At 27.8% G+C, this 140,256-nt stretch overlaps 9 protein-coding genes, 1 long non-coding RNA gene, 3 other non-coding genes and 1 pseudogene across 15 annotated transcripts in view; all 14 read left to right on the top strand.

The window, feature by feature from the left end:
• The first annotated feature begins 19,968 nt into the window (after positions 1-19,968).
• LOC105253380 lies at positions 19,969-25,571 on the top strand. Its single transcript, XM_011261379.3, has 4 exons — positions 19,969-20,348; positions 21,260-21,376; positions 23,665-23,734; positions 24,452-25,571. Exons 1-4 carry the CDS (start codon positions 20,254-20,256, stop codon positions 24,521-24,523), a joined length of 354 nt encoding a protein of 117 aa, XP_011259681.1. The 5' UTR covers positions 19,969-20,253; the 3' UTR covers positions 24,524-25,571.
• A 5,178-nt stretch (positions 25,572-30,749) lies between these two features.
• On the top strand, positions 30,750-33,523 carry LOC105253379. Its single transcript, XM_011261376.3, has 5 exons — positions 30,750-31,010; positions 31,386-31,493; positions 31,579-31,713; positions 31,883-31,978; positions 33,206-33,523. Exons 1-5 carry the CDS (start codon positions 30,922-30,924, stop codon positions 33,207-33,209), a joined length of 432 nt encoding a protein of 143 aa, XP_011259678.1. The 5' UTR covers positions 30,750-30,921; the 3' UTR covers positions 33,210-33,523.
• Positions 33,524-35,037: 1,514 nt separating this feature from the next.
• On the top strand, positions 35,038-47,235 carry LOC105253382 (protein son of sevenless). Of its 3 annotated transcripts, none has more exons than XM_025407362.1 (20): positions 35,038-35,618; positions 36,829-36,925; positions 37,103-37,186; positions 37,269-37,349; positions 39,186-39,335; positions 39,407-39,615; positions 39,683-39,866; positions 40,881-41,127; positions 41,245-41,481; positions 41,551-41,914; positions 41,997-42,189; positions 42,275-42,517; positions 42,643-42,798; positions 42,881-43,063; positions 43,244-43,361; positions 43,440-43,729; positions 43,808-44,036; positions 45,766-46,064; positions 46,480-46,723; positions 46,799-47,235. In XM_025407362.1, exons 1-20 carry the CDS (start codon positions 35,488-35,490, stop codon positions 46,891-46,893), a joined length of 3,834 nt encoding a protein of 1,277 aa, XP_025263147.1. In that variant the 5' UTR covers positions 35,038-35,487; the 3' UTR covers positions 46,894-47,235. The 3 variants fall into 3 exon arrangements, with proteins under 3 accessions (XP_025263147.1, XP_019883701.2, XP_025263148.1); XM_020028142.2 differs by having other exon boundaries at positions 35,511-35,618; positions 36,662-36,925; XM_025407363.1 differs by lacking the exon at positions 35,038-35,618 and adding an exon at positions 35,625-35,896 and having other exon boundaries at positions 36,662-36,925.
• Positions 47,236-54,891: 7,656 nt separating this feature from the next.
• Positions 54,892-55,011, top strand: LOC112637505. Its single transcript, XR_003122586.1, has one exon. It is a non-coding gene; the product is annotated as a 5S ribosomal RNA (ribosomal RNA).
• A 1,505-nt stretch (positions 55,012-56,516) lies between these two features.
• Positions 56,517-58,287, top strand: LOC105253378. Its single transcript, XR_003122582.1, has 4 exons — positions 56,517-56,572; positions 56,652-56,850; positions 56,918-57,073; positions 58,112-58,287. It is a non-coding gene; the product is annotated as an uncharacterized LOC105253378 (long non-coding RNA).
• Positions 58,288-61,970: 3,683 nt separating this feature from the next.
• LOC105253381 lies at positions 61,971-63,172 on the top strand. The gene is made up of 4 exons (XM_025407372.1): positions 61,971-62,228; positions 62,319-62,540; positions 62,636-62,884; positions 62,987-63,172. Exons 2-4 carry the CDS (start codon positions 62,412-62,414, stop codon positions 62,996-62,998), a joined length of 390 nt encoding a protein of 129 aa, XP_025263157.1. The 5' UTR covers positions 61,971-62,228; positions 62,319-62,411; the 3' UTR covers positions 62,999-63,172.
• On the top strand, positions 63,079-66,007 carry LOC105255151 (protein son of sevenless). Its single transcript, XM_025407369.1, is given in 10 exon segments — positions 63,079-63,202; positions 63,316-63,640; positions 63,781-63,970; positions 64,064-64,303; positions 64,392-64,547; positions 64,624-64,806; positions 64,964-65,081; positions 65,154-65,208; positions 65,210-65,435; positions 65,515-66,007. Coding segments are annotated over 10 exon segments (1,710 nt in total). The 3' UTR covers positions 65,608-66,007.
• A 1,612-nt stretch (positions 66,008-67,619) lies between these two features.
• Positions 67,620-67,739, top strand: LOC112637504. Its single transcript, XR_003122585.1, has one exon. It is a non-coding gene; the product is annotated as a 5S ribosomal RNA (ribosomal RNA).
• A 1,608-nt stretch (positions 67,740-69,347) lies between these two features.
• On the top strand, positions 69,348-77,305 carry LOC105259360 (aminopeptidase N). The gene is made up of 10 exons (XM_025407368.1): positions 69,348-69,421; positions 70,442-70,962; positions 71,358-71,792; positions 72,186-72,366; positions 73,229-73,367; positions 73,672-73,750; positions 74,431-74,774; positions 75,920-76,200; positions 76,635-76,849; positions 77,020-77,305. The coding sequence occupies exons 2-10, from the start codon at positions 70,505-70,507 to the stop codon at positions 77,303-77,305; spliced, it is 2,418 nt and encodes an 805-aa protein (XP_025263153.1). The 5' UTR covers positions 69,348-69,421; positions 70,442-70,504.
• A 9,867-nt stretch (positions 77,306-87,172) lies between these two features.
• On the top strand, positions 87,173-96,612 carry LOC105255780 (protein son of sevenless-like). Its single transcript, XM_025407364.1, has 17 exons — positions 87,173-87,482; positions 89,243-89,380; positions 89,456-89,673; positions 89,742-89,922; positions 90,051-90,300; positions 90,402-90,623; positions 90,724-91,084; positions 91,158-91,347; positions 91,440-91,676; positions 91,767-91,922; positions 92,003-92,185; positions 93,626-93,743; positions 93,818-94,107; positions 94,182-94,410; positions 95,224-95,369; positions 95,807-95,909; positions 95,985-96,612. The coding sequence occupies exons 1-17, from the start codon at positions 87,354-87,356 to the stop codon at positions 96,077-96,079; spliced, it is 3,246 nt and encodes a 1,081-aa protein (XP_025263149.1). The 5' UTR covers positions 87,173-87,353; the 3' UTR covers positions 96,080-96,612.
• A 4,779-nt stretch (positions 96,613-101,391) lies between these two features.
• LOC105255150 lies at positions 101,392-105,056 on the top strand (annotated as a pseudogene).
• Positions 105,057-108,443: 3,387 nt separating this feature from the next.
• Positions 108,444-108,563, top strand: LOC112637503. The gene has a single exon (XR_003122584.1). It is a non-coding gene; the product is annotated as a 5S ribosomal RNA (ribosomal RNA).
• A 1,600-nt stretch (positions 108,564-110,163) lies between these two features.
• On the top strand, positions 110,164-132,054 carry LOC105249328 (aminopeptidase N). Its single transcript, XM_025407367.1, has 20 exons — positions 110,164-110,229; positions 111,308-111,822; positions 112,224-112,658; positions 113,660-113,840; positions 114,668-114,809; positions 115,105-115,183; positions 115,868-116,211; positions 117,398-117,678; positions 118,154-118,386; positions 118,537-118,824; positions 118,921-118,990; positions 119,248-119,331; positions 119,560-119,714; positions 123,174-123,296; positions 124,796-124,887; positions 126,991-127,064; positions 127,333-127,395; positions 130,379-130,510; positions 131,026-131,265; positions 131,953-132,054. The coding sequence occupies exons 2-20, from the start codon at positions 111,365-111,367 to the stop codon at positions 132,052-132,054; spliced, it is 3,576 nt and encodes a 1,191-aa protein (XP_025263152.1). The 5' UTR covers positions 110,164-110,229; positions 111,308-111,364.
• Positions 132,055-137,480: 5,426 nt separating this feature from the next.
• LOC112637496 (aminopeptidase N-like) overlaps positions 137,481-140,256 on the top strand; it is a 5,865-nt gene continuing 3,089 nt past the window's right edge. Inside the window, exons 1-3 of the mRNA XM_025407366.1 lie at positions 137,481-137,658; positions 138,075-138,509; positions 139,382-139,562. Coding sequence (XP_025263151.1) covers positions 137,597-137,658; positions 138,075-138,509; positions 139,382-139,562 — 678 coding nt within the window. The 5' untranslated portion in view covers positions 137,481-137,596. The remainder of the gene's footprint in view (positions 137,659-138,074; positions 138,510-139,381; positions 139,563-140,256) is intronic.

Here is a 140,256-nt window from a genome sequence, read left to right as displayed (position 1 = left end):
TAACTGTTGTTATGTAATAGTTACATAACATGTAATAGTTTATTGTTGAGTGGGGAATTATAACTAATTATAAAATTGTAACTAACAGTCGTGTAACTATTAGTTATAATTTCTCACTCAACAATATAACTATTACATGTTATGTAACATTTAGATAACAACAGTTACAGTTATGTAAATAGTTACATAACATGTAATAGTTATATTGTTGAGTGGGAAATTATAATTAATAGTTATACGACTGTTAGTTATAATTTCTCACTCAATAATATAACTGTTACGTGTTATGTAACTGTTACATAATTGTAACTGTTGTTATGTAATTGTTACATAACATGTAATAGTTTATTGTTGAGTGGGAAATTATAACGAATAGTTATACGACTGTTAGTTATAATTTCCCACTCAACAATATGACTGTTACATGTTATGTAACAGTAACATAACAACAGTTACAGTTATATAATGGTTATATAACATGTAACAGTTATATTGTTGAGTGAGAAATTATAACGAATAGTTATACGACTGTTAGTTATAATTTCCCACTCAACAATATAACTGTTACATGTTATGTAACAGTAACATAACAATAGTTACAGTTATATTGTTGAGTGAGAAATTATAACGAATAGTTATATGATTGTTAGTTATAATTTCCCACTCAACAATATAACTGTTACATGTTATATAACCATTATAACAGTTACATAACAACAGTTACAGTTACATAACAGTTATGTAACATGTTATGTAACAGTTATATTGTTGAGTGAGAAATTACAAGTAACGATTACACAAATGTTATTTGGTGTTTGCTGGATATTGTCGCACGTAGAAGGCCGTCACACCGAGAACATCATTTCGTGCAAAATTCAGCGTTTGACGCATCGTTGGACTAGATGAAGAGGAGAAGGGAAAATGATAGTAATGTAGCTTCGAAGTAACAACTATATCAACATATATAACAGCAACGTTGAAGACGAGCTGTCAACAGATAGATAGATTGGAGTACGTCCGGGCAAAAATATTCTAACAGATCCTGGACGAGACAGAAAGAGAGAGAGACGCGCGACAGAGTTGTTTCGGAGAACTTGATGAGTGGAATCCGCTCAACACTTTAGATACGCCGTCGTGTATTTAAGCGGAAGCTGTAATTGAATCTGTTGGAGCCAGCTGTTGCCTTTAACTCAATTGTAACTCGAGTCTTCGTTTTATACGCTCGCAGAGTTATTTACCGATAACATCCGCTTGCGCGCGTCCCCGTCATGAGAAAACGATTTTATCCCCCCGGTTGTGTCACTCTCCTTATTCATTTTCAAATCTCACACATTCACATGGATATAATCACTTACATTTACATCGACGGCACAATAAAAATACCGATAAGTAAGTTTTAATTATCAAAGTCGCTCGCGCGGATGTATATGTACTTTTAACTGCTACATGCAAGAATAAGAAAATATGAGAAACCTGCCGAACGTATCTGCATTCCCTGCAGCTGCAGCGGACGAAGAAGTGGGGTGGGGGTGGGGACGACGGAAAGGAAGAAGGACAGAGGGAAGGAGACACTTTCCTTCATCTGCAACGAAAGTATTATGCAACGCAAACAGGCCGGACAAACGCGGAAGAACTTTCTTTGGCTGAATTCATGCAAGGCGCATGCACTTCCATTCTCCTTACCTGGATCTCGCGTAAATGCAAAACCGCCGTTTATACCTCGGCTTATGCGTCGTCGCCGCTGTAACTTCCGCAACTGAAACATAAACCTCATATATATCTATCTTATAACATTCCTTGCAATTATCCCCACTTTCTGTTTAACCCCAATTTTAATTCCGACCCCGGTACTTTATTACTTACTTGCTCATTAATCATCTCGTTGATTTGAAAATTTTACGAAATAGTCATCCGATGTATCGCTTGCTGAGATACGTATTAATTGTATTTATTAATATACATATGCAAGTCAATTTATTGCACTTGCATGCGTTAACACATATTTAATCTCTTTAATTAAAATAATTATTATGTAATTGTTTTTGTTGCTTATGTTAATAATAATTAGATTGTATTATTGTCATTAAAAGTGTTTTCAAGTGTTTTCAAGTGTTTTAAATAGTACATCGATATTCATTTCGCATGGAAGGAATGAATAAAGAGAAGATGTATTCTGTAGAGAAAATGCATTGCTAAATCGTTCCATTAATATTCTTCGGATTTCTCAATCCGAAAATTGTTGATTGTTTTATGTTTGTTTGAAAATTGTTTCCGTTTCAATATTTGTTTGTAATAAAATAGCTAAATTTTATATTTTTTTTCTTATTTTTCTTTGTAAAATACACTCTTGCAATTTGTCGGTGAAATTCTGGGACACACTATACAGAGGATCTTACAAATTTATATTACCAATGAAGAGAGGGAGAGCGATTTCGCGGGAAAGAAAAGTCCATACATAATCAAATATATATATTTGATTATGTATGAACTTTTCTTCCCCGTAAAACTGCTTTATTGGCAATATAAATTTATAAAAAAAGTGAAATTTGAAGAAATGAGGCAAAAATTGCCTATACATAAATTTATATTAAAATTATTTTTTTAATTATTTTTCGATTATTCTTCTATTTATTTTTCTTATATATACTGAGATTACAAACCGATCGAGTTTTTTTTCTTAGAGAATAAATGTCATTTGTTGAAGAATTTTATTTTTTTGATTTTCGAAAATCAATTATCAGGGCATTGATAAAACTTTAAAAACAATTGCAACCTATGTTTTTCTTAACTTTATCTTATTATATCGTTAACTTCATTCACCAGAAAGGAATTAAAAAATAACACGTATGTAAAAAAACAACGAGAAGATTGAATTTTCCTAAGATAACTATTTTAAGATACCATGAACAGAGACTATCTGTGATGGTTTTTGAACATTGCAGAAATATTTTCTCAAAAATTATTTTCTCAATCTATGGTTATATCTTTAAAATTAAATCCTTTCGTCCGTTTTTGATAACAAAACCAATTATTTTAATACTAGTGCATAATATAATTATTTACTTATTGTTACTTTATACTTATCTAATTTATTAATGTGAGATTTTATTAATGTATCTTTATTTATTTAATTTATAATTATCTTTAATTATTTAATTAATTAATGTATCTTTAGAAATGGAACATTTTTATGATTTCATATAGGATTATTTCGATTATGTGCAAGGAGGCTACTTAAATCATCTATTTAATTTTTAAATTAATAGAATGGATATATTGTTTTATAGATAAATTTAAACCATGTTTCTTTTGTAGTAATTTTATTAACTTTTTTTTATCAAAGTCATTTTCTATTTGCTTTTATTAGCAATAATAATTGGATAGGGAACACTGTGATTTAATATTTTTTACATTTTTTTTTGCCAAATTTAAAAAGTGATAATATTTTTCAGTGATAATATTTTTTTCCAACAATAAATAAAATATAAAATTAAATAAAATTAAAGCAAAATTGATCTGAAAAATTAGTTTTGTTTTATTTATTTGTTAGTCTGTAATTTATTTCGATTTTTATGCATAGTTAATTTTTTTGCATTTTTTTATTATATATTTGCTCTTACATAGTAGAGTAAATAAAATTTCCAGACTAAATAAATTTCAAAAATATAGCACATAATTATATAAAAAAATCTACAACAATCCCATTAACACAATTCTATATATGCTTTACAACCAACATACAATGATTTAAAATTGTTTGAAAAAGCTTCTTGCACATGGTACCGGTTCAGCTTACTTGTCGCATTCTTTTGAACGCTGGTATATCTCCAAAATAATTTTTAAACATAATTTACAAATTTCTGCAAAGAGCAGCAAAAAGTTCAGATCTGGTGAGTACAGGAGATGTCAAGAAATTCCTTTTTTGAAAGGAAAATATCGTGATAATAAATTCATAAAAAAATAGGAAATAAAATGCACAAACGCATTTTCTTTGGAACAAATCTTGTAATCTAAATACTCCGAATGTATCTTTCAATATTTTAATTATTTTAGTTGTAGGTTTTTAAGATTTAAATGAAAATTAATAGCAGATGTTGTTGCATCTTGAAAATTGCGATACGATAAAAAGAACTTTCGACGAAAGTTAAATAACTCGGTAATCACTTTTATATAACTGGATCCTACATTTAAATATTTGCACATATTCGAGATGAACGTCGATACTAACTAGTTTAATAATTCTCCAAGAGAATGCGCTAGTCGTGCTTTTATAAAAAAAATTTATAATTTTCATTAATCGTCCTGTGTATTTTGTCTTATTATTTATTTTTAATAATATTTCAAGCTCTTCTCATTTAAATAATCTAAGTAAATATATATTAAAATTCTTACATTTTTATTTCTTATTTACACAATTTTTATTTCTTATATACACATTTTTTAAATCTTTTTAATAAGAAAAAATAAATTATATTACATTGTACACTAAAGTAATGAAATCTAAATTTTTTAAACTATTTATTTTCTGATTTTTTAAATTTTGCGTAATGGTATTACACAAAATTAGCGGATTAATTAGCTAATATATCTTGATTAATATTAATAAATTTTATACTGTGCACAAATTATATTTAATTCAATTCTATTTTAATAAAAATTGAAGATTTGATTAATTATTACATTTAAAATTATTTATTGAATCCAATATTTATTTAAAGAAAATGAAATTTTGGGGAATAAATGAAATCAATAGTTATAAATATATAAAGATTAATTTATTATAATTTTTTTTCTTAAATTTTTATATCTAAGGAGAAATGAAGATAAATAAGAAAATATATAATTTGAATAAATTAAGAATTTAAATTTAATAATTTTCTTTTAAATTAATACATTAATTATTAAATCAAGAAATATTTTATTAAAACAATTAAATAATTTGAGTGTGGCAATTAAAATTTTCCTATTATTATTTTACAGTTAATATTAATTAGTTTACTAATATTAACTGATTATGATTGGAATAATAATAACTATGTTTTTATATAAGAAAAACCAAATTGGAAAAAACAGAGACTATTCTTCTTGTTCTTAATTGACTGCACTCAGCATTGTTGAAATAAAATTACAGCTGCTGCGTCTGTTTTTCTGGAGCCTGAGAAGTTAGGATGATTGCAGGTGAGGGAATTTTTCTGTTTCTGGAGAAGAACAGACCTGAAATAATTTGCGGTTATAAAAACGAAGAAGTATATGTATATAGAATCTATATAAATGCCGCAGGCAGGTGAGAAGATTGTCTTTTAAGTAATATTATTATTAATAAACTATCATAAAATTATCAAGATATTGTCGATAAAAATTTGAAAATTTTATTCGAACATTTTTTTCATAAATTTAGTTTTCTATTTCACTGGATAACTTATTATATTACATATTTTTGTGCATATAATATATTTTTAAAACAAATCCCTTCAATAAAAATTAATTTGCGAAAATACAATATATAATTATCCCTGATATTCATCCTTATAAGAATCTACTTATTAATCATAAATTTAATAGTTTAGTATGTTTAAAATCAATTTTAATAAAAACAATATATATATATATATATATATATATATATATATATATATCAATCAAATAATATTTGTCTCTCGTTGTACGTTTTTACACAGATATATAATACATAGACATTATTAACAATGTTGCTTTCATTAGAGAGTACACTCTATTTGACTTTACATGTGCTTTAAGTATCAAGCTATTTATCAAAGATTGAATCGAACTTTTTATGTGTGACCCAATACGTACACTCATACATTTACATATATATATACACACATACTATGTATATATTTCTGTCGGTCAGTATGCTAATAGGAAAAACGCAAGTTAAACGAACTACGAGGAATGTAATCTGCCAAAAATCAAAAACATTAAGTTAATAAGACGAATTCTTTCAGAATCTTGCGAAAATATCAAGATTAATTTTGATTATTTTATAAATTAATATTATTTCGAAAATAATATTATTTAATTATTTTATAAATTTAGATTAATTTTGATTTATGATGTTTTATCTTGTTTCGAAATTTATGACAAGACAAGATTTTTAATTAGTTATCACAAGACAGTACCATGATTAAGATTATCAAGAGACTATTGATCTTGTCCAAATTATTGATTTTAAAAAAATATTTATTTATAAATTAGATGAAGAAAAATCATTATACTATGTACATACAAACATAAACAAAATTTAATAAATAGAAACATGTATATTATAACAAATTTAGGAACAATTAATACAATAAATAAAACAATATAAGTAAATAAATAAATAAACAAGGTCACCTAGAATTTTTTAAACGGGACTTCCTATTTTTTATTACATATTTTTGTAGCTTATCTCGAGAGCTTTCCAAAACACTATAGTAAAATATTTTTTCATTGAATACTTTTCGAGTTATGAGGCTTAAAATAATATCTTAATTTTGCATAAACCATAAAATAACAATTACAATTACATATTTTTTCTTCAAAACTGTGTTTTCTTTACACCAATTGATTCTCATTATTTTATACATAAAAGTATTAAGGTAATCAAAAAATGAATATTTTACTAGATATTTTATGGTTTATGTAAAATTAAGATATTATTTTAAGTCTCATAACTCGAAAAGTACTCAATGAAAAAATACTTTATTATAGTATTTTGGAAATCTCTCGAGATAAGCTATAAGAGAATATGTAATAAAAAAAACGAGGTCTCATTTAAAAAATTCTAGGTAAACTTGTTCTGACAGCGACGCTACCTAAGGTTAAACTCATAGCGCCAGTAAATCTTTTAAAATCCTACAACTTTTATCTGAAACATTTTTTTCTGAAATGCTTAATTTTCGAGATATTTCACCGTCCCGGTACTTTTTATACACCCTGTATATATATAATAAAATCGAGACAAGATAATACAAGGTTTTTTTTCAAATTCACTCAAGACCAGGACAAATTTTAAATTGTTGAAAAAATTTTCCACACCAATACAATATTTTTATGAATATTGTCTTGTTTTGACTCTCATGCAATTTTAAACTTTTTGCTTGCAAAAATTGGCAATTTTACTATACCGATTTGCCGATTACATAATTTCACAGTTGCCTTTATTTTATTTCTAAGTACTTCATATTGTGCTGCGTAATTTCACCGCGATAATTATATCTGTCTATATCAACAGTCATATAAGTACGTAAAATTTCCGTGACTGAAGGTTCCGATAGCGGATTCGCACTTAAATTCGATTCAAGATTTTGCGTGTTATCTTATATACCCGTTCGATTGCGAAATACCTTCCTGGGTTCACGACTCCGAACGAGATTACCGGCTGCCGAAGATATGACGCACATTCCAGGATTTTTATTAGTTATCCCGAGTCGCGTGCCTACTGATAAACTCTGTAACTTTCGCGTGCAACCGAGATCAATTATATTTTAACATTTTCCCTTACATCCGAAGGAATACTCTTACAAGTGCATCGCTCCATTAAGATTATTTCGCGTCGAATATTTATGCAATTTTATATCATCAAGAAACAGAGCGAGAGAAAGTCACTAAATATATACATATATATAATACAAATAAATTCTAATTTATATAATACAAATAAATTCACTTTTTATTATTATTTTCCTCGTTATGCATATCTAAAATGCATATCTAAAATGCATATCTATTAAATTTTAACGTTTACTTCCAGCAAATGCCAAGTAACATTTATATAAATTGTTAATTGTAATTTCCTACTCAATAATATAATTGTTACGTGTTATATAACTGTTAAATTGTTGTAACAGTTATATTGTTGAGTGGGAAATTATAATTAATAGTTATATAACTGTTATTTGGTGTTTGCTATGTCATCATGTATTCCATCTTTGGACGAACTTGTGTCCTTCTTTCCAAGAAAAAGTTGAGCTATTAAAGTATTTCCTAATTTCCAAATTGGTTTTTGATGTTAGAGATATTTGTAAAACATAATCTTCCTTCGTATCTGACACTTAACAATTCTTGCAATTATTGATATTTTGAAATTTTTCGAAAGAAATTCGAGAAATGTGCCAAAGGTCTCTTCTATATTTGTTGAAGTATAGAATCGTACAAAGAAATATACACAAGACAGAGGTGTAACGGGAAAAAAAGATTCTTTACAAAAATAACTCGAAAACGATATAACGTAGCATAAAATTTCAAGAAATTAGCCTGATACATCTAAATATTAGAAGCATTCAGATTCACTTGCGAAATTCTAAATATACTCGAGTACTTGGGTAATATTCGAATATCCTAATTAGATGTAAAAAACATTAAAAAAGAAAACAATTTATTATTTTTATTATTTTTATTGTTTTATTATTTTTTAAATATAATATTATTTTGTGTTTTTTTAAATATAATATTATTTTGTTTATTTTGTTAATATAGTAAAAAAATTCTCTAAAGTTTTTATATTTTTAATTTAGCTTTTTTCGAAAATAATTTTAATTAATGACACTTTTATAACAAATAATATCAAACACGGCACAATTTTAAGTTAATTTTATAACAAAAATTTTTACTATACATCTAATTGAAAATTATCTAAATTGTATTGTGTTTGATTATTTTAATTGTTTGATCATTTTAACTGCAAAAATCTCATTATTCTAAAACTTCTTTTGGAAAAAACATAAATTAAAAATCTAAAAATTTTATTTTTCTTTTGGAAAAAACATAAATTAAAAATCTAAAAATTTTATTTTTCTTTATTACATTAAAATAATGACCAATACATTTTTAAAATTATAAATTATGTTTCTGTATCGATAAGAAAGACAATTCGTTCAAGTTCAATTTTGATTTGTTTCGAAAGAATTTACCCAATTAAAAATAGTAATTACATAATTATATATATTAGTTATATAGTAATTATATAGTAATTATATATATTAATTATATAGTAATTACATAATTATATAGCTAATTAAATATTTCTCTGTAAAAGAAAAAATTTCCAATAGCATGTCCATTTATGGCTTTTGAGAGTAATGTTGAACAATAATTTTTTTCAATGAATATTAGTCACAATTTACGAGTGCTTATGCATACATACATTGTCTCTCGCTCATGATTATCGATCGCAAAGCGTACGTGTATGTATTCTTCGCGGCGAAAGTATATATTGAGAATGCACAAGGTAGAGATATCGCAATACACAATTATCAAGAGCTCAAAATTCCCCTATCATATTAAATTCAAAAGCCGTATCTGTGGCGCCGTACTACTTGTAACAATAATGCTCGATAGCGATGATTTTATCGGGGAATCAATATTGAAGCGAAGACCGAGAAATGACTCATGACGTACAATATGTATGCATATGTGTATTCAATGTTCCGATAAATATGAATCGCGACGCATGCAAGTCTTATCTTCAGAAAAATCTCAAGTATTTTTCATTTTCCCCTCTATCGCGTAAGAGATTTCTCCGATAGAAATCTGAAAAATGTCAGAAATGAAGAAATATTACATATTTACTTCATTCACTTGAAGTTCTTTAGAAGAAGCGAGATTCAATACTTTCTCTATAGAGTTCGTATTATTATAATTATTATATTTGCACACACATGTACATACATATGTATTGTATGCGTATGCGAGTACGTCTGTATCTCAAAAAATTTTAAATTTCTCAACATTCCTTTATATTTTCTTGGAAAAATAGCTATAGAAATTTTATATTGTAACGAAAGAAATTCTTATAGGATACAACGTATAAAGAAATTCTTATAGGATACAACGTATACGTTAAACGTATGCGCTTTCACATATACAGGGTGTCAGGGTAATCTCTTCTTCAAAAAAAGCTTATCTCGAGAACTTTTCAAAACACTATAATAAAGTATTTTTCACTATAATAAAGTATTTTTAAAACACTATAATAAGGTATATTTTTATTGAGTATTTTTCGAATTATGAGACTTGAAATAATCTCTTAATTTTCACATAAACCATGAAATATCTAGTAAAATATTTATTTTTTGATTATCTTACGTTAATATTTATATATATATATATATATATATATATATTATATTTATATATAAAATAATGAGAGGAATCAATTGGTGCAAAGAAAACACATAATTGTTTCGAAGAAAAAATATGTAATTTGCAATTAACAATTATATATATTTTTTCGAAGTAATTATATGTTTTCTTTACACCAATTGATTCCTCTCATTATTTTGTACATAAAAGTATTAAGGTAAGATAATCAAAAAATGAATATTTTACTAGATATTTCATGGTTTATGTAAAAATTAAGAAATTATTTCAAGCCTCATAATTCGAAAATTTTATTATAGTATTTTGGAAAGCTCTCGAGGTAAGCTACAAGAGCTTTTTTCGGGAAGGGATTGCACTGCATATACAGTAATTTTTCAAGAATGTATCTTATTTACATCATTCACGTATTTAAAAAAATAGTGTTGCTATATTTTATATAATGTAAATTATACACATATTATATATTATTCAACCGAAAGCATCGTATTAATGAAAGTAGAGTATAAAATACATTTGTGCGTAATGGTTACCTGTAACAGATATTATTCAACGACAACATTAACCATGACAATAAGGACAGCAGATATTCTTAATCCGATAAGGACATTCTAGGATACGTGATCGACCTTACGCGGGTCATTGCGATGATTCTACTGATGATTTCAATTCGCATCGTGTTTTACATCTCCCCTCGCATTATTCTACGTAAGAATTAAATCTCGCTACCTTAAATGTCTTAATTTCTTCTTTTTACCAGTTTTCAAAGTTAAATCGCTAAATAAAAAATCTTTTCGTTGCAACCAAACTTTCCTGCATCAAAACTGATCCGGCCAATGATGCGAATCTACTCCGCACGCTATTGCAATTTTTCTCTAAATTTATTACGTCATTTTCAGTCGTTGCGATTGCTCGCATCCGCACGAGCTTAAATCTTTACCGGATGTCTCCTCCGTCACTTCGCTTTCGCTCTCATTTATGCTTATGACTAACTCCTTTCTCTTCTTTCCCCTTCCTTCTCGATGGTAAGTGACTCTCTCGCGACTGCTTAAATGCCTGAAGCAATACATACTTGGAAGAGAGTGATATAAGCGCATCAATAAAAAAAATACAGCGAAAAAAACGGAACGGTACACCTGCAGCACTTTTAAAATAATAGCACATCTACAAAAGATATTTGTCTTTCTCTCCGCGCGATGATCCATCTTCTTGTCTAAGAAGACACTCCCTCTCCTTCTTGTCTAAGCAGACGTTGATAAGCTCGTGATGTTTCGCACGTAAGTACTTTCGTGAGAAACGACGTTAAAGAAATTCCGGATCCCACTGGTTCCGGCCTCGTCACACATTGTTTCGAATATGCGCATCGCGTACTCTATTAATATGACTATGGCTATTTTTAATCCGGGCAACGTCATTGCCTCGCTATGAGAAGCGCGCCGGAGATTGGGAAAGTCCAGAGAGTTACTTGATTGAGAATCGAGAGGCTCGGAGGAAAGATATGACGTAGCCAGAGAGAATAGGGTCAAAAGAGATCTTGAGGTTTTTTTCTTTCCTTATGTCTACGCGCTCAAATGTGAAATAATCATACGTGTTGCAATATTACGTATACGTAGATAGGCTCATATATAATTATACGTCCCTTTTTTCCTCTCTAGCATAATCTCTGTTTGTATGCAAAAGAAAAAAATTGAAGAAATTAAAAATTAATTAAACAAAGATTTTAATATAAATTTATATACAATTAATGTTATATATATAATTTAATAAAATATATAAAATTTATATATTTAAATAAAATATATGTAATATATGGGCAATTTTTTATTTTTTTTAAATTTTATTTTTTCTAAAAGATACAGAAATAAAAAATTAATTAAAAGAAGATTTTAATATAAATTTATATTTAATTAATATTACATATATATAAAATTTAATAAAGTATATAAAATTTATATATTTAAATAAAATATATGTAATTATATATGGATAATTTTTTATTTTCTTTAAATTCTATTTTCTCTAAAAAATACAGAAGTAAAATTTTTCCAATTATTTTTCTTATTTTCTTACACATAATATACATAATATACATAAAATTCGTAATATACGTAAAATTCTTCCAATTATTTTTCTTATTTTCTTACACATAATATACAAAATATACATGAATAAAATCCAATCATATAACTTGCGTTGCGTTCCGCAAATCATATAAGCGTATAATTATATAAAATATTGCTTATCGCAGATATTCGATACATTTAATCATTCTTCATCATCGTGCTTAATCAATTTTCGCACGAGAATCTAATTCCGTTACTTGTGTACGCGCACCTCGAGTTTAACACCAAAAAATTCCACACCGGGTTATCACACCGTGACCTGACACTAATGTGATGGGAAAAATACGATGATTAGCGCATTTAGTTATAAATACAAAATTATCTTTCTTTTTTTACTATTTTGAAGTCACGCCAATTTATAAGCTCGTGTTCAGGAGAACACCATCTGTACATTTTAACGTTGAAAGAGAGAGAGAGAGAGAGAGAGAGAGAGAGAGAGAGAGAGAGAGAGAGAGAGAGAGAGAGAGAGAGAGAGAGAGAGAGAGAGAGAGAGAACAACGTTGAATATTAATCATCACGTGAGAAAGCAAAATTATACATTTATAATACAATTATTATACAATTTGTCGTTAACGCTCCGATGATTAATTGATAAGTTGTAATTTTGCTTTGAAAATCTCAGATCATATAAATTTCAGATCATTAAATCTCTAACTTTTTTCTTGGAAGAAACTTATTGTTTTTTTTAAATTAATAATCGACGTGTTAATAACTGGCTCTCGCGAGTCCATAATAGATTCCGCCGCGAACCGGATCGAGGAACGTGTTTTTGCTTGAACGATAGAATCATCTAGCTTCCAAGTGGGGAAAATGCGAAGAAGGGACGAGAGTAAATAACGCAATAGGAAATCTTGCTACTGTTGCATTAAAAAGTATTACATCATACATGATGCATTATTGACCAAGAGATCTTACGAATATGTCTAATTTTTACGTCATTCTTAATAGCACATGATACAATAGCTCGGATTAATTACCTAGTTGTAAATTATGCAAATCTTTTCCCCAAATAGTTATATTCTGAGTTATATTCCTGGAGAAAAAAGTTCATATAAGTTTATATAATCAAATATATAATCAAATATATAAGAATTAGAAGAAAATAATATATACACAATTAAAAGAATAATTTGAATATAAATTTACATTTATATATTATAAAGTTTTTTTTTTCAAATTTCATTTTCTTTAAAAAAATACAAAAATAATTTTTCTAATTATTCTTTTTATTAATTTTCTTATATAAATAAAGATTATAAAAGAGGAATAAAAGATATATGGACATATATCTTAATTAGAAAAATTATTTTTGTATTTTTTTAGAGAAAATGAAATTTGAAAAAAAACACTATAATATATAAATGTAAATTTATATTCAAATTATTCTTTTAATTATATATATATTATTTTCTTATAATTATATTACATATTAAATATATTTATATATAATTATATATATATATTTTTATATAAATATATATATTTATTAATATATATATATATTTATTAATATTTATTAATATTTATTAATATTTATTAATATATTTATTAATATTTATAAATATATATATTTATAAATATATATATTTTTTATATAAATATATATATATATTTTTTTTTTTTAAATTATACGTGGATTTTTTTTGAGTTAGGATAAAATAAAGTGGATAACTATCTTATTATTACAGATTCTCGGCATTGAAACTAAACATACTAAATCGTACGGTAACTGCATTAATATGTTAGTCCCGATTTAAGTATTTCATTACCATTAAGAAATGGCACAATGACATTCTTCTCTTTCGAGACGCAAAACGGAATCGCTTAGCAATGAGACTCCTTGTTAAGGCGGATATCGGCTTTAATAAATTAAATGCATGTTTCTCTCCGATCGTAAAATATTTCTGGAGAGTTTCTAGTATTCTCAATAGTAAACAAATGACAAAGTTACTATGCAAGAGAATAATAAAACGATCGCGAAAACGTCGCAAATTTCTTATCGTAATTATGATAATTCGAATCAGACACGTCTTCGACACGTTCTTGTTTATATTTGTCTTAATTATCTCTACATGCTGCGCTCACTCATCACTCACATGCGAGCGCGTCTTCCTCGTAATGTATAATACAACGAGATTTATTGTAATATCTGTGTAAGAGTGGTATAATAGTTAATACATAGTTAAGAGAGAGATAGAAGAAGAGATTCCTCGTTTGATTAATTGAATTTAATTAATATTACGACGACGAGCCAAATATGGTAAAGTTCATACACTTATCAACGACACGAGACAAAAAATGTAGATGAGAAATAGATGCGAATATATATGCAATGCGTCTCCTTCAGTGATTGTAGATAAAATATCGATCGTATTAATTTTTTTTACAACGAAGATACCGTACAAATTAAGAGCAATGTGTGCAAAAACGAATATATATATATATATATATATATATATATATATATATTTCCTTCATCTTTTAGCACCTGTTGCATCAAGCGTTGCATCGATTGTTCCACGTCTCTTATGATATGCGTGGTATTTTCAGTGTTATATATCGACGCAGAATTGCGCTTCTTTTCTTAAACTACGCTACGGAAATAAATAACACGATATCGCTGTACAAAATATTAATAAACATTGAATGTCTAGAATTGTAGAAGAGAAATAAAGCCATTTTATCATTAAATTAATCAGATTCCGAACACATAATGTACGTGTAATCAATTTTTTTATCTTCCCTTCCTCTCTCTGACTTTAATTTATGTGTCATTCACACATGACAGTTAATTTATTACAAATATCTTCGATCACAGATCGTTTATCGATGAATAGAAATTTCTTCCTGATGGATTTTCCATTATCATATATACGTTTATTTCTAATAGCGGATTTAAATTTGTACACAATTACGATTAAAATAATACTGTAATAATTCTATCTTTTTTAGTTATTAATCTTATGATGAATTTGTTATTAAATGGAATGAATGTAAATTGTATAGATATGAGGACATCTACATTTCTGATTTCAACAAGCTACGCCTACGTCCACCCTTTAAACAAACTTCCCTCCTTCCCCGAGTGCCGAAACGATGTTTCACATCTTTTATTAAGCGTTTCTTCGAATTTCGCTGCATAAGGTATGACGGCTTCACGCGCAACTATTCGAAAGATCTTCTGTTTGCTAAACAGTTCCAAACATTATATGTGTTTTCGCTACCGAAATATCAAGTTATAAACTCGATCAAAAATTTGCGACATACGTGATTATACGCGCGTATAATATAACGTGGGTGTCATCATGTTGGCCACATAATATATCAATGTGTCATATAAACTAAAATAAGAGAGGAAAAAGGAAGATGAAAAAATACAAAAATATTATATTTATCCTTAAAAAGATTATGTATATCCACAATATAACACAACACGACACAACAATAACATGCAAAAAAGTCTGATATGAGAAAATTAATAATTCATTATATCACAAAGCACTCGACATCTCTTAATTTTATCAGTAGATTTTCAGTTTTATTTTTCTTCAACGAAAATATTGATATGCTAATAAATTGCTAATAAAATATTGATATGCTAATATGCAATTAAGAAAAGAGTTACTTGTAGATTAAATTTGGGAAACAAATAAGTGATTATGTTGCACTCTATAATCAATTTTTCTAAAATTTGTCTAGATTTTTTTGGGGTCTGTAAGATTTAATTGTAAAGATGCATATTGTTAAATTTTATTGATTCTTCATCGATATTTTATTGATATTTGCATTGGTGAGATAGTTTAAATTATTTCTATTAAGTAACCTTGAAGTAAATATCGATTAGTTATTTTATTAAAAAATAAAAAAATTATAGAAAATAAAATTATAAATGTAATAAAAATTAAAATAAGTGTAGTGAAATCATGAAAAAAAATTATTAATTCAGAAGAAGGGAAATTAGCATTTTGTAGTGAAATTAATCAGATATTAATTTTTAATAAAAGATTAAAATCTTTACAAATAGAGGTTAAATCTATTGCACTTTTTCTGCTATATTAAAAATTTAATTAATATTAATTGAAATTTAAAATTATATATATAAATAAATTATATATAAAAATTATATATAATTGATTGATCACCGAGTAAAATTTTAAATTGGCCAAAAAATCTGTATAAAATTAAGATAAGTGAATTATGGTGTATATATTGTGTATATATTTTTTATAATTTTATTACATAAAATAATCACACATCATTTTATGAAAATGAATAGAAAACTCTTGCTACAAAAACGTGTGTTGTATATTTATCATAATTTTTTGACGCTAAAAGATTTTTGACGAAAATGTTATACTTGTAGCAATTTATGCCAAAAATAATCTAAATCGCGTGCGAGCCAATATTATCTTGCCTACATTATCTTGCAGATGTGTTTACGAGAATTTGGACAAAGTACAGATTGAAGTCTCAGGTGGCAACGACTGAGTGATTTTTTTCCGTTCCATTGACATTGGAAACAAACCACTTACTCATTGCAACATGAAAAAAGAAAGACAGCGACGGTAAAGTAGACTACAAAGTGATACGAGAAAGAATCTTTTGTATAATAATCTCGATTCAATTGATATTTCAAATAATTATACTCAATAACTCAGTTATTTATTTTTAATATATTATACACAAGATTCTTTCTCTATTAAAAAAATTAATTCTTTTTTCTTTTCAATTGAATTCCCTCTTATAATTAAATCTTGATTAAAAATAATTCCAATTAACGTTGTTGTTTTCATTTAAAGACGTACCTTAAAATCCTCGATAGTTGATTTCTATCGAAAAATAAATTATAAAAGATATCTTGATTTTTTTATATACATATTAAAAAGGCTAAATTTAAAATAAATATAAAAAAATAGATTTTCGATGAGTTTTTCTATTTAAATCGATTTCTAGGAAGTTAATATTAGAATGAGATATAACATCAGAGGGATCTTATTTTTATGTACGGATAAAAGTTCAATAAGATTAATTGAAATAGCGCGTACAATACCTTGATACCTATCAAATTTCCACGACATCAAGGATTTCTATAGGTTCTATGAAATCGCAGATATATCCTGATTAAATACTATTATAATAAATTTAAGAGCAATTTATGATGAATCATTAACGCTTCGCGTGAAATATTTGGCGCCTCTTAATCGATTTTAGCGTGAAATATGTCAACCCACGCACACTGTGTTTCGATAATCAGTCGTCAACGCGCTTAATAAGTATCAATTTGTGTGTCACCCGTTGGTATTTGCGATTCAAACGTGATAAATTGATAAAGTAACGTATGGCGACCTACTATTAAATTTAAAAAGTAGAATAAAACGGATGTTGTATAATTGCCATAGCAGTTATCTCTCCCGGGGCTTTCTGTGTCTAATCGTGATAATAATCAGAAATTCCGAGTACAAATCTATACGTGACTTGATAATTTGATGACGTATAACTCTATCAATGATGTAAAATTGCACAGATTTTGTGATTCTTACATCAAGTTTCACTTGGAGAAAAATTCCTGTTGCTAAAATACCCCAGAGTTTATCTCTCATCTCTAATTAATATTCACACAAGTGTTCTGCATAGTTTCTTTTCAACAAACGTATTACATAATATGTCTCGTGTGTATAAAGGCATTACGCAAATCATGGTCGAAGTACATAATATATCGTTTTAATAGTTGGTAGATATGCATAATCGAGAGCGAGATATGAAAATGTGTAATATTAACGCGGCGGATTAAAAATAGATTGGCAGTCATCGAAAGTAGTCAAAGTTGTTAACCGCGAATCCGCAAACAGATTTCGAGAGATTACGAATACATCATCGCACAAGTCGCTTGTTACAGTGTTCCCAGTATCTAAGAGGTATTTCCCTACGTAACATAGTTTGCGTCAACCGCAATATGCGCAAGAGTATGTGTATATGAAACAAACTGGCGTAAAAAATCGTTTTGAAGTTACCACGATCTTCGATGAGGATATTCAAATATCTTTTGTAATTTTATTGTAAATTCTAATTTCAAATTTTATTTAATCTTATATATGTATATAATTTTTATTTAATTTATTTATTATTCTAAATTTCAAATTTTATTTAATCTTATGTATATAATTTTTATTTAATTTATTTATTATACTAAATTTCAAATTTTATTTAATCTTATATATGTATATAATTTTTATTGGTTATAAAATTAATTTAGAATTTTAATGGCAAGATGCAACAAAATTTTCATTCAGCTCAAAATCTTACTTCTGTAGCAGATCATCAGGATTTTCAACGAGGTAAAATGAAATCTTTTTACATAATGTTAAACAAATGTCAACAATGCCCATCCACGTATAAACAGTTCTTCGTTGTTGCTTAAAATAATTCACGTACTATTAATATTATAATTATATGAGGAGTGTCTTTTTTTGTAAGAGATGTTTACTCCACTTTGTGTTTTTAAGATAGATACGTTTTTTTTTTAACTTCTCGATAATTTTTTCGCTGTGTTTATCGGCTTTTATTTTGATGATTTTTAAGTATCAAATTTTAATTTTTGCCTCGTTCATACTATTACAAAGTTGCAAAAAATCGCAATAAGTAGACGTATCGGAAAAATACTCCTCGTACAATGATATCATATCGATAATGATTCATTTTTTTTTGGCACGTGATTATCATGCATCTGTATATTTTCCAAATTATACAATTTGTTTGGTTATACATGTACAAAAAAGTGCATGTGTTTTTGGACAAATAAACATTCTTAAGACGCGAATTATAACAACAACGCGCGAGAAAGAGAGAGACAGAAAGAGATAAAGCGGGTGATATTGCAATTACGAAAATGACGACGATAGTAGCGTACTCGCGTTAATTTTATTCAGTGTCGTTATTTGCGTCTCGCGATAAGATTCTAAATCTAGAAACACGGAAAAGAAAGTATTATAAAATAAACAGTTTAATGAATGAAAGTCTATTCAAAAAATTAACGCAATTTCACAGATCTTATTAAGACGCATTGTATTAGAATTTCTAACAATTGTTCCTTTTTACTTGAGGTAGCTTTGTTGCTTTTATTAATCCTCCATCACTCATCCTCGTGTGTGTGTCGTTGAAAAAATATTGCGCCGTCGAGAATAACAGAGAAGAAGCGTCATGTCTCTTCAGAAAGCTATAACGGATCCTGAAGGCAGGACCTTTGTCCTCGCGATCACTCGCGATGTCAAGACATGACGCAGAATCGCGTAGGATAAACTAATTTGTATAATTACACAAAGAAAGTAATTAAAGTTTTTTTTAAGTACACGGTATCGTAATTAGTTTCAAAGTGCTCGAGATATTGCTTCGAGTCTGTTGGGTAATCATAAGTCTGGCAATTTTAAGAACATAAAAGAACACAAAGATCATCACGTATAAATTGGAAAATATTCTTGATATGAATTATTAAAATTCTGAGAGATTCGAAAGGTATATACATCACATAGATTTTGTCCAAAAAGAAGAAATCTGTCAAACGGATGTAATTTTAAGACACGTTAAATATACTCAAGTATGACACGTAAAGAAATACAATTGTGTTACAGGGGAATTATTCGATTCGCAGAACTGGAGAAAAGGATTTCAAGTGCAGGTATCGCGCATAAAAACCGAGAGGGTGGATCCGCGCTAATAAAGTGGGGGCGATCTAGTCGTAGCAACTAGAGGGGTGGGGATAGGGAGGGTATATATGCTCGATGCGGCCGAGAGTAGCTACAGTTCACCAGAAGACAAAAGCGACGTAAGAGAAAGAAATCGTGGAAAAAAATTGAGTTGGAAATTAGTGAAAAAAAAGAGAGGGAAAAAGTTATCGAGGAGAACTCTTGAGGGAAATCGCGCGTAAAAGAAGAGAAGGAGAGAGAGAAAGTGTGTGACAAGATCGTGAACCGGCGATCAGCTGCGCGGTAGTTCTTTCTTTCCGTTATTTAAATTGACTGTAGTGGGTGCCAAGATGAATTTTTCGATTAGCGCGACGATCCTGTGCGTCCTAGTTGTAGCGTTGCTATCGGAAACGGCATACATCGGTCCACCCGAATTTCATCTTAGGTATGGATTTTAAAGAGACCGAGTCAGATTTCGAAAGAAAAATCGCGCTCTTTAAACAATCTCTCTTTAGAAGAAATCGCGCTTTTCAAGACGTGGTGAGGCAACGCGCGAAATTATTGCGACACACCGGTTTCTCCTTTCGTTGCAAATTCATTGCAATTGGCTCTTAAATCGGCTATTGTTTTTATTTTGTTAATATTTTTATTATTTGGAATTTATTATACCATTGTTTTCTCCATTAATGATTCGTTACTTTTATCGTCAAACTAAATTCAATTTATTTCGAATAATATTGTAAGGTTAAAAATAAGAGATATTAATATTAATATTAAGACTCAAAGATAATATAAATAATTAAGTATAAACATACATAATAATTTTAAATAATTAAAAAAAAAAAATATATATATATATATATATAATATTATAAATTAATATTTATTAATAAAATTTATTAATGAAATTTATTAATTAAATTTATTATAACTTAATATTTATTATTAATATTTTAAATAATATAATATAATTTTAAATGCCATTATTAGATGATGTAATTGCTATCTAATATATGAAATATGTAATTTTATCTAGATATCAAATAATGATAACGCAATTCAAATAATCTTCTGACACGAGGCGGAAGGTCTTTTCTCTTTTCTAAAACATGCAATGATAATGAACAGAACTGAAGCTTTGTCGCTCGTAAGATTAGCATGGTTATTAAAGCGATGAATCTTCCACGTATCGAGATTAAAATTGTCGCTGATTATAATCGATTGTTGGCGGTTTAGGAATTTGAAATAAATTCTAAAGAGAATTACGTGTGCTCTCTTTTTTTCTCTAGTTGATGATCTCCATGAGAATATTTGAGAATATTTGATTAATTGGCAACGGGTTTCAATTTGTTGCAGTCGGTACAGACGCCTTTCTGATCAGAGGCTCGCCGAGCTCGAAACGATGATGGGGCTGCAAAATGTGAAGGGTGTCGTGGTTCCCGTAGCATTCGGAAAAATCGACCCAGCTGTCGTGTAAGTCCACCTTCCATCTTATGTCGCTATAATTGATATAATTTAGTTTATAAATTTTTTTTCAACTATATACTCCTTCTATACACATATAATTAACTACACATATACACACACACACACACACACACACACACACACACACACATATATATATATATATATATATATATAATAATTAGACATTTGTATTAATATTTTATTAATAATTATGATATTATAATATTATTATATTAATGTTATATATATTAAGATAATAATATTACAATAATATTATATAATTATTATAGTGATATATATCAGTATTAACACGCACGCACACACACACACACACACATACACACACACACACACACACATATTTATATGTAAGTGTTTCTCTAAATGTTTAAAAAAGATAATATGTGCATTGATAATATTAGAATTTAAATTGTGCGCTTGATTCACTTTTTTATTATTCTTTTACACATTGCTAAAAGTAGCTACAATTAAGCAGATACAATTAAATGATAATTGCGAAAAAGTTAATCATAAAATTATAATAAAAGATATCTCTTTTTAACCATAAATTGCATAAATTTCATTACGGATACGCGAAACTGTTATTATTGTCAATGATATGCTAAAGTAATTATTAAAAATATATTAAGAAATAATATGAAGACTCAAATAATGAATGAAGGCAAATTTAAATAAATAATTATATATTAAAAAATATATAATTATTTATTTAACTTCGCCTTCATTCATTATTTGAGTATTTTATAAACAGTGTGTCTAAGATTCTTGAAAAAATCAAATATAGTTATATATAATTTTTCTAACAAAATGAATAGGCAAAATATTATATTTGAAACAATGTATGCCATTGTCGAAGATTTCATTGATTGCGTTATATAATACGTTTTTTTTTATTTCTTTGAAGCTTTTGATATCGTCCGCATTTATTTTAGCTAAAGAGTACAAGAATTAAAAAAGAAAGGAAAAATAGCGGACGATTTAAAAATAATTGCGCGTAATCTAAAGAACGCTTTTAATGAGTAATATACTTAATAAAATATTTTCAAGATTAATAATATAAAACAGTGTATAATATATACAGTGTATAATATAACTAAAATATATATAAGAGGATTTTTTAAGAATAATTTTAATACTCTTATCCCTATTCTGACGATATCGACGTACGCTCGTTATTGATCTTGTATAAAAAGAACTGAAAGAGAGAAGAGGAAGATGAAGTATTTTCGAATACAAATTGCGCGAGCGCGTATGCAACGGCGTCTACTGAATAACATACGAGTATAACTGCATCGAGACAACCGGTGAAGAAAAAACGAAGATGGTACCCCTAACTAGGTTACTTCACGTTGAATATTCCGTGAATAAATTTCTATTCAAATGTGTTCTCTGAAAAGGCCCCGATCTCACGTAATCGGATGTGACTGTTTTCACGAGTAAATTAGTTGACGCCAACACACCGTCTTACATTGTAATTAACGGAATGTGAACATCGAGTAATTCTACTATTCCTCAATTAATAAGTGGATTAATTCTTTGCATTAATTCTTCCCCTCCTCTCGCTCTCGTATATCTTCCGTGGATCATTGAAATGTAATGTATGTTGTAGCGCGTTCGCGTAAGTGATAGCATAAGTAAGTAGATGTAAGGAAGAACATATCAAATATGTGAAGTAATTCAAGTATCGTCTGACGCAATGCATGCTTTTCCAAGGAAATTTCAGACTAATATATTTCGGGAGAAATTTAGCCATTTGAAGAATAAAATATTTTTCGATTTTTTCGAACTTTAATGCAGGAATAATAATAGGCGGGAAAAAATTGCGACACTCGAAATTTAGAGATTTACATCTGTATCGATGATATTCCTTCCCGCTAGTTATTGATTAATGGAGATATCACGTTTTTTCGCGTTCCATCGATGACGACATTATCAGGAAAGCATTTGATTAAGCCTCAATAAACAAATTACTCGTCATAATTTGCATGATTCATAGCGTTTATTTGCTAGAGATAAAGTCGGATCTGAATAGATTCTCAGCGATTGCATGACTATTGCATAAAAAGGCGTCATCTTTTCTCTTCTTTCGGCACACGAGCGTCCAGCGTGATCATCTCGAATGTTTGCCTCTTCAAAAAGTTAAAAAAAAAATAATGTCAAATTTTTGAGATACACACACATCGTCAAGCTTCAATTTAAAAAAAAATTATTGCGTTTCGTATATTTAAATTGTCGATCAAGTTTGAACATAATTCTATTGTTCTTTCCAGAGGACGTAAGCGAAGATCCATCACGGAATCAATTCTGGACCAATTAAATCGAATTCGTTCCTTACCTCGGGTAAGATATACATATAATATATTAACGTGTGCATGCCCTCTCGTTTTGCAAAGTTATTCGCTAAATTATATTAACAAATTATCTTAAAAAATTATATTAAAAAATAAATTAAAAAATTATTATAAAATAAAAAAATATAAATTTATTAAAAAATTACATTAAAAATTATATTAAAAAATATTAATTCGCTAAATTATATTAAAAATAATTATATTAAACGATAATAAATTTTATGGAACGAGAATCGTTTACGCTGTGTTATATTCCGCGACTAATATTTTATATACGGAAAGTGTATCATACATAAAGCGTCGCGCAATGCAAATTTCGTATCTATGGCCGTTCCTCCTCGACCGATCATTTGTCATGTGTCTGCTCGAGCGATAGTTTTACGACGAGGAAAGATAGACCGAGCCGCCTGCTGTGAAACCTAATGAACTTTAGAGTGTAATTAACGATTTTGTCGACACCCGTGATGTCTTCGAGATGCAATCCAAATGATATTCCTGTTCTCTCGGTCGATTTATCTGCCCTTATCGTTTCATTCTTGTCAAATAATCAGCGATCGGTCGACAGCCACTTCGTGACATTCAACAGGTAGCTACGCGTATAGCGACTCGATGATGTAATAACATGTAGCTTGAATACATTAGCGAAAATTGCCGTCGCGGGTCTCGAAATCGAGACTAATTTCATTTCCGTTTATTCTAATTGCAGAAGGAGGATCCGCGGGAGGAAGAGAAACTATCGGTTGATTCGATTCAGAAGCTCGGCGTCACTCAAGAATAAGTTAGAAGCCGAGAGGAGGAAAAGGCGGAAGCGAGGAGAAGGAGAGAGAAAGTAGAGCAATTAAAAGGGATATACACACTTACACATACACACACACATACGCATTTAATTGATCTCTCAGCCGTGATTCGTCGACAACGCATTACTACGGACCAGTTTCCGTCCGAGCTTTCGATTCCTTTTACGGACTTTTGACGCCTGAAGAAATGAAAATAATTAACTCTCAACAAGAGCAGAAATTACTCGCGTAACGTGTGTAAATGGACCAGATGACAACAGCGGGAGATGACGAGAGTGCGTACGGCAAAAAAAATTACCGTGCAAAGTACGGTATCCATGGGGTGACGGGGCGTGATCGTGTCTCCGGACTGCGTTCCTTATTTAAGTATTTGAGAAGAGACTTAACGAGAACAGTATTTTACATGTGAATATATCGTCTCAGTATTCGCGACAATGTGCGTAATTTCTAAGGTACATTTTCTCGACGAGACAGTAAATCTCTTTAGATTTGATTTACACGATCGCGTTAATCGTTTTGTTAGAGACGCTCAGATTAATAATTAATTTTTTTCGTAATTTCGTAAGAATGTGCAATATCTTCATTTTTAAGCATCTTCCCCCCGACCGCATCGGCTGTTTGATCGGCCGCTATGTTTACTATTATGACGCGAGCCGCTTAGATCACGTAATTTCTCTTGAGAAAGCGCAATGTCATTCCAACTGGCTTTTCTCGATTGCGCCAGTTTCTTTTCGTGTGATTTGTCGATTACTCACGATGACATTGAGAGACTTGAAAAGAAACATCTGTCGTTTGACTTTTCTAAAAACGCAGGATCTTATATAAATTTTGATCGTCGATTCATGAAATTTGACCACTTTCAATTATTCTCTATCTAATGATAAAATAAAGCTAAAGCAAAAAATGAATTTTATTATATAACATGATCATAACGTATCGATTTATTTTTTTAGAATACAAGTCGAAGATATGAGATTTGTTATAGTATAATTTACTATCATGATAACATTTACCGTGAAAAGATCATAAATTTTCTTTAAGATATTTATCAGAAGAAATTAATCGTTAATTTTACAAATTTACTTATTTTAGTAAGTCTCTCTTCGTTTAATGCAATAGGTTTTCCAGACATTCATTTACAAAATTACGTTCATTGTGCTTTTAGCAAACGAATTTATATCGCTGATATAATATTTCTTCTGTTACAACGCGTGAATTATTTTGTAACTTATTATTTATGATATTTATAATAATTATTGTAAAAGACCAAAATTAATATTAATAGTGGATTTTGACACTTTTTTCGCTCGCCCTTTTACGCATGCGAGTGGCGTGTATTGCATTCCGGGTTCGACCATATTTTCTTATTTAGTTTTTATTAGATTCTTTCTCAGTCCTTTTTTTCTTTATTTTTACGTTGATGTAAAAATTGAGAATTTATGTCGGACAAGAAAAAACATATCTATATTATTATTTATTGATGGATTAATCGCAGATGTGCGACTACGTATTGAGCAATGACATGAAGTGTTTGTTACATGAAATTACCTCTTAGGAAATAATTAACTTCCTGGGCAGTTTTATTTGTTTTATTAGTTTTTAATTTAAAGAAATTATTTTAGTATTAATTGGACTCGCGCACGCGTCTCATGAGTCTACGTTCCTTACTATATTTACCTATTGCTATTTATAAAACTTAATATTTATTTGTAAAGAAAAGATATTAAAACCGATACACATGTAGTTTTTGAACTTTAGTTGGAAATTAAGTGAAGAAATGTCTATCCATAGATATTTATTAACTTTTTATAGAATTGTATTACAGTTTTGACAATTTTATTTCTTTTTTGAATAAATTAATGTTCTTTTCTGAGAACAAACAAAAATTTCCAAACAACACGTGTCTCTAAAAAAAATGTCTAAAAAATGACTTAAAGACATCTTTTAGATGTTTTTAAGAGGCCTTTTTGTTCTCAAAATAAACATATTCTCATTAAAAGACCATAGAAATAAAATTGAAAAAGACAAAAGTAAAACAGATTTAGAACTTTATAACTTTATTATTGCAAAAAAAAGATATATTATTTTTAGATTATATAATTTGACAAAGGAAAACGAGGGAAAAAGAAGAGAAAGGAAGGGAGAAATTATCAAACTTTGAAAATTCTGCAAATTGATTTAGTAATATAAGTAAATAAGCAACAAGTTAAATGGATCGAATTCTCATAAAAGTAGCATTTAAATGCTAAAAGTCCGCGGCTTTGAAAGATCTATATCGGTTTGGATATCTTTTTTCTCTCTTTATGTGTACATTTATTTATTATGACTTATTTATTTATTTATATATTTATTTATTTATTTATTTACATTCTTTTCATATTTGATGTGGAAAGGTGACCACACAAGTCATTAACTACAAATTAATTATAGGAGATTCTCATAGTATCACACATGTATACACAAGCATCGACATTTTCATTTCCTTTCTCATCTACTAATCACGTTGTCGGATTACTTTGGACAAACATGTATATGCAATTGTGAACGCAATAAAAAGAAATAATCCATTATTTGTGCAATTTATTCTTTTCTCTTATTTGTTTTTACAGAATCAAGTTCACTTCGTGAACGGAATATCATGATTGTTATAATAAAAAGCTTTAAAACAATCCTCCCATTTTGGAAAATCTTTTCATTTTGCGATATCGACTGATTATGCGTTGTGGTTATTTTGTACAGATAAGGATTTGTAATTGAAAAATTGTAGTTTGATAATTAAAACTGGGGGAATCAGCAGTGTGGGACCAGCTTTATTTCTCCGATGCAAGCGTAAGAAATGTTCTTGGGATTTGCATATGTTAAATAGTAGACATTACAGATTTTGACAGTTCGAATGTTTGGAGATTTATTATGTAATGAGTAATTCTGTGATGTTATTTGTCATTCAGATATAAACTTTATATCAAATTTGTCTTCAAAGTATAAGAAAGTTTATTGAAATAAGTTTATTTGGAATAATTGTCTCAAACGACACGTGAAAAAAAAATGATATACTTTTTCAGAGGAATTTTTTTTAAATTTTAGGATTTATTAAAGAATATATCTGATATCGGAAAATAAATGGCATAGCTTCTTAATCTTTAAAATAAAGGATAAGGAAATGGAAAGCTGCCGAAATTAGGCGCTAATAAATTTCCGAAAAATTAGATTACGACTCCCTCTGCAAAAACATAGTGGAGAGAGAAGAGAATTATACCTTTCTGTCGGTAAATACAGAATTCTTTCTCTGTACAATTTTACATTGTTACATCGTTATATACCACGTGTTTCATATGGATTATTTTATCGAAGTGATAAAGAATAAATTTCTTCAACATTATCATAAATTTGTACAAAGGAAAAAGAGAGGTGTTTGCATATAAAATTAATATATATTTGTTAAGAAAATAGATACATTTTTAAACATTCTTTTTTCTTCTGTGAGGAGAAATCAAAATTGATATTCTTAAAATATTAACCGAAAGTATTATCTAATCCGCAAATATTTTATACTTTATCGATCAATAATTATTCAACCGATATAAATTACGTATTTCCTTTTTAGACAGCCAACCTGTCAAACCGTCGGACCAATAGTGCTTTGTACTACTTGCTTTGTAGACAGGGGCGAAAACGCTCTACGCAATTTATACGTAAAATATTATCAATGTCTACATATTTATTATTATTATAATGCGTATATATATCTCTCGGAAAAGATAAAAATTTATTTAGCAAAGGAATTAATTTTGAAAATTAAACATAGCACATTATATTGTGGCAATATTGTCGCAATGTTCCGTGCCATAAGGAAATTCGGCATAAATATGGCGCATAAGGAAAATAAATAATAAATAAAAAATATTTGATGTGTACAGTCTGCAAAAGTATAATCTAATCGCCCGTCAATTGTAAATAAATGAGAAACACAACAATCCCAAGTTTACATGATCCAATTTTTCGGCTCCTCCTGTCAGCGTGTGGTCCAATATTTATCCGATAGATACGAAATCGTACGACAAATTTACTAATACGAGGATGACATGCGTTGCGCGATGTAAGAGGGGGGAATCATGTGGTCCAGTATCATATCTATAACGAAAACAAAACGTTACGTATAATCGAAACGTTACACGTTAGACGCGTGTACGCGCCTCCAACGCGTAATCGCTGAAATTTTTTTTTTCTTTCATTTTTTTTCTTCCAATGACAATCGTTGACGATTGCGCGCCCGATTTCCTTCGGATCCACGAAGCGTGACATATGATAAATTATGAAATTCATACGTGTATCTCTCTCCCCTCTTTTTTCCGTACGATTCGCGTTAATCAGAAACGTCATTTCCGTTGCTCAATGCAATAACTGCTTAGTAACTTTATCACGTTATTGCGGTATGTAATGTACAGCTTCGATTTCGCATGTGTCTTATTGCGACGAAAAAAAATACGATAATCAAATTGGCTCTTGTCAATTTGTATTATACAAAGGGTGTATAATAAAACCTTCATTTTTCCTTTCAAGCATCGAATTAATAGGTGTATTATAATACATATATTTCAATCGCGAATATAATATTCCAAGTCGCGCGTCAGCCATGTTTCCTTGGATGTCGCGCGCGATAAAGATTTAACGATCGAAATATAATAAAATCGATGCCGGAAGTAAGATATAAAAATGAAGAAGCGTAACGCGTTCTAGAATGATTTCGTAATAATGAAGCATGTTGCGTGATTAGTCTGATGGTGTTGATGGTACAACGAAGCTTTGCGATTAGAGCATAAAATAAAAAAAACATACATTAATAAGGGATTTCAAGAGATATCGCAAAAATAATAAATAAAGGCGATAATTCGCGAAAATATTAAAATTATATTCGCATACAGCGTAACATTGGAGCAGTTTCGTAATGGCATTGCATGATTTATCTAATGCTAATACGTATATAATAAAATCCCGCGGTTGAAGTACAAAATCAAAAATGAATATATATATATATATATATATATATATATATATATATGCATATATTAATAAGATTTTATGATATTGTAATTTATTAAAAGAAGGCAACAGAGTTTATAAAAATAATAATTGTTATAATAATTATAATAATTATTTAAATTAATATAATAATTATTTAAATTATATTTCCTAAATATTATATTACTTAAATTAGGACTTGATTAATTGCTACAATTTTTTTGAAACCGAATTTGTTATAATTCTCTTATAATATAATTTGAACAAACGGTGTCGTATAAAAGAAAGACGTAAAAAATAAAGAATTACCGGATATATAGCACATAAATTATATTATCTCTGCCCACTCAAAGTTTTATATCAAAATGAGGTCAGAAGTTCATTTTTCTGCTTCTGCGAAATGGCCGAATTTGGCATATTTCTCAACAAAAATTTACTGATTGTGAATTAATTATATATTATATCGAAGTAAATCGTAAAATGAACATCTTGTATCGTTGTTTTCTCAGTTTGTAGAAAAAGAAAAATATGCGGATAATATTGGAAATATACCGGATTAAACTAGAAAATTCGCAATTATTAAACACGTTTTTTGTTAAAACAAAGAAAATGTACCATTTGCAGGGCCCTTTTTGTAGACTGTTGTTGCTGTAACATTTCAGTTGAAAGAACGAATATTATAAGAATATATTTTTATATATATTTATATAAATAAATCTAAGAAAAAGTAGAGAATTGTGCGAGGCGTAAAAGCGCACGAGCACGATTGCGATTTTTTCTGATCACTTTAGAGATGAAATTTAACGACGTCAATGATAAATTTTGCTGTTATATGAGTTTTCTATTTGTAAGATTTTCCTTCTGCGAAGATAAGAATGAGAAATTCGAAAAATTATTATATCCAAAATAATTTGATTCGATATTTTCAGTAGTTTCTTTTTTCGGCAAACCGTTTGTACGATTTTTAATGATCGCTTTGTCGAATCTATTGTGGTTGGATCACCTGCAAGAAGAGACTAGGCGAGCAATCAAGCGAGTTTTCACGAAATTATTAAGCAAATGTGCGTTATATTTGTTGTGAAGAACTAATTGACAGATATTGACAAATGGAAACGATACAAAGTAGCGAATGCAAATGCGTTGATACTTGTTAGAGGAGGGGATAAGGATATCGTCACCCTATATATGCGATGACGACCGTTACTCCGACTTAATAGTTTACATACAACGAACGAAGCGAGGGAACTTTTGAAGATTGTATTAATCTCTGTGTAAATTTGTTCTGTTTTTTTTTTCAAAGACGCTTATTCTTTCTTTTCACGCGTTTAAATTTCTCTTTAGTAATAAAAAAAAATTAAAAATGGGATATTCATTGATAGCGATCTGCGTCCTCGTGGCACTTATACTGGCGAGATTTATCGATGGGCGTCCTACGGTCGACGAGAACGGGTAAATATTACTTTTCAACAATTCTTTTTTTTGGAAATTATAATAATATCGATCAATTTTATAGAAAAATATCAAGCGAAGTCAATATCAATTTTTGCGACAAGTTTCCGCTTTAACAACGTGATTTTCCGTTTTACGTTTTCTCCGCATATGAGTTACATTAGAGCATTATTAGCCACATTTTAACGTTATTACATCATATTAACGATAACATTGGCTCGTCGGGATAAATATTATCAATTATATCGCGATATAAGAGACACGTGTCTTAAAAATTTATGTTTCAAATAAAAAAAAGCCGGACATTTTTCGATTTCTTCAAATATCAGCTATTTCACTCGATATCTCATTTTTGTAATTATTATTTTGCAATAGATTGAGCATGTTGGAGTCACGTGGCTCAAACTTGGCAGACTTCTCGAGCTACGAACCAAAAGCAATCTCATCGCTCGCGCAAGGAAGCTACTCATTTCCGGTTAAATCGTGAGTCGAGTTGAAGTTTTCTCGTTCTTGAGAGATAAATTCGACTTTGTTGAATTAATCCGTCTAACTCGCCGCTTTTTCGCAGACGACAAAAACGGCTATCGGATCAAAGACGAGCAGAGTTGGAGACACTTGTGAGCTTGTCGAGAATCACCGGCAAACGGTCGCTAAACGTGACAGACGAAAATGGTCCAACCTGGCAATTAGATCCAGTAAAAATGTAAGAAAAATTATGAAAATAAGAGTCGCTATAAAATATATGATAAGATTTTTTAATGTAAATTTTTCTCCTTTTTAACTTTCAAAATAACTTATACATACTTTTTTTTATATAAACCGATAATTGATCTTTTTTTCTAAAAAAAACTCTCTTGTAACCAATCTTACAGTGGTCGACGAAAGCGTTTCGCGGCTCAAATTCCAGTGTCCATCCATCATGTCAAAAAATTGAAACGCGGCGGGGACCCTGCGTATCCTCTGGTTAGGTGAGTGTGTGTTTCGTCTTTCGATTATTAACAGCATCTCGCAAGCTGCATTAATTTTCGTCATCCAATTGCATCGATTGGCAATGATCGGCGGAAGAATGTTCAAGGGCGACGAAGAGCGACGATAATATCTTCCTGATAAGCTTTTTCGCGCTTTTCGATAAGCACGCAATTGCGTAGGTCATAAATTCGAGAAAGCGAAGTTGATATTACCATAAATCTAAAAGTGACGCGAGGCTATCACTGTATCAGCTAAGTCGCGATAAGTCCTCTGGCCGTTGGAACGTGCCATCTTGCTTTTTATCGTCGCGATATTTCGCAATTTCGATTTACATCAAAAGAAGTAATCGACCCCGATTACGTTTTAAGATGCATAATCGAGAAAAAGCTCAAACTAATACATATATACGCCAGCGTCATCGACAGTTTCTACTGCGTATGTGCGATTAATTGATAAGGATATAATCTTTGGATTATTTTAAACAGAAAAATTTTATTCTTGCGTAGAAAATTATATATATATATATACAAAGTGTCTCAGACTTAACAAATCATTCGTTAATAGCAGATTCCTGAGATCATTCGGAGACGAAAATTTTAATACCAAAATGTTGAGGAAGACTTCATAAAAATGTTCAAACTACTGACTACTGTCGCATCGAAGACACAATCGCGCTCACTGTAGAATCCTATTTTTTATTTTATATTGATCCTTCTAATGATATCGATATTATCGCGTTGTATGCGGGCTCGTTGCACCTTGTTCCTGAGCATAGGAGAACGAAACGCGCCGATTGATAGTCTTTAATCTTTCATAGCGCCGAAACTACATCTTCCTCAACATTTTGGTATTAAGATTTTCGTTTTCAAATGATCTCAGGAATCTACCATTAATGGCTGATTCGTTAAGTCTGGGTCACGCTATACATATATATATATATATATATATATATATATATATATATATAGGGTGACCCACATTAATATATATATATATATATATATATATATATTAATATATATATTAATGAAATAAAATTTTGAATACATATTGTGAAATGCAAAAATTAATTAAGAGAAGGAGGGAGTCAAATCTTGAAAAATGAATTTTTCGAGTAATTTTTCGAGTAATCTTGAAAAATGATATTTTCGAGTAAAAATCGCGCCAATTATGCTAATTTATATCTTCGTCGAAAGAAATTTAATCTTTTTTATTTTTATTTTCAGTTGAGTAAACCGCTCTGAACCGCTATGGAACTATCTGATGATAGCATGCGTTTTATCACAAGGGATGAGCCTGGCACGTGCAAGGAACACTCTTTGAACATCGCATCGTTTCGATCGCTTAGTAATCAAGTAGTAATCAATCGTGGAACTACGGTAGCGAAGATTATACATCATAAAGCGACGTGATCATGAGAAAAATATTACTACGATTCTATAGACTCATTAAACTCATTGTAAAAAATCACCAAAATACTGACGAGTATAATATTCTATTCAATTCATTCGTATTCTTAAGACAAAATAGAGATAAATTATTCATTATTTATTTATTTATAGATACATTATTTAACAAATATATATTAAATGATTATATATTAAATTTATATATTAAATGATTATAAGAAAATTATATATATAAATTATATATATAATTATACATATTAAATGATTATAAGAAAATTGCTTATAATAAATTCTTAAAATGATTAGAAATTTTTGTAGTAAAAATTATGTAGTTATAATAAATTATGTAGTTATGATAAATGGTATTAAAAATTGTTTTATAAAAAGAATTTTGATTAAATGCAATTCCTTACTCCTTAACAAATCAATGATTATTTTAATTAATAATCAAAAATTAACTTACTATAAATTTGTAAAAATCGAAAAAAGATTAGAGGAATATAATCTATAGAAATGGTATAAATAAAAATATCCAATTGCCATTTTAGGAGCTTTAATTTTATTTGTCTTAAATTTTCCTTCGTTGTTTATTATATCAATGACACGAAAATTCGTAAAACTACTCCAATAATGTGTGTTTACAAAGCAAAGTATAATCGGTTGTATTTTTGGGGATACTTTTTTCCTATATATAAAGATGACAATACTTTTCATTATATTTAATGCTTTTTAATTAGCTTCTTAGTAATACAAATCAACACAAGTCAATTACATCATTATTATTTTCCCTTTAATTTATGCCAGTGATTTTGCTAACTTGGCAGTAAATTAAAAAAAAATAAAAAGATGAAGAGAAAGAAAAAGATAGACTCATATATCTCTTAAATTTTTTGTATAAATAATAATCTTTTATTATGAAAATAATTCTTATATTTTTAGACAGAAAAAAAGAAAAAACGAAAAAGACTTATGCATGTGTATAAGAATGGGGAGCATAATTAAAATAATAAAACAACTCATATTTATGTTAATTCATTTATATTACTAATTATGTTAATTAATTAATATATATTTTAATATTAATTATATTAATTAATATTTATATTAATCAATTAATAAATTATATTACACGTACACACACGTAGAAACCAATCAATTTTATATATATTTAATAAGTTATATCAGAAACATATTATGCGCATTAATGCTTATTTCTCTGCTTTTTCTTTATCGATTTGCGCTAAATTAAGCCGCCAATAAAAATCCTCCTTTCAAAGTATACGACGCTTTCCTCCATTTATCTACAGAATTAATGGAATAGACTAAAAAACGCACGCGCGCAAATAAGTGTAAAGTTCAGACTACGCATAAAAGAGACCAAGATTGAAGATCAAGTAATCGGCCGAGAAAAAGTGAAAATTTCTCCAATGTCGTAATTCCAATCTTCGAATTGATTGCGATTCAAATTCGAATCTGCGAGGTATCGCATCGATTCTCTCGAAACCCGTAGGTCGACCTTCGATCGCCCTAGGTTCGAGTTTAGCTCGATCGAGAGCGATGTGACTGGACGACAGGCGGGACGATTTAACTAGACGAGGCGGGGCGAGGCGAGAAGACGGGTCTAGGGTCCAATCGGGACGTGGCGGGGGAGGAAGTGGGGCGAATGCTCGCGCGAGGCTGAGACTACTAGAGTGGCGCAATGGCCGTTGGCGATATTGGCCGCTGCTGCTCGTCGTGAATTCCAACGGAGGCAGATCGAGGGAGCGAAGGTCGTGCTTGTTCGCGAAGATGCATCGGAGTCCTCGGATCCTTGGCTCGCTCGGCCCGGTCTTGGTGACGCTGCCGAGAGCAATCAGCGCGAGATCGGAGTACAATCGGGCGGTTTGAGCTATCGAACGTTCAGAGAGAGAGAGAGAGAGAACGAGAGGGAGAAGGAGCGAGGGAGAGAGAGAGAGAGAGAGAGAGCACGGGACAGAGAAGTTGCTCCGAGAAATGAAACGGAGCAATTCCCCTTGGAAACTTCATTGGACTTTGCATAGCTCTTCCTAGGATCCTCTCGTAAGATAGAAGCGCGAGTGCCGAGTATATTACGGGGGTACATGTGCGTGATTCCCCGGGCACGATGTTTTCGTCGCCGGTGTCGGTGGTGGGCGAGCCGCCAGGCTACGACTTCCAGAAAGAGGAGAACGCTGTCAAGTGGAAGGGAGTGTTTGTCAATTCACTGCGCAAGGTACATCGTCGTCGTCCTGCACGATTTCCTCTTTTGTTTCGTCCACTTTTGATCCCTGTCTCTCTCTCTCTCTCTCTCTTTCTTATATATTTCTCTTTCTCGTCTTCTGCCATCCCGTTCTATCCCCTCCAGTTCATCCCCGCTTCTCCTTCTTTCTCTCTTTCTTTTTCCCCCCTTTTTTTTCTCGTTCGCTCGAACGCTCGATCATTTTTCGTTCCGATGATTTTACTTACGTCGGGGCCGGATCGATCAATGACACCGACCGACGTCATTGCTGCGTGCGTGACCACCATATGATTTTTCAATTACGCTTATTTGTGTGTCAAATTCGGCGATCGTACTCAGATATAGATACTTTCAACCACATACACTATGTATGATTGTCAAGTCGCTCGACGATATGCTCCAAGTTTGCTTCGCATTAATTAATTTTTTAATTAATTTTACGATATAAGCGTACCTCTATTTTTTTATTTTTTTTTATTTAATTAATTTAATTAATTTTTTTTATTTATTAAATTTATTAAATTTATTTTTTTCTTTTTTTTAGGAGGATCGACAGTAATGTTGCCTCACGATATATTCCAAATTTGTTTCACGTTGTTAATTAATTTTACAATATAAGCGTATCTCTATTTTTTTATCTTTTTAATTTATTTAATTAATTTTTTTTATTAAATTTATTAAATTTATTTTTTTTTTAGGAGGATCGACAGTAATGTTGCCTGTCGATATATTCCAAATTTATTTTACGTTGTTAATTAATTTTACGATATAAGCGTATCTCTATTTTTTTATCTTTTTAATTTATTTAATTTATTTAATTTTTTAAATTAAATTTATTAAATTTATTTTTTTTTTGAGGAGGATCGACAGTAATGTTGCCTGACGATATATTCCAAATTTGTTTCACATTGAAAATGAATTTTACGATATAAGCGTATCTCTATTTTTTTATTTTTTTTTAGGGGGATCGACTAATTGCTTGGTGATTGGTAGATATTATTTACATTAATAGCGAAGGAAAATTGTTAATTTTGTAGGTACTAGAGCAAGTACATCCTAGTCTCGAAGCTCGACAAGATGCGTTAGATTATGTGGAGAGTTTAATTTTAAGAATGCTAGGCATGCTTTGTGGACATCCACCTCCTCAAACCCCCCAAGATGTAGAGGAAAGAGTAAGACGAACGTTTCCTACTCCCATTGACAGATGGGCGCTACGTGATGCAAAGGATATATTAGAGAAAGGGAAAAAAAAGTCGCCGTTAGTCCTACCTGTCGACAAGATTCATCAGTTGCTACAAAAAGTACATATCTATACGTATGTTACGATTAATTTATACATTTGTATGCAATTTATTAAGTATACAGTCTTATATCTGAAAATTGTGTATAAAATAATATAATTGAGTCAAATTTATTAATAATAAAATAATTGAATCATATTTACATATAATTAATTACGTGTAATTTTCTTTTAACAGGAAGTATTACAGCACAAAATTGATTCGCAAGTTAGCCTATTCGTAGTCGGAGTTTTGGAATATATTTCTGCTGATATCTTGAAGGTTGGTGATCCAAGTTGATTCAAGTATCTTTGATTCTTTGGTGTAATTTAAAAAAATTAAAATTATTTCTTGCCGTTTTCAGCTGGCTGGAAATTATGTGAAAAATATTCGCCATGTAGAGATTTCGTGCGAGGATATACGGGTTGCAATGTACGCAGATATGGTAAGACATTGTTTATAAAAACATACAATCTGTGTTGTATCTCTGTATTGCACTTTAATCGATCAACGCACACTTTGTATCTCATATTTTACCACTTATTTACCATTTTTACCACTTATATACCATTTTTAACAATCGATTCAAGTATATCGATGTACATATATTTGAGATTATTCAAAACGTATACATATGTTAATATACTCTATAATTGTGACACTAATACTGTAGTTTATATGTATGATACTTTACAAATTCCAATACAGGCTTTGATTTACGTAAAATTTTACGTACCATTTTTCAAGCTTTTATGTACAATGATATATCATGAAGAGCTTATGTATAGAAAATGATTAATACATCGCGTGATATTACATCGCGCATTAAATAGAAAATAAATGCAGTAGAAAAATATGATGCCTTGCTAGTAATGGCTTGCTTATTACTCGTTTACAGATCCAACTTAATCTTTTTTTTTTGTTATATATTACCTAATTTATTTGAGAATACATTAATTCTCTCTCTATCAGTTTGTATTAACTTAGTAAGAAATGGAAAATTTTTTTATAATCTGTAACTTGAAGCATCTGCTACTAGCAACAGATAGAATAATGAATTTCAGAATTGGCTATACTAGGCTAATTGTGGCTGCATATATTCTATGCTTGGTTACATGCTTTCCACTAATATATAACAACTCCAACCATGTTCATTCTTCGCTCATGCTGTTCTAGGTGGTACGTACTTGTGATTGCACAAAAAAAGATGTCACGATATATAGTTTTTTGTACCTTTATATTTTTTTTTACAAAAATTTGCGTTTATTGCATTTATATTTCGTTATAAATTTTCGTCTTCTTTTAATTATTACTTGTTGGAAAATTTTCTTTAATAAATATTTATATCAAAATTTAATTAAATTACTGTAATTTTTATTACATTGTAAAATAACGTAAGATGAATATAATGCTAATTATGAATATAATATTATTTATATCAGTAAAATATAGTATATAATTTTATAATTTATAAACAAACTAGTAAAATATTTAAATGCTTATTTTTTAATAATATGAAAAAATATATTCGAGAAGAATTTACAAGTCTAAACAAAAATTCTAAAGTATTGTATCTTACATGGTTGTTTTATGAAACAAATGATATTATATATTTCTTGTCTGTGTGTTCTAGTAATGTATTATATCTTTAAAGAATTGGTTATTAAAATATTTTTCTTGTATAATATCTGCAAACTATTTATATCAATGCTATATAATGTCAACACTAATGTTACAAGTTAGAAAGCTAGACCTTCGATAAGCTTTTTTTACTCCATTACCATTTTTTTTCACTGACTATAAGAAATGTGTAATTCCTGCAAGTTGCATAGTTCACTTTGCAAGTGCAAAACATATATATTTCTCTTTTATTTATAAAAATATAATTTAATATAAATAATAAATGCAACATAATATAAATCATGTATGTATAATTACTGTTTTACGTTACATTGTACTATTTATAATAGTAGAATGCATTCAATAATATGTGAATTGTAGATCAATAAAGTGTTGTAATATTTATTATTTATGATACATATTATGAGAAGAAATTTTAATAATTGTTTCTTTTAATCTTTAGTCTTACATGCTGAGGCGACTAATTTTGTCATAAGTGGAAAATTGTTAACTCTGATTATTAATTATTCTATTTGTTATTTCTTTTTTTCTCTTTTAATCTAAATGTTTAAAGATGCAGAAATATTAGAGATTATTATTTGTAATATCTGTAATATTATTTGTAATATTATTTGTAATATGATATGTAATTTATTGACAGGTACTGATGGATATGTTTTATCAAGACGATTGTACGGAAGGTCCGCAAAGTACCTTGGGTGCAGTTGTTTCCCAGACTTATGAAGAATCTGTGCGAGATCTCATTCATGATGAACGGCATTATATTCGTGACTTGCATATGATTATCAAGGTAATATATAAAAAAAGATATATTTTTTATTTGAAGAAGTTAATTAAATTAACTTAAATTTACATTATTAGGTATTTCGTGAGGAAATTGCTAAGTTGACGCAAGATAAGAGCGAACTCGAAACACTCTTCAGTAATATTACAGATATTTATGAGATTACTGTGACATTACTGGGCAGTTTAGAAGATATAATGGAAATTGCAGAGGAGAAACAAACGCCTACAGTTGGTTCATGCTTTGAAGAATTAGCAGAAGCGGCAGAATTCGATGTTTACGTAAAGTATGTATCACGTTTCGCGCACACATATGCATATAAATTTCTTACTAATTACGCTGTATCTCTTTAGATACGCGAGAGATATTAATAGCCCAGCTAGTCGGGAAGCTTTAACGAATTTACTGTCAAGACCGGAAGCTAACACGGCTTTGCGGGCGGCGGGCCATGGTTTTAGAGAAGCTGTTAAATATTATTTGCCAAAACTTTTATTGCAGCCTATATGGCATTGCTTCCTATATTTTGATTACATAAAGGTATTAAGGTTTCACTTGTTGTATACAGGATGTTTCAGACCACCTGTACCACCCATTTAAAAACTAGAGAAGTGGTTATTTCAAAAAAGTAAAAACATTTTCTTTATAAATCGGGTGCGTTCTATCAAATGGTGATATTTTCAACTTCTGGTTCCGGTCGGAAATAGGCGATTCAGACCGAAAGTGCGTTTTTTTAAATGGAACTCTATTTTCAATGCATATTCTTGTAGCTTACCTCGAGAGCTTTCCAAAACACTATAATAAATTATTTTTCCACGAAGTACTTTTCGAGTTATGAGGCTTGGAATCATTTCTTAATTTTACATAAACCATAAAATATTCATTTTTCGATTATCTTATCTTAATACTTTTATGTACAAGATAATGAGAGGAATCAATTGGTGTAAAGAAAACATACAGTTGTTTCTAAGAAAAAAATATGTAACTTGCAATTAACAATTCCATATTTCTCCTTGAAAACAACTGTATGTTTTCTTTACACAAATTGATTCCTCTCATTATTTTGTACATAAAAGTATTAAGATAAGATAATCGAAAAATGAATATTTTACAAAATATTTTACGGTTTATGTAAAATTAAGAAATGATTTCAAGCCTCATAACTCGAAAAGTACTTCATGGAAGAATAATTTATAGTGTTTTGGAAAGCTCTCGAGGTAAGCTACAAGAATATGCATTGAAAAATAGGGGGTTCCATTTAAAAAAACGCACTTCTGGTCTGAATCGCCTATTTTCGGCCGGAACCAGAAGTTGAAAATATCACCATATTCGATAGAGTGCACCCGATTTATAAATAAAATGTTTTTACTTTTTTAAAATAACCATTTCTCTAGTTTTTAAATGGGTGGTATGGGTGGTATGGGTGGTCTGAAACACCCTGTATATATATATATATATATATATATATATATATATATATATATATACAAGATTCTTTGTGCATATTTTTGAGACAATTTTTCAATACTTTCTATCTTTCTTAATAAATCATAGGTTTTACACAAACGCACACCTAGCATAGAGGATGGCGAAACTCTGGAACAAGTACAAGGTTTATTAAGGCCATTACAAATGGAATTGATGCAATCAATGGCAAGTCTACCGAAAAAGGACACAGGCTTGCCAATGCAAAGCAGAGCGAGGAGACAAGCGGCATTAGAAAAGATTAGCGAAATACAAAAGACTGTAGATGGCTGGGATCAAAGGGATATCGGGCAGTGTTGCAATGAGTTTATTAGAGGTAATGAAAAATAAAATATTCTCTTATTATGTATCTTGATATCATTATCTTCTTGTTAATGTATATATATATATATATATATATATATATATATATATATATCGTTAATTTTTATAGAAGATACATTGGGTAAAGTGGCTAGTAATGGGCGAAGATTAACCGAAAGAAAAGCCTTATTATTCGATGGGTTACTAGTATTGTGCAAACCAAATAGTAGTAAAAGAGTTAGCGTTACCGTTGCAGCTGGTATTGTTGCAGTCGGAGGTGGACATACTACTCACCAAGGCGAACTCCGATTGAAGGAAAGGTTTTTTATCAGGAAAGTTGATATTATTGATAGAGAAGATACTGAAGGTAAAAAATATATATTCCAACTTTACCGCAATTTTGTGTCAAATTTTCGTGCAATGCAAATGTTTGCAGAATTGAAAAATGCTTTCGAGATTGCACCAAGAGATCATCCTAATGTTATTCTTGTTGCCAAATCTGTTGAGGATAAAAATAATTGGATGGCAGATTTAGTTATGTTGAATACAAAAAGTATGTTAGAAAGGACTTTGGATAGTATTCTTTTGGATGAAGAAAGGAAACATCCACTAAGACTTCCTCCTGCTCACTTGTATAAATTTGCTGAACAAGATAGCAAGGAGAACATTGTTCTAGAGGCCAGAGAAAATGGTGGCGTTCCATTGATTAAGGGTGCAACTTTGATCAAATTAGTGGAGAGATTGACTTATCATATATATGCTGATCCTGCTTTTGTAAGAACATTCCTTACTACTTACAGGTAAATTACAGCATTGCAGACACATATATTACAAACAAATATATAGTAATAAATTGTTCATTTTCAACAATTTATTTTACAGAAGTTTTTGCTCACCTCAAGAATTATTAACATTACTAATAGAAAGATTTGATATACCAGACCCGTCATTAGTCTATGGTGAAGAAGAAAAACCTTCTGTATGTAAAACAACTGCGAGAGAAGATTGGAAAAGATACAGAAAAGAATTCTGTCAGCCAGTGCAGTTTAGAGTTTTGAATGTTTTAAGACATTGGGTTAGTAATATATTTTTCCCATTTGTCATGAATTCCAATGCAATTCTTAAAACACTATCTTTTTTTTCTTAATGTTTCCCATTAGGTGGATCATCACTTTTACGATTTTGAACGTGACAGGAATCTTTTGGAAAGATTGCAATTATTTTTAGATACAGTTAGTGGCAAGTCTATGCGGAAATGGGTTGATTCAGTACTAAAAATTGTTCAAAGAAAATGCGAACCATCGGAACAACGACCTATTACATTTAGTTTTGAGCGATCCCCTCCACCGATTGAAAATTCTATTAAAATTCCAGAAAATAATGAAGAGTCTGGAATACTTACGGTATACATACAGGATATCTTTCAATTATGTTGATTTATTTAAGGAAATATATTCAGGAAGTTCTCATCATTGAATCATCAATCGAATCATTGAATCTCAATTGAGAAATAATCTGTCAATTGTAGATACATCCTATCGAATTAGCGAGACAATTAACACTATTGGAGTTTGAACTGTACAGAGTAGTAAAGCCTTCCGAATTAGTTGGATCAGTATGGACAAAAAAAGACAAGGAGAAGACGTCACCGAATTTAATGAAAATGATTAAACATACGACAAATGTAAATTTTTGTGTTTCAAATTATCGCAAAAATATGAAGTTTATGATATTAAGTATTAACTTGGATTTTACATTCTTGATAGTTCACAAGATGGCTGGAGAAAATAATAGTGGAGGCTCAAAACTACGACGAGAGAGTAGCCATCGTATCACGTGCAATTGAAATAATGATGGTGCTACAGGATCTCAACAATTTTAATGGCGTCCTGGCGATTGTCAGCGCTATGGGATCGGCTTCCGTTTTTAGGCTAAAATTTACGTTTCAAGTACGTATAATAAGCAAAAAAAACCACAAATTTGGCAAAATTCGCAAAATTAAAAAAAGCTTTAAGTGCCAAGTATGTATGATTTATTTTTATTTTTTATTTGTATATACATATGTTCACGCTTATCTTTCAAGATCCTTTTATGTCCATTTTCCTCCTAATGTGTGTTTGTTTTCACAGCCATTACCAACACGATTAGAAAAAGCTTTGGAAGAAGCTCGAGAGCTTAATAACGATCACTTTCGAAAGTATCAAGAAAAATTACGATCTATCAATCCACCTTGTGTACCATTCTTAGGTAAGTATTACAAAGTGATGATTCTTTTATAATTATGAGAAGAATTAAATTTAAATCTCTCTTTTCATATAATTTTAGGTATGTACTTGACTAATATTCTGCATATTGAAGAGGGAAATCCAGACTATTTACCAGGAAGTCCGGAACTTATTAATTTTAGTAAACGGCGAAAAGTGGCAGAAATAACTGGTGAAATACAACAGTATCAAAATCAACCCTATTGTCTTTCAGTGGAATCTAAAATAAGACAATATATTGAAAATATGTGTCCTTTTGACCCTAACATGTCAGACGCAAATATAGGCAATTATCTGTATAGCAAAAGTTTAGAGATAGAGCCCAGGAAATGTAAAGCACCTGCACGATTCGTAAGCGTTTTATATAATTAATTCCATATAATTAATTTATTCTTTCCCAGTTTTTTCATATATTATTACTTATAACAGCCACGTAAATGGCCCGAGATAAACTTGAAATCGCCGGGAATTAAAGCTAGTAGAAGTTTGAGCGGAAAATTGCCAGCTCCATTGCAAACGGTAGCGTCCAGCGTAAGATTGCATGATCCTCCGTCAGAAGCTCCTCCGCCTCTCGAATTACCGGAAACACCGCCACACGCATCACAAGTTACAGTTCCGCACATAGGGGACCACAGCGTTTTTGCACCTGTCTTATTAGGTATACATTAGTATTTAAATTTTGACAAGGTGTTTATTTCTTGGAAAAACGTGGAAAATCTAAAATTCTTAGAGATTTTTTTGTAAGATGTTTTGAAAAATCTGAGGATTCTCGTAGAATTTTATGATAATGTAGGATTCATTCAGAAATTAAAAAAATTCTCTTTTATAATATATAAATATAATTATGATATATATTATGATATAATTTTGTTTTTATATTATAAACAAACTGAGTGTGTGTGAATTATGTGTTTAAAATATATCATAAATATATATTTCCTTATATATATATATATATATATATATATATATATATATACATACAGGGTGTCTTAAAAGTCTCGGACTGGTCGAATATTTCATAAACTATGCACTTTAGAAAGAAATGTTTCAGACAAAAGTTATACGGCTTGAAGGGGACCATCAGATAGTGGCAATGATTTGACATGGGAAAGTCATTTGAAAGTCACGTGGAAATTACCGTCAATTTCTTAAATGGAACTCCTATTTTTTATTACATATTCAAGTAGCTTATCTCGAGAGCTTTCCAAAACACTATAATAAAGTATTTCTTCATTGAGTACTTTTCGAGTTATGAGGCTTGAAATCATTTCTTAATTTTGCATAAACCATAAAATATCTAGTAAAATATTCATTTTTCGATTATCTTACCTTAATAATTTTATGTACAAAATAATGAAAGGAATCAATTGGTGTAAAGAAAACACATAGTTGTTTTAAAAAAAATATGTAATTGTTAATTGCAAATTACATATATTTTTGTTAAAAACAACTATGTTTTTTTTTTACACCAATTGATTCCTCTCATTATTTTGTACATAAAATTATTAAGGTAAGATAATCGAAAAATGAATATTTTACAAGATATTTTACGGTTTATTAAGAAATTAAAATTAAGAAATAAAATTAAGTAAAATTAAGTAAAATGAAGAAATAATTTTAAGCCTCATAACTCGAAAAGTACTCAATGAAGAAATATTTAATTATAGTGTTTTGGAAAGCTCTCGAGATAAGCTATACAAATGTAATAAAAAGTAGGGAGTTCTATTTAAGAAATTAACGGTGATCTTCACGTGACTTTCAAATGACTCTCCCATGTCAAATCATTGCCATTATCTGATGGCCCCCTTTAAGCCATACAACTTTTGTCTGAAACATTTCTTTCTAAAGTGCATAGTTTATGAAATATTCGATCGGTCCGGGACTTTTTGGACACCTCGTATATATATATATCTTATCAAAATATTAAGGTGCATATTTATAATGTTTAGTGATAAAAAATGAAAGTCTTATGTCAAGTCTATATATATATATATATATATATATATATATATATATATATATGTCTTATCAAAATATTAAGGTGCATATTTATAATGTTTAGTGATAAAAAATGAAAGTCTTATGTCAAGTCTTATGTAAAAATGCTCATCTTAAAGTTATTTAGTTTCTTTCGATACATTTACAAATCTAACAGTTGAAACTTCAGGAGCTCTCTATTTTTTTTCACATGATTGAAAAACACTAGAAAACGCATAAAATAAAAAAAATTATTTTAGCAAATTGTAGAAATCTAAAATATTTTCTTTATCTATTTTGAATTTTGAACAAAAATCAGAAAATTTTCAGAAATTTTTTTTTACAAGATTAGATCTGCTGGATTTAATAATGATTGCGATTATTAAATCTTTCCTTGCTCATTGTAGGACCTTCTGGAACTGTACCTCCAGGATCACCTAGTCCACCTAGTATGTCGGGGCTTTCGATTGCTTCGTCAAGTAGCAGCCCGCAACTGGGATCTCCTGGACATTTTCCTGCTACGCAACAAATTACTCACTTTGGCTTTAATCCCAGCATAGTGAGTGCTGTATCGTCAAGTGGAAGTCCCAGTGGAATACCAACGCCACCATCTCCTGGTAACATACCCCCTAGCCAACTTCCACCACCTCTACCACCTAGATGCGGAAGAAGGCGAGAAAGTTCATTTAGTGAATCATCGCAACAAGTAAGATTTTAAGATTAAGTAAAGGTTTAATTTAATGAGTTTTCGCATTAATTAATAGCTAATTCAATACTGAAGTATCTTTATATAATGAGGTACAAATTCAAATTTTATTTCTATAGAAACATACTTTTAAATATAATCAAGTTATTATTTTTTATTTAGCATTTGTCAAATATGATTTTGTTAATATCATTGGATAATATATAGTACACAGATAGTGTATTATACAGTATCGGATTCTTTGATAAATATAGATATTATTAATTTTGCATCAAATTTATTTAAGATATTTCAACATGCAAAGATAAGTATATATGCATTGCGAAATTCATTAAAAATAAGTAATCATTATAAATACATTATTATACATTATTGATGGAGAAAGTCTAAGAAATTTAGTTTCAAACAAACATAGGTAAGACAAGCGCCAAACGCACCAGTTCTTCCACCGAGAGATGATATATCCCCACCCCCCTTACCACCACGAAGAGACATACCGCCGCGACTTCCATCGATGCTAAATTCTAGCAATTCGACATTATTAGCGCGTCGAAATTCCACATTAGAAAGCACATGTCTCGCTAACGTCGTTCATCAACGGAGACATATGTCTTTCAATGGCCCTAGCCCCACGAAACCTGCACCGACGCAGCCTAACGGTAAAATAACGCCATTTATCAATTTTTCTCGTTTACAAATTCGTGCATAATTTGATTTTAATTATTGTATTTCAGGATCAGTGACACCGAGGTTACCACCAAAACCGAGTTTACCAGAACGTCCACCCTCTACCATGTTTAATTTCAATACCCCTCCTGGACCTAGTTAAGTGTTACTCTATTTCTCTTTCTCTCTCTCTTTCTCTTTCACTTTCACTTTTTACATTTTTTTATCTTGAAAATAAATATTTTTAATCGAGGTTTATAATCCGTTCAGTAAGCTAAATAAAGCTGAAATCTTTCTTGCCGTATAAGTTAAAAAAAGGTTCCAACACAAATTGATAAGTTGAATAGAATATTTATCTTCGACTATAGAAGTATGTATTATCAGTACGTTTTCCACTCATGACGATGTTGACGTCTTTTATCGGTATTTTTTAGGCTCCATCAACCAAAGACTGGTAAATTTAAATATTTAAATAAAGCTATGCTTTTGTTGTAAAATAAAATTATATCCCATCAATTTATGTGTATACATATATGATAAATTCTAAATGTAAAATTGTAAATAATTTTTTAAAAAATTCTGTTCATCTTAACTAGTATAAAAAAATATTTATCAAGCTTTTAAGAGACAGGATAAGGTTGGGAATTAGAGATCTGTCAACTACAGAGGCTTTTAGAGCTGTTTTTATATTCGAATATGTTGAAAATATCCAAATTGCGACATTTTAATTCTTGCATTATTCCTTTGGTTGATGGTGGTATGATGTGATTTTATTACAAACAGAGTATACAAACTCGTATTTTATGGGCAACAGAACTTTCATTCAATTATATTTTAAATATCTTTACTTAGCTATCGGCTGTGTTAGATAATTCTGTTGAAAGCAATTATGTTATGATGTATACTACTGGACACAGTTTGTCTGTAGCTTATAAGTATTATTTGCAAGTTTGAAATATGATTACAATTTCATAAATATGCAAGATTCTTCTATTTTAAATCATTTATCTGTATTTTTATTTTATAATTTTTAATTATACTATCGTTATCATAACAACATTATTACTTAAAAGTTATGGCATCTAAATATAGATATAAAATAATAGTTTTATTTTACACGATATTACACACACACACACACACACACACACACACACACACACACACACACACACACACACACACACACACACACACACACACACACACACACACACACACACACCACACACACACACCACACACACACACACACACACACACACACACACACACACACACACACACACACACACATATGACAATTATTTGGCATTATTCCCGATAAATAAAAATACAGCATATAATAACATAATGATAATTAAACAAAAATAAATTATGACGATAGTACAAAGCATATACAGATGACAGAATACAGATAGTGAGTTTAAATGGGAAGAACTTATTTTTCAATAATTTATTTGTCAATAAATTTCTCTCATTGCATAATTTTATTATATTACATAAAATTTTGTTTCTACTGCCAACTTGAATATTGAATTTAGAATAGATAATATTGCCTATCTATTACGTAGAATAATCACATTTTATAGATTCATAACCAATACATTCCCAACCATATTCAATCAATCATAGTATTATATTGTAATGAGAATATTCAGACAGTTCATACTTCTATAGTTAAAGATATGAATTATGAATTTATAGCAACACTCCATAATATAGTAGAACTCCGATAACTTTGGGAATATAGAGAATTATTAGAACATGTATACTGTAAGGGCTATGTGAATTTAAACAATATTTAAAAGTATCCCATGTAATATATGTTACATGATTATGTAACATACTGGAACAAATTTTCAAGTAATGCGGGTGAAGACTCGAATTCGATTCTCAATTCAACCATTCGTATTTCATATTTTTTTCTAGTATACAAATATTGTATCTTTTAGCGATTATTTGTTGATTAAAAACAATGCCATATACAGATAAATCACGTGCCTCTACCACGGATAAATGATTGTTACAAGTATGTGCATTTATGCTGGGTTTGTGCCATTCTTTTGTTTATTATTTGGAAAATGATAGCTTTATAACTACAAGACATTTATATTTCTTACAGTGTATCCCGATTGGCTAACGATGATTCTTAAAATGAATCGAGAGGATATTTTGCGATTATTTATTTTTACTGCAAGCCATTGAATTTTGTTATATGAAAGACTTATTTCAGTATGTTATCTGCTACTATCCAATGATCCATTTTTGAAATTGTTTATGCATCTGCATAAGATTTTCATGTAAGATTATGGTTATGATGTAAAGAAATAAGTGTAACATTGCATAATGGTGTCAATATATTATATTATTGCCTAATCAATCAAAAATGACTCAATAATGTATTCACGAGAAATTGTTAGACTGATGTAACTTTGGAATCATTTGGGATCATTTCTTATTGATCAAAGTATTTTGAACTATTATTATATATTTATGGAAATGTTATGATTATTTTATTACATCATACACCATCATCTAAGTCACCTATTATAATATAAAAGTTATACATTAGAAAGCACGATATCTCAGTATCAGCTCATTTGGAGGGAAATCAAAGTTATCAGAGTTAAACTAGAAAGATTCTACTATTAAATGGTCAAATGTATCAAGAATTTATCAATCCTTTGTGCTTTTCTAATTGGTCTTGAACTTGACACTTTTGGTGCCAATATTAGAAACTTAGAAATGAAAAATAAAATAAATCAAAATAAATAAATAAAATAAAATCTTATGTAATTTAAATAAAATTATAGAGACAAGCATTGTTCATAAATAAATTGTATTTGTTTAAATTCATTATCTGTTCATCTATCGTCAACTATTGTCGTGATTTGTTTTGGTTTAATTATTATTATTAATTGTATAAAAATATGTGCCATATTTTTATTATGAGTCATGTTGTTTTGTCATAAATATGCATAATATATATATATATATATATATATATATATATATTTATATATATATATATTATATATATATATTATATATATATATATATATATGTATTAAAATTTAATTAATTTATATAATAATTTTATTATGATATATATATATATATATATATATATATATATATATAATATTAAAACTATTATATAAAAATCAACAAAATATAAAATTACTTTATTAAAAAATATTTTTTAATCCTGAATATTTTATTTTGATATATTATAATATTCGATAAAATATTTATATTTTAATTTTTATGTACAATTTCTATTTTATATATTTCCAAAATTTTGTACGAGAGGAACAATTGATACGTCGGTAAAAATGTCAATTCTATATAAATATAAATATAATATTATTTTTTTATAGATGCAAATAAAAATGTAGAATGTGTATATGTGTATATATACACACGTACACTTAAAAAATTAATAATACATAAATAAAACAAACAATTTATGTAGCAGCATGAATACAACAAACATTACGCGAAAATCTGTAAAGTGCAAAGGGTTAAACGACTCGATACATTTTGATAATTCGATCATTATTATTATCATCCTTATCGTTTATCATTTGTTATAGTTAACAGAGCTTGTGTTTACTGCGTATTTCATAATTCTTACTGAATGGACTATGTTTTAATTTCGATTATTTGAACGGCTTTTTTTTTTAAATCCTTGTCTTTTTCCCACAAACATAACTGTGATATAGTTTGAACATAAAAACAATATTTTAATGTAATTATAGAAACATTAGATTTTAAAGTAATCGACGTAAGAAAGTGATGTGTATCGAAATAAATATACAAATGCTAATTATACATAAATGGAATCAATGGAATCAATACCAAGAAAGGAAGTGTATGTATAATATATACACATGTATATTATAAATATATTCTCTATATAATAGCGATTGTAATAATTTCTAGGAAAAAATATGGCATTATGTAAAATAAAAAGATATATTGTGTAAAACACCTCGTACTAACTTTTACCTTAGCCTTAAGAAGTGTAAGTTATAATAATTAAAAATAAGAATATTGAAATCAGTTTGTCAGTATTGAAGTCAGTTTTTATTTTAGGAGCTTAAATTACAGACTACCTAATGCAGGAGTACAGCACATTAGCTTTATTCTCTCATCTAATCTATTATGGAATATATAAATTAATATTTCTCTCTTCTTCTTGATTATTATTACAAAACTTTCCGTACATATTATAGAGCTATTATCTTGTATTATAGCTATGTCTAACACATTTAAACACAACGTTCATAGAAGTGTTACGACTATTTTATTACATCATATACGCACTGTCCTCTGATAATAAATTATTAATATACCGGAGAAAACTCAATCATCAATATAATTACATAGATTAAACGTTAAATATAACAAAGATAGATACATAGATTAAACGTTAAATTAGAAACAAAAATTAAAAGGTTTATATTGGATTAGATTAAAATTGATCGCAACATTTCTTTATCGAATTTATTAGATCAAATGTACAGTTTTGTTACCAGATTAAACAAATGATAAAACAAATAATATTGTTTTCTCTATTCAAAGCTTACAACTAACAAGTACATGTTTTAATTCTTTCGATTAATACCAAGACTTTTTAACGTAATAAATTATTCCCTTAATTCGCAAACTGATCTGACGCTTCTAAAGTTCTATTGTAATGTCGAAAATCGAACATTTTTTAAATAAGTTAATTATGATTCATATGATATCAATACTAAAAAAATTTTAAACTAAAATATCTTTAAAAGATTAAGAATTAAAATTATATTGAAATTATAAAAGCTTTGAGTCTATAGCGCTTTTAGGATTCGTATAATAGTATAAAATAATTGCATATATGTATAAAAACTTGTGTATGTGTGTGTGTGTGTGTGTGTGTAAAAAACCTGATAAATTTGAAAAATTTAAATTATAAATTATCTGAAAACGTTACAGCTTTTCTTGCACACATTTTTTTACTAGTATAATATTTTACCATTTACGTAATACTTACGCTAAACTATGAAATTATATAATGTATATTTTATGATATAATTTTGTAAAATTTAATTTTATCTAGTTTTCCTTTTTATCTATTTTTATTGTATTTATAAAATATTTTGCACATTGAAGACCATAAATCTACAATTAGAGCTAATAAATTAAGATACAAACGGCGATGGATTATTGCTTATAAGGAGAGGGTAAAAATATGGGGAAAATACAAATTTTTATTTGCTATAAAATGCATTTTAAAAATAATTAATTAAATATATCAAACAGAAAGTTGATTTAATCATATATTAGCATTTTATTGCGATTATTAACTGATAAGACACATATTAGTCTGGTTTTATATTATTTTGAATTTCAAAGTTTCATAACATGCTTATTATGATATCGCTTGTCGAACGTTGGCATTTCTCGGTAATAGTATCTCAGAACGGCAAGAGAGAGAGAGAGAAAGAGAGAATTAATATAGATATATTTCCAATATTAATAATAATTTATAGTAATAAAGAGTTAATTATAATCTTAATTATTATTAAAGAACTAAATTGTGATAAGCTGACATCATAATATACGAGGTGAGTTATAACAAGGCAGGGTATTTAACCGCTTTTAAAAAAATAAAATGTGTACATTAGATATGTCGAGGACAATTCAAATAATCTTAACATATATACATAACCAACATAGCATTTTTCTTTAGAGATGATCATTTTTCTCAAAATTGTTATCTTTATAAAGATACCTAGTAGAGGAAAAAGATTTTAATTTCACATGTGCGTGTATTATTATATTATCTTAGAAATGAATTTAAATTTAACTTAAAATCAGAAATTTTTTATCAAATTATATCAATGTGATTAAATTTAATCAAATTAAATTAATATTATATATTGCATTTACTAAAATAATATGTACTAAAAAATTATGATTATTTTATCTTAAGGTTAGATTTCTTTAACAAAAGATAATATTTAAAATATTATGTAATATTTTTTATATATTATCTCTTTTTCATACACAATAGTAGCAGTAATTAAAAAAAATTTATCACTATAGCTATATAATATAAAAATTTGGGTGAAATACATAATGTGTTAAATCATGATAAATTTAAAAACTGATTACCTAAAAACGATATATTTCATTTATTCACATTTTTACTGGAATATTTTATCATTTATGGAATATAAAAAAAATGTTATTATATAATTATATAATAAATATTATTCTATATAATATTTATTACACAACGTATTGCCAAATTCATGTCAGTTGAATACTTCTTTCGAAACCTATCTTTTAATCTACTTATATAATAAGAAAGTATATTAATTTTAGATATTTAATATATAAAAAGGGTTTACAATATTTAATCAATAAATTAAGAGGCAATGAATTGCTTGCGTATAAGGAAGAGAAAGTATGAAATACAATTTCTTGATTGCTCTAAAATGATTTTTCAAAAATAATTACTTTCGAAATCAAATATATGCGGCGATTAATTTAGTTAAATATTGTGTTTGTTGACTAATAGTTGACTTTAGTTAAATATTGTGTTTGTTGACTAATAAAACGCTTATTAAACCTGATTACTATGATTCTGAAAGTAATTTTGGTAAATGTTTACTTTAAGTTACACAGCTCGAAAGATTTTTATTTTCAAATATATTGTAGAGGATACATTCCTAAGTAACATCATTTGAATTTTGTAAAGGTTCCTCTTCGTACCTGAGATATGCGATTTTAAAATTTTATACTTATTTTTATCATCTTTACGTTACATTCTAAATATGATTATAAAAAAAACTTACAAAGATAAAAAAAAAATACGCCAAGTATATAAAAAATATTTTACCTTGTATGCATGTTTAATAAAAAAATTCTTTAAAAATAATTTACAGTAATTTCCCTTAAAAAATCATTTTTCTAAAAAACAAAAGCTTAACAAATAATTTTCATCAAAAAATATTAAAAAATAAAATATCAAAACTAAATATAAAATCAATATTATAATTACTATTAGCCAAGTACTTAAGAGCAATTTGTAAATTTGATATAATATTTGCCATGATATATCAATTTTATACTGTAGAAATATTATACATAAATTCTTCCTAAGAATTTAAAACGCGTTTTATATTTATTCAGAGAAAAATTGATGTTTAAAATATTTAATGAAAATTAGGATTCTTTTAATTCTTAAAACTTATATAATGTATATAATTAAAAAAAAATTTTACGCAAGTTTTAAATCGTAATCTTTAAAATAAGTATAAAAGTAATTTATGAATACCTGGCACGCCCGGATCATCATAATCAAATACAGATTAAATATTTAATTACATAACGTCCAATATTTTACATTTTATTGAGATATATTTGTTTATGATGTAAACAATCCAGGCACGCCAAGTTTTCATAACTTACTTTGATTTAAAGACTGTGATTTAAAATTTGCATAAAGCTCCCTTTCTAAATTATATACATTATATAAAAATGTTTTAAGAAAGAAAAGAAACCTAATTTTCATTAAATATATTAAACATCAATTTTCTCTGAATAAATATAAAATGCGTTTTAATTTCTTAGGGAGAATTTATGTATAATATTTCTAGAGAATAAAATTAATATTATAGCAAATATTATATCAAATTTACAAATTGCTCTTAAGTACTTGGCTAATAGTAAATTATTGGTTTCATATATAGTTTTGATATTTTATTTTTTAATATTTTTTTATGAAAATTATTTGTTGAGGTTTTGTTTTTCAGAAAAATGATTTTTTGAGGGAAAATTACTGTAAATTATTTTTAAGGAATTTTTTTATTATACATGCACAAAGTAGAATAATTTTTATGTACTTGGTGTGTTTTTTTTTACTTTTGTAAGGTTTTTTTTTAGAGGTTTTTTTATTCCAACCCACATATGCTACATTATTTTCGTATGTGATTACTACTAGTGAGTCAATAGATTGTATATTTCATGAAAAATGATTATAAATAACAGCATTCGCAACCTTTGAAAATTTATAAATAATTGCATTTAATATGTATAATAATTTACAAAATGCGTTGTAAAAATTCAAAAACTATATCTTTGACAACCAAATAACTCATTATCGCCAACGGTCATATCACGTTGTAAAACACCAGTTCTCGTCCGATCACTGAAGTTAAGCAACGTTGGGCATGGTCAGTACTTAGATGGGTGACCGCTTGGGAACACCATGTACTGTTGGCACCATCTTTTCTTTTTGCTAATTTAAATATTATCAATGTTGAGATAATTTTTTTATTCCAACCCTTATATGCTATATTATTTTCTTAAGTGATTACTATTGACTCAATAGATTATATAGAGTATAGACTCAATAGAGTATATACATTTCGTGAAAAAAATGGTGATAAATAACAGCATTCGCAGAGTTTGAAAATTTATAAATCCCTCTAAAAAAACCTTACAAAGACAAAAAAAATAGTTAAAGTAGATAAAAAATATTTCACCTTGTATGCATGTTTAATAAAAAAATTCCGTTATTATTTCTTGATAGATTCCCAGAATATTAAGATCAATTGATATAGATAGAAAAAAATTTGAAAAGAAATTTGAAAAGAAACAAGTGGCATGGCATTCCTAAAAGTGTTAAGTTGTAGTCTAATATTCATTATCGCGGCGGCTCTTTTTATTATTGAATATATGTCCATATCGAAACTCGACATATTATATCCGCAACATTATAACATCAACTTTGTACTAAATATCAGATGTCTTTCATGGCGAATACAATGTCAGCATTTATATTCCTTATGAAACGTAAAATATATACGTTTACACAGAAAATCTAACTATAACTCGAGTTAGGGTAACAAACGATGCACAAATATCTAAAGAAAATGAAGAAGAAGCTTTCGCCCATAGCACTGATGAATTTATCTATAACAATGAAACATGTATAACTATTATTTCTTTCCCGTACAATTTATCGTTAGGATTTTACACTCTGAATATGAAATTTATGGGACTTTTATCTGAAAATGGAGGATTCAGAACTTACATGAATCAACAAAATAATAGAATGTGAGTTATTTTTAAAATGTTAAATATTTAGTTGCTCTAATTACATTAATTTCTTGTTTCAATTCTTTACAATAGAATTCGTGTTATCAAGGTATAGTCTTAATATATGTATATGTGTATGACTTAATCAGTTATTTAAACATATTTCTCTCTCTCTCTCTCTCTCTCTCTCTCTCTCTCTCTTAGTTTGTAAAAAATTGTCTGATAAATAATAAATTCAGAAAAAACATTTTTCACATTGCACAATTATAATATAAAATATATTACTACTATTCTTTAAACATTGTGTTAAGATGTATTTTTCCTTTTTCTCGTTTCTTCTTTCTTTTTTTCTATTTTTCTTTATAATTTCTAAGACTTCAGCAATAACTGAAAATTTTTGTTATTTAAAATAAAACTTTCTCATTTAATCGAATTTTTTTTCTGCATTCTTAGATCCATATTTGATTAATATTCTGCATATTGAAGAAGGAAATCCAGACTTCTTACCGGAAAACACGGGACCTTATCAATTTTAATAAATGGCGAAAAGTGGCAGAAATAATTGGTGAAATACCGCTGTACCAAAATCATCCTTATTGTCTTTCTGTGGAGTCTAAAATAAAACAATATATTAAAAATATTGGTCTTTTTGATCCTAATATGTCAGATGAAAGTAGACAATTATCTACGTAACGAAAGTTTAAAGATAGAGCCAAAGGGATGTGAAGCACCTGTACAATTTGTAAATGTTCTATATATTTAATTCGTTATAACTAATTATTCTCTTTTAATTCTTTTTTCAAATAATATTGTTCCCACAGCCGCGCAAATGGTCTGAGATAAACTTAACATCACCGTATACTAGATATACTAGATATCATAATTTGTGGAAGTGTCCAACGAAGGGAGATGGGAATGTCTTTTATCTTTCTCTTCACGGATTTATGGAAAAATCGCCAATCGCAAAAATTTCAAATATTAGAGACCACAACAGTCCACAACAGTTATGCAGTTTTTTAAGTATGCATCAATGCTTACTGCGATTTAACAATGATTACGACTGTAAACCTTTTCTCATGCATTGTAGAATCTTCTGAGATTGTATTTCCAGGATCATCTAGTCTGTCATCATATGAAAGTTCCAGTAGAATGCCAACGCAGTCACCTCCTGCACGACTTTGCAAATCTCTATCACCAAAAAAAAAGAAAAAGATCAAGTTCATTAGATAAATCGTTGCAACAAGTAAGATTTCAATATTAAATAAAACTTTTTCATTTAATCGAATGAGTTTCCGCATTAATATCATTAATTTAATATTGAAGTATCTTTATAATGCACATTAAATTTTTTTTCTATAATTACATATTTTTAAATATAAACATACTTTTAAATATAATAAAGTTATTATTTTTATTTAGCATTTGTCGAACATGATTTTGTTAATATTATTTTACAATGTATACAGGGTATACCATTTTAAAAAACGCATCTCGTTAATTTTTCAACAAAGCATTTTCAACAAAAATGTTTTAGACAAAAGTTGTATGGTTTTAAGAGGGACATAAGATGGTGTCATTATTTTGATCTCGAATGGTTACTTGAAGGTCACGTAAAGGTCATCTTCAATTTTTTAAATGGAACCGTCTAATTTTTATTGCATATTCTTGCAGCTCATCTCGAGAGCTTTCCAAAACACTATAATGAAATATTCTTCATTAAATACTTTCGGAGTTATGAGGCTTGAAGTAATTTCTTAATTTTACATAAACCGTAAAATATTTTGTAAAAAATTGATTTTTCGATTATCTTACCTTAATACTTTTATGCACAAAATAATGAGAGAAAGCGATTGGTGTAAAGAAAATACATAATTGTTTCGGAGAAAAAATATGTAATTTACAATTAACAGTTACATATATTTTCTCGAAATTAACTGTTTTTCGTAACTATTCAAGGTCAAATTAATGACATCATCTTATGTCCTTCTTGAAATCATACAATTTTTGTCCGAAACATTTTTGCTGAAAATGCTTCGTTGAAGAATTATTGAGGTGCGTTTTTAGAAATGGAACCATGTATATTAGATAATAATCTATTACATAGTATCAAATTCTTTCATAAACATATATATTAACTCTGCATCAAATTTATCAAAAATATTTTGATATTGCATTAAAGATAAATATCGCGCAGCGGCATCGCGATATTTATTAAATGTGATCATTGTATGTACATATATATGATAGAGAAAATCTAAGAAATTTATTTTCAATTATACAGGCAAGAAAACAGACATGCGCAATTCCTTCACCGAGAGTTGATACATCATTCTTTCACAATACTCAGGACGAGTATTTACACTTACAAGAGGACGATGTTGCCAGCTCAATACAATCTGTCTCCAATGACTCCTCTGACATCAAGGATTATTGATTAAAATTTCATCCGATATAGGTAAAATTTCATCCGAGATAGGTAAAATGTCATCTGAGATGGGTAAAATGTCATCCGAGATAGATATGATCAAGAATAAACTCAACGATATAGAAAACAAGATCGAATTATAGAATATTCTTAGTACAGTCATATAACTTTGAGAATCTTCTGGATTGATGCAAGAGTATAGATGATGCATTCTATCGTTAGCGAATTTGTAATCGCTTTGATAATATATCCGATGATTATCGTTTTGTATTTGCAAAATTTTCTTGAATCTTGAATGCCAGTACGTAATTATCAGCATAATTTTTTTTCTTAGGAAAAACGTCTGACTATACTTTTAATTTATCGATTATTTAATTCTTTTCTCTCTAAATTATACGCTATTAAGCTTTGTTTACATAATATTACACAGTTACGATTGGCTTTATTATACGTATATTTTATGTATGTTTGGGGAATTAAAATGCTATATTATATGTATGTTTGGGGAATTAAAATGAATATATGAGACACAATAATATGGACATATTTGTCATTATATTCGTAATATTATATTATTCATCCTTCTTGCGCAAATAATTAACACGCCAACTTAATAAACAACATTAGTAACAGCGAATCTCTTGTTCTATTATCATTAAAATTGATTTATACAACACTATTGATATTAATGAATTGTACCATCTACGCATGCTTAAACATAGTCAGATCGTGTCATCGAGCAAATTTATCTCTCACACGAAATCTTAAAATTAATGTAATATCCGACATCTTTTCCTAGAAAATTAGCCAGATGAACTGTCCTCAAATAAAAAATTTTTAATTTCGATGGCATAGTTTCTCTTTTCGTTTCATCTTGATTTTTAATAGACTTGCTCCGTTCGTTTATAAACATATCAATAAACCATCTTCGTCTTAATAACTGTCGTACGCAAATTTACTTATTTGTCACAAAAATTGCGCCTTAAATATGAGAATTTTTAAATATAAACATTTTTTTTTATCCGATTGATAAAAACATTTACAGAATCCATTATAAAAATTTACAGAATATGATTATCATTGCAATTCGGCGCGAGAAGCGATTAATTAATTAATTCTCCCTCACATTTTTTTTGATAATTTTAGAAAAATACGTCTTTTTTGGCGTGCTTCGTTCCCTTATTCCTCCATTTTTTCAAAATCTACATACATGCATTACATGCATATATATTTATATAACATTATAAATATATTCTCGATATGATAACAATTGTAACGATTTCTTAAAGTGTATACGACAATTTTTTGTAAAATAAAAAGATATATTGTATAAAATATTTTGTGATGATCTTATTCTTACGTGTGGAGAAATACTCGCCGTAAATAAAGACTAACTAGAATGTTGGAAACATATCAGTTTGTTATATGGAATTTGAATTATAAACTATTTGGGAATGGAAGGAATATAGCACATTTGGCTTTATTTTTTCCTTATTATTCTCACACATAATCGAGCGTTATGAAAAATGGAATGTTACATTATTATGCTAAGAAAAAGATGTCAAAATATGATACATTTTATGACGACAAAATGCGGTACAAGTCATGACGTCAAGAATTTGTGACATTAGACCCTCACTTTTACATCATAAAAACGTCAACTCGAGACGTTATGAATAGTCGGTAAATGATCAATTTGAAACATCAAAATGACGTGTGCTTGTTATATGGTATGTACTATAATTATGCATTTATTACTATGCTCTTAACCTTATAAAAAGATTGTTATATTATTTGCATAGTGTTTTAAAGTACAGCATATGTATGCTCACAACTTAATTAATTCTTCTATATTATACAAATAAATATATAAATTTAACTAAATAATTAGCAATATCGAGCCAACACTGATGTAAGACGTGAAACAATAAAAAACTACTTCTATAATCAACACTTTATTGATGATCAATCATACGTTTTGGACTTTTTTCGAGCCTTCTTCAGTGATATAAAGACAAATAGTTCGACATTACGTAACCATCTCAATCGCACGTCCGACATTCTCATTCCGTTGATTATCGGTTAAAAGTCGTTGGACATAGCAAGTCCATCTCCGTCGCGTTTATTGTGTCCGATGCATCTTTTCTTGCGTTTTGTACCATTGGAAGATTCTTAGACCGATGGGCGGTTGAGATGGTTACGTAATGTCAAACTATTTGACTTTATATCACTGTGGATTATAGTTTTTATATTGCTTTACGTCTTACATCCGCGTTAACTCTATATTGTCTAATTATTTAGTTAAATTGATATGTTTTATATTTGAGCCATTAATTTAGTTAATTTATTAAATTTTAATATATATAAATTTTAAAATATATAAACTGTTATATATATATTTTAACAATTTGTACACTCAGAAAAAAATCTGGTTGCATTAATTAGAATTTTGGTAGATTCAATCTGTATGTCTGTTGGAAAATGGACGAATCAGAATTTTTGTAGGAATTATCAGATGAATCTAGCTTCTTTTATCATAAAGTAAAGATTTATTAGTTTTTAACAATTAATATATTAAAAGTATTTACGATTATTAAATTGTGATACAAGCGATGAAGAGTTATAGAAAAATTTTGCACAAATTGTAATATTGTTACTGTCAAAATTGATAATACCAATGTAATCATTTTGCAATTATTTTTAATAGAAGTATTATAAAAATTGTGTATATTTTACTTTATCTACGATAAAAATAAGTATTGTTAATAATATCTATAAAATATATTCAGGCTTAAAAGATAGAAAGAATAAACTCTTCAAAAATATTATGTGATTTCATATTATGTGATTTTATCCTTGAAAAAATATGTATATAATTCATGTAAATAATTCAATAAAATAATAATTTCTAAAATATATTTTTATATTTTTTTGCTTCGTGAATTTATTTTTACAGCAATATAACTTTTAACCAAATGATTAAATCGAAACGAAACTTTTTCGGGATGAAAATTGAGACTATAATCAATGCTAAAGCTATTTAATAACTTTACTTAGATACTTTGCAAGATAGGTAAAAATTAAAATCAGTCGATCGATTACGATTGTACATGTGATTGAAATTCGACGAATTTGATTTTGCTAAAGCTATGATATTTTGTTTTAAACGTAATAAAATGGTACTGCTTATTTATTATTATGAGGATTTTGTATATTATTGTATTGAAATATTTAATATGGATATTAACTGTCACATATACAACTGTCGCGGATAAAGTTTAATTAAATAAACTATATGACGCAAACAAAGATTCAGTCTAGAGTGAATCAGTGTATTATAACTGAAAAACAATATATACTCACTGATTACAAGCAGTTATAAGTAGCATAATAAGCATTGATTACAGTAATAATACACTGATTCACTTTTAGGGAGTATCATAATGAAATTTATTATTATTTTAACTTTGTGTGTGTGTATTTTTAAGAACGAGACGTTCCGTTCAAGACTATAAAAACTTTAATTATTTTTAAATATTTTTTATTTTATTTTATGTATCAGTCAAACTCATGGTTGCAATAACTCAGTTAATAGATTGGAATCACACGATAGAAGCTTTGATTGGTTCTGATTATCGGTCGTCTTTGATTGGTGACTTTCAGATCATTGCGATTAAATTTTGTCGGGAATACGTACGCGAAGCTTTAACTCGAGCAGAACACTCGCAATGTTCTCTTACAAAATAGCCAACTGTGAAATTTCGGGTATACTCGGTCAAATATTGCGAGATCCGAATTGAAATTTCGAATAAATTAATTTAAATTGTTAAGACTTGTTAAATTGTTAAAACATTGACTTCTTTTGTTCCTGTTTTCGCATCGACGATCAAATAAATAATGTGGCTGTGATATCTCGAAGACGTGTCAATATTAAATTGTTTTTCTGGATTACAAAGATACAGTTTACACGCACGTAAGTATATCTCGAGTGTGATATATGTGAACTTATAAAAGCGATGTAATATTGAGGTCTACATATAATATATATTAATTATTGTGAAAGATAAAAAAGGCTGAATAATATTGTTCGTAAAAAAATAATACATAATCGAGATCGCAAAACGACTTCATATCGAGTAAAACGACACTTGCGATTATGGGTACCTGGCATCACGGTCTGCAAGATGTTCTTATGGAATCTGTTACAAAAGATTCGACAGAGAAAATACAACCTGAAGTGACTAATCATCTTGCTGACATCAATCAACACTTTTATGAATATTTGGTACGCGATATTTCTTTTTACAGATATTTGTACGAGATTGTTTACGCTTATTTCGAAATAATGTTTTACCTTGCATATTTTTTAATAAATCACAGATTTTATGTGAGCACACCCCTAACATGGTAGAGAACGAAAATCTGGGACAAGTACAAGTTTTGCTAAAACCGCTACAGATGGAATTGACAAAATCTATGACGAGTGTTCCAAAAGAAGATACAAGATTGTTAATGCAGTGTAAAGGGAGAAGCCAAGCGGCAATAAAAAAAATTAGGGCAATACAAAAAATTGTACACGGTAAAAATCAAAAAGATATTGGGCAGTGCTGTTACGGTGAATTTATTAGAGTAAATAAAAAATAAACCATTATTTAATTACATGTGTCTAGAATGATCAAACATTATCTTCAGACTTGTTAATGTTTATATATCGATAATTTGTGTTTACAGAGGATACATTAAAGAAAGTGACTAATAATGGACAAGAATTATCTGATAGAAAAGTCTTCTTAGTCGATGAGTTACTAATATTTTGTAAACCAATGAAAATAGATGTTATATTTACGTATTTTGATGAAAAAAATTTTACTTACCAAGATAAATTTCAATTGGAAGAGAAACTTTTTATTAGCAAAGTTGATATTATTGATAGAAAAGACATCGAAGGTAAAAAATGTTTATTTAAATTTTACTGCCATATCGTGTTAAATTTTCGTGCAATGCAAATGCATAATATTTATTTACAGAGTTAAAAAATGCTTTTGAAATTATATCGAGAGAACATCCTAGTGTTATTCTTATTGCTAAATCTGTTGAGGATAAAAACAATTGGATGAGGGTTTTAATGATGTTAAAATCAAGAAGTATGTTAGAAAGTTCTTTGTATAGTATTTTGGAAGAAGAAAAGAAATATCCATTAAGGCTGCCTCCTGCTCACATATATAAATTTGTTGAACAAGATAGCGAGGGGAATATTATTTTAGAGACCAGAGAAAATGATGTTCCATTGATTAAGGGTGCAACTTTGATAAAATTAGTAGAGAGATTGACTTATCATGTATATAGTGATCCAACTTTTATAAAGGCATTCCTTACTACTTACAGGTAAAGAACAGCATTGCATATTGTAACAAATTCTTATAAATACATATAACTTATTCGATATATATATATATATATATATATATATATATATATATATATAAATATAACAAATTGCTAATTTTTTATAATTTATTTTATAGAAGTTTTTGCTCACCTCAAGCATTATTGACATTATTGATAGAAAGATTTAACATACCAGATCCTTCGTTGTTTTATGGTAAAAAAGAAACATCTGTATGTAAAACGACGAAGAGAGAGGATTGGAAAGGATACAAAATAGAGTTCTGTCATCCGGTGCAGTTTAGAGTTTTTAATGTTTTAAGACATTGGGTTAGTAATACATATATATTTTTTCCATTTCCCTTGAATTTTTGCAATTTTTAAAACACCGTTTTTTCTAAAGTATTTACTGTTTTTGATTAGATCGATTATCATTTTCACGATTTCGAACGTGATGGAAAACTTTTAGAAACATTGCAATCATTTTTAAAAACGATAAATGACACATCTGTGACACAGAAATTGGTTAATTTATTATTAGAAATTGTAGAAAGAAAGCGCGAATCATCAAAACCTATCTCATTACATTTTAAGAATCATCCTCCAGCGATTAAATCGCATCTTAAAATTCCAGAAAATAATAAACACTACGGAATACTTACGGTATGATATTTTTTAACGTTGGGATTTTTTTAAGGAAAGTTATATTAGTCACTAAAACATTCATATTGAGAAATAAGTTTGATTATAGATACATCCTGTTGAATTTGCAAGACAATTAACATTATTGGAGTTTCAATTGTACAATGCAGTAAAGTCTGTTGAGTTAGTAGGATGTGTTTGGACAAAAGAAGACAAAAACAAAAGTTCACCGAATTTAATGAAAATGATAAGACACACGACAAATGTTAGATTTTTGATTTCAAATTATCACGAAAGTGTACCAAATACTGCAATAATTTTTATATTGCGTTATTTGATAGTTTACAAGATGGCTGGAGAAAATAATAGTGGAGGCTCAAAATTTTAAAGAGAGAGTAGCCATTGTATCACGTGCAATTGAAATAATGTTGGTGCTACAAGATCTCAAGAATTTTAATGGCGTTCTGGCGATTGTCGGTGCTTTGGATTCGGTTTCAATTTTTAGGCTAAAATTTACGTTTCAAGTATGTATAATAGGTAAAAAATGTTTTACAAATTTTGCGAAATTTCGAAGAATCAAAAGCATGTATGATTCATATATATATATTTACGCTTATATGTATATTTGTCAAAATTCTTTTATGTCAAACCATTCTCTCTTTAACATGTTTATTTTCATAGCAATTATCAGAAGAATTACGAGAGACTTTGGCAGAAGTGCGACAGATTAATAACAATTACGTTCAGAAATATAAAGAAATGTTACAATATGTCAATCCACCTTGTATACCATTCTTAAGTAAGTATCACAAACTGACAATGATTATTTTATGTGATTATTAAAAGATTTAAATGTTTTTTTCATTCTCAGGTGTATATTTGACTAATATTCTGCATATTGAAGAAAGAGATCCAGCCTATTTACCGGAACCTTATCAATTTTAATAAATGGCGAAAAGTGGTAGAAATAATTGATGAAATGCAGTTGTACCAAAATCATCCTTATTGTCTTTCTGTGGAGTCTAAAATAAGACAATATATTGAAAATATGTGCCCTTTTGATCCTGATATGTCAGATGAAAATATAGACACTTATCTATATAACGAAAGTTTAAAGATAGAGCCAAGAGGATGTGAAGCACCTATACAATTCGTAAATGTTCTATATATTTAAATCGTTATAAATAATTATTCTTTTTTTGTTCTTTTTTCAAAAAATATTGTTCCAACAGCGGCGTAAATGGCCTGAGATAAACTTAAAATCACCGTATGCTAGATATCATAATTTGTGTTGTGGATTGTTAAGAAGACGGACCTCAAATTAGCGAAAATTCGCATTCTCCTCTGGAAGCATCTCCAGCTTTTAAATTATTGGAAACATCGCCACAAACATCGCAATTTGCAAATATTTTATAAACATTAGCGACTACAGCATATCCAGCTTGTTGAGTATGCATCAATGCTTACTTTAATAATGATTACGACTGTAAACCTTTTCTCACGCATTGTAGAATGAGATTGTATCTTTAGGATTATTTAGTCCGTCATCATATGAAAGTTCCAGTAAAATGCCAACGCCGCCAGTTAACATACTTCTTACATAACTTTCAACATCTCTATCTTTAGGAAAAAGGAAAAGAGCAAATTCATTGGATGAATCATTGCAACAAGTAATATTCCAAGATTAACTTAAATTTTCTCATTTAATATTGAATTAATTTGCATCTGCCATTAATTCAATATTGAAGTATCTTTATAATACACATTTAAATTCTTTTTTCTATAATAACATATTTTTAATTATCAACATATTTTTAAATAGAATCCAGTTATTATATTTATTTATTACTTATTAAACATGATTTTATTAATATCATTTTACATTATATATATATTATACAATAATGTATTACATGGTATCAAATTCTTTGATATATATATATATATATATATATATATATATATATATACCTATATATATATATATAGTCTATAGGTTGTATAAAAAGTACCGGGACGTTGAAATATTTCGAAAACTAAGCAATTCAGAAAAAAATGTTTCAGATAAAAGTTGTAGGATTTCGAGAGATCTATTTACTGACGCTATGAGTTTAACCTTGGGTGGCGTCGCTAAGGTCAAAGCAAGGTTACCTAATTGTTAATTACAAATTACATATTTTTTCTTAAAAACAAGCGTGTGTTTTCTTTACATCAATTGATTACTCTCATTATTTTGTACATAAAAAGTATTAAGGTAAGATAATCAAAAGATGAATATTTTACTAGATATTTTATAGTTTACGTAAAATTAAGATATTATTTTAAGCATCATAACTCGAAAAGTACTCCATGAAAAAACACTTTATTTAGTATTTTGAAAAACCCTCGAGATGAGCTTCAAAAATATGCAATAAAAAATAGGGGATCCCATTAACAAAATTCTAGGTGACCTTGCTCTGACCTTGATGACGCCATCCACGATTAAACTCATAGCTCCAGTAAATAATCTTTTGAAATCCTACAACTTTCATCTGAAACATTTTTTCTGAAATGCTTAGTTTTCGAAATATTTCACCGTCCCTGTATTTTTATACACCCTGTGTGTATATATATATATATATATATATATATATATATATATATATTACGTATTCATACGTATAACATTATAAATATATTCTCTATATAATAACAATTGTAATAATTTCTAAAATAGTGTACGGCAATTTTTTCTAAAATAAAAAAAATATATCGTGTAAAATATTTTGTCATCATCTTATTCTTAGGTGTGAAGAAATGCGCGCCGTTATAACTAAAGAGTAGAATTTTGGAAACATGTCTTGGACTCTCAGATCTTTGCATGATATCAAATTTACAAATTGGTCTTATGTACTTGGTTAATAGTAATTATTGGTTTTATGTTTAGTTTTGATATTTTATTTTTTAATATTTTTTTATAAAAGTTATTTGTTGAGGTTTTGTGTTTTTAGAAAAATGATTTTTTGAGGGAAAATTACTGTAAATTATTTTTAAGGAATTTTTTTATTAAACATGCATATAAGGTAGAATAAATTTTATGTATTTGGCGTATTTTTTTTAATTTTGTAAAGTTTTTTTAAAGGTTTTTTTTTATTCCAATCTTTATATACTACATTATTTTCTTATGTGATTACTAATGAATCAATATATTATATATTTCATGAAAAATGGTGATAAATAACAGAATTCGCAATGTTTAAAAATTTATAAATAATTGCATTCAATATGTATAAAAATTTACAAAATACGTTGTAAAAATTCAAAAATTATATCTTGGACAATCAAATGGCTCATTATCGCCAACGGTCATACCACGTTGTAAAACACCAGTTCTCGTCCGATCACTGAAGTTAAGCAACGTTGGGCATGGTCAGTACTTAGATGGGTGACCGCTTGGGAACACCATGTACTGTTGGCACAATCTTTTCTTTTTGCTAATTTAAATATTATCAATGTTGAGATAATTTTTTTATTCCAACCCTTATATGCTATATTATTTTCTTATGTGATTACTATTGACTCAATAGATTGTATATACATTTCGTAAAAAATGGTGATAAAAACAGCAGCGTTTGAAAATTTATAGATCCCTCTAAAAAAATCTTACAAAGGCAAAAAAAATAGGTAGAGTAGATAAAAAATATTTATATACACCTTGTATGCATATTTAATAAAAAAATTCCGTTATTATTTCCTGTTAAATTCCCAGAACATTAAGATCAAATTGAAATTAAGAGGCAATGAATTGTTTCCGTATAAGAAAGAAAATAAAAGTAAATACATTATTATGATAAGAAAAAGACGTCAAAATATGGTACATTTTATGATATAGAATTATGATTAGAATTTCTTGCGTTATTATTATTATTTTTGTTTTTTTTCTTTTTTTCCTCTTTATATTATTTCTTCCTTTTTATATTATTTTTCTTTGTATTATCACTACTTTTGGGAGAAATCGTTGAAATAGATGAATAATTTTCGAACTTAGACTTGAGGAATCTTTTATCTTAATTTTATTATTGTATTTTAATCTGGACCTGTGTTTCGGCGAATTTAGAAAATTTTTAATTCTAACTATAACACATATCCGCAAGCAAATTCTATATTTTCTTCAATGAGTAAACGTTATGCATATTTTTATTACACATTTACTTTTTATTTTGTTTTATTTCTTATATTATATTATATTAATTATATGTATATTGTATTAACCAGTCAGAATTTAACTCTTGTCCACGAAGGCAAGAAATCCAAACACAAATTCAATTTCCAGATTGGAAGATGATCTAGTCAACATATCTTTAAAAAATAAAGAATTAAAATTATATCGAAATTATTAAAAACTTTGAGTTCATAACGCTTTTGGAATTAATATAATACTGTAAAATAATTGCATATACTTATAAAAATTTGTGTGTGTGTGTAAATAACTTCATAAATTTGAAAATAAATTATTTAAAAATATTACATCTTTCCGTGCACACATTTTTTTATTAGAATAATATTTTACCATTTATGTAATACTTACAAAATTATGAAATTTATATATTTTATAATATAATTTTGCACTATTTAGTTATATTTAGTTTTCCTTTTTATCTATTTTTATTATATTTATAAAAAACTTTGGACATTGATGGAATACCATAAATCTACAATTAGAGCCAATAAATTAAGATACAAACAGCGACGGATTATTTTCTTAGTAAAAAAAATAAAAGAATATGGAGAGAATACAACTTTTTAATTACTATAAAATGCATTTTAAAAATAATTAATTAAATATATCAAAAAGAAAGTTGATTTAATCATATATTAGTATTTTATTGTGTTTATTAACTGATAAGACACGTAGTCTGGTTTTACATTATTTTGATTTTCAAAGTTGTTTCCATATCATGCTTATTATGATATCGCTTGTCGAATGTTGGCATTTCTCGGTAGTATCTCAGAACGGCAAGAGAGAGGGAGAGAGAGGAATGAAATTAATGTACATATATTTTCAATATCAGTAATAATTTATAGTAATAAAGAGTTAATTATAATCTTAATTATTATCGAAGAACTAAATTCTGATTAGCTGACATCACAATATATGAGGTGAGTTATAACAAGACAGAATATACAACCGCTTTTAAAAAAATAAAATGTGTACATTGAATATGTCGAGAACAATGCAAATAATCTTAACACACATGCATAACCAACATAGTATTTTAATTCAAAGACAATCATTTTTCTCAAAATTGTTGTCTTTATAAAGATACTAGAGGAAAAAGATTTTAATTTTACATGTGTGTGTATTATTATATTATCTTAGAAATGAATTCAATTTAACTTAAAATCAAACACATAAAAAAGAAATTCTTTATTGTGCTAATATGATAAATCTAACTTAAATTAATATTATATATTTACTGAAATATGTAAAAAATTATGATTTTTTTATCTAGCTAGATTTTTAAAATAAAAGGTTATGTACATATTTCTTATATACTGTCTCTTTTTCATACATAATAAAACAGTAATTAAAGAAAATTTATTATTATAATTATAATTATGTAATATGAAAACTTGTGTAAAATATATAATGTGTTAAATCATGATAAATTTGAAAACTGATTACCTAAAAACGATACATTTCATTTTTTCATATTTTTATTAGAATAATATTCCATCATTTAAGGAATACAAAAAAAAACGTTATTATATAATATATTACATGACGAATTGCGAAATTCATGTTAGTTGAATTTTTCTTTCGAAACCTATTTTTTAATCTATTTATATGTATAATAAAGTTTGTATATATATAATATTGTATATATGTATAATAATATATAAATATTATATGTATATATGTATTATATGTATATGTACAATATGTATAAAAATATTGTATATATATGTATAATAATATGTATAATAAAGTTTTTCAAAAATAATTACTTTCAAAATAAAATATATATGTTGAGGATTAATTTAATTAAATATTGTGTTTATTGACTATATATAAAACGTTTATTAAACCTGACCTATTATGACCTGAACTATTATGATTTTAAACGTCATTTTATTGACATGTTTATTATAACATCAAGCGTTGTTATTTCTCGGTAGATTCTCAGAACATTAAGAGCAAGTTGATATAGATAGAAAGAAATTTGAAAAGAAAAAAGTGGCATGGCGTTCCTGAAAGTGTTAAGTTGCAGTCTAATATTTATTATCGCGGCGGCTCTTTTTATTGATGAACATATGACCATACCAAAACTCGACATATTATATCCACAACATTATAACATCAACTTTGTACTAAATATCAGCTACGATGTCTTCCATGGCGAATATAATGTTAGCATTTATATTCCTTATAAAACGCAAAATATATACGTTTACACAGAAAATCTAACTATAACTCGAGTTAGGGTAAAAAACGATGCACAAATAACTAAAGAAAGTGAAGAAGAAGCTTTTGCCCATAGCACTGATGAATTTATCTATAACAATGAAACATGTATAACTACCATTTCTTTCCCGTACAATTTATCGTTAGGATTTTACACTCTGAATATGAAATTTATGGGACTTTTAGCTAAAAATGGAGGATTCAGAACTTACATGAATCAACAAAATGATAGAATGTGAGTAATCTTTAAATGTTAAATATTTAGGTCTTAATTACATTAATTTCTTGTTTCAATTCTTTACAAAGTATTTGTATTATTATCAAGGCATGGTCTTAATATATGTATATGTGTATGTTTTAATAAATTATTACTTAAACATAGTTTTTTCTCTCTTACAGTTCGTAGAAAGTTGTCTGATAAATAATAAATTCTGTAAAAGCATTTTTATATTGTACAATTGTAATATAAAACATGTTACTACTATTTTTTAAACAGTGTGTTAAGATGTATTTTTTTCTCGTTTTCTGTCCCTTTTTTCTGTTTTTTCTATTTTTCCTTTTAATTTTTAAGATTTCAGCAATAACTGAAAATTTTTTGTATTACTTAAAATATACTGTTATATATGCTAGGTGGTTAGCCGCAACGCATTATTACAAATTTGCGACTCGAAAATTATTTCCACTTTTAAAGGACACTTTACGTGCTAGTTATAGCATTTCTATACAACATCATGAAAACTTCATGGCTTTATCAAATATGCCTAAGATATGGAAGGATATAAAAGTGGATGGAAATAATATGCAATGGACACGCTTCCAAACTACTCCCGTAATGCCCGTTTATTTCATAGCGGCGGGTGTGTTTAATCTCTCCTTTACTACAAGTTGGAATACCAAATTGTTGTGCAGAAAAGACATATGGCCATATATGACATTTGCATACAATGTTGCTCAAAATATTGCGCGGTTTTTGCCGCAAATCAGGAAAATTCGAGAAACTAATCACATCGCGATTCCGGAGTTGCTCGATGCAGAAGAGATAATATTGGGATTTGTTCTTTATAGGTAAATATTTTTTGATATAAGTAAATATATTTAAAGACAAATGTCAACATACATAAAGAAATAATACTTTTTCTCGCTACTCAATATTATAGAATACAAATTTATATATCTTTTTATATTTTTTTATAGTCCCAATAAATAATATTAACAATAATAATAATAATAATAATGTATTACAATTTAACATGTAGAGTAATTTGCGTATGTATGCTCTTTTTGTATTAAACATATATGATATATTACTTCTAGTTAAAGCAATTATACATTTCTTCTTTTTTATCTATTTAATTTAATCATTCAATTTATCTATAATATAACTAATTTTCATATATATATAACATATTTATAACAAGCGTTCTCGTCTTTATTGTAATATTTGCGAATTATTATTAGAGAAGGAGATGTTATCTTTAATGAAGAAACAGATGCTGAGATTCGCAAAATTGAAATAGCGCGAGTAATAGGATATAAGGGGGTACACGAATGGCTTTATAATGCAATTGATCCATATAAGTGGGAACCCTGGTTAAGCAAAGGCTTTGCTACATTATTTGGAATTTACGCCGTCGATCAGGTTATTTTATATTTGGCATTAATTATTTCAATCACACACATATAATCAGAATAATGTAAAAATATTCAGACTTCTATATACAGAATTTAAAATATTCTTAAACCTTTTTTTGGGTTAAAACTGTTTGTTTATCATTTAATATATACTAACATAAGTTACATCGGAATTGTATTTCTAAAATTTCTAATCTATCTACGATAACGCAGGCTTGCGAAATTTTAGGTTTGGTTAATTACAAAAAGCAGAGTTGGTGAATCTGATAGACTTTTTGACGCGAATCTGACTGCAGAATTTTTCCAGAACGTCAGATTTTTGAGTAATTTATAGTTAAATAGTCTAAAATGCAATTTTGGCAAATTTAATGAACTTATTATGGAAAAACCTAATTTTTATGAAATACCAATGACATCGTATAATATTATTTTTCATCATTCAAATCCATTTTCGATTACTTTCGCACAATTTTTTTTCGCTGAGATATACAAATATGAAATAATAAGAAAATTTTTTAACTAACCGAACCTAAAATTTCGCAGGTCCGTGCAATTAGCTACAATTTACCACAAAAGCAATATTAAATTTAAATATCATAATTTATATATATTGATATATATGCTTTTAAATAATTTTAAAAATACATAATTTGATTAAATGTCTAAAATATAATTAAATATCATTAGATATTTTAAAATTTCTTTAAATTTAATAAGAAAAATACAATAGCGAATATGTGTATATTTTTTCAAATATATTGCAACAGTTTGAATATATGTTGATAATTTGTGTGAGCATTTGTTTTGATTAAATATTTAGACTTAAATATTTAGATTATTTATTTAGATTAAAATTTTTACGCGTCCAGATATTCCCAGATTTTCGGATACAAGATTTCTTTGTGGTTCAAATGCAACATGATTTTCTTCATTGGAGCACTAAGGATACATGGCCACTTATCAAATCAGAATTCAATAGCTCTTTTGAAGTACCTCGTTTCATCAAAGGTATCAATATCAAGCAAATAATTAATTATTGATAGATTGATTCTTTAATGATGCATATAAAAACATTATAATAAAAAAATAAACTAACTTGTTTTACATGTAAGTTAGTTATTTTATATAATTTATTTATATATTACTGTTTACATAAATATTAATATTTACCAAAAAAATAAAATAAACTTTTGTTTATCATTTTGCTTATCACAAAGAAATTATGTCTATAAATTTACATATATCCAAGTGATGTATACCAAATTTATTTCATTCACACTTTACTTTTACTTTATAATGTCAATTTTTGTAGCAAGCCTTATGCTCTACACGTTGCAAGCTTTCTCAGAAAATGTTTTCAGGAAAAGTATTATAACATATTTAAATAATTGGTGAGTAATACAAATCAGAACATAATTATATTATAAATTTAAGTTTATATTTTTAAATGATTTTTTAATATTTCCTTTTTTATAATTATATTTTGCTTTGTTTAATAATTTTTGAAATTTATTTCGGTATACTTCTCGACCTTCTTTCCTATTCCTTTTTCCATTTTCGTGTTTCTAAATTTATTGATATTTAATTTTTACTAGTAAATTCAAAACTTGTTAATTTTACTTTTGTTAATTTTTACTTCTTATCTTATTATTATGTTTGTACTTATTATTATTTTGATTTTCTTTTCAATTTATCTCTATTATTTTAATTTTCGTCTTCTTTTAATTTTCCTTAACTTCTTCTTTTATCTGTATTTCCACTTTAATTCTTGTTTTTTACATTTTCCCATATGTTCTCTACTCGTGCCTTTTAATTCTTTTTATTTAAATATTTTTTTATTTCTTTTCTGTGACACATTTGTCTTTTTTAATTACTATTCTATTTATTTTTTTCTGTCATTTTTCTGTCAATTTATTATTATTCCAATTCCTATCTGATATAATTTACACTATTATCACTACTGCTCTTCCTTTTCACTTCGATCTTTAAAAATTTTAATTGCGTTACAATATTTTTCTTAAGATATTTTCTTTTATTAATTTTTTCATCATTTATTTGTTTGGATTTTTAGCTACACAAGCAGTAGTAGTTTCTGGAACGGAATGCAAACTATCATGCAAGAATCATCTTCCAAAATGAAATATAAATTAGAAGACAAAATAACTAATTGGACACAGCTAAATTATTATCCTGTGATAAATGTGGAAAGAAATTATGATAAAAACAGTTTGAATATATCGGTACAAGATTTTAATGTAGATATATGGATATTGAATGAATATATAGATATGAGTATTGTTACGGAGACCCATTTGAAAAATATTTCGATTGACGTGTGGCTAGTACCACATATTTCACATATTATTACAGATCTCAAGAACGAGAATGACTCTTTATTGGTCAATTCACAAAGTGGTAAATATTTATGATAAATTTATTATACTTTTAGATACGTAGCTTATTTTTAGATATGCTGCACTTTGCAAATTTATACTTTTTCTTAAAAATAATTACGTGTTTTTTTATATTACATAAATTCATTGTCTCATTATTCTATGCGTAGAAGTATTTAGGTAATCAAAAAATAAATATTTTAAGAGATACTTTATAGTTTTTGTTTAAAATTTTGTTAACTTAAAGTATAAAATATTTCGTAAACTATTCAATTTTTTACTATCTTACTTTTACAATTTTTTACAGGGAATATTGTAAGAAATTGATTTTATACAAAAATTATATATAGAATAGTTTCATTTCAAAAGAATTAGGTTGACTTTGGCTTTTACATCCAAGCTCCATATAAAGTCTTGATATTCTTAACTTCATTCCCTTTCGAAACTCTACAACTTTTATTTGAAAATTTTTTTCCAAAACGCCTGTTTTCGAGTTATTACTGTGTAAAAGTTAAAGTGGGACACTGTATATGTATAATTCAATATAATTCAACATAATTCAATTTATGTTATTTAAATTATAAAAGAAGCAAACCTTTTTATATTAGTTAGAGAACTTTTTTTAGGTCCAACTATGCTCAAAATTATTCAATATTTAAAAATTTAATTATTGGATAGTTTAATTATTATATTTAACTAAATATGATAATTTGTAATTTGCTACACATACATATGTATAAATTAGCTATTTTTATATCTGATTATTTCTATTTGATAAATTAGGTCTACATATAATGTACTGTTATTATAATAAAATTTTACTATATAATCTAAAGATTGTACAATCTAAAGATTGTGTGTACATACATTAAAACGTTACACACAATAAAATATATGGTATAATTTGATTATCAAATTTGATTATCATCAATGTAGTCAAAATTTAAGTTGATATAACGTTTTTAGTACATTAATTTATCAGCGTGACATAATTTAATATTCAATCCACAATTTGTTTTTTATAATAATTGCAAATTTTTAATACATAATTTCTAATACACTTTTTATAAGAATATAGAAAGATATTTCAAATTATTACTTGACAAAAATGAAATTTAAAAAGAATTTAATTTATTTCATTGATAGAATTTATTTACAATACAATAGGATGTTATCGCGTCAATTATGATGCCAAGAATTGGAATAGACTTTCGCACTACCTGAACTCCAAATTCTTTGGAAAAATACATGTTCTTGATCGTGCTAAAATCATCGACGACGCATTTCACTTTCTGATGACAGGCCGACTAAATTCTACTGTATTCGTGGATATTTCTCACTACCTGTGGCAAGATACAGATTATATCGCATGGTATCCTATGTTCAAAAACTTGGAATATATCTCGGGTTTCTTTGCATATCCAGAAAGCGCATATAGTCCTATAAAGGTATAAATAATATCAGCTTTTGTAAATAAAAAAACGTGCGTTTTATGTTAAATAATTTATATATTTATATTAACAATATACACAACACATTTATGACTTAAAATTAATAAATTTCGATGAATTATAGATGAGTATACATAATATTTAACTCTCTAAGATTCACGAAACAACTTCCGCTTTTAAATTTTTATAAAACATTAATATTAAATTGTATTATTTAAATGTATTATTTAGTACTATAATTACGCATTTATTACTATGTTTTTAACCTTATAAAAATATTGTTGTATTATTTGCATTTTAAATAATAGCATATGCATGTGCACAAACTATATCAATTCTTCTATAATATGTAAATAATTATATACATTTTAATGTATTATATATAAATTTTAAAATATATACATGTTTATATGTTGCTTAACAATTTGTAGAAAGAAATGATAAAATCATTGAGTAAGATGTTATGGGAAATAAAATATCCGGATTTTAGACCGGATAGAATCATTCAAGGGAACATTTTCACTAAATGTTTGAGGCAAGAGGCTGCAAGATGGTTATGCATTTTAAGTCATGATTATTGCTTTTCAATAGCTTTACATGAATTAAGGTTATATCTTTTAAGTGATAACAAATCTTCATCACACAAGTAATTACGGTTTGCCAGTTAACTTTTAATTACGATCATTTAATATAATAAAAACATTTGCTCTTGTAGCGTTGTGAAACATTTGATAATTTATGCGATTAAGAGATATAAATAAAAATAAAGATTATAAATTCTAATAATTTATTTTTATTTCATTTTGAATATCGTAGAATTTGGATGGGATGGAAAGAATGGACATTTTGCAATGGTTTGAAGACAGCGGGAAACGATACTTGGATGCACGTGTATGATATATATTTGAAAGAATCAGATAATAGTATTTTAAAATTTTTAACTTGTTCCAAAGATCCTTCAATCATTCTCCAGTATATAAATATAATGACTAATATGACAATAACTATGGATTATATAAACAGTTATTTTGTTATTGTTACGAGACATGCAAGGACTGGATTATTTAATTTCTACAATTTATATAATACAAAACCGAAGTAATGACTACTTTTTTATAAATATGTAATATTTATGCAATAATAAAGATTTGACCCATTTTCTAATTATATAAATCTATTATTTTGTTTTTATAGAGAAATCAGCTATATTACAGCATTAACTATATTCATTAACCACGTATATTCTAAACAACAAATAGATGAGGTAAATTTTATAAATTTATATGTAGACTCGTATACATATGTACATGCACATGTATATAAAATAAAACTGTTTATTAATATCTTGTTTTGAATCTCAATTATCAATATATATATATTGTATCTAACAATAAGTATTTTTTACATTTATCTGTTATATCTAAATAAATATATCTTATAGATTTATCTGTTGTATGTTATATATGTATATTTTTACATTATAAAGTAAAATTAACATTTACATTGTTGTCTAAAAAAAAATAATTTATTTTAGATAAAGAAATACATAGCTGTTTTCAGGTACCATACGAATCCAAATTTAATGATTAATTATGAATATTATGAAAACGGTAACATGGTAAATTTTGGAAATTTAAATATACATATTTAGTTGCAAATTTCTTATTATTAAGTTTATTTATGTATTTATTTTTATATCAAATAACTATCTTATGCCAATTACGTTAATAACCAAAAATTATGATTGACTTCCATAGTGTGAAAAGAAATTATTGTTGAAATAAATATTAAAATAATTCGTTTTAGGTAAAGAAATATTTGCCACTTACAATGAATATGATAATAATGTATGTAAATCGCAAGTTGAAACTACGTTGGCATCAAGTAAAAACTCAAGTGTACGAATATCGATATTTATGAAAGACTTTAAAGATATATTTATAAAATATTTGGCTGATTAGTGAATGAAACCAGGAAAAGATAACGAAATGTAATGCATACACATATTTACTTTTAATATATGGTTAGTTTTTGGATATATGGATAGTATTTTCATTTATTCATTTTGTTTAAAAATATACATTCACGAACGAGAAATACATATACAATAACGACAACAAAGCGGTTGAGTTATAATACAATAAAAAGTTGATGAGTTCCATTTAAATATTGATAATAAGCATCATCACGTTTTCTGTTTTTTGGAAATGTTTTATGCAGTTTTTTTACAATATTTTTATTTTTTAAAGTATTGTATGATAATGTAAAAAAATGCTTCTTTTAAGATGAAAGTGTTTATATAACATTTGATATATGTTTATATAATGCACATATGAAGTATTTCATAATTATAATACAAATGTTATAAAACATAAGATAACATTTAATAACTAGATACTAATCATAAATTCAAAGAGTTAATGATTGATGATAATTATAAATATTTATTGAGAAAAGTATGAAACACAACGTGCCCGATGGATGTAACTTTATTGTACTCTACATAAGAAAAAAATAATATAATATATTGAACGTGTGTAAAATAATATAATATACTGAACGAGTGTTAAATAATCATTACAACAGAAGTAACAGAATGATTTCGACTGAATAATGCAAATGGTAGAGAACTACACATGCGACAATATACAAGAAGGAACTGGAAAAGTGCAATCATATTTATACATAACTATAATAGCGTAGTGGTGGTAAAAAATAAATATCTAATAATTTTTTGTGATAATTATAATGGGTCGAAAAAAAGAAGAGAGAAAAAATGAACAAGTGGATGATATACAAATTAGAATCAAATGATAAATAAATAGAAATAAAATATCAGATGTTCTGTACTGAATTAGATTCAACAAATTAATTTGGACTTAACTTAATTTCTTTGACGATTTTAGAGTTTAAAATTTTTGTTTGATGAAGTCAGATTAAATTCAATACAGATGATACTGATTATTTTATTTGAAAATTTAGAGCAAATTACATGTTTTAATTTTTCTAATTAATACATTGACTTTTTAATATGAAAAGCCATTTATTCTTGTAATTCGAAGACATCTAAGGCTTCCAAGTTCTATATTGATGCCAAACATTTATCATGCTTGCAGCACGCAAGATATCATTGGCATATCATAATATACGTATAATATATATGCTGCAAATATTAAAACCAAGTAATTTGACAAGTAATTTGATGTCTCTAATAACAAATGAATTAACAATAAAGTTTATATTAAAATTAACAAAAAGCTTAATGTTATACGTTTAGTAATGTTATATATTCGAATTAGTATGAAATAATTATTCATTATCTATTAGATATAAATGTATGTGTGTATGAATAAACTGTAATATGAAAAATTTAATGAACACAACAGAATAGGTTATTTATAATCTTCTACATTTTCCTTCTATCCATAGATATGTTATCTTAGTGTTCATGCAACACCTGATCAAAATACGGCATATAATGTTATAAAATTTGTTTCTTTCTCGGGACTTATTTCTTACTCTATTAAGCCCTATTTATTTTATTATAAAGTAAAGATTTATTAGTTTTAAACAATCAATATTTTTGTTCGAAGTATCGTCTTATGAGGCGATTCCCGTGGCGACATCCGAAGGACTCGGAACAAAAGACCTTACGCATACCCCTTCGCACACATGTCTTTTCGTTACACATGTCCCTTTGGTCACATATGTTTTCTCTACCACGTCAGTCTTGTCTTGTACCGTGGACACGCTCACATCGTGCCGTCTACTAATAAAGCAACGATTACGGAATCTCGGCATATTTAATCTCATTCCACTCCCTGTATATTGTCCCTGCATCGCGGCCTCATCTTCATATTAACAGGTTATGGGCCCAGGCTTTATCGCAATCAAGGGACAAATTAATTAACAGGCAGTAGACGCCAGACAAAGAGGAAACATGGCGTCATCGTCCGCAAAGATCGAGTTGCTTAACAAAGAAAATTTCGACACGTGGAAAATCCAAATGGAGGCGCTTCTCATCAAAAACGATGCGTGGAATTATGTGAACGGAAATACAGTCAAACCGGAACTTATCGCCGGGAGCCAGGAGTCTGCTATAGAAGTGAGAAAATGGGAAACGGCAGATCAGAAGGCCAAGTCCGACATAATTCTTTCAATAAGCCCGACTGAATTAAAACAGGTGAAAGGCTGCGGTACATCGAGAGAAGTTTGGAATAAGCTTTCGTCAATTTATCAATCCAAAGGTCCTGCCAGAAAAGCCACACTGTTAAAGCAGTTAACGGTACAGCGAATGGGAGACGACGAAGACGTTCGCGAATATTTGTGCAAGTTTTTCGATACAGTAGACAAGCTCAGTGACATGGAAGTGAATATCAATCCCGATTTGTTAACAGTGATGTTACTGTATAGTCTTCCACAGAATTTCGAAAACTTTAGATGTGCTATCGAATCGCGCGACGAATTGCCCACGCCGGAAACGCTTCGCATCAAGATCATAGAAGAACACGACGCCAGGAAGAACGACGCACGTGCCAGGGCGCCATGATCGCCAGACGCTTCGATAAAAATAGGGGCATGAAAAGCAAAAAGGAAAATACATCGCAGAAGAAACCTTTCAAATTTAAATGTCATCGATGTGGAAAAATCGGACACAAGGCATCCGATTGTTATTCGAGAATAGAGGGAGATAAAGCGTCTAAAGGGAGCTCCGAAAAAGGAAAGATGGCTGACGACGTGTGTGTCTTCGCATGTGCACCAATGAAGATCCTGGATGAAGCGGAAGTGTTCCAGGCGAAGGAAGCTACCCAAGACAAACCATGGTGTTTAGATAGCGGATGTACCTCTCATTTATGTAGCGATTCGGATATGTTTACGCATCTTGCAAAGATCAAGGATAACAAGTTAAATCTTGCAAATAATTCGTCAACGATGATAACCGGAAAAGGAACTGTACGTCTCGAAGCGGAAGTCGATGGTAATTCTAAACATGTTAATTTGAAAAATACTCTACACGTGCCCGATCTGCGCACAAATCTATTGTCGGTAAGCAAGATTACCGACGGAGGATTCAAAGTTATCTTTGAAAAGAAATCGGCAAGGATTATCGACCGTGACGGAGTCACAAGACTCGCGGCTAATCGTATCGACGGACTGTATTATCTACAGGAAGGTAGACATGATTGCCGGGCTGCGGGTGTAAATAAATTCGACCGAACCTTCACTGAATCATCAACGGAAATATGGCACCGCAAGATGGGTCATCTTAATGTAGGAGATCTTTTAACGTGCAGCCACGAAGGAATCGTACGCGGTATGAAAATCGTAGACGCCGAACGCGATTTCAAGTGTGAAATATGTATTCGCGGTAAGATGACGAAGACTACATTCCCAAGGAAATCAAACAGGAAGACTGAACTCTTGGAATTAATACATTCAGATGTATGCGGCCCCATGAAGGCTGAATCGATTGGAAAGTCAAGATATTTTGTGACTTTTATTGATGATCATTCGCGATGGTGTGTGGTTCGAATGCTCAAAAGCAAAAACGAAGTATTTAACGCCTTCAAGGAATTCAAGGCATTAGTCGAAAATCAGACCGGACGCAGGATCAAGTGCTTGCAATCGGACAATGGCAAGGAATACGTCAATCGGGAGTTCGACGATTTTTTAAAGAGAGAAGGAATCAGACGCAGACTGACGGTGACACACACTCCGGAACAGAATGGAGTTGCAGAGAGGAAGAATAGGACCCTCGTTGAAATGGCCCGATGTCTGCTGATTCAATCGAATCTCTCACCATCATTCTGGGGAGAGGCCATTAATACGGCAAATTACATACGCAACAGATGCCCGACTAGTAGTCTCGGCGGAAAAATCCCGCACGAAAAATGGGCAGGCGACACGCCGAGCGTCGGATACTTTCAAGATTTTGGCTGCTCAGTGCATTTCCTGGATAGAAATCCGAACAAGGGAAAATTCCAGTCACGATCCAAAAAGGGGATCTTCGTCGGATACGCTGAGAACTCTAAGGCATATAGGATATGGATTCCGGACGAACACCGAATAGACATTACGAGAGACGTAGAATTCATGGAAGTGCCGGAATCATCGAGCCAAAAAGACAACGAACGCTATCTTGACAAAGAACTCACCAACGATCGAACAGAAGTCGAGTTTCCAATAGTAAGTGAAAGAAATGAAGACCGGGAAGACGACGTTGATGACACGATCGAGGGCGACCATTCTGTTGAAGACCGGGAGGCTCAAGCTCCCGACTTACAGATTGAAGCAAGAAGAGGACGTGGAAGACCTCGAAGAGTGATGACCGGATTCAGGGGAAGACCCAAGAAACAGTATCAAGTTACAGGCAACTACGCTGAAGAAACAGAACTCACTATGACCGATGAAGCAGACGATGCTGACGAGACAGAATTCGCAGCGACCAACGAAACAGAGGATTTCGAGTTCTCGTATCTCACTGAAGTATCAATCAGCGAATGCTTGAAAGGGCCTGAAGCGGCTGAGTGGATCGACGCGATGGCTGTAGAAATGAAAGCTATCATCAGAAATGATACCTGGACGCTAGTGGATCGCCCCAAAGAGCGCGAGGTTATCGGCAGCCGCATCGTATTGCGTAATAAGATGAATCAAGACGGATCTCTAGAACGAAGAAAGGCTCGTATAGTTGCTCGTGGTTTTTCACAACGCCCCGGCATAGACTTCAATGAGACTTTTGCACCGGTCGCACGTATCAGTTCAATTCGCATCATATCTGCTCTGGCGGTTCAACACAACTTGAAGATACACCAGCTGGACATCACGACGGCATATCTATATGGGGAACTTGAAGAACAGGTTTACATGGAAGTTCCAAAATTTTTTGTTCAGATTCTAGAGAGAATAATTGCCTCCGAGAAAGACAAAAGAATCGTCGAAAAGGCTGAAAACATGCTATGCAAGTTAAAGAATGGAGATAAGGTTTGTTTACTAAGAAAGGCTCTCTATGGACTCCGACAAGCCGGTCGTCGCTGGCATGTAAAATTGTCTCAGGAGATTAAAAATTTTGGATTAAAGCAATCTTCAGCCGACCCCTGCGTATTTTTCGCTGGAAAGGGCGAAGACATAATTATCGTCGCCGCGTATGTCGACGACATCCTGGTGGCTTCTCGAGATCCATCCAAAGTTGCCAAATTTACTAAATATCTTTCTAGCAAATTTCAGGTCAAGGATCTAGGAGAATTAAAATACTGTCTAGGCATCGAGTTTTCTCGAAGCAAAGACAACGTTACGATGATCCAGAGAGGATACATTAAAGATATTCTAAATCGATTCGGAATGGAGGACTCCAAGCCCGTAGCTACCCCGCTAGACAACAGTATCAAACTGAAGAAAAGCGAAAACTGCCCTGCGACACACCTACCATTTCGAGAATTAATCGGTATGTTAACGTACTTAGCTACCTGTACTAGACCCGATATCGCTTTTGCAGTGAGTCATCTCAGCCAGTTCAACAACTGTTTCGACGAGACGCATTGGAAAGCTGCGAAACGCGTATTGCGTTATTTGAGAGGAACTTCGAATGTTGGTCTATCCTTCAAAAGAACCAAGGAGCATCTCTCAGGTTACACGGACGCTGATTGGGCCAACAATTTAGACGATCGACGTTCCTACACAGGTTACGCGTTCTTGTTGAACGGATGTCCCGTATCTTGGGAATCCAGGAAGCAGAGGACCACAGCTCTTTCGTCGACTGAGGCCGAGTACATGGCCATTTCAGACACCGTGAAGGAAGCAGTATATCTTCGAAGGTTCATTGACGATCTTGGTTTTGAACTGCCGACAAAGTTAAAGATCTTCAATGACAATAATGGAGCTCGGAAATTGGCCGAAAATCCGGTATTTCACGCCAGAACCAAACATATCGATGTTCGTCATCACTATGTACGTGAAGTATTGCAAAGTGGAGCTCTGGAAATAGATTACACCCCTACGGAACTAATGGCGGCTGATGTTCTCACCAAGGGTCTCGCCAGACTGAAGCACGAGAAGTGTCTCGATCTTTTAGGTCTTAAACGCATTTGATTTTGTTTTTTTTTGGATAGGATATCGCACGCTCATCGAGGGGAAGTGTTCGAAGTATCGTCTTATGAGGCGATTCCCGTGGCGACATCCGAAGGACTCGGAACAAAAGACCTTACGCATACCCCTTCGCACACATGTCTTTTCGTTACACATGTCCCTTTGGTCACATATGTTTTCTCTACCACGTCAGTCTTGTCTTGTACCGTGGACACGCTCACATCGTGCCGTCTACTAATAAAGCAACGATTACGGAATCTCGGCATATTTAATCTCATTCCACTCCCTGTATATTGTCCCTGCATCGCGGCCTCATCTTCATATTAACAATTTTAAAAGTATTTACGATAATTAAATTGTGATACAAGCGATGAAGAGTTATAGAAAAATTGTGCACATATTGTAATATTGTTACTGTCAAAATTAATAATGCCAATGTAATCATTTTGCAATTATTTTTAATAGATATATTATAAAAATTGTGTATATTTTATTTTATCTACAATAAAAATATATTTTATTTTATTTCCGATAAGGATATGCATTGTTAATAATATGTATAAAAAATATTCAGACTTAAAAAATAGAAAAAATAAGCTTTTCAATAATATTATGTGATTTTGTCCTTGAAAAAGTATATAAAATAATTCAATGAAATAATAATAAATTAATAATAAACTTCTAAAATATATTTTTATATTTTTTTGCTTTATTTGTTTTTACAGCAATGTACATACAAAACGAAATGCTCAAAGTGCATCAATATGGGAAAAGAAGTTATAACTTTTAACCAAACGATTAAATCGGAACGAAACTTCTCGAGATGAAAATTGAGACTATAATCAAAGATAAAGCTATCTAATAACTTTACTTAGGTACTTTGCAGGATAGGTAAAATTAAAATCAATCGATCAATTACGATCGTACATGTGATTGAAATTCGACGAATTTGGTATTGCTAATGCTATTATATTTTGTTTTAAACGTGATAAAAGATGGTATGACTTATTTATTATTATGAGGAATTTGTACATTATTGTATTGAAATATTTAATATAAGTATAAAGTGTCAACCACATCTCGCGGATAAAGTTCAATTGAATAAGCAATATGACGCAAACAAAAAGTATACAAATATGATTCGTATACATTAGGAGTATGTGAAAACATATCTGTGAAAATTCTTTATACATGAAACCACAAACATTATTACATTTATTTAATTTTGAAAATTGTATCGATATGCACAATTGGTTATGTGAGAATATGTATCTCGTGAATGAAAAATTTAAACAATTTGAAACTATATTACAACGTAATAATATTACTACTGTATACGATGCTGTAAAAACGATACGCGAGAGTGATGTCTTTTTAATAGCGAATCATTAATCGATTGCGAATTATTAACACGTGCTGTAAATAATATTCTTTACGATGCGTGCAACAAATAATTATTTTTTCCATCTGTGATTTTTTCTTTTCTTTCATACGAATAAAAATAGTATATACTATGTCATGATTTCGAAACGTTGAAGATAAAAATATTTTTGCCAATGTGTAATAAATTTAAAACATTCACAATTATTATGTTTAATTTCAGAGTTTACGAGAGTATATGAATGGCCGACGAGAGGATAAACAGATATATGAATCCAAATCTGCGTAAAACTATAAATTGAGCGTGTTTTACAATGATGAGTCATAGATAACATTGTAAGTATCTTTCAATTTATTATGTATCAATAAGTAAATAAATTATTAAAAACTAATGAAACGTATGTCTGTTCCAGGAGTGGCCTCCCCCTTAGCCCCGGCGCATCGTCACCTTATGGTTTTAAAAGCGGCCTCCCTCTTAGCCCGGCGCATCATCCCCTTCACCCCTTATTTTTATATTTTATATTTTATACTATTATTTTATTATTCTTATTATTATTATTATATTATTTTCACATACACACACACACACAATTATGTAATTACATAACACATTTTTCGCATAATGCGAGTTTTACAATTTTTGATTGATACATTTCGAGCATTAGATCTCCAATCTTTAATAGAAGGGGGGAGCAGCCGATTGGGAAATTGTTCAACGTCTGCTTGCTTCCGCATCAATAAATTCCGCGTTGAAAAAGGCAACGCTATTTGAGTGCCTCGATTATTGCGCGATAAATTTTATATATTTTAATTGCAAAAAATTGTTATTTAGACGCCTTTCCCTTGCGCTCCCATCCCTTGCGCTAGTTATAAGTCATTATCGTTGTCTCTATCACATGCGTCAACTTCGTAATATTGTTCTCTCTTGCGCGTTGTTCTCGCGATATTATCATTTTTTCTCGCGCGCTAATTGTAAGACCCGCGATATTATCGTTGTCTTTCTCGCACGCGTTGTCTTCGCAATATCGTTCTCTCTTTCGTACGCGCTATTATTGTTCTCTCTCGCACGTGCTATTATCGTTCTCTCTTTTTCATATGCTCGTCACTTACCTTTGCGTCGTCCTTCTGCCACCTATGCGTCATGTTACAATGCGTCGTCCTTGTTCCACGTTGATGCCATCCTTGTCGCACTGTCCTCTTCACACACTTAGCGCAATCCTTTTCCCACACGTAGCGCTATCCTTCTCACACCTTCGCACCGTCTTCTTTCCGCGGTCCCCCTTCACCGCGCGAATCCTATCGTTCGTCAATCGCGCCGCAGATCCCCTCGTCCATCACTCACGCCGCGGATCCCCCTTCCCCGCGCGTGACATTATTCATAGAGCGCTGCAATTCCTCCTTCTCCGCACGTGACGTCACTCCCCCGCACCTAGGTTCCCCTCGCGCCTCATCCCCCCCCGAGAGGATCAGAGTTAGAACCGGCTTAGTCTTACTGCTTGCAGTTTACGCGCAAGTATATCTCGAGCGTAATGTATGTGAACTTATAAAAGCGAGTAAGATTGAGATCGATATATAATATATTTCAGTTATTGTGAAAGACAAAAGGATCGTATAATATTGTTTATAACAAAAATAATTCGTAATCGAGATCGCAAAACGACTTTATATCGAGCAAAACAACACTTGCGATGAGTTCCTGGCATCATGATATGCAAGACGTTCTTAAGGAATCTGCTACAGAAGATTCGACAGAGAAAATACAACTTGAAGTAATTAATCATCTTGCTGACATCAATCAACATTTTCGTGAATATTTGGTACGCTATATTTCTTTGCAATTAGCTTACGTCTCGCTGACAAAATTATTCGGTAATTTTATGGAATGGCAAAATTAGCAGAATATTTGAACCTCCAAGATTTTGAATATACTTTACAACAATGTAATTAAATTTCTTGAATATTTTGAAATTTCCTTTCTCCTATACATTTTGAAAATTTAAAAATTTGTTTTATAACAAAATTTACTTGTCATGAAATTAAAAAAGAAATTAAAAAAAATATATGTATATATATTAAAAACTTATTAATTACTTATGTAATATCTATAACATTTATATTTTATAATATCTATATTTATAAAGAAATTATATAATATCATATTAATTATATATAATAAGAAATGCAAACAAGCATATTACTGTATGTACATATACTTGCGCGCGCGTATACTTACTTATATTACTTTACTGAATATAAATACTATACTACAGAAACTGAACTACAGTAACTATCAATTAAAATCTTTTTTACAGATTCTGTAGATCTATTTCCAAGTTTCTTGTTAATTGTTAGTGTTCTAGGAAAGTAGCAGGAAAACAGTAATTCTAGGAAAACAGTAGTTCTAGGAAAACAGTAGTTCTTTTGATACTATATATTATGTTTTACTTTATGAAGGAAATAAAATTACATGTCATTAAAACGTTTAATGGCAAATATCTTTTGTAATTTTTGTTCTATAATCAATGCGGATTGTAGTTGATGCATGGAAACATAGACGTGTAATATTATAAATTACTAATCTAAAATTAGAATCGTATTAAAACGTAATCTAAAAGTAAATTATAAATTATATAAAATAATATTAAAAATCAATAAAACCATTTTGTTCGAATTTATATAGAAACTATAAGATGTTGCATCCAAAACACAAATAGTGAATATAATTTATAACTTAATTTAATGAGATTAAAAATATATAATGTAAAGATAAATTTTGTTCATATAAAATATAAATAAAACTAAGTACGCCCTTTTAATTTATACAGAATATAAATAACAATCAAATTTGATTTTTACTAATAAGGGACACAAAAAAATAAAAATAAAAAATTATTTTTTTATTTCTTATTCACGTCAAAATTTCACATAAATTTAAACATAAATAAACAGCTCCACTAAAAATGGTCGAATCTGAATAATTCTTTTCTATCTCAAGAATTAAACCTCTACTATAATAAGTATTTCTTAGATTTTTAATTATTTTTAATTTATCTTTCTTCAAGTGCCACAATCTTATCAAAAATAGACATATACTGTATTTTAAAAAATTGCACACTTTAACTCTAAAGGGTGGAATAAATTTTCTCCCAGATTTTATGAAAACTATCGTAAAATATGTGAGCTTTTCTTTATAAATTAAAAAAAAATAGAATTTGGGCGATATAATGGCGCTTTTCGCGGAATAATGGCATATTAAAATATCTATACATTTTTGTTTAATACTGATATAGCATTAGCATTACCCATTGCTCATCATGAGGAAGTTGCTAGTCGGATTTTGCATATATGTGTATGTGCGTGCGCAAGTATGCATGTGCGTAAGTATGCGTGTACATGCGTGCGCATATGCATATAAGAGCGTATGCGTATGTGCGTGCATATATATATAAATATATATATATATATATATATATATACATATATTCTATTTTATTCTTCTCTTTTCCTCTTTTACGTAAATGTTTAAAGAATAATATCAAAGATTATTATTTATAATAATGATATAATCTATCGATAGCAATTGCCGATGTTGAAACTACGTTCGCAAGATGAGTATCAGACAATTGAGTATAAGAAAAAGATTTATAAGGAAATTGTGCAAGATCTTATTCATGATGAACGGCATTATATTCGTGATCTGCATATGATTATCAAAGTAATATATTAAATATACTTGATTATATTGAAAAAGTTAATTAATTTACGATAAATAAATTAATTTACATTTTAGGTATTTCGTGAAGAAATTATGAAAGTGGCGCGAGATAAAAATGAACTCGAGACGCTCTTTAGTAATATTATAGATATTTATAAACTTACTATGATATTACTCGGCAGTTTAGAAGACAATTGTGAATTAATGGAAATTGCAGAAGAGGGACAAATGCCTAGAATTGGTTCATGCTTTGAAGCATTAGCAAAAACGACAGAATTCGATATTTATATAAAGTATGTACCGCATATATTACACGATATATTTCATGTATATACATTTTTTATTAATAATATTTTGTTAGATACGCAAGAGATATTAATAGCCCAGCTAATCGGGAACTTTTAATAAATTTATTATCAAGATTGGAAGCTAATGTAGTCTTACAAACAGGCTATAGTATTAAAGAAGCTGTTAAATGTTATTTGCCAGACCTTTTATTGCAACCTATATGGCATTGCTTCAAGTATTTTAATTACATAGAGGTATTATTTATTATATTTTACTCATTGCATATATACGTGTACAAGGAAGTATATTGCAGATATGTGTACAAGATTGTTTACGCTTATTTCGAAACAATATTTTACCTTGCATCTTTTTTAAATCACAGCTTTTATGTGAGCACACCCCTAACATGGAAGAGGGCGAAACTCTGAGACAAGTACAAGATTTGCTAAGACCGTTACAAATGGAATTGACGAAATCTGTGACGAGTGTTCCAAAAAAAGAAACGAGATTGTTAATACAGTGTAGAGCGAGAAGAAAAGCGGCAATAAAAAAAATTAGGGAAATACAAAAAAGTGTACACGGCTGGGATCAAAAAGATATTGGGCAGTGCTGTTACGGTGAATTTATTAGAGGTAATGATAAATAAATCATTCTTTAATTCCATGAGTTGATAATAATCAAACATTATCTTCAGACTTGTTAACGTTTATATATCGATAGTTTTTGTTTATAGAGGATACATTGAAGAAAGTGGCTAATAATGGACAAGGATTAACCGACAGAAAAGTCTTTTTATTCGATGAGTTACTAATATTGTGTAAACCAAATACAAATGATAATGTTGCAACGGATATTGTTGCACTTGATAAACATCCTACTCATCAACGTGAATTCCGATTGGAAGAGAAATTGTTTATTAGAAAAGTTGATGTTATTGATAGAAAAGACATCGAAGGTAAAAAATGTTTATTTAAATTTTAAATTTTTATTTAAATTTTTTTTGCCATATCGTATTAAATTTTCGTGCACCGCAAATGCATAATATATATTTACAGAATTGAAAAATGCTTTCGAGATTGCATCGAGAGAACATCCTAATGTTATTCTTATTGCTAAATCTGTTGAGGATAAAAACGATTGGATGACGGATTTAATGATGTTAAAATCAAGAGGTATGTTAGAAAGGACTTTGGATAGTATTCTTTTGGAAGAAGAAAAGGAATATCCATTAGGGCTACCTCCTGCGCACTTGTATAAATTTGCTGAACAAGATGATATGGAGAATATTGTCCTAGAGACCAGAGAAAATGGCGTTCCATTGATTAAGGGTGCAACTTTGATAAAATTAGTAGAAAGATTGACTCATTATACATACGCTGATCCAACTTCTGTAAAAACATTCCTTCTTACTTACAGGTAAATAACAGCAGATATATTATAAATAAATATATAATAACAAATTTCTAATTTTTAATAATTCATTTTATAGAAGTTTTTGTTCACCTCATGAATTATTGACATTACTGAAAGAAAGGTTTGACGTACCAGATCCTTCGTTGTTTAATGATGAAAAAGAAACATCTACATGTAAAACGACAGAGAGAGAAGATTGGAAAAGATACAAAATGGAGTTCTGTTATCCGGTGCAGTTTAGAGTTTTAAATGTTTTAAGACATTGGGTTAGTAATACATATATATTTTTCTCATTTTCTATGAATTTCACGCAATGTTTAAAACACTGTTTTCTAAAGTATTTATTGTTTTTCATTAGATGGATTATTATTTTTACGATTTCGAACGTGATGGAAAACTTTTAGAAACATTGCAATCATTTTTACAAACAATTAATGGCACATCTGTACAGAAATGGGTTAATTTATTATTAAAAATTGTAGAAAGAAAGCACAAATCATCAAAACCTATCACATTACATTTTAAGAATCGTCCTCCACCGATTGAAACACATCTTAAAATTCCAGAAAATAACGAAAATTATGGAATACTTACGGTATATGATATTTTTTAACGTTGTGATTTCTTTAAGGAAAGTTATCAGTCACTAAATCATTCATACTGAGAAATAAGTTGTCGATTATAGATACATCCTGTCGAATTAGCGAGACAATTAACATTATTGGAGTTTGAATTGTACAGTGCAGTAAAGTCTTTTGAGTTAGTGGGATGTGTATGGACAAAGGATGACAAAAACGAAAGGTCACCGAATTTATTGAAAATGATAAGACACACGACAAATGTAAGCTTTTGTGTTTCAAATCATTACGAAAGTATATCATATATTGCAATAATTTGAATTTTTATATTGCATTTTGATAGTTTACAAGATGGCTGGAGAAAATAATAGTGGATGCTCAAAATTTTAAAGAAAGAGTAGCCATTGTATCACGTGCAATTGAAATAATGGTGGTGCTACAGGATCTCAACAATTTTAATGGCGTCTTGGCGATTGTCAGCGCTTTGGAATCGGCTTCCGTTTTTAGGCTAAAATTTACGTTTCAAGTACGTATAATAAGCAAAAAAAAACGCAGATTTGGCAAAATTCTCAAAATTAAAAAAAGCTTTAAGGTAAAAGTACCAGTGGTTGAACGATTAAGAATACAAATGCACTTATTAATACTTTTATTACATAAAAACAAAAATTTTTCTCAAGAATTTCCATTTATCTTATAAATTGATGCTTCTATTATTTAAATAGCACATAAACAATTATTTTTATTAACTTTATTATATAAAAGTACAAAACATGTTGAACTATGTAAATGCCTAAGTATTTGAACAGTAAAAACGCATCTGTCCTTATAATTGAATGAAACTGTCCCAGTGTTTAAACATTATAAACTTATGACTATAGAAATGATTTTATATTTAATTGCTTTTTATAAGCAACATTTTATGAACATGTCTAAATAAATGTTTATTTTTATTTAATTAAAATTAAATAAAACTAATTAAAACTACTTATTTAATTAAAATTAAATAGAACACTTATGTACGTACCAAATTTTAATTTTTATATATAAAAAGAATAAGTTTATATATTTTTTATTTAGCATAAAAGAACACAAATATTAATATATTTTTTAGATAATTAACGATATTAGATTAATATAATAAGCATATAAAAATATTATAATAAATGTTATAATTAATAAGGTTATTTGTGTGTCAACATGATTTCTCACACTTCTCATTTATTATTACGACATAAATGTATATTAGTTATTAAGTTTATTACTAAATTAATTATAGATTATTTAAAATATAAAAATACTTACTAAAAAATAATAATTAACGAAAAGACTTTCTTATTCGTGTTGTGCGTGTTATCTCTCTATGTGCATCTCACTACTAGTACAAGCATTTTTAGTGTAGTGATACGATAAATAAACGAGTGGTCAATAATTAGGGCAATCCTAAATTTTTATGTACCAATAAATTAACATTAAATTTATTATATTTAAATAAATTTACTCAATAAAATAAATATTTTACTTTAACAATACGTTCTTTTAAGAATCTAAATAACTTTTACATTTTACAAAAACATAATTTATAGGAAATACATTCTAAAGTAGTAAACGGCGTGTCTTAACCAAATTATTAAGAAACCATTGAGAAAATAGACAACTACTACTTAGAAAAATAATTTTTTTTTGTTTACAAATCATTTTACGTTTTAATCTTTTTGTTTCTTTTTTTAAATAAATATTTAAAAATGCAAATTAAATATTCATAATTTTGTAACTATGCACTAGAAAGCTTAATAATAATAGATATTTACTGCATTGTTTAAACACTGGGACATGTTAAACCACTGGTACTTTTACCTTAAATGCCAAATATGTATGATTTATTTAGATATACATATGTTTACGCTTATACATATATCTATCAAGATATTTTTGTCATTTTCCTCCTAACATGTGTTTATTTTCATAGCAATTATCAGTAGAATTACAAGAGGCTTTAACAAAAGCGCGACAGCTTAGTAATAATTACGTTCGGAAATATAAAGAAGTGTTACAACTGATCGATCCACCTTGTGTACCATTCTTAAGTAAGTATCACAAAGTGACAATGATTATTTTATGATTAGGAAAAGATTTAAATCTTTTTTTCATGCATTCTCAGGTATATATTTGATTAATATTATGCATCTTGAAGAAGGAAATCGAGATTACTTACCGGAAAACCCGAATCTTATCAATTTTAATAAATGGCGAAAAGTGGCAGAAATAATTGGTGAAATACAGCTGTACCAAAATAAACCTTATTGTCTTTCTGTGGAGTCTAAAATAAGACAATATATTGAAAATATGTGCCCTTTTGACCCTAATATGTCAGAAGCAAATATAAGCAATTATCTGTATAGCAAAAGTTTAGAGATAGAGCCCAACAAATGTAAAGCACCTCCACAATTCGTAAGCGTTTTATATAATTAATTGCATATAATTATATTCTTTCCCAGCTTTTTCATATATTATTACTATAACAGCCACGTAAATGGCCCGAGATAAAATTGAAATCACCGGGAATTAAAACTAGTAGAAGTTTGAGCGGAAAATCGCCAACTCCATTACAAACGGTAGTGTCCAGCGTAAAATGGCATGATCCTCCGACAGAAACTCCACCGCCTCTTGAATTACCGGAAACACCACCACATGCACCACAAGTTACAGTTCCGCACATAGGGGACCACAGCATTTTTGCACCTGTCATATTAGGTATACATTAGTATTTAAATTTTGATAAGGTGTCTATTTCTTGGAAAAACGTAGAAAATCTAAAATTCTTAAAGATTTTTTTGTAAGATGGAAACATTTGGGAATTCTCATAAAATTTTATGATAATGTAGGATTTATTAGAAATTAAAAAAAATTTTCTTTTATAATATATAAATATAATATATGATATACATTATAATATAATTTTGTTTTATTATAAACAATTGACAAATCGAGTATGTGTGAATTATGTGTTTAAAATATATTATAAATATATATTTCTTCATATATATACGTCTTATCAAAATATTAAAGCGCATATTTATAGTGTTTAGTGATAAAAAAAATGTAAGTCTTATGTCAAATCTTATGTAAAAGTTCTTATCTTAAAGTTATTTAGTTTCTTTCAATATATTTACAAATCTATCAGTTAAAACTTTAGGAGCTCTCTATTTTTATTATATGATTGAAAAACACTAGAAAACTAAAAAAAAACTTATTTTAGCAAATTGCAGAAATCTAAAATATTTTCTTTATCTATTTTGAATTTTGAACAAAAATATATGAAAAATCAGAAAATTTTCAGAAATGTTTTTTTACAAAATTTGAGTAAATGTGCTGGATTTAATAATGATTGCGATTATTAAATCTTTTCTTGCTCATTGACCTCATAGAACCTTCTGGAACTGTACCTTCAGGATCACCTAGTCCGCCTAGTATGGACTAGTCCTAGTCGGGGCTAGGCGGACTAGGTGATCCCCCTAATCGGGACTTTCAATCGCTTTACTCACTTTGACTTTAATACCGACACAGTGAGTGCTGTATCATCAAGAAGAAGTCCCAATAGAATACCAACGCCACCATCTCCTGGTAACATATCCCCTAGCCAACTTCGACCACCTCTACCACCTAAACCCAGCAGAAGTCGAAAAAGTTCATTTAGCGAATCATCGCAACAAGTAAGGTTCTAAAATTAAGTAGAGGCTTAATTTAATGAGTTTTCGCATTATTTAATATCGCAATTCAACACTGAAGTATCTTTATATAATGAGAATTTGAATACAAATTTAAATTTTATTTTTATAGAAACGTATTTTTATAGAAACGTATTTTAAATATAATCAAGTTATTATTTTTTATTTAGCATTTGTCAAATATGATTTTGTTAATATTGTTGAATAATATATAGTAAATGATAGTGTATTATACAGTATCGGATTCTTTGATAAATATAGATATTATTAATTTTGCATTAAATTTATTAAAGATATTTCTACATGCATAGGTAAACATATCTGCATCGCGAAATTCATTAAATATAAATAATCATTATAAATACATTATTGTACATTATTGATGGAGAAAGTCTAAGAAATTTAGTTTCAAACAAACATAGGTAGGACAAGCGCCAAACGCACCAGTTCTTCCACCGAGAGATGCTCAGATATCCCCACCCCCATTACCACCACGAAGAGACATACTATCGTCGCAGCCTAACGGTAAGATAACGCCATTTATCAATTTTTCTCTTTTACAAATTTGTGCATAATTTGATTTTAATTATTGTATTTCAGGATTCGCAAGACCGAGGTTATCACCAGAATTGAGTTTACCAGAACGTCCCTCATCTACCGTGTCTAATTTCAATACCTCTCCTGGACCTAGTTAAGTGTTACTCTATTTCTCTTTCTTTCTCTCTTTCTCTTTCACTTTCACGTTTTACATTTTTTTTATCTTGAGAATAAATATTTTTATTCGAGGCTTATAATCCGTTTAGTAAGCTAAATAAAGCTGAAATCTTTCTTGCCGTATAAGTTAAAAAAAGTTCCAACAACACAAATTGATAAGTTGTATAGAATATTTATCTTTGACTATAGAAGTATGTATTATGAGTACTTTTTCCATTCACGACGATGTTGACGTCTTTTATCGGTATTTTTTAGGCTCCATCAAAGACTGGTAAATTTAAATATTTAAATAAAGCTATGCATTTATTGTAAAATCAATTTATATCCCATCAATTTATGTGTACCATATATGATAGATGCTAAATGTAAAATTGTAAGTAATTTTTTTAAAAATTCTGTCCATCTTAACTATTATGAAAAAATATTTATCAATCTTTTAAAAGACAGGATAAGGTTGGGAATCAGAGATCTGTCAACTACAGAGGCTTTTAGAGCTGTTTTTATATTCGAATATGTTGAAAATATCCAAATTGCGACATTTTAATTCTTGCATTATTCTTTTGGTTGATGGTAGTATGATTTTATCACAAATTCGTATTTTATGGGCAACAGAACTTTTATTCAATTATATTTTAAATATCTTTACGTAGCTATCGGCTGTGTTAGATAATTCTGCTAAAAGCAATCATGTTATGATGTAATACGATTGGACACAGTTTGTCTGTAGCTTATATATAAGTTTTAGTTGCAACTTTGAAATATGTTTACAACTTCATAAATACACAAGATTCTTCTGTTTTAAATCATTTATCTGTATTCTTATTTTATAATTTCTTAATTATACTATCGTTATCATTATTACCAACATTATTAATTAAAAGTTATGGCATTTAAATATAGATGTAAAATAGATGTTTTATTTTACATAACATTATATGTATATATATATATATATATATATATATATATATGTATATATATATGTGTATATGACAATTATTTGGCATTATACGCGATAAATTAAAATACAGCATATAATAACATAATAATGATTAAATAAAAACAAATTACGACGATAGTACAAAGCGTATACAGATGACAGAGTACAGTTAGTGAGATTAAATGGGAAGAACTTATTTTTCAATAATTTATTTATCAACTTCTTTCATTGTATAATTTTATTATATTACATAAAATTTTGTTTTTACTGCCAACTTGAATATTGAATTTAGAATAGAATGATATTGACTACCTATTACGTAGAATAATCACGTTTTAGATTCATAACCAATACATTCCCAACCATATTCAATCAATCATATTATTATTGTAATGAGAATATTCAGATTATATTATTATTGTAATGAGAATATTCAGATAGTTCATACTTCTACAGTTAAAGATATGAATTATGAATTTATAGGAACACTCCATAACATAGTAGAACTCCGATAACTATGGGAATATAGAGAATTATTAGAACATATGTACTGTAAGGGCTATGCGAATTTGAACAATATGCAAAAATATTCCATGTAATATATATTACATGATTGTGTAACATACTGGAACAAAATTTCAAGTAATGCGGGTGAAGACTCGAATTCGATTCTCAATTCAACCATTCGTATTTTATATTTTTTTCAAGTATACAAATATTGTATCTTCTAGCGATTATTTGTTGATTAAAAACAATGCCATACACAGATAAAACACGTGCCTCTACCACGGATAAATGATTGTTACAAGTATGTGCGTTTATGCTGGGTTTATGCCATTCTTTTGTTTATTATTTGGAAAATGATAGCTTTATAACTACAAGACATTTATATTTCTTACAGTGTGTGAACAATTTATGTAACAGCATGAATACAACAAACATTACGCGAAAATCTGTAAAGTGCAAAGGGTTAAACGACTCGATACATTTTGATAATTCGATCATTATCATTATCATCTCGTTTATCATTCGTTATAGTTAACAGATCTAGTGTTTACTGCATATTTCATAATTCTTACTGAATGGACTATGTTTCAATTTCGATTATTTGAATGGCTTTTTTTTTAAATCCTTGTCTTTTCCCACAAACATAACTGTGATATAGTTTCAATATAAAAACAATATTTTAATGTAATTATAGAAACATTAGATTTTAAAGTAATCGACGTAAAAAAGTGATGTGTATCGAAATAAATATACAAATACTAATTGTACATAAATGGAATCAATGGAAGCAATACCAAGAAAGGAAGTGTATATATATATAATATATACACATTTTTGTATTTTCATTTATTCATTTGGTTAAAAATATACATTCACGCGCGAACGAGAAATACATATACGATAACAAAGCGGTTGAGTTATAATATAATAAAAAGTTGATGAGTTTCATTTAAATTTAAATAGTAATAGTAAACATTATCACGTTTTCTGTCTTTTGCAAAAGTTTTATGCAATTTTTTTACAATATTTCTAGTTTTTAATGTATTGTATGATAATAATAAAAAAATGTTTCTTTTAAGATGAATGTGTTTATATAATGTTCGATATGTGTTTATGTAATGCACATATAAAGTATTTCATAATTATCATACAAATGTTATAAAACATAAGATAGAACTTAATAACTAGATACTAATCATAAATTCAAAGAGTTAATGATTAATGATAATTATTTTTATTGAGCAAATTATGAAACACAACGTGCCCGATAGATGCAACTATATTGTACTCTACATAAGAAAAACATAATACGATATATTCAACGATATGTTGAGTGTTAAATAATCATTACAATAGAAATAACAGAATGATTTCGACTGAATATTGCAAAAAGTAGAGAGCGAACTACTCATGCTATCACAATGTACAGGAAGGATTTGGAACTGGAAAATTATAATCATATTTATAATTATAATGGCGTAGTGGTGGTAAAAAATGAATATCTAACAATTTTTTGTGATAATTATATAATGGGTCTAAAAAAAGAAGAGAGAAAGAAATGAACAAGTGGATGATATACAAATTAAAATCAAAATGCTAAATAAATAAAAATAAAATATTAGATGTTCTGTACTGAATTAGATTCAACAAATTGATTTCGACTTAACTTAATTTCTTTGTCGAATTTAGAGTTTAAAATTTTTGTTTGATGGAGTCAGATTAAATTCAATACAGATACTGATTATTTTATTTGAAAATTTAGAACAAATGACATGTTTTAATTTTTCTAATTATTACATTGACTTTTTAATATAAAAAGCCATTTATTCTTGTAATTCGAAGACATCTAAGTCTTCCAAAGTTTTATATTGATGCCAAACATATATAATGCTTGCAGCACGCAAGATATCAGTGGTACGTCATCATATATGTATAATATATATGCCGCAAATATTAAAATCTGTAATTTGATGTCTGTAATAGGAAATGAATTAACAATAAAGTTTATATTAAAATTAACAAAAATATTAAACGTTTAGTTATATATTCGAATTGGTATAAAATAATTATTCATTATCTATTAGATATAAATGTATGTGTATGTATAAACTGTAATATGAAAAATTTGAAACACAAGTGAACAGATTATTTATAATCATCTACCATTTCATTTTCCTTCTATCCATATTTAAAAGTATTTACGATCATTAAATTGTGATACAAGCGATGAAGAGTTATAGAAAAATCGTGCACATATTGTAATATTGTTACTGTCAAAATTAATAATGCCAATGTAATCATTTTACAATTATTTTTAATAGATATATTATAAAAGTTGTGTATATTTTATTTTATCTACGATAAAAATATATTTTATTTTATCTACCATAAAAATATGCATTGTTAATAATATGTATAAAAAGTATTCAGAATTAAAAAATAGAAAAAATTAACTTTTCAAAAATATTATGTGATTTTGTCCTTTTTCAAGGACAAAATCACATAATATTTTTGTTGTAAAAATAAATGAATAAAGCAAAAAAAAAATATAAAAATATAATTTAAAAATTTATTATTCTATTGAATTATTTTATGTGTATATAAAATAATTCAATAGAATAATAAATTTTCAAATTATATTTTTATATTTTTTTTTGCTTTATTCATTTATTTTTACAACAATGTACAAAGCGAAATGCTCAAAGTGCATCAATATGATAAAAAAAGTTATAACTTTTAACCAAACGATTAAATCGAAACGAAACCTTTTCGAGATGAAAATTGAGACTGTAATCAATGATAAAGCTAAACTCTAATAACTTTACTTAGATACTTTGCAGGATAGGTAAAAATTAAAATCAATCGATCAATTACGATTGTACATGTGATTGAAATTAGACGAATTTGGTTTTGCTAAAGCTATTATATTTGTTTTAAACGTAATAAAATGGTACGGCTTATTTATTATTATGAGGATTTTGTACATTATTGTATTGAAATATTTAATATGGATATTAACTGTCACATATACAACTGTCGCGGATAAAGTTTAATTGAATAAGCTATATGACACAAACAAAGATTCAGTCTAAAGTGAATCAGTGTATTATAATTGAAAGACAATATATACTCACTGATTACAAGCAGTTATAAGTACAGCACTAATTACAGTAATAATACACTGATTCACTTTTAGAGAGTATCATAATGAAATTTAATATTATTTTAACTTTGTGTGTGTGTATTTTCAAAAACGAGATGTTCCGTTCAAGCCTATAAAAACTTTAATTTTTTATTTTATTTTATGTATCAGTCAAACTCATGGTTGCAATAACTCAGTTAATAGATCGGAATCACATAGATAGAAACTTTGATTGGTCCTGATTATCAGTCGTCTTCGATTGGTGACTTTCAGATCATTGCGATTAAATTTTGTCGGGAATACGTACGTGAAGCTTTAACTCGAGCAGAACACTCGCCAAGTTCTCTTACAAAATAGCCAGCTGTGAAATTTTGGGTATACTCGATCAAATATTGCGAGTTCGGAAGAAATTTCGAATAAATTAATTTAAATTGTTAAGACTTGTTAAATTGTTAAAACATTGACTTTTTTTGTTCCTGTTTTCGCATCAACGATCAAATAAATAATGTGGCTGTGATATCTGGAAGACGTGTCAATATTAAATTGTTTTTCTGGATTACAAAGACACAGTTTACACGCACGCAAGTATATCTCGAGTGTGATATATGTGAACTTATAAAAGCGATGTAAGATTGAGATCTATATATAATATATATTAATTATTGTGAAAGATAAAAAGGGCTGAATAATATTGTTCGTAAAAAAATAATACGTAATCGAGATCGCAAAACGACTTCATATCGAGTAAAACGACACTTGCGATCATGGCTTCCTGGCATCACAATCTGCAAGATATTCTTATGGAATCTACTACAAAAGATTCGACAGAGAAAATACAACCTGAAGTGACTAATCATCTTGTTGACATCAATCAACACTTTTATGAATATTTGGTACGCGATACTTCTTTTTACAGATATGTGTACGAGATTGTTTACGCTTATTTCGAAACAATATTTTATCTTGCATTTTTTTAAATAAATCACAGATTTTATGTGAGCACACCCCTAACATGGAAGAGAACGAAAATCTGGGACAAGTACAAGTTTTGCTAAAACCTCTACAGATGGAATTGACGAAATCTGTGACGAGTGTTCCAAAAAACGATACAAGATTGTTAATGCAGTGTAGAGGGAGAAGACAAGCGGCAATAAAAAAAATTAAGGAAATACAAAAAATTGTACACGGTTGGAATCAAAATGATATTGGACAGTGCTGTTACGATGAATTTATTAGAGGTAATAAAAAAGAAACCATTCTTTAATTACATGTGTCTATAAAGATCAAACATTATCTTCAGACTTGTTAACGTTTATATATCGATAATTTTTGTTTACAAAGAATACATTGAAGAAAGTGACTAATAATGGAATACAAGGATTTACTGACAGAAAAGTCTTCTTAGTCGATGAGTTACTAATATTTTGTAAACCAAAGAAAATAGATGTTATATTTACGTATTTTGATGAAAAAAATTTTACTTACCAAGATAAATTTCAATTGGAAGAGAAACTTTTTATTAGCAAAGTTGATATTATTGATACAAAAGACATCAAAGGTAAAAAAATGTTTATTTAAATTTTACTGCCATATCGTGTTAAATTTTCGTGCAATGCAGATGCATAATATTTATTTACAGAGTTAAAAAATGCTTTTGAAATTGTATCGAGAGAACATTCTAGTGTTATTCTTATTGCTAAATCTGTTGAAGTTAAAAACAATTGGATGAGGGTTTTAATGATGTTAAAATCAAGAAGTATGTTAGAAAGTTCTTTGGATAGTATTCTTTTGGAAGAAGAAAAGAAATATGCATTAAGGCTGCCTCCTGCTCACATGTATAAATTTGTTGAACAAGATAGCGAGGGGAATATTATTCTAGAGACCAGAGAAAATGATGTTCCATTGATTAAGGGTGCAACTTTGATAAAATTAGTAGAGAGATTGACTTATCATGTATATAGTGATCCAACTTTTATAAAGGCATTCCTTACTACTTACAGGTAAAGAACAGCATTGCATATTGTACCAATTTCTTATAAATACATATAACTTATTCGATACATGTATATATATATATATATATATATATATATATATATAACAAATTGGTAATTTTTAATAATTTATTTTATAGAAGTTTTTGCTCACCTCAAGCATTATTGACGTTATTGATAGAAAGATTTAACATACCAGATCCTTCGTTGTTTTATGGTAAAAAAGAAACATCTGTATGTAAAACGACGGAGAGAGAGGATTGGAAAAGATAAAAAAATGAGTTCTATCATCCGGTGCATTTAAGGGTTTTAAATGTTTTAAAACATTGGGTTAGTAATACATATATATTTTTTCCATTTTCCATGAATTTTTGCAATTTTTAAAACACTGTTTTTTCTAAAGTATTTACTGTTTTTGATTAGATGGATTATCATTTTCACGATTTCGAACGTGATGGAAAACTTTTAGAAACATTGCAATCATTTTTAGAAACGATAAATGACACATCTGTACAGAAATGGGTTAATTTATTATTAGAAATTGTAGAAAGAAAGCGCGAATCATCAAAACCTATCTCATTACATTTTAAGAATCATCCTCCACCGATTAAATCGCATCTTAAAATTCCAGAAAATAATGAACACTACGGAATACTTACGGTATGATATTTTTTAACGTTGGGATTTTTTTAAGGAAAGTTATATTAGTCACTAAAACATTCATACTGAGAAATAAGTTTGATTATAGATACATCCTGTTGAATTTGCAAGACAATTAACATTATTGGAGTTTCAATTGTACAATGCAGTAAAGTCTGTTGAGTTAGTGGGATATGTTTGGACAAAAGAAGACAAAAACAAAAGTTCACCGAATTTAATGAAAATGATAAGACACACGACAAATGTTAGATTTTTGATTTCAAATTATCACGAAAGTATACCAAATACTGCAATAACTTTTATATTGCGTTATTTGATAGTTTACAAGATGGCTGGAGAAAATAATAGTGGAGGCTCAAAATTTTAAAGAGAGAGTAGCCATTGTATCACGTGCAATTGAAATAATGTTGGTGCTACAAGATCTCAAGAATTTTAATGGCGTTCTGGCGATTGTCGGTGCTTTGGATTCGGTTTCAATTTTTAGGCTAAAATTTACGTTTCAAGTATGTATAATAGGCAAAAAATGTTTTACAAATTTTGCGAAATTTCGAAGAATCAAAAGCATGTATGATTCATATACATATATGTATTTACGCTTATATGTATATTTGTCAAAATTTTTTTATGTCAAACCATTCTCTCTTTAACATGTTTATTTTCATAGCAATTATCAGAAGAATTACGAGAGACTTTGACAGAAGCGCGACAGATTAATAACAATTACTTTCGGAAATATAAAGAAATGTTACAATATGTCAATCCACCTTGTATACCATTCTTAAGTAAGTATCACAAACTGACAATGATTATTTTATGTAATTATTAAAAGATTTAAATGTTTTTTTCATTCTCAGGTGTATATTTGACTAATATTCTGCATATTGAAGAAAGAGATCCAGCCTACTTACCGGAAAACCTGGACCTTATCAATTTTAATAAATGGCGAAAAGTGGTAGAAATAATTGATGAAATGCAGCTGTACCAAAATTATCCTTATTGTCTTTCTGTGGAATCTAAAATAAGACAATATATTGAAAATATGTGCCCTTTTGATCCTGATATGTCAGATGAAGATATAGACATTTATCTATATAACGAAAGTTTAAAGATAGAGCCAAGAGGATGTGAAGCACCTATACAATTCGTAAATGTTCTATATATTTAATTCGTTATAAATAATTATTCTCTTTTTGTTCTTTTTTCAAAAAATATTGTTCCAACAGCGGCGTAAATGGCCTGAGATAAACTTAAAATCACCGTATGCTAGATATCATAATTTGTGTTGTAGATTGTTAAGAAGACGGACCTCAAATTAGCGAAAATTCGCATTCTCCTCTGGAAGCATCTCCAGCTTTTAAATTATTGGAAACATCGCCACAAACATCGCAATTTGCAAATATTTTATAAACATTAGCGACTACAGCATATCCAGCTTGTTGAGTATGCATCAATGCTTACTTTAATAATGATTACGACTGTAAACCTTTTCTCACGCATTATAGAATGAGATTGTATCTTTAGGATTATTTAGTCCGTCATCATATGAAAGTTCCAGTAAAATGCCAACGCCGCCAGTTAACATACTTCTTACACAACTTTCAACATCTCTATCTTTAGGAAAAAGGAAAAGAGCAAATTCATTGGATGAATCATTGCAACAAGTAATATTCCAAGATTAACTTAAATTTTCTCATTTAATATTGAATTAATTTGCATCTGCCATTAATTCAATATTGAAGTATCTTTATAATACACATTTAAATTCTTTTTTCTATAATAACATATTTTTAATTATCAACATATTTTTAAATAGAATCCAGTTATTATATTTATTTATTACTTATTAAACATGATTTTATTAATATCATTTTACATTATATATAGTATACACTAATGTATTACATGGTATCAAATTCTTTGATATATATATATATATATATATATATATATATATATATACATATATATAGTCTACAGGTTATATAAAAAGTACCGGGACGTTGAAATATCTCGAAAACTAAGCATTTCAGAAAAAAATGTTTCAGATAAAAGTTGTAGGATTTCGAGAGATCTATTTACTGACGCTATGAGTTTAACCTTGGGTGGCGTCGCTAAGGTCAAAGCAAGGTTACCTAATTGTTAATTACAAATTACATATTTTTTCTTAAAAACAAGCGTGTGTTTTCTTTACATCAATTGATTACTCTCATTATTTTGTACATAAAAAGTATTAAGGTAAAATAATCAAAAGATGAATATTTTACTAGATATTTTATAGTTTACGTAAAATTAAGATATTATTTTAAGCATCATAACTTGAAAAGTACTCCATGAAAAAACACTTTATTTAGTATTTTGAAAAGCCCTCGAGATGAGCTTCAAGAATATGCAATAAAAAATAGGGGATCCCATTTACAAAATTCTAGGTGACCTTGCTCTGACCTTGATGACGCCATCCACGATTAAACTCATAGCTCCAGTAAATAGCCTTTTGAAATCCTACAACTTTTATCTGAAACATTTTTTTTGAAATGCTTAGTTTTCGAGATATTTCACCGTCCCTGTATTTTTATACACCCTGTGTGTGTGTGTGTATATATATATATATATATATATATACAGGGTGACCCATTTTAACTTAGGCAGCCAAATAACTCGAAAAATAAGCACACTACGAAAAAATGGTTAGAATCAAAATTTCGAGGGGGACGTACAATGACGTTAAAATCAGCCCCCCCACCCCTCCCCCTGGGCGGTGAGGGCGGGCAAGTTTGAAATCTTAAATGGGAACCCCTATTCTTCATTGCATATTCTTGTAGCTTATCTCGAGAGCTTTCCAAAACACTATAATTAAGTACCTTTTTATTAAGTACTTTTTGAGTTGTAAGGCTTGAAATAATTTCTTAATTTTACATAAACCATAAAATATCTAGTAAACCATTCATTTTTCGATTATCTTACCTTCATACTTTTATGTACAAAATAATGAGAGGAATCAATTGGTGTAAAGAAAACACATAGTTGTTTCTAAGAAAAAATATGTAATTTGCAATTAACAATTCCATATTTTTTCTTAAAAACAACTGTATGTTTTCTTTACACCAATTGATTCCTCTCATTATTTTGTACATAAAAGTATGAAGGTAAGATAATCGAAAAATGAATGGTTTACTAGATATTTTATGGTTTATGTAAAATTAAGAAATTATTTCAAGCCTTATAACTCAAAAGGTACTTAATAAAAAGGTACTTAATTGTAGTGTTTTGGAAAGCTCTCGGGATAAGCTACAAGAATATGCAATGAAAAATAGGAGTTCCCATTTAAGATTTCAAACTTGCCCCCCCTCACCGCCCAGAGGGAGGAGTGGGGGGGCTGATTTTAACGTCATTGTACGTCCCCCTCGAAATGACGAAATTTTGATTGTAACCATTTTTTCGTAGTGTGCTTATTTTTCGAGTTATTTGGCTGCCTAAGTTAAAATGGGTCACCCTGTATATATTGTATATATATACAGGGTGTCCCAGACCACCCGTCTCACCCGATTTTTTCATAAACGCGACATTGTAAAGAAAAATGTTTCAGACAAAAGTTTTGTGACTTCGAGGGGGACATAAGATGGTGTCATTGGTTTGACCTTGGATAGTCGTTTGAAGATCACGTGAAGGTCACCTTTAATTTCTTAAATGGAAACCCCTATTTTTCAATGCATATTCTTATAGCTTATCTCGAGAGCTTTCCAAAACACTACAGACAAATGTTTTTTCATTAAGTACTTTTTGAGTTATAAGGCTTCAAAGTTTGCAGTACTTCGATATAAAATACAAAATATCTCGTAAAATATTTAGTTTTCGGTAGTCTTACCCTAATACTTTTATGCACAGGATAATGAGACAAAACTATTGGTGCAAAGAAAACGTATGATTGTTCATAATAAAAAATGTGTAATTTGCAATGCACTTTTTGTTATAAACAATCATGCGTTTTCTTTGTACCAATAGTTTTGTCTCATTATCCTGTGCATAAAAGTATTAGGGTAAGACTACCGAAAACTAAATATTTTACGAGATATTTTGCATTTTATATCGAAGTACTGCAAACTTTGAAGCCTTATAACTCAAAAAGTACTTAATGAAAAAACATTTGTCTGTAGTGTTTTGGAAAGCTCTCGAGATAAGCTATAAGAATATGCATTGAAAAATGGGGGTTTCCATTTAAGAAATTAAAGGTGACCTTCACGTGATCTTCAAACGACTATCCAAGGTCAAACCAATGACATCATCTTATGTCCCCCTCGAAGTCACAAAACTTTTGTCTGAAACATTTTTCTTTACAATGTCGCGTTTACGAAAAAATCGGGTGAGACGGGTGGTCTGGGACACCCTGTATATATATATATATATATATATTACATACGTATTCATACGTATAACATTATAAATATATTCTCTATATAATAACAATTGTAATAATTTCTAAAATAGTTTACGGCAATTTTTTCTAAAATAAAAAAATATATCCTGTAAAATATTTTGTCATCATCTTATTCTTACGTGTGAAGAAATGCGCGCCGTTATAATTAAAGAATAGAATTTTGGAAACATGTCTTGGACTCTCAGATCATTGCATGATATCAAATTTACAAATTGGTCTTATGTACTCGGTTAATAGTAATTATTGGTTTTATGTTTAGTTTTGATATTTTATTTTTTAATATTTTTTTATAAAAGTTATTTGTTGAGGTTTTGTGTTTTTAGAAAAATGATTTTTTGAGGGAAAATTATTGTAAATTATTTTTAAGGAATTTTTTTATTAAACATGCATATAAGGTAGAATAAATTTTATGTATTTGGCGTATTTTTTAAAATTTTGTAAGGTTTTTTAGAGGTTGTTTTTTTATTCCAATCTTTATATGCTACATTATTTTCTTATGTGATTACTAGTGAATCAATAGATTGTATATTTCATGAAAAATAGTGATAAATAACAGAATTCGCAATGTTTGAAAATTTATAAATAATTGCATTCAATATGTATAAAAATTTACAAAATACGTTGTAAAAATGCAAAAATTATATCTTGGACAATCAAATGACTCATTATCGCCAACGGTCATACCACGTTGTAAAACACCAGTTCTCGTCCGATCACTGAAGTTAAGCAACGTTGGGCATGGTCAGTACTTAGATGGGTGACCGCTTGGGAACACCATGTACTGTTGGCACCATCTTTTCTTTTTGCTAATTTAAATATTATCAATGTTGAGATAATTTTTTTATTCCAACCCTTATATGCTATATTATTTTCTTATGTGATTACTATTGACTCAATAGATTGTATATACATTTCGTAAAAAATGGTGATAAAAACAGCAGCGTTTGAAAATTTATAGATCCCTCTAAAAAAACCTTACAAAGGCAAAAAAAATAGGTAGAGTAGATAAAAAATATTCCACCTTGTATGCATATTTAATAAAAAAATTCCGTTATTATTTCCTGTTAAATTCCCAGAACATTAAGATCAAATTGAAATTAAGAGGCAATGAATTGTTTCCGTATAAGAAAGAAAATAAAAGTAAATACATTATTATGCTAAGAAAAAGACGTCAAAATATATACATTTTATGATATATAATTATGATTAGAATTTCTTGCGTTATTATTATTATTTTTGTTTTTTTCCTTTTCTTCTTCTTTATATTATTTCTTCCTTTTTATATTATTTTTCTTTGTATTATCACTACTTTTGGGAGAAATCGTTGAAATAGATGAATAATTTTCGAACTTAGATTGGAGGAATCTTTTATCTTAATTTTATTATTGTATTTTAATCTGGACCTGTGTTTCGGCAAATTTAGAAAATTTTTAATTCTAACTATACACATATCCGCAAGCGAATTCTATACTTTCTTCAATGAGTAAACGTTATTCATATTTTTATTACACATTTACTTTTTATTTTGTTTTATTTCTTATATTATATTATATTAATTATATGTATATTGTATTAACCAGTCAGAATTTAACTCTTGTCCACGAAGGCAAGAGAACCAAACACAAATTCAATTTCCAGATTGGAAGATGATCTAGTCAACATATCTTTAAAAAATAAAGAATTAAAATTATATCGAAATTATTGAAAACTTTGAGTTCATAACGCTTTTGGAATTAATATAATACTGTAAAATAATTGCATATACTTATAAAAATTTGTGTGTGTGTGTAAATAACTTGATAAATTTGAAAATAAATTAAAAATGTTACATCTTTCCTTGCACACATTTTTTTACTAGAATAATATTTTATTATTTATGTAATGCTTACACAAAATTATGAAACTTATATATTTTATAACATAATTTTGCACTATTTAGTTATATTTAGATTTCCTTTTTATCTATTTTTATTATATTTATAAAAAACATTGGACATTGATAGAATATCATAAATCTACAATTAGAGCCAATAAATTAAGATACAAACAATGATGGATTATTTTTTTATAAAAAAAAAATAAAAGTATGGAGAGAATACAACTTTTTAATTCCTATAAAATGCATTTTAAAAATAATTAATTAAATATATCAGACAGAAATTGATTTAATCATATATTAGTATTTTATTGCGTTTATTAACTGATAAGACACGTATTAGTCTGGTTTTATATTATTTCGATTTTCAAAGTTGTTTCCATAACATGCTTATTATGATATCGCTTGTCGAATGTTGGCATTTCTCGGTAGTATCTCAGAACGGCAAGCGAGAGAGAGATCAAATTAATATAGATATATTTTCAATATTAATAATAATTTATAGTAATAAAGAGTTAATTATAATCTTAATTATTATTAAAGAACTAAATTGTGATCAGCTGACATCATAATATACGAGGTGAGTTATAACAAGATAGAGTATATAACCGCTTTTAAAAAAGTAAAATGTGTACATTAGATATGTTGAGAACAATTTAAATAATTTTAACATACATACATAACCAACATAGTATTTTTCTTCAGAGACTATCGTTTTTCTCAAAATTGTTGTATTTATAAAAATATTAGAGGAAAAAGATTTTAATTTTACATGTGCGTGTATTATTATATTATCTTAAAAATAAATTCAATTTAACTTAAAATCAAACACCTAATAAAGAAATTCTTCATTAAATTATGCCAATGTGATTAAATCTAATCAATTTAAATTAATATTATATATTGCATTTACTGAAATATATATTAAAAAATTATGATTTTTTTCTCTTAAAGTTAGATTTTTTAAATAAAAGGTTATGTAATATTTGTTATATACTGTCTCTTTTTCATAAATAATGATAGCAGTAATTAAAGAAAATTTATCACTATAAAATTTATCACTATAAAATTTATCACTATGTAATATAAAAACTTGTGTGAAATACATAATGTGTTAAATCATGATAGAGTTGAAAACTGATTAATTAAAAACGATACATTTCATTTGTTCATATTTTTACTGGAATAACATTTCATCATTTATGGAATACAAAAAAAAAACGTTATTATACATATAATATATTACACGACGTATTGCGAAATTCATATTAATTGAATTTTTCTTTTGCAATTTATCTTTTAATCTACATATATAATAAGAAAATATATTAATTTTAAACATTTAATATAAAAAGAGTTTATTTAGCCAATAAATTAAGTGACAATGAATCGTTACAATATTTAGCCAATAAATTAAGAGGCAATGAATTGTTTGTGTATAAGAAAGAAAATAAAAGTATAAAATACAATTTCTTGATTGCTCCAAAGTTTTTCATAAATAATTACTTTCAAAATAAAATATATATGTTGAGGATTAATTTAATCAAATATTGTGTTTATTGACTAATAAAACGTTTATTAAACTTGACTATTATGATTTTAAATGTCATTTTATTGACATGTTTATTATAACGTTGAACGTTGTTATTTCTCGGTAGATTCCCAGAACAAGAGCAAGTTGATATAGGTAGGAAGAAATTTGAAAAAAAAGTGGTATGGCATTCGTAAAAGTGTTAAGTTGCAGTCTAATATTCATTATCGCGGCGGCTCTTTTTATTGATGAACGTATGTCCATACCAAAACTCGACATATTATATCCACAACATTATAACATCAACTTTGTACTAAATGTCAATTACGATGTCTTCCATGGCGAATATAATGTCAGCATTTATATTCCTTATGAAACGCAAAATATATACGTTTACACAGAAAATCTAACTATAACTCGAGTTAGGGTAACAAACGATGTACAAATATCTAAAGAAAATAAAGGAGTAGCTTTTGCCCATAGCACTGATGATTTTATCTATGACAATGAAATATGTATAACTACCATTTCTTTCCCGTATAATTTATCGTTAGGATTTTACACTCTGAATATAAAATTTATGGGACTTTTAGCTAAAAATGGAGGATTCCGAACTTACATGAATCAACAAAATGATAGAATGTGAGTAATGTTTAAAATGTTAAATATTTAGGTCTAATTACATTAATTTCTTGTTTCAATTCTTTACAAAGTATTCGTATTATTATCAAGGCATGGTCTTAATATATGTATATGTGTATGTGTATGATTTAATAAATTATTACTTAAACATAGTTTCCTTTCTCTTACAGTTCGTAGAAAGTTGTCTGATAAATAATAAATTCTGTGAAAGCATTTTTACATTGTACAATTATAATATAAAACATGTTACTACTATTCTTTAAACAGTGTTAAGATGTATTTTTTTTTCTTGTTTTCTTTCCCCTTTTTTTATTTTTTCTATTTTTCCTTATAATTTCTAAGACTTCAGCAATAACTGAAAATTTTTTGTATTACTTAAAATATACTGTTATATATGCTAGGTGGTTGGCCGCAACGCATTATTACAAATTTGCGATTCGAAGATTATTTCCACTTTTAAAGGACACTATATGTGCTAGTTATAGCATTTCTATAAAGCATCATGAAAACTTCATGGCTTTATCAAATATGCCTAAGATATGGGAGGATGTAGAAGTGGATGGAAATAATATGCAATGGACACGCTTCCAAACTACTCCCGTAATGCCCGTTTATTTCATAGCGGCGGGTGTGTTTAATCTCTCCTTTATTACAAATTGGAATACCAAATTGTTGTACAGAAAAGACATACTGCCATATATGACATTTGCATACAATGTTGCTAAAAATATTGCGTGGTTTCTGTCGCATATCAGGAAAACTAAAATAACTAATCATATCGCGATTCCGGAGTTGCTCGATGCAGAAGAGATAATATTGGGATTCGTTCTTTATAGGTAAATATTTTTTGATATAAGTAAATATATTTAGAGACAAATGTCAATATACATAAAAAAATAATACTTTTTCCGGTTACTCAATATTATAGAATTCAAATTTTTGTATCTTTTTATATTATTTTATAGTCCCAATAAATAATATTAATAATAATAATAATGTATTACAAGTTAATGCATTACAATGTAGAGTAATTTGCGTATATGTGTACGTGTGTTTTTTTGTATTGAACATAATAATGTGTTATGTTGTATTGAACATAATATATAATATATTATTTCTTGTTCAATGCAATTATACATTTCTTTTTTATCTATTTAAGGATGTTTTGTACCTATTTTCAAAATATTGAGAGTTTAATGAAAATTGTACAGAATGTCTTTACATATGTTTAGAATCTTCAGTACAATTTTTAAATTGATTAAGTAAAATGTTCACAAGTTATAAGAATTTTAATTTGCACCGAATTAACATGTATTCTTATGGGAAACGTATAAACATGTCGATTCAAATGACAAAATCATATGAAAATAATATTCAGAATTTGTTTAAAATTTGCAAAAGTTTAGATAGAGAGGAAATAATTGGTCAAATAATATTATATAAGTACTAACTAGTTAAAAAGATATTAAATATAATTCAATGAAGTTAGCCATGTATCTGTCGCAAGGAGAAATTTTCTGCCAAAAGTTAATCATTTCGATTAACAAAATTCGGAATATTTCAGTAAAAACGCAATAAATATTAAAAAATACATCTCTACACTGTAGCTAAGATCAAATTGCAATATTCCACACAATTTTTTACTCAAAATACATCAAAAGTGGATATATTCATCAATATTGATTTTCAGCTACTTTTTGCTGGAATTGTACATACAAAACATCCTTAATTTAGTAATACAATTTATCTATAATATAACTAATTTTCATATACAATATATAACATATTTATAACAAGCATTCTCGTCTTTATTGGAATATTTGCGAATTATTTTTAGAGAAGAAGATATTATCTTTAATAAAGAAATAGATGCTGAGATACGCAAAATTGAAATAGCGCGAGTAATAGGATATAAGGTGGCACACGAATGGCTTTATGATGCAATCGATCCATATAAATGGGAACCATGGTTAAGCAAAGGCTTCGCTACATATTTTGGAATTTACGCCGTCGATCAGGTTATTTTATATTTGGCATTAATTATTTCAACCACACACACATAATCAAAATAATGTAGAAATATTCAGACTTCTATATACCGAATTTAAAATATTTTTAAACTTTTGTAAATGTTTATTATCATTCAATATATACTAACGTAAGTTATGTCGGAATTTTATTTCTAAAATTTCTGATCTATACGATAACACAGGACTGCGGAATTTTAGATTTGGTTAATTACAAAAAGCAGAGTAGGTAAATCTGATAGATTTTTTGACGCTGATAACGCGAATCTGACCGCAGAATTTCTCCAGAACGTCAGGTTTTTGAGTAATTTATAGTTAAATACTGTAAAATGCAATTTTGGCAAATTTCATGAACTTATTATGGAAAAACCTAATTTTTATGAAATATTTCTACTAATGACATCGTATAATATTATTTTTCACCATTCAAATCCATTTTCGATTACTTTCGCACAATTTTTTTTCGCTGAGATATACAAATATGAAGTTATAAGAAAATTTTTTAACTAACCAAACCTAAAATTTCGCAGGTCCGTGCAATTAGCTACAATTTATCACAAAAGCAATATTAAATTTAAATATCATAATTTATATATATTGACATATATACTTTTAAATAATTTAAAAAATACATAATTTGATTGAATGTCAAAAATATAATTAAATATCATTAGATATTTTAAAATACAATAACAAATGTGTATAAATTTTTTTAAATATATTGTAACAGTTTAAATGTATGTTGTTAATGCGTGTGAGCATTTGTTTTGATTAAATATGTAGATTATTTATTTAGATTAAAATTTTTACACGTCCAGAAATTCCCAGATTTTCGGATACAAGATTTCTTTGTGGTTCAAATGCAACATGATTTTCTTCATTGGAGTACAAAGAACACATGGCCCCTCACAATCAAATCAGAATTTAATAGTTCTTTTGAAGTACCTCGTTACATCAAAGGTATCAACATCAAGCAAATAATTAATTATTTATACATTCTTTAATGCTGCATATAAAATTATAATAAAAAAAATAACTTAATTGTTTTACATGTAAGTCAGTTATTTTATATAATTTATTTATATTATTGTTTACATAAATATTAATATTTACCAAAAAAGTAAAATAAACTTTTGTTTATCATTTTGTTTATTACAAAGAAATTATGCCTATAAATTTATATATATCCAAGTGATGTATAGCAAATTTATTTTATTTATACTTTACTTTTACTTTATAATGTCAATTTCCGTAGCAAGCCTTATGTTCTACACATTGCAAACTTTCTCAGAAGAAGTTTTCCAGAATAGTATCAGAACATATTTGGATAATTAGTGAGTAATACAAATTAGAACATAATTATATCATAAATTTAAGTTTATATTTTTAAATGTATAATTTTTTAATTTTTTTTTTTTATAATCATATTTTGCTTTGCTTGTTTGTTAATTTTTGAAATTTATTTTGGTATACTTCTCGACCTTCTTTCCTATTCCTTTTATCATTTTTGTGTTTCTAAATTTATTGATATTTAATTTTTATTAGTAAATTCAAAACTTGTTAATTTTACTTTTGTTAATTTTTACCTCTTATCTTATTATGTTTGTACTTATTATTATTTTAATTTTCTTTTCTATTTATCTATTATTTTAATTTTCGTCTTCTTTTAATTTTCCTTAACTTCTTCTTTTATCTATATTTCCATTTTAATTCTTGTTTTTTACATTTTTTACATTTTTATATGTTCTCTATTTATGCCTTTTAATTCTTTTTATTTAAATATTATTTTATTTCTTTCTGTGACACATTTGTCTTTTTAAATTACTATTCTATTTATTTTTTTCTGTCATTTTTCTGTCAATTTATTAATATTCCAATTCTATCTGATATAATTTACACTATTATCACTACTGCTCTTCCTTTTCACTTCGGTCTTTAAACATCTTAATTGCGTTACAATATTTTTCTTAAGATATTTTCTTTTATTAATTTTTCTTATCATTTGCTTCTATTTTTAGTTATAAAAGCAGTAGTGATTTCTGGAACGAAATGCAAGCTGTCATGTCAGAATTAGCTTTCAAAATAAAATACAAATTAGAAGACAAAATAACAAATTGGATACAGTTAAATTATTACCCTGTGATAAATGTGCAAAGAAATTATGATAAAAACAGTTTGAATATATCTGTAGAAGATTTTAATGTAGATATATGGATATTGAATGAATATATAGATATGAATATTGTTACGGAGACTCATTTAAAAAATATTTCGATTGAAGTGTGGCTAATACCACATATTTCACATATTATTACAGATCTCAAGAACGAGAATGACTTTGTATTGGTCAATTCACAAAGTGGTAAATATTTATGATAAATTTATTATACTTTTAGATACGTAACTCTTTTTTTAGATATGCTGTTCTTTGCAAATTCATACCTTTTCTTAAAAATAATTACGTGTTTTTTTTATATTACATTGATCGTCTCATTATTCTATGCGTAGAAGTATTTAGTTAATCAAAAAATAAATATTTTAAGAGATACTTTATAGTTTTTGTTTAAAATTTTGTTAACTTAAAGTATAAAATATTTCGTAAACTATTCAATTTTTGACTATTTTACTCTTACAATTTTTTACGGGAAATATTGTAAGGAATTGATTTTATACACAAATTATATATAAAATAGTTCCATAATTTGATAAAAATTAGATTGATTTTGATTTTCACATCCTTAATATAAGATTTTAATATTTCATATCTTCATTCCTCCTCCAAAACTCTACAAACTTTTCAAACTTCTTTTTCCAAAACACCTGTTTTCGGAGTTATTATTGAATAAAAGTTAAAGTGGTACATCCTATATATATAATTAAATCTACAATTGTAGAAAGATTTGCTACTTTTATAATTTAAATAATATAGATTGAATTATATATAATTCAATCTATGTTATTTAAATTATAGAAGTGTAGCAAATCTTTTCACATATTATACAGTTAGAGAATTTTTTTTAGGTATTCAACTGTGCTTAAAATTATTTAATGTTTAAAAATTTAATTATTGGATAGTTTAATTATTATATTTAATTAAATATGATAATCTGCAATTTGCTACATATACATATGTATAAATTAGCTATTTTTATATCTTTACTTCTCTTTGATAAATTATGTCTACATACTGTGCTGTTATTATAATAAAATTTTATGCACGATCTAAAGATTGTATATACATTAAAACATTACACACAATGAAATATATTGTATAATTTGATTATCAATTTTGATTATCATCAATGTAGTCAATGTAGTCAAAAAAATGAATTTAAATTGACATAACGTTTTCAGTACATTGATTTATCAGCATGATATAATTTAATATTCAATCCAATTTGTTTCTTATAATAATTGCAAATTTTTAATACATAATTTCTAATACATTTTTTATAAGAATATAAGAAGATATTTCAAATTATTACTTGACAAATACAAATTTTAAAAAAATTTAATTTATATCATTGATAAAATTTATCATACAATAGGATGTTATCGCGTCAATTATGATGCCAGGAATTGGAATAGACTTTCGCACTACTTGAATTCCGAATTCTTTGGAAAAATACATGTTCTCGATCGTGCTAAAATCATCGACGACGCATTTCATTTTCTGATGACAGGCCGACTAAATTCTACTGTATTCTTAAATATTTCATACTACCTCCGGCAAGATACAGATTATATCGCATGGTATCCTATGTTCAAAAACTTAGAATATATCTCAGGTTTCTTTGCATATCCAGAAGGTTTATATAGCCCTATAAAGGTATAAATAATATCAGTTTTTGTAAGTAAAACGTGAGTTTTATGTTAAATAATTTATATTAACAATGTACAACACATTTATATCTTAAAATTAATTTCGATAAAATATAGATGAATATACATACTATTTAATTCTCTACGATTTACGAAATAACTTCCGCTTCTAAATTTTTATGAAACGTTAATATGAAATTGTATTATTTAGTATTTAATTTACAGATTGTATTATATATAATTACGCATTTATTACTATGTTTTGCCTTATAAAAAGAAGAAATCTAAAAAGATTGTTATGTTATTTACATAATATTTTATATTTTAAATTACAGCATATGCATGTCCACAAACTTTCATCAATTTTACTATAATATATATATATATATATATATATATATATATATATATATAAATATATAAATTTTAATATATATTAATTTTAAAATGTATAAACTGTTATATATATTTTAAAAATTTAGAGAGAAATAACGCGACCGTTGGGTGAGATTTTGTCGGAAATAAAATATCCCGATTTTAAATCAAATAGAACGGATTTCATTCAGGAGAACGTTTTCACTAAATGTTTGAGGCAAGAGGCTGCAAAATGGTTATGCATTTTGAGTGTTGAATTTTTAAATGATGATTGCTTTTCAGAAGCCAAACATAAATTAAATTTGTATCTTTTAAGTGGTAACAAATCTTCATCACACAAGTAATTACGATTTGCTAGTTAACTTTCAATTACGATCATTTTCTAAAAACATTTTCTCTTGTAGCGTTGTGAAACATTTGATAATTTATGTGATCAAGGTATAAGATTATAAATTCTAATAATTTATTTTTATTTTATTTTGAATATCAGAATTTGGATGGGATGGAAAGAATGGACATTCTGCAATGGTTTGAAGACAGCGGGAAACGATACTTGGATGCAAGTGTATGATATATATTTGAAAGAATCAGATAAAAGTATTTTAAAATTTTTAACTTGTTCCAAAGATCCTTCAATCATTCTCCAATATATAAATATAATGACTAATATGACAATAACTATGGATTATATAAACAGTTTTTTTGTTATTGTTACGAGGCATGCAAGGACTGGATTATTAAACTGGATTATCAACAATTTCTTCAAAATAAAACCGAAGTAATGACTACTATTTTATAAATATGTAATACTTATGCAATTATAAAAACTTGTTCCATTTTCTAATTATATAAATCTATTATTTTGTTTTTATAGAGAAATCAGCTATATGATAGCATTAACTATATTCATTAATCACGTATATTCTAAAGAACAAATAAATGAGGTAAATTTTATAAATTTATATGTAGACTCGTATATACATATGTATATGCACATGTATATAAAACTGTTTATTAATATCTTGTTTTGAATTTCAATTATCATTATATATATTGTATCTAAATATATTTTAGATTTATCTGTTATATCTAAATAAATATATCTTATAGATTTATCTGTTGTATGTTATATATGTATATTTTTACATTATAAGGCAAAATTAACATTTACATTGTTGATCTAAAAAATAATTTATTTTAGATAAAGAAATATATGGCTATTTTCAAGAACCGTATGAATCCAGACTATATGATTAATTATGAATATCAAGAAAACGGTAACATGGTAAATTTTAGAAATTTATATACATATTTATATTACATTACATATTTATATACACATTTATATACATATTTAATTGCAAATTTCTTATTATTAAGTTTATTTTATGTATTTATTTTTATATCAATAACTATTTTATGCTAATTACGTTAATAACCAAAAATTATGATTGATTTTCATAGCGTAAAAATAAATTATTGTTGAAATAAATATTAAAATAATACGTTTCAGGTAAGGAAATCCTTGCCACTTACAATGAATATGATAAGAGTGTATGTAAATCGCAAGTTAGAACTACGTTGGCATCAATTAAAGACTCAACTGTACGAATATCGATATCTTATAAAAGACTTTGATGGTGTATTTAAAGAATTCTTGGCTGATTAGTGAATGAAACCAGGAAATAATAACGAAATGTAATGCATGCACATATTTACTTTTAATATAGATAGTTTTTGTATTTTCATTTATTCATTTTGTTTAAAAATATACATTCACAAACGAGAAATACATATACGATAACGATAACAAAGCGGTTAAGTTATAATAGAATAAAAAGTTGATGAGTTTCATTTAAATTTAAATAGTAATAGTAAACATTATCACGTTTTCTGTCTTTTGCAAAAGTTTTATGCAATTTTTTTACAATATTTCTATTTTTTAAAATTTGTATGATTATTAAAAAAAATGTTTCTTTTAAGATGAATGTGTTTATATAATGTTTGATATGTGTTTATGTAATGCACATATAAAGTATTTAATAATTATCATACAAATGTTATAAAACATAAGATAGAACTTAATAACTAGATACTAATCATAAATTCAAAGAGTTAATGATTAATGATAATTATTTATATTCAGCAAATTATGAAACACAACGTGCTCAATAGATGCAACTTCATGGTACTCTACATAAGAAAAACATAATATGATATATTGAACGATATGTTGAGTGTTAAATAATCATTACAATAGAAATAACAGAATGATTTCGACTGAATAATGCAAAAGGTAGAGAGTGAACTACACATGCGACAATGTACAAGAAGGAAAATTTGGAACTGGAAAATTATAATCATATTTATAACTATAATAGCGTAGTGGTGATAAAAAATGAATATCTAACAATTTTTTATGATAATTATATAATGGGTCTAAAAAAAGAAGAGAGAAAAAAATGAACAAGTGGATGATATACAAATTAAAATCAAAATGCTAAATAAATAAAAATAAAATATCAGATGTTCTGTACTGAATTAGATTCAACAAATCGATTTGGACTTACCTTAACTTCTTTGTCGAATTTAGAGTTTAAAATTTTTGTTTGATGGACTCAAATTTGTCAGATTAAATTCAATACAGATACTGATTATTTTATTTGAAAATTTAGAACAAATTACATGTTTTAATTCTTCTAATTATTACATTGATTTTTTAATATAAAAAGCCATTTATTCTTGTAAGTCGAAGACATCTAAGGCTTCCAAAGTTTTAGATTGATGCCAAACATTTATAATGCTTGCAGCACCCAAGATATCAGTGCATCATCATATATGTATAATATATATACCACAAATATTAAAATCTGTAATTTGATGTCTGTAATAGGAAATGAATTAATAATAAAGTTTATATTAAAATTAACAATAACGTTCTTAAACGTTTAGTTATGTTCTATATTCGAATTGGTATAAAATAATTATTCATTATCTATTAGGTATAAATGTTTGTGTATGTATAAACTGTAATATGAAAAATTTGATAAACACAAGAGAACAGGTTATTTATAATCATCTACATTTTCCTTCTATCCATAGATATGTTATCTTAGTGTTCATGCAATACCTGACCAAAATACGGCATATAATGTTATGAAATTTGTTTCTTTCTCGAAACTTATTTTTTATTCTATTAAGCCCTATTTATTTTATTATAAAGTAAAGATTTATTAGTTTTAAACAATCAATATTTTAAAAGTATTTACGATCATTAAATTATGATACAAGCGATGAAGAATTATAAAAAAATTGTGCACAAATTGTAATATTGTTACTGTCAAAATTAATAATACCAATGTAATCATTTTACAATTATATTTAATAGATATATTATAAAAGTTGTGTATATTATATTTTATCTACGATAAAAATATATTTTATTTTATCTACGATAAAAATATGTATTGTTAATAATATGTATAAAAAGTATTCAGACTTAAAAAATAGAGAGAATAAACTTTTCAAAAATATTATGCGATTTTGTCCTTGAAAAAGTATGTATATAAAATGATTCAATAGAATAATAAATTTCCAAACTATATTTTTATATTTTTTTTTGCTTTATTCATTTATTTTTATAGCAATGTACAAAGCGAAATGCTCAAAGTGCATCAATATGAGAAAAAAAGTTATAACTTTTAACCAAACGATTAAATCGAAACGAAACCTGTTCGAGATGAAAATTGAGACTGTAATCAATGATAAAGCTAACTAAACTCTAATAACTTTACTTAAATACTTTAGCAGGATAGGTAAAAATTAAAATCAATCGATCAATTACGATTGTACATGTGATTGAAATTCGACAAATTCGGTTTTGCTAAAGCTATTATATTTTGTTTTAAACGTGATCAAATGGTACGGCTTATTTATTATTATGAGGATTTTGTACAGGATGTTTCGTCAATATACAGCTCAATACGACGGGTTGTCTGATTATAGGAGTGCAAGACCGATAATGCAGGAATAGGTAATACAGAACATTCGCGTACATTTTCAACGAAATATACTAGCTTTCACGCTATCAACGCGTAATAAGCTGTTAGAAGAAAAAATTAAATTACACAGAATAGTGAACTTGTGACATGAATATTTGAAATTATATATCTAAAAGAATGTTATAATATTATAATATTATTATTATTATATAACTTTTAACATTATATATCAATAATCCTCATCTACATATGATTGCAATAATATTATAATATTATAATATTAATATTATAATATTATAATATTATAATATTATTCCAATCATATATATATGAGGATTATTGATATAATGTTAAGAGTTATATTAAGTTTAAGTATTTTTTATTTTTTTTTTGCGCTCCTATGAGCAGCATTTCGTCATTGATCTGTATGTTGATGAAACACCCTGTACATTATTGTATTGAAATATTTAATATGGGTATTAACTATCACATCTCGCAGATAAAGTTCAATTGAATAAGCGATACGCAAGCAAAGAGTATATTTCGAGTGTAATTCGTATGCATTAGGAGTATAAAAACATATCTACTACGGCAAATTATTATAGTTTAATTAAATTATTAACATTTATCGAGTTTTTCTTTATTAGCTTTGTCTTGTATAATAACTTTGTATTTCTTTTTCTTTGAATTTTTTCCTTTTTAATTGTTATTCTTGTCATAACACATAAATTACTAATTATTATTCATTTGTTATACCAAACTCTCCTTAGTTCTAATAAGTAAATAAAAAATGATTATCTTTGTGTATGCCTCTATTCGACAGATTTTTAAATACATTTTTCTTTATAAATGACAGAGAGTTTTAATCAAATAAGAAAAGTTATTGAATCATTTCGGTTTATTATGAGATGGAGAATTTTCTTCTCTATTTCGATTTATGGCTTATTCTGTCGATTCGAAATAACATATATGTCATAATGAAATTTATTATTATTTTACTCTTTGGGTGTGTGTGTTCTCAAAAAACGAGACGTTCCGCTCAAGCAATAAAAGCTTTAAATTTTTTTCCACGGTATTTTTATTTTACTTTATGTATCAGTCGTGTTTGAAATTACTTGGCTAATAGCTCGGAATCAGATGATAGATACTTTGATTGGTACTGTTTATGGATCTTTGAGCTATCAGGGATGCAAGAATGCCTCCGCAAGCAACATGCCACGCGTAGTGGAGAGGGTAACGGAGATGTAGCGTAAGCGTACGTGTGAGCTCGGCGCTTCGGCGAGCTTCGGATAGAAGCAGGGATGCCAAACTAGCCAGAGGCACTCTCAGATCATTACATGCGATTAAATTTCGTCGGGAATACGTACGCGAAGCTTTGACTCGAGCAGAACACTCGCTAAGTTCTCTTACAAGCTGTGAAATTTCGGGTATACTCGAGCAGATTTTGCAAATTCGGAATTGAAATTTCGAATAAATTAATTTAAATTGTTAAGACTTGTTAAATTGTTAAAACATTGACTTCTATTGTTCCTGTTTTCGCATCGACGATCAAATAAATAATGTGGCTGTGATATCTCGAAGACGTGTCAATATTAAATTATTCTTCTGGATTACAAAGACACAGTTTACACGCACGCAAGTATATCTCGAGTGTGATATATGTGAACTTATAAAAGCGATGTAAGATTGAGATCTATATATAATATATTTTAATTATTGTGAAAGATAAAAAGGTCTGTATAATATTGTTCGTAATAAAAATAATTCGTAATCGAGATCGCAAAACGACTTCATATCGTGTAAAATGACACTTGCGATCATGGTTTACTGGCGTAACCATCTGAAAGTTGTTCTTATGGAACTTCTTATGGAATATACTACAAAAGATTCGACAGAGAAAATACAACCTGAAGTGACTAATCATCTTGCTGATATCAATCAACACTTTCATGAATATTTGGTACGCGATATTTCTTTGCAATCAGCTTACGTCTCGCTGACAAAATTATTCGGTAATTTCATGAAATGGACTTTAGCAGAATATTTGAACCTCCAAGATTTTGAATATACTTCAGAACAACGTAATCAAATTTTTCGAAAATCTCATATAATTAAAAATCTCATAAAATTTATAGGAGAAAGGGAATTTCAAAATAAATATTTTGAAATTCCCTATAAATTTTGAAAATTTAAAAATTTGTCTTATAGCAAAACTTACTTAAAATTAAATTAAAAAAAAAAAATATATATATATATATATATATATATATATATAAAACAAAATTGTATTCCAAAAATACATTTTTCAAACATAATAACTTAAATTAATTTAATTAAGATAAAACCAAGTATATCAATCAAAGATGAATTTAAATTTTTATAGTAATACATAATTTATGATAGAAGAAAATTAATGTACTATTTGTCAATTATTATCATAATGTTATTTATATTCATATTATCATAAAAAATGAGATAATTTCATTAATCATTAATAAACAGATTTTAAACAATTTTATAAATTTTGAAAAAAATGTTACTAGTAATTGTCCAATAATTTTATTAAAAATTATGAAAATAGAAACTTCTACAAGATTACAGTATTTATAAAAACGTTTCTTAATTTTCTTGTTCAAAGTATATAAATAAATAATCTAATTACGTGACTAATTAATTAATTTATATTGTATTTGAAATAAACAAAAGAAATATATATTAATCTCTTTTAAGAGAGAGAAGGAAAGACAGAGAGGGAGATAATATTATAGTCTTGAGAGAAAATTTCCTAATTATTCTTTATAAATACAAATGCCAACCACAAATAAAGTGCACTATGCAATGTATATCAAATAATATTTTTACAGATCTATTTTATATAACGTAAAGTATCCAAAATAATTAATTTTGGAAAACTAATTCCGTGCTACCGATATTTTATCTGTTCTTTAAACAGATGTTTAATATTATAAACTGTATAATTGAAAAAATTGCTTCTTGGATTTAAACTTATTAAATTTTTTGAACTTGCAAAATATAAATAACTTCCAAAAAAAATCTTACAAAGGTAAAAAAAATACGCCAAGTACATAAAAAATATTCCACCTTGTATGCAACATAACGTTTAATAAAAAAATACCCTTATAATAAATAATTTATAAAAATTTTCCCTCAAAAAATATATATTACAATAATTTTTCTAAATATATAATATTCCTAAAAAAAATTAAAACTAAATATGAAATCAATGATTAATTAGCCAAGTACATTGAAGCAATTGATAGGGATTTGTAATTTGAAATATTTGTCACAAATTCAATCTTGAATTTATATATTAGATTCTTGACAAAATAAAAATGATTTTCAAAATAAGTTCCAAGTAAATTTGGAACTAAAAAAATTAACACCAAAACAACTTACAAAAACTTGGCGTGCTCGGGTCATATTATAATACATATAATTTTACAAAGTTTGCGAATTATACCTGTAATTAATTTCAATTATAGAAATATGTAAATTATAATATGACCCGAGCACGTCAAGTTTTTGTAAGTTGTTTTGGTGATAATTTTTTTAGTTCCAAATTTACTTGGAACTTATTTTAAAAATCATTTTTATTTTGTCGAGAATCTAATATATAAATGCAAGATTGAATTTGTTACAAATATTTCAAATTACAAATCCCTATCATTTGCTTCAATGTACTTGGCTAATCTAAAATCATTTGTCAATGAGCCATTGCCATTTACTATTAACCCTTCTAGATTTTCTCAAAAAATAAAAATGAAGAGAGCGAGTAGCACCTATATAAAAAACATTCCACAAATGTAAAGGAAAATATTTGTAAATATTCCATGATAATTCATATAGCTTATTTTTTAAAAACTGTAATTGTCTGTACGCGTTGTTTATCTCTAATCTCAACAAACGAAGTCCATAATCAAGTTTGGCTTTTTGCATAGCTCTTCTAGATTTGCAATGGAAAAAGTTGGGATCATTCCCAAAGTTAATATGTCGGGGAAATACTTCATTTTTAACACAATTCTTCAAGAATTTGATCTGTAAATTAATTCTAATAATGGCTCTATTGTATTTATCCCAACTTTTTAACCATTTTACACTTTTGTAACCGAGTAAATATTTAATAGAATGAAAAAATGATGGAGTGCCGTTTAAATTATTGTTAAAACGCATTTATTGCCTGCGTAATTTAATAAAAGTGAAAGAGGCTCCTATCTAAATAAATTAAACAGTAATCGAGCTTGAGGAGCTAATATTATGCAATAATGTTAAAGTCAATAAATAAGAATAGATTTAATAACGTTACAATACGTTTAAATTAAGTAACTATTTATGACTGTGCGCATTATGTGATGAAATGTATAAGTAATTATTAATGAATATACGCATTATATGATGAGATGTAAACGTACGTTTCTGTCCTCAACTGGATTCTCTTCAGTACAATTAAATAAATTTTAGGAAAATAACACTTAAAAATTACAAGGATTACGCTTATCGCATGAATGGTATCCGAGTGGACCGTATATTCGGCTGTGTAATTAACTGTGCAATTTCTTAACAGTACTAGATGTCGACCACGTGGTAGATGTTTCCAGAACGTCTCTCCTCCTCTCATTATTTATTATATTTTACTCATTGTATACATATATATGTCTACAAGGATGTATATTGCAGATATGTGTACAAGATTGTTTATGCTTATTTCGACACAATATTTTACCTTCCACTTTTTTCAATAAATCACAGGTTTTATGTGTGCACACCCCTAACATGGAAGAGGGCGAAACTCTGGGACAAGTATAAGTTTTGCTAAAACCGCTACAAATGGAACTGACGAAATCTGTGACGAGTGTTCCAAGAAAAGATACAAGATTGTTAATGCAGTGTAGAGTGAGAAGACAAGCGGCTATAAAAAAAATTAGGGAAATACAAAAAATTGTACACGGCTGGAATCAAAAAGATATTGGGCAGTGCTGTTACGGTGAATTTATTAGAGGTAATAAAAAATAAACCATTCTTAATTACATGTGTCTATAATAATCAAACATTATCTTCAGACTTGTTAACGTTTATATATCGATAATTTTTATTTACAGAGGATACATTGAAGAAAGTGACTAATAATAGATAAGGATTAACCGACAGAAAAGTCTTCTTATTCGATGAGTTACTAATATTGTGTAAACCAAATACAAAAGATAATGTTGCAACAGATATTGTTGCACATGATAAACATCCTACTCATTAACATGAATTTCAATTAGAAGAGAAACTTTTTATTAGAAAAGTTGATATTATTGATAGAAAAGATACGGAAGATAAAAAATGTTTGTTTAAATTTTATTGCCATATCGTATTAAATTTTCGTGCACCGCAAATGCATAATATATATTTACAGAGTTGAAAAATTCTTTTGAGATTGCATCGAGAGAACATCCTAATGTTATTCTTATTGCTAAATCTGTTGAGAATAAAAACAATTGGATGGCGGATTTAATAATGTTAAAATCAAGAAGTATGTTAGAAAGTACTTTGGATAGTATTCTGTTGGAAGAAGAAAAGAAATATCCATTAGGGCTACCTCCTCCGCACTTGTATAAATTTGCTGAACAAGATGATATGGAGAATATTGTCCCAGAGAAAATGACGTTCCATTGATTAAGGGTGCAACTTTGATAAAATTAGTAGAAAGATTGACGCATTATACATACGCTGATCCAACTTCTGTAAAAACATTCCTTCTTACTTAAAGGTAAATAACAACATTGCAGATATATAACAAATAAATATATAATAACAAATTTCTAATTTTTAATAATTTATTTTATAGAAGTTTTTGTTCACTTCAAGAATTATTAACATTACTGAGAGAAAGGTTTGACGTACCGTTTCCTTCGTTGTTTTATGATAAAAAAGAAACATCTGCATGTAAAATGACATAGAGAGAAAATTGGAAAAGATACAAAATAGAGATATCGGATATTCTGTTATCCGATGCCCTTTAGAGTTTTAAATGTTTTAAGACATTGAATTAGTAATACATATATATTTTTCTCATTTTCCATGAATTTCACGCAATGTTTAAAACACTGTTTTCTAAAGTATTTATTGTTTTTCATTAGATGGATTATTATTTTTACGATTTCGAACGTGATGGAAAACTTTTAGAAACATTACAATCATTTTTACAAACGATTAATGGCACATCGGTACAGAAATGGTTTAATTTATTATTAAAAATTGTAGAAAGAAAGCGCAAATCATCAAAAGCTATCACATTACATTTTAAGAATCGTCCTCCACCGATTGAATCGCATCTTAAAATTCCAGAAAATAACGAAGATTATGAAATACTTACGATATATGATATTTTTTAACGTTGTGATTTCTTTAAGAAAAATTATCAGTCACGAAATCATTCATACTGAGAAATAAGTTGTCGATTATAGATACATCCTGTTGAATTAGCGAGACAATTAACATTATTGGAGTTTCAGTTGTACAGTGCAGTAAAGTCTTTTGAGTTAGTCGGATGTGTATGGACAAAGGATGACAAAAACGAAAGGTCACCGAATTTATTGAAAATGATAAGACACACGACAAATGTAAGCTTTTGTGTTTCAAATCATTACGAAAGTATATCAAATATTCCAATAATTTTGATTTTTATACTGCATTTTGATAGTTTAGAAGATGGCTGGAGAAAATAATAGTGGAGGCTCAAAATTTTAAAGAGAGAGTAGCCATTGTATCACGTGCAATTGAAATAATAGTGGTGCTACAGGATCTCAACAATTTTAATGGCGTCTTGATTGTCAGCGCTTTGGAATCGGTTTCCGTTTTTAGGCTAAAATATACGTTTCAAGTACCTATAATAAGCAAAAAAGAAACGCAGATTTGACAAAATTCGCAAAATTAAAAAAAGCTCTAAGATAAAATTACCAGTGATTGAACGATTAAGAATACAAATGCACTTATTGATACTTTTATTACATAAAAACAAAAATTTTTCTCAAGAATTTCCATTTATCTTATAAATTGATGCTTCTATTATTTAAATAGCACATAAACAATTATTTTTATTAACTTTATTATATAAAAGTACAAAAAAATGTTGAGCTATGTAAATGTCCCAGTATTTGAACAGTAAAAACGCATCTGTCCTTATGATTGAATGAAATTGTCCCAGTGTTTAAACATTATAAGCTTATGACTATAGAAATGATTTTATATTTAGTTGCTTTTTATGAGCAACATTTTATGAACATGTCTAAATAAATGTTTATTTTTATTTAATTAAAATTAAATAAAACTAATTAAAACTACTTATTTAATTAAAATTAAATAGAACACTTATGTACGTACAAAATTTTAATTTTTATATATAAACAGAATAAGTTTATATATTTTCTATTTAGCATAAAAGAACACAAATATTAATATATTTTTTTAAATAATTAGCGATATTAGAATAATATAATAAGCATATAAAAATGTTATAATAAATGTTATAATTAATGACGTTATTCGTGTACCAACATGATTTCTCACATCTCTCATTTATTATTACGACATAAATGTATATTAGTTATTAAGTTTATTACTAAATTAATTATAGATTATTTAAAATATAAAAATACTTACTAAAAAATAATAATTAACGAAAAAACTTTCTTATTCGTGTTGTGCGTGTTATCTCTCTATGTGCGTCTCACTACTAGTACAAGCATTTTTAGTGTAGCTGTACCGATAAATAAACGAGTGATCAATAATTAGGGCAATCCTAAATTTTAGTGTACCAGTAAATAAACATTAAATTTATTATATTTAAATAAATTTACTTAATAAAATAAAAATTTTACTTTAATAATATGTTCTTTTAAGAATCTAAATAACTTTTACTTTTTACAAAAACATAATTTAGAGGAAATACATTCTAAAGTAGTAAACGGCGTGTCTTAACCAAATTATTAAGAAACCATTGAGAAAATAGACAACTACTACTTAGAAAAATAATTTTTTTCTGCTTACAAATCATTTTACGTTTTAATCTTTTTATTTCTTCTTTAAATAAATATTTAAAAATGCGAATTAAATATTTATAATTTGATAACTATACACTAGAAAGCTTAATAATAATAGATATTTACTGCATTGTTTAAACACTGTGACGTGTTAAACTACTGGTACTTTTACCTTAAGTGCCAAATATGTATGATTTATTTATATATACATATGTTCACGCTTATACATATATCTTTCAAGATCTTTTTGTGTCATTTTCCTCCTAACATGTGTTTATTTTCATAGCAATTATCAATAGAATTACAAGAGGCATTAACAAAAGCGCGACAGCTTAGTAATAATTACGTTCAAAAATATAAAGAAGTGTTACAATTGAACGATCCACCTTGTGTACCATTCTTAACTAAGTATCGCAAAGTGACAATGATTATTTTATGATTATGAAAAGATTTAAATCTTTTTTTCATGCATTCTCAGGTATATATTTGACTAATATTCAGCATTTTGAAGAAGGAAATCGAGATTATTTACCGGAAAATCCGAATCTTATCAATTTTAATAAATGGCGAAAAGTGGCAGAAATAATTGGTGAAATACAGCTGTACCAAAATGAACCTTATTGTCTTCCTGTGGAGTCTAAAATAAGACAATATATTGAAAATATGTGTGTCTTTTTGACCTTAATATATCAGAAGCAAATATAGGCAATTATCTGTATAGCAAAAATTTAGAGATAGAGCCCAACAAATGTAAAGCATCTGCACAATTCATAAGCGTTTTATATAATTAATTGCATATAATTAGATTCTTTCCAAACTTTTTCATATATTATATATATTATTACATATATTATATACATATATACATATATTATATATATTATATTATATATATTATTATATATATTTTCATATATATTATTACTATAACAGCCACGTAAATGGCCCAAGATAAAATTGAAATCACCGGGAATTAAAACTAGTATAAGTTTGAGCGAAAAATCGCCAGCTCCATTACAAACGATAGCTTCCAGCGTAAAATTGCATGATCCTCCGACAGAAGCTCCACCGCCTCTTGAATTACCGGAAACATCACCACACGCACCACAAGTTACAGTTCCGCAACATAGGGGAGCACATCATTTTTGCACCTGTCATATTAGGTATACACTAGTATTTAAATTTTGATAAGGTATCTATTTCTTGGAAAAACGTAGAAAATCTAAAATTCTTAGAGATTTTTTTGTAAGATAGAAACATTTGGGAATTCTCGTAAAACTTTATGATAATGTAGGATTTATTAAAAATTAAAAAAAATTCTCTTTTATAATATATAAATATAATATATATAAATATATATAAATATAATATATGATATACATTATAATATAATTTTGTTTTATTATAAACAATTGACAAATCGAGTATGTGTGAATTATGTGTTTAAAATATATTATAAATATATATTTCTTCATATATATATGTTTTATCAAAATATTAAAGAGCATATTTATAGTGTTTAGTGATAAAAAAATGTAAGTCTTATGTCAAATCTTATGTAAAAATTCTCATCTTAAAGTTATTTAGTGTCTTTCAATACATTTACAAATCAATCTAACAGTTAAAACTTTAGGAGCTCTCTATTTTTTTTATATGATTGAAAAACACTAGAAAACGCAAAAAAAAACTTATTTTAGCAAATTGCAGAAATCTAAAATATTTTCTTTATCTATTTTGAATTTTGAACAAAAATATATGAAAAATCAGAAAATTTTCAAAAATGTTTTTTTACAAAATTTGAGTAGATGTACTGGATTTAATAATGATTGCGATTATTAAATCTTTCCTTGCTCATTGTAGAACTTTCTGGAACTGTACCTTCAGGATCACCTAGTCGGGGCTTTCGATCGCTTCGTTTACTCAAGTTCATTTAGCGAATCATCGCAACAAGTAAGATTCTAAAATTAAGTAGAGGCTTAATGAGTTTTCGCATTATGTAGAGGCTTAATCAGTTTTCGCATTATTTAATAGCTAATTCAATATTAAAGTATCTTTATATAATGAGGATTTGAATACAAAATTTAAATTTTATTTTTATAGAAACGAAGAAGAATTTATACTTTTAAATATAATCAAGTTATTATTTTTCATTTAGCATTTGTCAAATATGATTTTGTTAATATTGTTGAATAATATATACATAATAGTGCATTATACAGTATCGGATTTTTTGATAAATATAGATATTATTAATTTTGCATTAAATTTATTAAAGATATTTCTACATGCAAAAATAAGCATATCTGCATCGCGAAATTCATTAAAAATAAATAATCATTATAAATACATTATTGTACATTATTGATGGAGAAAATCTAAGAAATTTAGTTTCAAACAAACATAAGTAGGACAAGCGCCGAACGCACCAGTTCTTCCACCGAGAGATGCTATATCTCCATCCCCATTACCACCACGAAGAGTCATACTACCGTCGCAGCCTAACGGTAAAATAACGCCATTTATCAATTTTTCTTTTTTACGAATTCGTGCATAATTTGATTTTAATTATTATATTTCAGAATTATTAACACCGATGTTATCACCAAAACCGAGTTTACCAGAACGTCCACCATCTACCGTGTCTAATTTCGATACCCCTCCTGGACTTAGTTAAGTATTACTCTATTTCTTTTTCTATCTCTCTTTCTCTTTCACTTTCACTTTTTACATTTTTTTGTCTTGAAAATAAATATTTTTAATTGAGGTTTATAATTTGTTCAGTAAGCTAAATAAAGCTAAAATCTTTCTTGCCGTATAAGTTAAAAAAAGTTCGAACAACACAAATTGATAAGTTGGATATAAGTTGAATATTTATCTTTGAATCTATCTTTTCTATAGAAGTATGTATTATCAGTACTTTTTCCGCTCACGACGATGTTGACGTCCTTTATATCGTTATCGTCCAAAAACAGAAATTGATAAGTTGGATAGAATATTTATCTTTGACTATAGAAGTATGTATTGTATTATGAGTACATTTTATAAGTATGTATTATGAGTACAGTTAGTGAGATTAAATGGGAAGAACTTATTTTTCAATAATTTATTTGTCAACTTTTTTTATTGCATAATTTTATTATATTACATAAAATTTTGTTTTTACTGCCAACTTGAATATTGAATTTAGAATAGAATGATATTGACTACTTATTACGTAGAATAATCACGTTTTAAATTCATAACCAATACATTCTCAACCATATTCAATAAATCATATTATTATTGTAATGAGAATATTCAGATCATATTATTATTGTAATGAGAATATTCAGATAATTCATACTTCTACAGTTAAAGATATGAATTATGAATTTATAGGAACACTCCATAACATAGTAGAACTCCGATAACTATGGGAATATAGAGAATTATTAGAACATATGTACTGTAAGGGCTATGCGAATTTGAACAATATGCAAAAATATTCCATGTAATATATATTACATGATTGTGTAACATATTGGAACAACATTTCAAGTAATGCGGGTGAAGACTCGAATTCGATTCTCAATTCAACCATTCGTATTTTATATTTTTTTCAAGTATACAAATATTGTATCTTCTAGCGATTATTTGTTGATTAAAAACAATGCCATACACAAATAAAACACGTGCCTATACCACGGATAAATGATTGTTACAAGTATGTGCGTTTATGCTGGGTTTATGCCATTCTTTTGTTTATTATTTGGGAAATGATAGCTTTATAACTACAAGACATTTATATTTCTTGCAGTGTGTGAACAATTTATGTAACAGCATGAATCCAACAAACATTACGCGAAAATCTGCAAAGTGCAAAGGGTTAAATGACTCGATATATTTTGATAATTCGATCATTATCATTATCATCTCGTTTATCATTTGTTATAGTTAACAGATCTAGTGTTTACTGCGTATTTCATAATTCTTACTGAATGGACTATGTTTCAATTTCGATTATTTGAATGGCTTTTTTTTAAAATCCTTGTCTTTTTCCCACAATCATAACTGTGATATAGTTTGAATATAAAAACAATATTTTAATGTAATTATAGAAACATTAGATTATAAAGTAATCGACGTAAGAAAGTGATGTGTATCGAAATAAATATACAAATGCTAATTATACATAAATGGAATCAATGGAATCAATACCAAGAAAGGAAGTGTATATATAATATATACACATGTATATTATAAATATTATAAATATATTCTTTATATAATAGCGATTGTAATAATTTCTACGAAAAAATATGGCATTATATAAAATAAAAGGATATATTGTGTAAAACATCTCGTACTAACTTTTACCTTATCCTTAAGTAGTGTAAGTTATAATAATCAACAATGAGAATATTGAAAACGTCAGTATTTATTTTTGAAGCTTAAATTACAGACTACCAAATGCAGGAGTACAGCACATTAGTTTTATTCTCTCATCTAATCTATTATTAATGGATTATATAAATTTATATTTCTCTCTTCTTGATTATTATTACAAAACTTTCCATACATATTATAGAGCTATCATCTTGTATTATAGCTATGTCTAACACATTTAATCACAACGTTCATAGAAATGTTACGACTATTTTATTACATCATACACGCACTGATAATAAATTATTAATATACCGGAGAAAACCAAATCATCAATATAATTACATAGATTAAACGTTAAATAAAACAAAGATAGATATATAGATTAAACGTTAAATTAAAAACAAAAATTAAAAGGTTTATACTGGATTAAAATTCTTCGCAACATTTATTTTTTCGAATTTAGATCAAATGTACAGTTTTGTTACCAGATTAAACTCAAAGCAAATAATATTGTTTTCTCTATTCAAAGCTTACAACTAACAAGTACATATTTTAATTCTTTCGATTAATACCAAAACTTTTTAACGTAACAAATTATTCCCTTAATTCGCAAACTGATCTGACGCTTCTAAAGTTCTATTGTAATGTCGAAAACCGAACATTTTTTCAATAACAAGTTAATTATGATCCATATGATACCAATACTTTAAAAAAAGTTTAAACTGAAATATCTTTAAAAGATTAAGAATTAAAATTATATTAAAATTATAAAAGCTTTGAGTTCATAACGCTTTTAGGATCGGAATAATAGTATAAAATAATTGCATATATGTATAAAAACTTGTGTCCGTGTGTGTGTGTGTGTGTGTGTGTGTGTGTGTGTGAAAAACTTGATAAATTTGAAAAATTTAAATTATAACTGATCTAAAAACGTTACAGCTTTACTTGCACACATTTTTTTACTAGTATAATATTTTACCATTTACGTAATACTTATGCTAAACTATGAAATTATATAATGTCTACTTTATGATATAATTTTGTAAAATTTAATTCTATTTAGTTTTCCTTTTTATCCATTTTTATTGTATTTATAAAATATTTTGCACATTAAAGACTATAAATCTACAATTAGAGCCAATAAATTGAGATACAAACGGCGCTGGATTATTTGCTTATGAGGAAAAAATAAAAGTATGGAGAGAATACAACTTTTTAATTCCTATAAAATGCATTTTAAAAATAATTAATTAAATATATCAGACAGAAATTGATTTAATCATATATTAGTATTTTATTGTGTTTATTAACTGATAAGACACGTATTAGTCTGATTTTATATTATTTCGATTTTCAAAGTTGTTTCCATAACATGTTTATTATATGATATCGCTTGTCGAATGTTGGCATTTCTCGGTAGTATCTCAGAACGGCAAGAGAGAGAGAGATCAAATTAATATAGATATATTTTTAATATTAATAATATTATTTTTAATATTAATAATATTATTTTTAATATTAATAATAATTTATAGTAATAAAGAGTTAATTATAATCTTAATTATTATCAAAGAACTAAATTGTGATCAGCTGACATCATAATATACGAGGTGAGTTATAACAAGACAGAGTATATAACCGCTTTTAAAAAAGTAAAATGTGTACATTAGATATGTTGAGAACAATTTAAATAATTTTAACATACATACATAACCAACATAGTATTTTTCTTCAGAGATGATCGTTTTTCTCAAAATTGTAGTATTTATAAAAATATTATATAGAGGAAAAAGATTTTAATTTTACATGTGCGTGTATTATTATATTATCTTAAAAATAAATTCAATTTAACTTAAAATCAAACACCTAATAAAAAAATTCTTTATTAAATTATGCCAATGTGATTAAATCTAATCAATTTAAATTAATATTATATATTGCATTTACTGAAATATATATTAAAAAATTATGATTCATTTCTCTTAAAGTTAGATTTTTAAAATAAAAGGTTATGTAATATTTGTTATATACTGTCTCTTTTTCATAAATAATGATAGCAGTAATTAAAGAAAATTTATCACTATAAAATTTATCACTATAAAATTTATCACTATGTAATATAAAAACCTGTGTGAGATACATAATGTGTTAAATTATGATAGAGTTGAAAATTGATTACTTAAAAACTATACATTTCATTTGTTCATATTTTTACTGGAATAATATTTCATCATTTATGGAATACAAAAAAAAACGTTATTATACATATAATATATTACACGACGTATTGCGAAATTCATATTAATTGAATTTTTCTTTTGAAATCTTTTAATCTACTTATATAATAAGAAAATATATTAATTTTAGACATTTAATATAAAAAGAGTTTATTTAGCCAATAAATTAAGAGGCAATGAATCGTTACAATATTTAGCCAATAAATAAAGAGGCAATGAATTGTTTGTGTATAAGAAAGAAAATAAAAGTATAAAATACAATTTCTTGATTGCTCCAAAGTTTTTCATAGATAATTACTTTCAAAATAAAATATATATGTTGAGGATTAATTTAATCAAATATTGTGTTTATTGACTAATAAAACGTTAAACCTGACTATTATGATTTTAAATGTCATTTTATTGACATGTTTATTATAACGTTGAACGATGTTATTTCTCGATAAATTCCCAGAACGTTAAGAGCAAGTTGATATAGGTAGGAAGAAATTTGAAAAAAAAGTGGCATGGCATTCCTAAAAGTGTTAAGTTGCAGTCTAATATTCATTATCGCGGCGGCTCTTTTTATTGATGAACGTATGTCCATACCAAAACTCGACATATTATATCCGCAACATTATAACATCAACTTTGTACTAAATGTCAACTACGATGTCTTCCATGGCGAATATAATGTCAGCATTTATATTCCTTATGAAACGGAAAATATATACGTTTACACAGAAAATCTAACTATAACTCGAGTTAGAGTAACAAACGATGTACAAATAGCTAAAGAAAATAAAGAAGCTTTTTCCCATAGCACTGATGATTTTATCTATGACAATGAAATATGTATAACTATCATTTCTTTCCCGTATAATTTATCGTTAGGATTTTACACTCTGAATATAAAATTTATGGGACTTTTAGCTGAAAATGGAGGATTCAGAAATTACATAAATCAACAAAATGATAGAATGTGAGTAATTTTTAAAATGTTAAATATTTAGGTCTAATTACATTAATTTCTCTCTCTTTCTCTATCTTGTTTCAATTCTTTACAAAGTATTCGTATTATTATCAAGGCATGGTCTTAATATATGTATATGTGTATCTGTATGATTTAATAAATTATTACTTAAACATAGTTTTCTTTCTCTTACAGTTCGCGGAAAGTTGTCTGATAAATAATAAATTCTGTGAAAGCATTTTTACATTGTACAATTATAATATAAAACATGTTACTATTATTCTTTAAACAGTGTGTTAAGATGTATTTTTTTTCTCGTTTTTTTCCCTTTTTTTATTTTTTCTATTTTTCCTTATAACTTCTAAGACTTCAGCAATAACTGAAAATTTTTTGTATTATTTAAAATATACTGTTATATATGCTAGGTGGTTGGCCGCAACGCATTATTACAAATTTGCGATTCGAAGATTATTTCCACTTTTAAAGGACACTATATATGCTAGTTATAGCATTTCTATAAAGCATCATGAAAACTTCATGGCTTTATCAAATATGCCTAAGATATGGGAGGAAATAAAAGTGGATGGAAATAATATGCAATGGACACGCTTCCAAATTACTCCCGTAATGCCCGTTTATTTCATAGCGGCGGGTGTGTTTAATCTCTTCTTTATTACAAGTTGGAATACCAAATTGTTGTGCAGAAAAGACATACTGCCATATATGACATTTGCACACAATGTTGCTCAAAATATTGCGTGGTTTTTGCCGCAAATCAGGAAAACTAAAGAAACTAATCACATTGCGATTCCGGAATTACTCAATGTGGAAGAGATAATATTGGGATTCGTTCTTTATAGGTAAGTATTTTTTGGTATAAGTAAATATATTTAGAGAGGAATGTCAATATACATAAAAAAATAATATATTTCTCGCTACTCTATATTATAGAATTCAAATTTATGTATCTTTTTATATTATTTTATAATCCCAATAAATAATAATAATAATAATAATAATAATGTATTACAATTTAACATGTAGAGTAATTTGCGTATGTGTGTACGTGTGTTTTTTTTGTATTGAACATAATATATAATATATTATTTCTTGTTCAAAGCAATTATACATTTCTTTTTTATCTATTTAAGGATGTTTTGTACCTATTTTCAAAATATTGAGAATTTAATAAAAATTGTACAGAATGTCTTTACATATGTTTAAAATCTTCAGTACAATTTTTAAATCGATTAAGTAAAATATTCACAAGTTATATGGATTTTAATTTGTACCGAATTAATATGTATTCTTATGAGAAACGTATAATCACGTCGATTCAAATGACAAAAACATATGAAAATAATATTCAGAATTTGTTTAAAATTTGCAAAAGTTTAGATACAGAGGAAATAATTGGTCAAATAATATTATATAAGAACTAACTAGTTAAAAAGATATTAAATATAATTCAATGAAGTTAGCCATGTATCTGTTACAAGGAGAAATTTTCTGCCAAAAATTAATCATTCTACACAACTTTTTACTCAAAATACACCAAAAGTGGATATATTCGTCAATATTGATTTTCAGCTACTTTTTGCTGGGATTGTACATGCAAAACATCTTTAATTTAATAATTCAATTTATCTATAATATAACTAATTTTCATATATATAACATATTTATAATAAGCAGTCTCGTCTTTATTGGAATATTTGCGAATTATTTTTAGAGAAGAAGATATTATCTTTAATGAAAAAATATATGCTGAGATACGCAAAATTGAAATAGCGCGAGTAATAGGATATAAGGTGGCACACGAATGGCTTTATAATGCAATCGATCCGTATAAGTGGGAACCATGGTTAAGCAAAGGCTTCGCTACATATTATGGAATTTACGCTGTCGATCAGGTTATTTTATATTTGGCATTAATTATTTCAACCACACACACATAATCAGAATAATGTAAAAATATTCAGACTTCTATATACCGAATTTAAAATATTTCTCAACTTTTGTAAATGTTTTTTATCATTCAATATATACTAACGTAAGTTACGTCGGGATTTTATTTCTAAAATTTCTGATCTATACGATAACACAGGACTGCGGAATTTTAGGTTTGGTTAATTACAAAAGGCAGAGTAGGTGAATCTGATAGACATTTTGATAGACGAATCTGACCGCAGAATTTCTTCAGAATTTCTTCAGGTTTTTGAGTAATTTATAATTAAATAGTCCAAAAATATAGTTAATAATAATAAATATAGTTAATAATAAATAATAATTCGGCAAATATCATGAATTTATTATGGAAGAACCTAATTTTTTTAAAATATTTCTGCCAATGGTATCGTATAATATTAATTTTCACCTTTCAAATCCATTTTCGATTACTTTCGCACGATTTTTTTCGCTGAGATATACAAATATAAAGTTATAAGAAAATTTTGTAACTAACCGAACCTAACGAAACCTAAAATTTCGCAGACCCGTGTAATTAGCTACTAACCACATTGTAGTAATTTAGAAAAGCAAAATTAAATTAAAATATCATAATTTATATATATTAACATATATACTTTTAAATAATTTTAAAAATAC

Source organism: Camponotus floridanus, unplaced genomic scaffold (assembly GCF_003227725.1).
Source record: "Camponotus floridanus strain SB8 unplaced genomic scaffold, Cflo_v7.5 scaffold170, whole genome shotgun sequence".
Taxonomy (NCBI): Eukaryota; Metazoa; Arthropoda; class Insecta; order Hymenoptera; family Formicidae; genus Camponotus; species Camponotus floridanus.
Note: the sequence above shows the minus strand (reverse complement) of the source record. Positions and strands in the feature narration are given on the sequence as shown.

Excerpts from the sequence above, each read along its gene's own strand:
- LOC105253380 (XM_011261379.3), top strand. The coding sequence starts at position 20,254 with ATGAATTTTTCGATTAGCGCGACGATCCTGTGCGTCCTAGTTGTAGCG. Across the intron at positions 20,349-21,259 it reads CCACCCGAATTTCATCTTAG|TCGGTACAGACGCCTTTCTG; the intron begins GTATGGATTTTA and ends AATTTGTTGCAG. Across the intron at positions 23,735-24,451 it reads GAATTCGTTCCTTACCTCGG|AAGGAGGATCCGCGGGAGGA; the intron begins GTAAGATATACA and ends TTCTAATTGCAG.
- LOC105253379 (XM_011261376.3), top strand. The coding sequence starts at position 30,922 with ATGGGATATTCATTGATAGCGATCTGCGTCCTCGTGGCACTTATACTG. Across the intron at positions 31,011-31,385 it reads CCTACGGTCGACGAGAACGG|ATTGAGCATGTTGGAGTCAC; the intron begins GTAAATATTACT and ends ATTTTGCAATAG. Across the intron at positions 31,714-31,882 it reads CAATTAGATCCAGTAAAAAT|TGGTCGACGAAAGCGTTTCG; the intron begins GTAAGAAAAATT and ends CCAATCTTACAG.
- LOC105253382 (XM_020028142.2), top strand. The coding sequence starts at position 35,511 with ATGTTTTCGTCGCCGGTGTCGGTGGTGGGCGAGCCGCCAGGCTACGAC. Across the intron at positions 43,064-43,243 it reads GGCTAAAATTTACGTTTCAA|CCATTACCAACACGATTAGA; the intron begins GTACGTATAATA and ends TTGTTTTCACAG. Across the intron at positions 46,724-46,798 it reads TGCACCGACGCAGCCTAACG|GATCAGTGACACCGAGGTTA; the intron begins GTAAAATAACGC and ends ATTGTATTTCAG.
- LOC105253381 (XM_025407372.1), top strand. The coding sequence starts at position 62,412 with ATGGGTACCTGGCATCACGGTCTGCAAGATGTTCTTATGGAATCTGTT. Across the intron at positions 62,541-62,635 it reads AACACTTTTATGAATATTTG|ATTTTATGTGAGCACACCCC; the intron begins GTACGCGATATT and ends AATAAATCACAG.
- LOC105259360 (XM_025407368.1), top strand. The coding sequence starts at position 70,505 with ATGGCGTTCCTGAAAGTGTTAAGTTGCAGTCTAATATTTATTATCGCG. Across the intron at positions 71,793-72,185 it reads TTGGGATTTGTTCTTTATAG|AGAAGGAGATGTTATCTTTA; the intron begins GTAAATATTTTT and ends AATTATTATTAG. Across the intron at positions 76,201-76,634 it reads GCGCATATAGTCCTATAAAG|AAAGAAATGATAAAATCATT; the intron begins GTATAAATAATA and ends AACAATTTGTAG.
- LOC105255780 (XM_025407364.1), top strand. The coding sequence starts at position 87,354 with ATGAGTTCCTGGCATCATGATATGCAAGACGTTCTTAAGGAATCTGCT. Across the intron at positions 89,923-90,050 it reads AGTATTTTAATTACATAGAG|CTTTTATGTGAGCACACCCC; the intron begins GTATTATTTATT and ends TTTAAATCACAG. Across the intron at positions 91,348-91,439 it reads TAAATGTTTTAAGACATTGG|ATGGATTATTATTTTTACGA; the intron begins GTTAGTAATACA and ends GTTTTTCATTAG.
- LOC105249328 (XM_025407367.1), top strand. The coding sequence starts at position 111,365 with ATGGCATTCGTAAAAGTGTTAAGTTGCAGTCTAATATTCATTATCGCG. Across the intron at positions 116,212-117,397 it reads ATTGGTCAATTCACAAAGTG|GATGTTATCGCGTCAATTAT; the intron begins GTAAATATTTAT and ends ATCATACAATAG. Across the intron at positions 119,332-119,559 it reads ATCAAGAAAACGGTAACATG|GTAAGGAAATCCTTGCCACT; the intron begins GTAAATTTTAGA and ends AATACGTTTCAG.